The following is a 144,179-nucleotide window of genomic DNA, read 5'->3' on the forward strand; positions in this document are numbered from 1 at the left end:
TAAGGCAAAAAATCATAAAAATATTGATTTCAGATGGTTGAGAAGTGTTAGGATTTTGAAACTGATAGTTCAAATGACTGATAGGATCTGGACCTCCGACCCCAATAAATCCGGCTCGGAAGAAGAATGTTCGCCTATAGGCACAATTAACTAAGGACCTCGCAGGAATGCAAGATGTTTGCAGAGATAGCTCGCATAGGAGAGCTCGCGTAAGCCTTGCACAGACAAGGTCGTAAGAGGGAGCTCGCGTAAATCTTGCATGAACGAGGTCGCGAGCCATGTCTGGGAAGAGGACCCTTCCCTCGTGACTGGTAGGTGTGAGGTTCGCTGAGAGAGTCAGTCCTAGGGTTAGAAAGGACCACATGCTCCACAGGTGATAAACCGTAAATTATACATATTTTTATCCCATGTTTAATGCATTTTATGGATGATTTCTCATTAGAATTGGTGAATTCGATGCTCCTAATGCTTTAATTTCATGTTTTATACTTAGGAGAGCATAGGAGAGCAAAAGGAACGAGAAATGGGCTAAAAACAGAGAAAATGGGCCAAATTACGAACTCAACACGGCTTGGACTTCCTCACACGAGCAGCCCACACGGTCGTGTCTATTTGGCAGAATCGAAGCACGATTCACACGGGCAGACCACACAGCCGTGTCAATTTGGCAGGCTCGAACACGGCCTGAAGTAATCGCACACGGGCGTGTCCCTGTCGAGCCCAATTTGAGTCCAATTCGGAAAAGGCTAAATTTGAGGGCTTTTAGGCATCTCAAGCCTATAAATACACCCTAGAGGAGGAAGAAAAAGGAGATGGAGAAGGGGGAGTAAGGAATTACTCCAAGGAAGCCGATTGATCCATCTCAGAAGCTGGATTCATCATCAAGATTGAAGATCTCTCCTCAATTCCCCTTCAGGAGTTTTGGGTTTTCTTTATGTTTTGTATTCTTTATTCTTTTGAGATGTATTCTTATTTAGTTATGAACTAAAACCCCTAAATACCTAAGGGGAATGAAACCTAAGACGAATCTTGTTATTATTTTCTGAATCGTATGATAAATATTTAACTTGTTCTTAATTATATGTTCTTAATTCTTGTTTTGATATCCCAGGATACTGATTCAAGATAAGATTTTATTCAGAGGAGGAATAGACCCTGGCTAAGAGTTCATTTATCATAATTAAGCGGAGTTGATTGCACGCCTAGAAATAGGGTGACAAGATTTTGCCGGATTAGGTTGAAACCTAATAAGGGGATCCATAGATCGAGTTAATGCAACCGTAGAATGTTAATTTGAGAAAAGTCTCAGTTATTCAATCTAGGGATTAGACGTTATTAGTCTTGAATAGGGATAATAACATAACTTAGGGATCTCTACGGAACAAGTTGAATGAATAAATCGTCCAATTCGGAGCCAGAATAACAAGTCTAGGTGGATTTTTCCTTTGGTATTGTCTTAAGTCAATCGATTTTTCCCAAAAGCAATTCCCCAGTTCTTTTCTCTGCGCGTTCTTAGTTTAGATAATTAGTTAATTAAAACAAAACCTCTTTATTCTTAGGCTAGATAATAAAAAGACAGTCATTACTAGTACTTTTAGTTCCTTTGGGTTCGACAATCCGGTCTTGCTAAAACTATACTACTGTTCGATAGGTACACTTGCCTACATCATGATAATAGTTAGTTCAAGAACAAGTAATTATAAATACTTAAAACCTATCACGAAATCACCCGATAAGTTTTTGGCGCCGTTGCCGGGGAACTAAGATATTAGGAACGCTAAATTTTTATTACTTTAGCCATTTATTTTTCTTGCAATTTAATTTTATATTATTATTATTATCACTTACTAACTTACTTTTTCTTCCTCTTGGCAGGTTTTTTATAGTTTATGACTAGAAGAAACCCATCAGGACCATTACTTTTTGACGAAGAAATCGATCGTACAGTTCACAGAAATCAAAGAGAAATAAGGTGAAGCTTACAATACACAGAGAATGAGCAAGAAGACGAGAGTCAACCCCAATCGAAGAGATGCCTGAGAACCAAGGCTGTAATATCTTGATTTTGGGCCTAGTCGGAATAGTGGTTTCGTGACCACAAAATCTGAGATAGAAATAATTATTTTATGATTATTTTGAGTTCTATGATATGATTGCATGATTGTGTGAAAATTTCGTGAAGAAATTTTATGCATAAAGTGCTTAAATTGAAATTAGGGACTAAATCGAATAATTTGTAAAACTTGCATTCTAGAAGTTTCTAGTATGAAATTGTTTTGAAAAATTAATTAGAAGGTCTTAAATAGAAATTTTACCAATTTCTAAGTCTATGGACAAAAATTGGACATGGATGGAATTTTTGGAAAGTTTAGTAGTAAGGGTATTTTGGTCATTTAGGGGTAAAATGAATTAAAATACAAAATTAAAAGCCAATTTTGCTCATCTTCAACCCCATGGCCAAATATAGCAAGGAGAAACCATGGATAGGGTTTTTCAAGCTTCCAAGCTCGATTGTAAGTCCGTTCTAGCCTCGTTTTTAATGATTTTTACGTTTTTAGAGTCCCGGTAGCTCGATTAAGCTTATGCTAGCAATAATTCAACCTAGGGTTCATATTTGGAAAAATACCCATAGGTTAAATTTGTGTATTTTGGTGTTTTATGATAGAATATGAGGTTTTAAATTATGTTAGACAACTTGTGCTACTCGGTTTTAAGCGAAAACTAGCAAAATGGCTTAATCGGTAAAAATACCTAATAGTCATAAGTACATGTTAGAGTGAGAATTTGATGTTTCCATAGAAGGGAAAAATGATCAGCATGTCATAAAACATAAGAAAATAGGCTGAAGTTTAATTTACGAGCTTTGGGGCAAAAGTGTAAATATGCAAAAGTTTAGGGGCAAAACTGTAATTTTTCCAAAATATGATTTTGGGTCAATTTGAATAATTTGAGTCCTAATTAGACTATATTTTAAATGATAGAGCAAGGAAAACTGAAATTCGGGCTAAAATGGAAAAATACCAAGTTGTGGACGAAATGGTAAAAGTAGACATTTTAGCATACGAGGTAAGTTCATGTGTAAATAATGTAGCATAATTGTTATTTTAAGTTATTGATGTTAATTATATGATATGCTGATTTTTTTATCGTGAAATATTATGCTTTGTGGTTAATGTTGAGTAATATGCAAATTATGTTTACTACTTGATAAATATGAATTGCTACCGAGTATCGGTTCGATATTCCATGGAAGACGGCAATGTGAGATCGAGGAAAAAAGCCCGTTTGAACCTTAGGAATAGATTAGGATACAAGTGACATGTCACTAGGATGGTTGAGCATCCGAACTCGTTGAGTTGAGTCCGAGTTCACTTATGGATGCGAATGTCCGAACTCGTTGAGTTGAGTCAGAGTTCGTGAAATGTAACTAGGCATCCGAACTCATTGAGTTGAGTCCGAGTTCACTTATGGATGCGAACGCCTGAGCTCGTTGAGTTGAGTCCGAGTTCACTTAGGGCGGGTTACATGATTTCTTGATTACATATGAGGCATTTATGTGCAAATTATCCGTATCCGAGGTTGTATTCGATGTGTTCAGCGGGTGAAATTTATAGTGAAATGAAAGAACACTTAAGATGCAAGCGACGTTTTGGTAAGTGTTGTGAAATGGACACTTTGGACAGGTATGTTCTTAACCCTCGGGTTGATAATAGATACAACAACGATAAGGTACACTACAGGAAAACAGACTTTTAGCGGCGCTTTTTTTAGCCTTTAGCGGCGCTTTCTAAAACGCCGCAAAAAAAGCTGCTATATCCACAAAAATTTGTGGCGTTTATTAGAAAAAAAACGCCGCTAAAGGTCAAGGCTTTTAGCGGCGTCTGTGGGAAAAGCGCCGCTAAAGGTCAAGGCTTTTAGCGGCGTCTGTGGTAAAAGCGCCGCTAAAGGTTAAGGCTTTTAGCGGCGTTTGTGGGAAAAACGCCGCTAAAGGTCAAGGCTTTTAGCGGCGCTTTTTTTACAAACGCCGCTAAATTTGGCAATTGTAATATTTTTTTCACCAATATCCATCCTTCCGCATTAAAATCCAACCAAATACAACAAATATAATATAAAATGCACCAAAAACAGCAAATTTAACATAAAAAATACAACCAAAAATATTAATTCTAAATGATACTTCAAATTTAACTAAAGATATATGATATAATTAATAATAAAGTATAATTTAAAATATTTTTACAATAATGTTAAACGTGACAAAACTTAAAACATTCTTACAATAAGAAAACTAATGTCTAAGACGGCGGCTTTTGCGATTGTTGAAACATATGCATCATCTGCTGAAGCTGTAGCTGGAGGTCATCGTACTTTTTGCTCTGTTCTGCTACCATCGCTCGTGCCTCTGCCTCTCTCGCTGCATTTGCCTCCCTCTCTCGCCTCTGCTCTAAGTTGTTCTTGGAGTTCTTCATATTTTCGTTGAACCTCGGCAATTTGCTCAACCGTATTCGCTTGCATCCGAGCTATCTGGTCTCTTAACCTCTGAACTTGACTTGAGCTTGACTTAGGAAGGCATGTATTCTTTGGAGCCGATCAAAATATTGGGTCGGGTAACACGGATCCTTGAAATCGAACCCGACCGTACCTTTCGGGACCCAAAACTTCACCGATAATTACATTATCAATGTTCTCAAGATTAACAGAACTATCACTCAAGCAATCGCTTCATATTCGCCTTCTTCTCCTTTAGTTTCTCCTAAAAATCAATTAAAGAGTTAGAAACGAAATATATAATAAAAAGAAATGCAACATAACTTAACATTTTTAAAAGTACTAATGATGAATTGAATTAAACAATTATAATTAAAGATTATAAATATTTAGAATAAATCAAATATTATTAAGTGAATATACCATAATTTCTCCACTTTGGATGTCATAGGAGATCCATCTTTCTTCCTATCGTAATCTCAAAAAGTGAAGGCGTCCAACTTTTGTCCGGATTTGACTTCCTACAATATAGTAGTAAGAATATTATTTAATAATAGAAAGTTATTAATATTTGAAAGAATTAATAAATTCATAATACCTCGGCCTCACTATAGAAGAAAAACTTCTCGACCTGCTTGGTAATGCGTGAATTTTTGTTTTTACTGCTGCTTGTTCCAACTCGCTCACGGTCCTACATAATAAAATTATTATTACGTATATAGTAAACACTATATATAAGAGTTTGGAAATCATAATACCTCTCCTTTCTTTGAATTCCAAAATCTAACCGCATCTTCCCATTGATACCTCGGCATTCTGGCGGAACATTTCTCGATTTTTCCTCGAGGCTTATGTCTTTCTTAAAATATTGTTTCTTTAAAGTGCTTTTATTGTCTCTCCATCTTTTACCTAATGCCTTCTTGATATAATCATCGGAGACTTCTAAAGCAAATCTCTCCTAAAAAAACATAAGTTTAGAATGTAAATATAAATGAAACTTAAACCAAAGTATTATAAATTGCATTCACATTTTGTTACCTTAATATTAGCGAGAGCCTGATTTTTGTTGCTATCAGGCATGTGATGCCATGATTCGTAGTTGATGGGCAACATATTTGCATTTCATGCTAAAATGCCCAAATAGCCTGCTAAAAGTCGAGCTTCAGATCCAACAGGCTGACCATGAGTATTTCTACTTACTTTAACACGCTCAACAGGATCTAAGTCGTATAAATCTCTAAGTAGCGTACGTCCTCGAACTCTGCGCGTCCCACCACTTTCAGCTGAAAAATGATATACTATTATTATAGTAAAATTGACAAATAATTCAATAATAAAAGTCAACACATGTAAAATGAACATAATATTACTTTGAAATTCTTCAGGCTCATCAAGTGTCTCCGGCACATTCGAAGATCCAACAACTGTCTGCTGTTCACTATTTCTTTCTTCCGAATTTGGAGTATTCTGGACAATACTTAAATCTCGTACTCTTCTTCTACGCATTTTTCCTGCAATACACATAAAATAATTAAAGTTTTAGTAACAAATTACAACAATAGTAGTACATATAAAATAGTTAAATTATATAACATGACAAAGATTAAAATTATAATATTACATATAATTAAAAAATTGTAAAATCTTACTACCATCATTATTCGTAAATATCTTCATCCACATCATGTCGAACCCATTGATGTTGTGTATTAGTACTAGGATATTTTCATCTAAGTTTTGTTCGGAAAGGTAATGTTTACGATCTTTCGACGATGTCATCTCTACTTTCATTACCCATGTCAAACAAGTCTCTAGGGGTGTTACGGAGTACAACATACCAACCCTCATCAGTTGGATCTTTCGAATAAAAAACTTGTTTCACTTGAGAGGAAAATACATATGGCTCGTCCATAAATTGTTGTCCAGTGTGAATCAAGCGAGAGAAATTCACCATTGTAAACCCAAATTGATCTTTTTTAATTCCTCGAGCAGTATTAACATCTGCCCAATCACACCGAAATAAGATAACTTTCCATCTGCCATAGTAATCCAACTCAATAATGTCGGTAAGAAGTCCGTAATACTCTACATTACCCTCAACCGGATTACTATCCCTAGCACTAGCATAACTTGTAATTGAAGAATTAACAACAACTCCACAATTTTGAGTTCTCCTCATTCTCTCGCGATACTTTGTATGAAATCTGTATCCATTGATGAGGAAGGCACTATATCTTTTTATTACTCTGTTCGGACCTTGGGAAAGCCATTTAACCGTCATTGACGTCCTTCCCACTCCAAACCTATTGAATCGAAAGTAAATTAAATAATTAAAAATGTATTATGTAAAAACATTCTTATTTGATTAACTAAATTTCGCGATTATATGTAACTTATTAACTTTAGTTACATACCGTTTGACTTAACTATTCATGAAAAGATTCTGTGAATAACTTATTAATCTCTCGATGTTGTAATCTTGAGGCGTGCGAGATCTCAAAATTTGTTTGTACTCACTATATTAAAAACAAGTTTAATTGGTTAGAAGATAAACAAATCAAAACGACGAATATGTAAGACAATTTTATAACTTACTTGCGCAACGGTTCAATTGAATCGTGGTTAAAAAGTACATATCGATGTGCCTGTATCCACGATATATCATCTAATTCTACAATTTCAACTTTGCCGATTGGTTCTCCATAACTTTGAAATAAATAAGTTTCGGCCAAGTCATTATCATTGAGCCCAGCATTTCTACTTGGTCTATTCAATCGTGTTTCAGCATCTTCTAAATATCTAGAACAGAAGGTCATGCACTCTTCTGCCAAGTAGCCTTCAGCAATTGATCCTTCTGGATAACGCTTATTGCGACAATATGACTTCAATTTGCTTAGGAACCTAAACTCGATATACAATATTTATCAAAAGCTGTAACTAAATGTATAGAGGTGAATGAATGAATACTTGAGAAATAAATTAGCACCTTTTAAAGTAGTATCAAAAGCTATTGTTGTAATTTTGATAAAAAGTAGTTATAACTTTTAAAGAAATTTAAAATATTAAATATTAAAACAAAACATCATTAATATAAAAAATAGTAATTTGAATATAATAATATCAAAAAGAATCGTAGTTTAATTTTTATAAGTAAATTGGAAATAAATTAAGGTTATATAAATATTCAATAGTAAATGAGCTCGATACAACTTTTTCAAGTCTTTTCAATTTTTAAGATTCATCATACGTGGCGTTGTTACACCTAGGAGGATCCATTATATCTTGCATTTCGATATAAGGCAACCCGTCGGTTTCCAACCTATATACTTTGAATCTTTAAAATATTTAAAATAAGGTTGGAGAGAAGGTCACTATTGTTGTAATTTTGATAAAAAGTAGTTATAACTTTTAAAGAAATTTAAAAATATTAAATATTAAAATAAAACATTATTAATATAAAAAATAGTAATTTGAATATAATAATATCAAAAAAGAATCGTAGTTTAATTTTTATAAGTAAATTGGAAATAAATTAAGGTTATATAAATATTCAATAGTAAATGAGCTCGATACAACTTTTTCAAGTCTTTTCAATTTTTAAGATTCATCATACGTGGCGTTGTTACACCTAGGAGGATCCATTATATCTTGCACTCGATATAAGGCAACCCGTCGGGTTTCCAACCTATATACTTTGAATCTTTAAAATATTTAAAATAAGGTTGGAGAGAAAGTCACTATTGTTGTAATTTTAATGGACAAGCAAGCTACGGTAATAAAATTAATTCATACCTATTCATACTTAAGTTGAATCAAATAATAATTAAGTTGAACCAAATATTTAAAATTAATTTGGAAACAAAATAGTTCTACTCCAAATGAACTAGCAATTAAATCTTTACAAAATCGCAACCCCAAAATATTAATTTTTCCAAAATCAGCATGATAAAACTATTATTGATTAGAATTTTGAAATAAAGCCTACCTTAATAAAACGCACCTGGTCTACTCCACTCTCACCAGCAAACAGAGGCTGGAGTCAAAAAAGTAATATTTGTTAAGTAATTTAAAGTGAAAATGCATAGAAATAAGGAAAAATTTTAGCAACGAAACTTGTACGTACCTAGAACAAATGCCAATGGCTGTGGTGTATTTAGTTGCACCAAATATTAATTCAGGTGCTCGATAGTACCTAGAACAGATGTAAGATTATAAGAGTAGCACCAAATATATTTCAGTTTAAGCAAATATAGAAACTTTACCTATATCAATTTTGCAAGTGCCCACTTGTACCAGGATCAAAGACACTGCCAATGAAGCTATACACCTTAGCAATATATGGCAAAACTGCATAGTAAACACATAAGTTGGATAGAAACATGAAAACAGACCAAAAGAACATCTAAAAAACAAAAATGGAATCACCATTAGTATGTAAACATGAAAATGCACAGATTGAAACAAACCAACTTTGCATGTGCAGAATCATACTCCACAAAACTCATAAACATTAACTTCTCCTAACCAGAATACCAACTTTATGTTTACAGAGGCCTTGATCAAAACTAACATAACTGTTGATTTATAACTTATCTAATAAGAATCACAGAATATGCAGAAAGTACCTGAGCATTTGATTTCAAGAGAACCATGTATTCGAAGGAAAAGAGCCAGAAAATGATCAATGTGCAAAACCTGGTCTATATTTCAAAACTGGAGTAAAGCTTTCATCTAGTACCAAATACATACATATATAGAGACACAAACACACTAATTCATACTTAAGTTGAATCAAATAATACTTAAGTTGAACCAAAATATAAAAACTTATTCATACTTCAAATAATAATTAATAATACTATTTTGAAAAAATTAGTTATAAATTTTAAAGACATTTAAAAATAATAAATATTAAAATCAAACATGTTTAATATAACAAAATAGTAATTTGAATATAATAATATCAAGAAAGAATCGTAGTTTACTTTTAAAGTGGAAATAAATTAAGGTTATATAAATATTCAATAGCGATAGAACTTTTTCAATTCTTTTGAATTTTTAAGATTCATCATACGTGGCGTTGTTACACCTAGGAGGATCCATTATATCTTGCACTCGATATAAGGCAACCCGTCAAGTTTCCAGTAGATATACTTTGAATCTTTAAAATATTTAAAATAAGGTTGGAGAGAAGGTCAGCTATTGTTGTAATTATAATGGACAAGCAAGCTACATATATGGTAATAAAATTAATTCATACTTATTCATACTTCAAATAAGTAATACTATAAGGTCAGGTTTCCAGCCTATATACTTTGAATCTTTAAAATATTTAAAACGTACCTTAATAAAACGTACCTGGTCTACTCCACTATCACCAAACAAACAGAGACCGAGTCCAAAAAGTAATATTTGTTAAGTAATTTAAAGTGAAAATGCATAGAAATAAGGAAAAAAATTTAGCAACTAAGCGGCACATGCATTACCTAGAAACAGATGTAAGATTATAAGAGTAGCACCAAATATATTTCAGTTTAAGAAAATATAAAAACTTTATCTATATCGGTACCAAATTTTAATTGAAGATTAAATGGCACTTCAGTTGAACCAATACTTGCGGGAGGAGCAGAAGCGATAAATGAAGTTGTACCCCTCAAAGAAAATATGGCAAAGCGCACATCTTTTCAAACCATTTCTGCAAAAAATACAAAATCTTTTATGAGCATACAAATGACTTCCACCTCTGCAAAAAAATTGTAAATACAAGGCACATAACACAATTAGCAAATCCAGTCAGCTGTTTCTTCAAACCTTGACTTTCCTAAAGTGCCCAAATCGAACACATTATCCTACATCTGAAAACAGGTTTCAGAATAAGTACAAGCAAATACTAGCATGCTCATTCCCACTCACACATGAATCAAAGCATCATAGGAAATAATATCAATATTCTAAAGACAGAAAGCATAAGAAAAAACTCAAATACTAACAATTTCGTTTAAGGACAACAGCCACCTCTTGTTCTCTTGACTTTCATCAAGAATTTTCAGCATCGCAGGCAGTTCTCTTCTTTTTTGGTTCATTACCAACATTTCAGGAACATTATTTATAAAATTTCACAACCATCATTTTATTAAGTTCTAGGTTTGGTGAACAAAAACAATATAATGAAAAAATATCTTAGAACTTTTGACTTTGTCTCACGAGCACTTCCTTTTGGTAGTATGGAGGGTATGAAACTAAAAAGAATCCAACAGAAACAAGTGAGGATAAAATGATTGACACGAGAACTAGACATGAACAGGTTAACAACCCAATGTGTAGGTTCCCAAAAGAACATGAAAAATTACTCTCAAAGCAAGTAAAGTGTCTTTTCTTGCATGCTAAAATTCTTTATTTGATTCAAAATGCGGAAAAGGAAAAATCAATATTAGGCTAGACTCTAGAGACAGTAGGAGAAAATTAGAAAGAATCTTCACATAATTTCAAGAATGGTGAAATAGAACATAATGTCAATAAAGCGTAAATTCATATAAACACGGTTTCTTTGCAGATTGAAAAACCAAACAACGACCCGATAAACTCAAAGCTGAAAAGGTCCCTTTCCAGGACGCAGAACAGTAAATGCAGTTTTTAACATTCAGTACCAGGCAAATAAATGCAGAACTACCCCAGGACAATTCCAATTCAAACAATAAAAAATAATAAACAAATGGATAATAAAGTAGTCAAAGCACAGTCAATTTCTTCACATAACTGAAAGAAAATGAATAGAGGAATTCAACAATATAAAACGTGAGCAACAAGACAGCAATAAACTCTTAAATCAATCTAAGTCCACACTAAACACATAAGTTGGATAGAAACATGAAAAACAGACCAAAAGAACATCTAAATAACCAAAATATAACAACTTTATTATATAAAACGTGAGCAACACGACAGCAATAAACTCTTAAATCAATCTAAGTCCACACTAAACACATAAGTTGGATAGAAACATGAAAACAGACCAAAATAACATCTAAATAACCAAAATGGAATCACCATTATTATGTAAACATGAAAATGCAGATTGAAACAAACCAACTTTGCATGTGCGAGAATCATACTCCACAAAACTCATAAACATTAACTTCTCCTAACGAATACCAACTTTATATTTACTGAGTCCTTGATGGAAACTAACATAACTGTTGATATATAACTTATCTAATAAGAATCACGAATATGCGAAAGTACACGAGTATTTAGTATCAAGAGAACCATGTATTCAAAGGAAAAGAGCCAGAATTGATCAATGTATGCAAAACTTGGTCTATATTTCAAAAGCTGAATAAAGCTTTCATCTAGTACCAAATACATACATATATAGAGACACAAACACACGGGCATACATCTTCCATTACCTAAATCATTTCTTGAAAATAAAAGATAAATGCGCTTCAACAGAAACTTAACGAAGGAAGCCAAATCGAGACAAAACACAAAAAGAGTGGATGAAATAAGCTAAAAATTTAGGAATGTAATTAAAATGTTAATTAAATGTTAGGAAAAACATTAAAACTTTAGGAATGTAATTAAATGTTAATTAAACATTGAAAACATAAAAGGAAAAACATGTTGAAAGAAACATAAATGTTAGGAAAAAATGTTACCTTGATTGAAATGGAAATGTTTTCTTGAGGGTTTATTTAGAGATGCTTGGGATTGATCTCTAATAATGTTGAGAGACTTCCTACTCATTGCATTTGAAGAACAAAAGTCATTTACAGTCGACAAAACAATCAAATGAGTTCTAAAAATAAACAACATTTAATGATTGGTATAATATTAATTATATTACATAATAACAGGTGGGAATAAACAAATAAAATGATTACAAAAAACAACTAGCAATATGGTATAACATTAACAGGAGAAATAGGACCAAGCTCAATACCATTAAAAGATAGTAAGTTACATTGTATACATATTAAAAGACAGTAAGCTGTTGTTGCTCCAGTAAATTTGAAAGCTGTCCATATATTTGGGAACATAGTAGATCAAATATATATAAGTACTAACAATATTACTGTTAATGCCAAAGACCGTTTTTTACTCTCCGTGAGAGGAGCTGATCCCTCAAACACCAAGTTATCCACAGTTTGCCGTAGAGAAAAGTGAATAACAGGGAAAACTAGAACCAAATGAAGACCAAATATAATTCAAAGCAGTGCTAAAACAGATTCCCAGATTCCTACCAAATTTGGTCAAAATATCACCTTTGAGCTCATTGTATATAGGTTGAACAATGAAATGGCAAACATATGCATTAGTCATAATAGGGATAACTACTAGTAAATCCAAAATTGCCATTTTCGATCCAAAATCTAGGCTCCTCCTTGGAGCCTCTATCTTCCCTTCAATAAGCTTAATGAATGCAACAAAAGCAAACCACAATTAAAACAACAATGAGAGCTATCGAAGCGACAAAAGTCATGCTCAATGAATCAATCCTATCTAACACGCAAAGTGGAGCAAGAAAAACAACCATAACAACCAAAACCAATAACTTCCTATGATCCCCAAAACTAGTCCTAACCATTGATCGAGAACCCCAATATGACGAACCGAACCAGACATAACATCACCCAGACATTACGAACCGAACCAGTCCTAACCACTGATCGAGAATCCCTAAAACAAGCCCTAGAACCTTCATAGTAGCAGGTAAAGCCATGATTCCAACACCAATAATTGTGGTGGTTCAGTTCAAAATAGCACCAGAAACACCAGACCCGGTATTGGGTTTACTTAAAACAAGGGTATAATCATCGAGATCAACATCAACATCAGTATCAACATCATTAATCTAAAATCCCAAAAAAAATAAAAGCCAAGTAATACAGTAACTACACATTAATCTAAAGGGGACTAAAAAACTAACCATTTAAAACCCATGAACCATCTGACCGTCGACGAGAGGAAAGGGAAAACAAGTAAGGGATTTCGGGAATGGGGGAACAGATTAAAGGAAAAAAGGGGACTTGGGGAAAATGTTAGGGATTTCGGGTTTGGGGAATTAGGGGATGATTTGGGGAAAAAAAAGAGGTTTTGTTTTAGGGATTTGGGGAAGGAAGACAAGATGGGGGAAAAGGACTTAGCAAAAAAATGAAATCGATTTAGGGTAAAGGGCATAAACCTCAGGAGAAAAAAAACGATGCCGTTTCAAATAAGCAAAATTTGTGGCATTTTTAGCAACGCGCCGCTAATAAGACCTTTTGCGGCGTTTTCAGCAAAGCGCCACTAATACCTATTTTATATACACAATAAAACGACGCCGTTCTAATACGCTTTGTGGCGTTTATTATAGAAACGCCGCTAAAGCCACTACTATTCAGAGGAAACGACGCCGTTTTACTGTAATGTATAATGAAATTTTGTGGCGTTTTCTAAAAAACGCCGCTATTTTCTATCTTTTGCGGCGTTTTATGTATAAACGCCGCTAATACCTGAATATTTTATAGAAATTGATCAAAATTTAAAACTATATATTTAGAATTTGTTTTAAAATATATATAAACCCTAAAACCCTAACTATAGTTGAAACTTTAATTTTGATTTAATACACATTTTAAAATACATATTATGTATGCATATAAATTAATTAATTAAATAAAAACATGATGCTGTTTATTATATCAATAACGTGTAAATTAATATTTTACAAGATCTAGATCAAATTACAGTTCATGTACACAATTGCACACTAAACCACTTTCCATATATATATTTATATATATTTTAAAATAATATTTTCTATATATTTATCTTATTTACATTTATCTTCTAAATTAAAATCCAAAATTATACTCTAAATTTGAAACCCTAAACCTGATACTCTAAACCCTAAACCTTAGACCACAAACAAAAAACCACTCACCCCAAACTTTAAATCCCAAAACCATTCGGTAACCCCTAAACCAACCATAACTCCTGGACCATAAAGCCCAAACTATAAAGTATATATACTCTAAAAAATTGTTAACCCTAAACCATAATAAACATATTTTTGGGAATTCGTGTGGCCAATGTTAATGTAGTACAAATTAAAACACACACACACACACACACATATATATATATATATATATATGTTTATATTCTTATATTAAATAATATTATGAGTACGTATATACAAAATAACATGAATCTTAGTAAAATCCAAATTATGTTCTTGAGTTAATATCTAGCTAATAGTATCATTTCCTTAAACCCTTCTAAACTTAATTTTTAACATATTTTATTTCAGACATTCTATTTAATCTAAATATATTTAGACAAAAAAATAGATAATTAAAAATACACAATAGCATTATTATTTATACAAAGTTACATAACTTAATTTAATAAAACAATTAATTCTCTATTGGAACACTCTAGTTATAATGTCCACTCAGTAAGATATTTCTATGTTATATAAGCTTGGAATTTATACATAGTTCAACAAATGCTAATTCCACATTCAAAATCACCCTTATATAGCATCCCAAGTAAGAATCGGAAAGGAAATTATCTCTTAAGAAGATAATAATAATTGTCCCACTCTAAACTTTAACCCTAATTAACCTTTAAACCCTAAATCATAATCCGTAAACCCAAATTCATCATAAACTTTCAAATACTAGTTAACTCCTAAACCTTAAACCATAGTTAACGATCATAATTGAACTCGCTTAAACCATATATCTTAAACCATAATCCTTAAAATATAATGATAATTAATTTAATATTTTAAATTCAATACTATCTCTTTTATGATTATATAAGAAAATATTCAATATATTGTATAATCATAAATTTTAATAATTATTGTTTTAGAGGTTAGAGATTAGTGTTTATGATTACATTTGAGGTTTAGGGGTTATGGGGTTTTAGCGGCGTTTTACCTAAAGCGCCGCTAATGCTTTGCTTATTAGCGGCGTTTTACCTAAAGCGCCGTTAATGCTCTGGTTTTTAGCGGCGTTTTACCTAAAGCGCCGCTAATGCTCTGCTTATTAGCGGCGTTTTACCAAAAGCACCGCTAATGCTCTGCTTATTAGCGGCGTTTTACCTAAAGCGCCGCTAATGCTCTGGTTTTTAGTGGCGTTTTACCTAAAGCGCCGCTACTGCTCTGCTTATTAGCGGCGTTTTACCTAAAGCGCCGCTAATGCTCTAGTTTTTAGCGGCGTTCTACCTAAAGCGCCGCTAATGCTCTGGTTTTTAGCGGCGTTTTACCTAAAGTGCCGCTAATACTCTATTTTTAGTGGCGTTTTAGTAAAAAACACCACTAATGCTATGTTTTTACCGGCGTTTTTTTTGGAACGCCGCTATTGCTTTGAATTTTAAAATTTTGGCGGCGTTTTTTAATAAAACGCCACTAAAAACGCAGCTAAAGCCCTATTTTCCTGTAGTGGTAGTAAGATGATGAATGATGTTTAGAAATATGATATATGTTTTGGTGATACCATGCTAAAGTTGTTTGGTATATTTGTATTGTTATGTTACTTGTTATTTACATATGAACTTACTAAGCATTTATGCTCACTCCTCCTCTTTATTTCTTGTAGTTTTGAACAAGCCCGACTTGGGAATCGGGACGGGTCGAAGGTTCGATCACACTATCCAAAGGACTTTCATCCGGGTAAATGGCTTGTAAAACTTAAGTATGGCATGTATAGCAATATATTTATTTTGTGTAAATAATTTTATGATATGGCCATGATTGGTTGAGAAAATGTTTGATATTGATAAGTCATGGTGATGGTTAAATTTAGATCGTGTTTGATATCATGGAAGTTTAATAGGTTATCTAGTTCATAACAACTCATGAAAAGATGAAATTTGCCTTAAAGCAGAATATTGTTTGCAGCAATGACATGAATTTGAAAAATCACTAAAAATAGTATAAATGGAATTAAATGATGATCAAGTTATGAAATTTAAGCTTAATGAGTCTATTTTCATATGGATAAAAAAAGAGGCATATAAACTATACTTTATGATATATTTGAAACCTTGTGAAACAGGGCGAGTGATTTTGGATCCTCTATTCGACTTTAAAATTCATAATAAATTGTAAAAACTAATTAGAAGTCATTATTTATATTTACAGATTCCTTATTGAGTCTAGTTTTAATAGAAAAAACCTCGTAGTCATTGAAATTCTGTATAGAGAGATATCTGATTCGTAATACACATATGTCGAAAGCGGTCAAACCACGAAGCAGGGAGACTTTAACTAATAAACTGTACTAATTGGCCCAATCAAAAATTCTAGAAAAAAAATTAGTAAATAGATATATGAGTCTAGATTTAGGGAAAATTTACGGATCTTGATTTTGAGTTTTGTAACACGATATATGATTTTTCTTGTAACTGTGACGTGAGTGGCTAGAAAGCTGTGAATGTAGAAACAAAAGATTTGAAGTTCTTAATTTGATAAATTATGTTCGGTAACTCCTCAAGCTCGACTCCGGTGACGGTTTCGGGCGTGGGGGTGTTACAAAGGCAATCAGCTACACCCTACAATTACGGCTAATCAAAATCCTTCTCCACGCACTATGTATGATTATGCTAAACCTTCTTTAACAGGAACTGAATCGAGCTTAGTTAAACCTGCTGTAGCTGCAAATACTTTTGAATTAAAACCTAACACTATTCAAATGATACAGCAATTTGTTTAGTTTGATGGTTTGCAGGATGAGGATCCCAACGCTCATTCAGCCAACTTATTAGAACTATGCGATACATTTAAAATCAATGGTGTTCTTGATGATGCCATTCTTCTTCGGTTATTCCCTTTTTCATTAAGGAACAAAGCTAAACAGTGGTTGAACTCGTTACCACGAGGATCAATTACTACTTGGGAACAAATGACCAAAAATTCTTACTAAAATATTTTTCGCCAACTAAAATGGCTAAATTAAGTAATGATATCTCTTCTTTTGTGCAGATGGATTTAGAAACACTCTACGATGCATGGGAGAGATACAAGGATCTTTTGAGAAGGTGCCCTAACCATGGGTTACCGCTTTGGCTTCAGGTTCAAACATTCCACAGTGGTCTGAATCCTTTGACTCGACAAATGGTTGACGCAGGTGCTGGCAGAACCATCAATAATAAAACACCAGAAGATGCCTATGAGTTTATAGAGGAGATGTCACTGAATAACTATCAGTGGCAAGTCATGAGGACAAAGCCAACGAAAATAGCCGATGTTTATAACGTCGATTCGGTAGCCATGCTCTCTAATCAGGTAGAACTTTTGAATAAGAAAATTGATGGTTTTCTTAGTTCTTTACAGGTTCACCTAGTAATGCAGTGCGAGACAAATGGAGGTGGAACAAACCATTCAGAATACCAACCTTATGGACACAACATGGATAACGAGCAATTAAATTACATGGGTAATAATCCTCGACCTCAAAACAATCCGTATAGTAACACTTATAATGCAGGTTGGAGGAACCACCCCAATTTCTCGTGGGGCGGTCAAGGAAATCAAAGACCACAACATCCTTCGGGCTACCAACAACCACCCTACCAGCAAGAAAAGAAGCCGAAGCTTGAAGAGATGCTCACCAAGTTTATTTCGGTGTCAGAAACTTGCTTTCAGAACATTGAGACATCATTTAAAAATCAACAAGCGTCGATCCAAGGGCTCGAAACTTAGATAGGCCAACGTTCCAAACTAATCTCCAAACGACCATAAGGTAGCTTGCCAAGTAACACTGAACCCAACCCAAGGGAACAGCTCAACGCAATTAATATCCAAGATGACGAAGGAGTCGTTGAGCTTGAACCAGAACCGAGGCTAGAAACTGTGGTAAGCAAAGGTCAAGGTAAGGTAGATTATAATAAAAACAAACTAGTGCCTGTCGAATATAAACCTCTTGTGCCATACCCCAACACGACAAGGAAAGACCGCTCAGATGAACAATTTGGTAAATTCCTTAAACTCTTGAAAAAATTACATATTAACTTACCGTTTATTGAAGCTCTATTGTAGATGCCAAACGCAATGAAATTTTTGAAGGAGCTTTTAGCAAATAAGCGGAAGTTGGACGATGCATCACATGTGGAGCTGAACGCAGTTTGCTCGGCCATTCTCCCAAATAAACTACCCAACAAACTAAAAGATCCAGGGAGTTTTACGATTCCTAGCTTAATTAGTAGTTTAGATGTTAATTATGCATTACCTGTTCTAGGGGCTAGTATCAACGTCATGCCTTACAAAATATTTAAGCAACTAGGTCTCGAGAAACCCAAACAGACTAGGATGAGCATTCAATTAGCAGATAAAACCATAAGATTCCCTAGGGGTATTATTGAAGATGTGCTATTAAAGTCGATAAATTTATATTTCCCGTTGACTTTATTGTTCTAGACATAGAAGAGGATAACAATACTCCCTTAATCCTAGAAAGGCCCTTTTTAGCAACTACTAAAACCACCATTGATGTTGGCACAGGTGAACTCACATTCTGGGTGGGAGACGAAACAATCACCCTTCAAGCTCGTAATTCTGGAAACACATCAGGAATTGAAGGTAATTATTTAAACCATTCTACTAAAACTAACAATATGGTGCAACCTACTTTGAAAAAAATGAGTCTGAAGGAAGCACACGAGTCGTTCTCAAGCAATAGCAGAGTACCTGTTCATGAAGATCGGAGATTACAAATCGAGGAACTCGGTGAATGACAGACGCACAAACCAAGAACACCCGACAAACTGAAACTACGCCAAAACAAGCCCGATACCTCTCCAAATCAACTTAAGATTGGTAATAAGGTCTTATTAGATGCCGCAGATCCCCACATTGTCACTACCACACCGATTGAGGAAATCCCTCTTACGATACTCAGTATTTTTCCATTTGGTACGGTGGAGGTGAGTCATCCCAAGTTCGGCACTTTTAAGGTAAACAAAACCCATTTAAAACCTTATTTTGATGAGACTGATAGCAGGAATGAGGAGAATAAACTCCTCAAACCACCATGATTATTCAACGGAGAGGTAAGTCAAGCTCAGACTATAAATTAGCGCTTCTCGGGAGGCAACCCGAGTACTAACAATATTAATTTCTTTAAATTTTGGTATTTGACTCCTAACTTACTAATAGAAATCTTGAATACAGGTATTTCTACAGAGACACGGCCAAGCACACGGGCGTGTTTAAGGCAGTGTGAAAACAGGGCAAAAGATTTCCCCAACATGAGCTACGATTAAACGCCACGGTCGTGCGATATGGCCGTGGTCGAGCCTGCCAAAACAACACTGCTGTGCGACACGATCATATAGCCACACGGCCTATACACACGAGCATGCGATAAGGCCGTGTAACGACATCACAATTCACGACGAATACAGACGGAACACGAACCACACGGGCGTGTGTACCGGCCGTGCCACTTGAAAAATTAGAATAATTATCTTATTTTATTTTTCTTTTATTAAGTTTCAAGATTCATTTGTTTTCCTTTTAGAAATGCTTACCTTCAGAGTCAAGCTTGCCATCCAAATTTATCTCCAGTACCCGATCTCGCCAATCCAAGAATATCATCCATTCTTAATACAGGAAGTTTCACTTCTCCCTCCTATCTTTTTTAAATACTTTAATATCTATCTTTGTACATTGAGGGCAATATACATCTTAACTGTGGGGGGTATTTATTTCATTATCAGAAAAATCCCTGAATGATTACCTTGTTCTCCTGAAAAGCTCTCATATCATATTTAGAATAAATTTTAATTGATTTATGATTTTGATTGATATATCTTGAATTAAAACATATGGATTTATGCATTGATTGTTTAAACTTTAAGATATTAGAGAGTCAAGCATGATAAGTTGATTTTTAAGAATTTAAAATTATAGGTTATTTCCCCAAGTCTAGGTATTACTTTGAATTGGAATTCACGAGTCTAAACATCAAAAAGCCATAATTTTTGTGAGATTTTTGAGCCTTTTGAGCATCTATTAATTCTTTCATGCTCACTTTTATTATTGCTTTGAGTGCGTCAGTATTGAACTGTTATTCTAGAACTTGCTTGATTATGCATGTCGAGACCACACCATTTGATTTGATATATCAAAATGATTAAGGCACTTAGGATTAACCCACTCATGCCATGAAAAGCCTACCTCCACGATTAACCCTTAGTAAACCCCTTTGAGCCTAACAAGCCATTCCTTATATTAACCTCAATATTAACCCTTAACTCATTATTGTTGAAATCCCCTAAATTAATTTGATCCTTATTTTTGTCTAGATTTGGGTTGAAGAAATTGCTCAACTATGTCTTGTTTGTAATAAGTTAGTCTATGAATATTTAACTTGTTCTTAAAAAAAAACACTATGTATATATATTAGTAATTTCATATTCTAAGAAGAAGCTCTATTGTACGCAAATGAAGATTAACTCTTTTTCTAGTTAGGCAATTTTTCAATTCAATCTCGACTCTAACATTTTCTTTCAGCTTGTGACCACACCCCTTAACTAAGCCCCACTACAACCCTCTAAAGACCTTTTGATTGATGTATCATCTTAAATTGTAGTGGTGGAGATTTGATTTTCATGCAAGCCTCTGGTAATGACTTTTCATTATTGACTATTAAGTGCTTCATTTATTGTCCTTAAATATCTCAAGTGATTTGAGTGAATCTTTAGTGAGGATGTGAAACTTTGTGATATTCTGAATCATAGGTAATTACTTAGATGCGGAGAGACACCTATGTTTGCACGATTAAATACTCAACTTGGAATGTTTGAGACTTTGATGTTCTTTTAGTTGAATTCTCAATGTATGATTACTTGTGTATTAATTTGAGATATTATTGATAGAAATTATAAGTTGAGAAGAATTTATTTTGACTATGTGTTGAGAATTTTGCTTGAGGGCAAGCAAATGCTTAAGTGTGAGGGTATTTGATAAATCGTAAATTATACATATTTTTACCCCATGTTTAATGCATTTTATGGATGATTTCTCATTAGAATTGGTGAATTTGATGCTCCTAATGCTTTAATTTCATGTTTCATACTTAGGAGAGCATAGGAGAGCGAAAGGAATGAGAAATGGGCTAAAAATAGAGAAAATGGGCCAAAGTACGAACTCAACACGGCCTGGACTTCCTCACACGGGTAGCCCACACAGCCATGTCAATTTGGCAGAATCGAAGCACGATTCACACGGGCAGACCACACGGCCGTGTCAATTTGGCAGGCTCGAAGACGGCCTGAAGTAATCTCACACGGGGGTGTCACACGGGACTGTCCCTGCAGTCCAATTTGGAAAAGGCTAATTTTGAGGGCTTTTAGGCATCCCAAAGCCTATAAATACACCCTAGAGGATGAAGAAAAATGAGACGGAGAAGGGGGAAGGAAGCAGATTGATCCATCTCAAAAGTCGGATTCATTATCAAGACTGAAGATCTCTCCTCAATTCCCCTTCAGGAGTTTTTGGTTTTCTTTATTTTTTTTATTCTTTATTCTTTTAAGATGTTTTCTTATTTAGTTATGAACTAAAACCCCTAAATACCTAAGGAGAATGAAACCTAAGACGAATCTTGTTATTATTTTCTGAATCGTATGATAAATATTTAACTTGTTCTTAATACTTGTTTTGATATCCCAAGATACTGATTCAAGATAAGCTCTTATTCAGAGGAAGAATAGACCCTGGCTAAGAGTACATTTATCATAATTAAGCGGAGTTGATTGCGCGCCTAGAAATAGGGTGACAAGATTTTGTCGGATTAGGGTGAAACCTATTAAGGGGATTCGTAGATCGAGTTAATGCAACCTTAGAATGTTAATTAGAGAAAAGCCTCGGTTATTCAATCTAGGGATTAGATGTTATTAGTCTTGAATAGGGATAATAACATAACTTAGGGATCTCTACAAAACAAGTTGAATGAATAAATCATCCGATTCAGAGCCAGAATAACAAGTAAAGTCTAGGTGGATTTTTCCTTAGGTATTGTCTTAAGTCAATTGATTTTTCCCAAAAGCAATTCCCCAATTATTTTCTCTGTGCATTCTTAGTTTAGATAATTAGTTAATTAAAACAAAACCTCTTTATTCTTAGGCTAGATAATAAAAAGACTGTCATTACTAGTACCTTTAGTTCTTTGGGTTCGACAATCCGGTCTTGCTAAAACTATACTACTGTTTGATAAGTACACTTGCCTACATCGCGATAATATTTAGTTCAAGAACGAGTAATTATAAATATTTAAAATCTATCATGAAATCACGCGATCAACAGAAAAACGTGCAATAAGTCAGAGGAGGCCCAGAGAATGTTTGCACCAGGAATAAGGAATGTTAGTGTCCTCGGCCCAAAGGCCAAGACAAAACAGTGGGCCCTATTTTGAGCTATAATAGTAACAATAAAAATTATGTTATACCCCATCCTTTTCCCTTAATACAACATGAGCAAATATTACTCTACAAGAAAATATTTCTCTACAAGAAGAATCCTTCGAATTCATAGATTTGGAAAGATATTTTGGAAAGAAAAGACATTTGTATGAAAGAAATAGATGTGCAGTTTGGGAGAGAGTATTCGAAGGTCAAACTGGTATTCATAAATTTTTAGTTAAATCAACTTATAGCATGTTTCAAAAATAAAAACTAAAAATAAGCCTAGAATTATCTATTTATCAGATGTTAGGAATATTTAAGCAGTTAATACAAAAAAATTCAATTCAACTTGAAAAAATTTTTAAATTTCAAGTTAATCAAATTGAGTTATTCCATTTTTTGAGTCAACTCAAATAAATAATTCAAATTTTCTAGCTTGAGTCGAGTTGAGTTTTAATATTCAAATAACTCAATTAATTCAAATAAAAATTGGTATAACTTTGGTTCCTAACAATTTCAAAAATAAGCAAATTGATCTCTCTCAACAAAATTATAAAATATATTCAAAATAATTTTCAAAATTTTTAAATATTTATAAAAAATTCAGGAATATATGAAAATTAAAAAAATTAAAAATTCCAAAATAATAATTTTGACGACCTAAACAAGTAAATTACATCTTCAAGTTTATCATACTAGAGTATATTATTTTCTCTCTCGTTTGGCTTTAAAAGAGTTTTCAAGTATATACAGTTTCAAATTTTTGTATTCTCACATGGAACTAATTATATTGCAATAAGATTTTAATTTGACATATTCAATTTTTTCTAATTTAACTCAATAAATTTCATTCGATTTGAGTTGACTCGAATTTCATTTCACTTAACTCAATTTGAAACATTTTCAAATCGAATTAGGATGATAAAATGAGATTCGTTAACTCAGCTTACTCGAATTTTTTTCATTCAATTCAACTTGATTTGATTGAATGGTCACCCCTAAATACAAAGGTAAGATTATTAAATTTGTATATTAAAATTTGAGATTAAGATATATCACATGTTATACAAACTGAAAATAAAAATTCTTCTAAAAAAGAACCCACGGGCCACAATAATAAATCCTAAATAATAGAAGTGTTATACCTACACTATGAACTCGGAAACCCAACACATGGCCCTATATATGTAATTGGCCTATCACATGTAATTGGCCTAGCCCATGTGTTGATTTTGTTTTTGGTTTTGGTTTTGATTTAAGTTTTCTTGCGATGCTATGGGGCACACAATGGGGTCACACACACACCCATGTGACCCACACGGTCACACGCACCCATCACATGGCAGTATGTGACACACAGCTGTGTGCGACACACGGCCTACCACATAGCTAGGCACACATTTATGTGGCGTCGACAGGTCAAATTTTTTACTTTCGTCGATTGATGTTTTCTCGTGTTTCCGTTACACACCTGGTTCATTTTTTATGTGAAAGCAATCCGGAGACAACAGAACTTAAAACCAGCATTCTAACACCCAATTTAAGTAACAGATTTATGAACTCAAACGAAAATTATCTAAAACAAAACCTCACAATAACATCCAGCGCATTCACACACTTACCGGCAATTAATATAAAACACCCACACTTAATTCGTTGGAGAAGAACCAACCACTTCTTGCCTTTCCCCTAAACGAGAAATAAAGAAAATCCATCAATAAATTCCATTAAAACAAAATTAGAATCCCTCTGATGCATACAGTTAAGAAAGTATTCGGTAGCTTACCTATTTGGAACAGATTGAAGAACCCGAATGCAAAATTATTACAACATGAATGATGAACAGAGTTGAAGAAGGGAGAAACATAAATTTTTGCAGATGAAAGGAGGAAGAGAGAAAAAATGTCAGGAAGGAGATATTTTTTGGAAAAAAAGAAATAAAAATTAAATCCCACAAAATCCCAACTTCCCTAACTATCCACTAACCAAGTAACTCCCCCAAAATCGACCCACTACTCATCCAACTACTATAGCGTACCAGTTCCATCCAACTTTTACTGCACAATCGGCACACACTCATCGACACAAAAATTAACATCCTTCACTCACACTACGGTTTGAACACAAGACCTTAAGGTAAGCTAACACCTTACCACTTGAACCAGTAGGCTCATTCTGCTATGAGTTGACTGAAAATATAATATAAGCCCAACCAATAGGGGTAAAGCTAAGATAAAAAATAGCAGAATTTTTTAAAAGTGGGACTTGAACCCAACACCTCAAACACACAATTAGAACACTTAGCCACTAAACCAGACACTCATTTATGACAAAATTCATAAAATCAAAGTTAAATAAATTAGGGTGTTACAACTCTACCCCCATAGAAGAAATTTAGATCTCGAAATTTACCTGATTTAAACATATGCGGATACTGTTGACGAATCGAGTCCTCAGGTTCCCACATGGCTTTCTCAGTGCCATGATTCCACCACAGAACCTTAACCAACGGATTAAATTTCTTCCTTAAGACCTTAACGTCTCGATCCAGAATCCAAACTGACTTCTCCTCAAATGTCAAGTCTGGTCTAACCTCAATCTCCTTGATAGAAACAACGTGAGATGGCTTAGATCGATACCGCCTCAACATAGAGACATGAAATAAGTCATGGATACAGTCCAACTCTAGAGGTAATTCCAACTAATAAGCAACCAGTCCCATGCACTTCAGAATTCGATACGGCCCAATAAACCTAAGGCTCAACTTGCCATTACGTCAAAGCCACAAACTTTCTTCCATGGGGACACCTTAAGGAATACGTAATCACCCATTGAGTACTCGATATCTTACCTTTTCAGATCTGCATAGGACTTTTGTCTATTAGAAGCTGCCTTAAGCCGATCCCAAATCAATCTGACTTTGTTTTCAGTCTTGGAAACCAACTTAGGACTCAAAACTCGTCATTCACCCAACTCAGTCCAACACAATAGAGTACGACACTTATGACCATATAGAGCCTCATAAGGTACTATCTGAATGCTAGACTGAAAACTGTTATTGTTGGCAAACTCAGCTAATGGTATAAAATCCTCTCAAATCTCTCGGAAATCAATTACACAACTCCAAAGCATATCCTCCAATATCTGAATCATCCTCCCAGATTGACAATCTCTCTAAGGATGGAATGCAATATTGAAGTCCAATCTCGAACCCAAAGCCTCATGAAGCTTCCTCCAAAACCAAAAACTGAAGCGAGAATCCCTATCTGAAATTATTCAAACCAGAACCCCGTAAAGTCTTACAATCTCAGAGATTTAAATATTGGCCAATTTTTAAAGAGGATAATATGTCCGAACCAGAATAAAGTAGGTGGACTTGGTCAACAGATCCACGATGACCCCTACAAAATCCTTCTTGGTAGGTGTAAAAGGCAACCCACTAACGAAGTCCATAGTCACACGTTCTTATTTCCATAAAGGAATCTTAATGGGTTGTAGTAATCCCAAAGGCAACTGATGCTCAGCCTTCACTTGTTGTCACGTCAGACAATGAAAAGTAAAATTTGTTACATCTTGTTTCAATCCCGGCCACTAATACAGTTCATAAAGATCCCGATACATCTTATTTCCACTGGGATCTATAGCATAAGGGCTACTATGCACTTTCCTTAGAATAGATTGTCTCAAATCAGAGTTGATCGGTACACAAACTAGTCCTCGGAAACACAAAACCTCATCACTATTTAGCCTAAAGTCTAACATACTACCACTCTCTACCTGACAGAAACGTAAAACCAGAGAATCATCTATCAACTGTTTATCCCAAATCTGATCAATCTAAGTCGGCTTAACTTGTAACTCGGCTAACAGACTCCTATCATCAAAGAAAATTAGGTGAGCAAACATCGCCCTCAAACTAGACATCACTCTATGACTAAGAGCATCAGCCACCACATTGGCCTTACTGGGATGATACTCTATAGTGCAGTCATAATCCTTGAGTAGCTCAATCCATCTACAATGCCTAAGATTCAACTCCTTTTGAGTAAGGAGGTACTTAAGGCTTTTATGACTGGTGTAGATGGTACACCTCTCACCATATAGTGCCTTCAAATTTTTAAGGCAAAAACCGCAGTAGCAAACTCAAGATCGTATGTCAGATAGTTCCCCTTGTTTGTCTTAAGCTGTTAGGACGCATAAGCCACAACCTTACCATCTTGCATCAGAACACATTCCAAACCGACATGCGACGCATCACTATAAATGAAAAACTCCTTACTCGATTCAGGCTGTATCAGAACAAGAGCCTGAGTCAAAATAGATTTGAGCTTCTCAAAGCTCGATTGCTGCTCATCAGTCAAGACAAAAGGAGTGTTCTTCTGCAATAGCTTAGTTAGAAGAGTTGTAATTAACAAGAATTCCTTGACAAACCTACGGTAGTAGCCTGCAAGACTTAGAAAACTGTTACTCTCTGAAACATTCTTAGGTTGTTTCCAATCAAGTACAGCCTTAATCTTTCTAGGATCAACTCGGATCCCCTCAACAAAAACCAAATGCCCTATAAAAGTTACTTCCCTTAACCAGAATTCACATTTGCTCAACTTAGAGTAGAGCTATTTCTCTCGAAGTAACTTAAAAAATATTCTAAGATGCTCATCATGATCATCTTTGATCTTAGACTATACTAGAATGTAGTCGATGAAAACCACATTGAATTGATCTAAATACAGCTAGAAAACCCGGTTGATCAGATCCATAAACATAGCCAGTGCATCCATCAAACCAAAGAGCATTACTAAGAACTCGTAGTGCTCATAACGAGTCCTAAAAGTAGTCTTATAAACACTATCAACTTCTGTAACCTTAAGCAGATGATACCCAAAATAGAGATCTATCTTAGAAAATACCAAAGCCGTATGAAACTGATCAAACAGGTCATTGATTCTCAAAAGTGGGTACTTATTCTTTACAGTTAGCTTATTCAACTGTCGATAGTCGATACACATTCTCATGGTACCATCATTTTTATTTACGAACAAAACTGGGGCCCCCAACGGAGACACACTAGGATAGATAAATCCATGATCCAAAAGCTCCTAAAGCTGAGCCTTTAGCTCTGTAAGGAGAGATGGACCCTGAAGCTATACCCTAGAAGCTCAATGCCAAACTCAATTTTTCGATTCGGAGGTAAACTCGGTAATTTATCGGGGAAAATATCCAGAAATTCCCTAACTATTCTGATGCTCTCAATGGAAGAGTCTATAGAAGTTGAAACACTTACATAGGCCAGATACGCTTCACACCCTTTCTGAACCAGGTTTTTGGCCACAAGAGCGAATATTATGTTAGATAAGTAATCCTAACGCTCGCTGATCACAACTAATTCCACATCATTCTCAAATCTCAGAACTACCCTCTTGGTTGCACAATCCAAATTGACTCGATGATCCACAAGTCATTATATACCCAGAATCAAATCAAATTCTTTGAACTGTAGCTCTATCAGATTTTTTGAAAACACAACCCCTTGTACTTTCAGTGGTACATTCCTAAACAGTCCATTTACCTGAACAGATTGACCCAATGGACTCAGTACAGAAATCTTACTAGAAGTACTCTCAATAGGAATCCCCAAGTTATCAAAGATAGAACTAGCTATGTAAGAGTATGTTGACCCTATGTCTATTAATGCAATATATGGGGCATCAAAAATAAAGAACGTACTTGTAATCACATCTGCGACATCTCTGTCCTTACGATTTCTAGCAGCATATACCAACACAAGCTGCCTCACCTCAGTTTGATTAACATCTTTGTCTGATTCTCTTTGTCCCCTACCTATACCATTACCACCCCTGGCCAGACCACGGCCCCTAGGCGGCTACTAAACTGCCATCTGTGGCTAAACAATACCCGAAGCTAGAGCTTGTATCTGATCCAAACACTATGGGCAATCTCTAATACGATGCTCCATCAACCCACATTGCAAACATGCCCTTAACCTCCACCAAAACTCGTCGAGATGGCATCTACCACAATCACCACATGGTTGAGTCGCGATAGGAGCAACTGAAACTCCAACTCTTGAAGGCCCATCAGGTCTTGCCCATTTCTTAGGCTTCTAAACAAAACTAGAGGGCTTCGAATCCCTCTTGTTCTTACCTCTCTCACAGTCCCTATTCTGGTGCTCCACTCGCTTAACTTCTTCAGCGATCTTCGCCTTGTCCACCAGAATGACGAACTCTCTCTCCCTCTGCGGAGGCATCAGAACTCTCAAACTATTACTCAAACTAGCATTCGGCCACTGTAGGGGAAACTCCAGTGACGCCCCTAAACAATTCAGCACCACTAGACCGGAGTTGTTCAATTACTGACCCACGGCTCCCATAACCAGAATGGGATCCAATGACCTTCTCCAACACTAATAGCATGGCTTGGGACTGTACGTCGTCCCTAACTGAACGACTTTGAGACCCAATTTCAATAGTAGGTGTAACCAGTGTCTCGCTTGTATCCAAATTAGGTATACTGCCCATCGAGTAAGAATCTACTTGAGTCTTTTGGTAAACCGTGAATTATACATATTTTTACCCCATGTTTAATGCATTTTATAGATGATTTCTCATTAGAATTGGTGAATTTGATGCTCCTAATACTTTAATTTCATGTTTTGTACTCAAGAGAGCACCAAGAGTCAAAAGGAGCAAAAAATGAGCCAAAAAGAGACAAAACAGACCAAATCGAGAAGATGACACGGCCTAAGCCTTGCCACACGGGCATCTCACACGCCCGTGTCTTTCGAGGGTGTTGACCAAGGCTTTCACAATTCACACGGCCTGGCAATCACGTCACACGGCCATGTCACACGGGCATGTCCCTACCGAGCCCAAGTTAAGTCCAATTCGGAAAAGGCCACTTTTGAGGGCTTCTAGGCATTCCAAAGCTTATAAATACACCCTAGAAGAGGAGAAAAATAGAGACAGAGAATGGGGGTAAGGAATTACCCCAAAGAAGCAGATTGATCCATCTCAGAAGCCGGATTCATCGTCAAGATTGAAGATCTCCCCTCAATTTCCCTTCAGGAGTTTTGGGTTTTCTTTATGTTTTGTATTCTTTATTCTTCTGATATGTTTTCCTATTTAGTTATGAACTAAACCCCTAAATGTAATAGCCCAAAATTGGGTCTAATTGGAACAGAGGTTTCGGGACTGCAAAATCCGAGATAGAAATAATTATTTTATGATTATTTTGAGGTCTATGATATGATTACATGATTTTGTGAAAATTTCGTGAAGAAATTCTATGCATAAAGTGCTCAATTTGAAGTTAGGGACTAAATTGAATAAGTTGCAAAACTTGCATTCTAGAAGTTTCTGGTATGAAATTGCTTTGAAACATTAATTAGGAGGTCTTAAATAGAAATTTTACCAATTTCTAATTGATGGACAAAAATTGAACATGGATGAAATTTTTGAAAGTTTAGTAAGGAAGGGCATTTTGGTCATTTGGTAATAAAAAGAAATAAAAAGGGAAAATAAAGCCAAAATTGACTCATCTTTTTCATGGAGGATGAAATTAGCATGGGGGAAGCCATGGCTAGGGTTTCAAGCTTTCCAAGCTCAATAGTAAGTCCGTTCTAACCCGTTTTTCAAGTTCTTTACGTTTTTAGAATCCCGATAATTTGATTAAGCTTATTCTAGCAATAATTTAAGCTAGGGTTCATATTTGGAAAAATACCCATAGGTGAAATGTGTTTATTTTGCTGCTTTATAATAGAATATGAGGTTTTAAATTATGTTAGACAACTTGTGCTACTCGGTTTTGAGTGAAAACGAGTAAAAGGGCTTAATCGGTAAAAATACCTAATAGTCATAAGTATATGTTAGAGTGAGAATTTGATGTTGCCATAGAAGGGAAAAGTGATCAGCATGTCATAAAACATAAGAATAAGGGATGAAGTTTAACTCCCGAGCCTAGGGGTAAAAGTGTAAATATGCAAAAGTTTAAGGGCAAAATTGTAATTTTGCAAAAATTTGAGTTAAGGACTGTTTTGAATAGTTAATTAAATAAATAAAATATGATGTTTTAGATCTCGGAAAACGAGATTTGAACCTAGAATGAGAGAAAAATCGAAAATTGGGAAAGTTGGTAAAATAGTCGTTTTAGTATCGAGGTAAGTTCATATGTATAATAAGCATGCATTAATTTATGCACGTTTCAATGTAAAATTGATATATTTATTATGATTTCTAAGGTGTTGAAAGTATGTAAGTTGGTATGATAATAATACGTTAATAATCTTTGTAATTTATATTTGAAAGTTAAATTTAGTGAATTAATTGAATTATGTTAAATTAAATGATTATGGTGCCAAGTTTATGAATTGATTTAAAAATATGTCTATGGTACATGAAGTGCATTGAATTATCATACATAAATGTGATTTCTATGATTATGGATATTATGGGAAATTATAAGTTCATATGATTTTTAATAAGGCAATGTGTAATTTAATGTTATTGCCTTGATATTAAATGAGACATAAGTTTATATGTAAGTAATATATCAATATTACTTGTATTATGATATTTTATAATAATATTGGAAATATGTTTGTGGATAATTACTTGATTGGTGAAATTGTTGGAAAAGAGAGAAATCCGGTTGAACCTTGGAAAGATTGGATGATCTGAGATAGTATGTAGCTAGGTCACATGTATGGTCTGAGTGCACATCATGTGTACAAGAGAGCTACAAGACATTATGATGTAGCTAGGTCGCATGGGTGATACTATGTGTACACCATGTAGGCAAGAGAGCTACGGGATATATGTAGCTAGGTCGCATGCGTGGTTCGGTGAAGGACACCATGTAGACAAGAGAACTACGAGATAAATTGGCTAGGTCACATGGGTGGTCTTGAGTGTTCACCATGTGTACAAGAGAGTCGAACTATATGATGGGTGGAGCTATGTGCTGAAACCACCAAGTATCGAGGATTGATCCGAAGTGTTCAACGGGAGACTCTCTATGTATTGCTTTGTGAGTTTTGTGATGAATAAGTGCAGGAACTTGGTTATGTGAATGATGTGTTCATTAAGTGACCAGGAGGTGGTAATGTTATAAACAAGTAAGTTATACATGAGGATGATTTTATGGTGACCTTGTGATCATGGGCCTATACTTGTGATGTATGAAATGTGGTGAAAATGATTTGTGATATGTATGTTAAAATGAGGTTAATACAAAGAAAGTGTGAAAGAGTGAATTAGCAATAAAACTGTTTTGGACAGTAGCAGTGATGTGATTTTGAAAAATCACCAAAAATAGTAGAAATTGAATCAGAGACTTAATGAGAAATAAAATTAAAGCTTAATGAGTCTATTTTCAGATAAAAGAAACAGAGCAAGAAAAGGAGTTCTATATTTTGAGATATTTATGTTTTTGTGAGACTGGTTCAGAATGATTACGTGATCCCCTGTTCTGACTTTGGAAAATCACAAAATTTTGGATAAAAATAATTAGAGGCTTAAAATTATATTTTTAAAATCCATAATGAGTCTATTTTCAAGATAAATCAACAAGAACATTATCCGAGTTCTGTACTGTGAGATAATTAATTTTTAGTGAAGAGAGGTCAGAACTGTCAGAAACTGAAATAGGGTAAATTTTAATGAATAAACTGTACTAATTGGCTAAACCAAAAATTATGAAAATTTTATGGTAGAAAGATATGTGAGTCTAGTTTTAGGGGAAATTTACGGACCTTAATTTGGATCTCTGTAGCTTGAATTATAAATAAGTAAGTTGCTATGACTAGTGTCGACAGTTTGATGTGAGCATTTATTAGTAAATTGTGAAATCGTACTTACAAGAATGCTATATACATTAAGGATTAAGGATATGGAATGGAGAGGAGGAAGAGGAAGAGGAAAAATAAATATTGTGGAATACATGGAAACTGTGGTATATGAAATATTGATATAATGAAATAAATGATATGTGTTTATAAGAAAACAGAAAGAGAATGTTATGTATCATGACATGTATATATATATATGACTAGTCTCAATGTAATGCTTGTTGGGTATGGAATTGAATTGAAATGTTTCAGGCAAACATGTTATTCTGCGCATCTGAATTGTGGTATTTTATAAAGATATGATCTAGCTTTAAATATGAATGCTTGATGATTAAGCTGAAGATATTTGATAAGATGGTAATCTTGGTATAAATGTATAAGTGGTACTATAATAAACAAGGTAAAATGAGTATGAGAGACACATGTATGATGACATACAAATGCTATGTTTATGGTTTAATTGAGAATATTTAATCATTAAATGAATACCATGTTATATTGTTTTGATTTTGTATAAGTGTGTAAGAGATTAAGGTTGACCAAAGCTTAGAAAATAGCCTAGGTATATTTCACACAGGCAGAAACACGACCATGTGTCTCAGCCGTGTATGGAACACACTTTGGGACACGGGTATGTGGAGCCTTAAAGCATGAAATTTTCAATATTTTGTAAGTTCTCGGTTTAGTCCCGAACCCTTTCTAAAGTATGTTTTGGGCTTCGTAGACTCAAATAAGGGACTATGTGTAAGTGAATGAACGTTTTGAAATATGAATGAAATTTTATGGCCTGTATTTTAGTTTAATATTTGTGTGTTTGTCCGGTAACGCCTTGTACCTTACCCCGGCCTCGGGTACGGGTGAGGGGTGTTATACTAAATACCTAAGGGGAATAAAACCTAAGATGAATCTTGTTATTATTTACTGAATCATATGATGAATATTTAACTTGTTCTTAATTATGTGTTCTTAATTCTTGTTTTGATATCCCAGGATACTGATTCAAGACATGCTCTTATTCAGAGGAGGAATAGACCCTGTCTAGAAGTACTTTTGTCATAATTAAGCGGAGTTGATTGCACGCCTAGAAATAGGGTGACAAGATTTTACTGGATTAGGGTGAAACCTAATAGGGGGATCCATAGATCGAGTTAATACAACCCTAGAGTGTTAATTAGAGAAAACTCTCGGTTATTCAATCTAGGGATTAGACATTATTAGTCTTGAATAGGGATAATAACATAACTTAGGGATCTCTACGGAACAAGTTGAATGAATAAATCGTCCGATTCAGAGCCAAAATAACAAGTAAAGTCTAGGTGGATTTTTCTTTAGGTATTGTCTCAAGTCAATAGATTTTCCCAAAGCAATTCCCCAATTCTTTTCTCTGTGCGTTCTTAGTTTAGATAATTAGTTAATTAAAACAAAATCCCATTATTCTTAAGCTAGATAATAAAAAGACAGCCATTACTAATACTTTTGGTTCCCTTGGGTACGATATCCCGGTCTTGCCATTACTATACTATTGTTCGATAGGTGCGCTTGCCTTTTCGTCGTGATAATAGTTAGTCTAGGTTTGATCTTCATTATAAATATTTATTACTTGTTACAAATCAAGCGATCAAGTTTTTGGTGCCATTGCTGGGGAACTAAAATAGTAGGAACGCTAAAGTTTTATTACTTTAGCCATTTATTTTTCTTGCAATTTTATTTTATTTTATTATTTATTAATTTACTTTTTCTCTCTCTTGGCATGTTTTTATAGTTTATGACTAGAAGAAACCCGTCGGGACCTTTACTTTTTGACGAAGAAATCGATCGTACAATTTACAAAAATCAAAAAGAAATAAGGCGCAGCTTAAGATACACAGAGAACAAGCAAGCTGACAATACTCAACCTCTAACCGACGAGATGGCTGAAAACCAAGGCAATCAGCTACCTCTTGCAATTGCGGCTAATCAAAATCCTACTCTACGTACTATGTATGATTATGCTAAACCTTCTTTAACAGGAATTTAATCTAGCATAGTTAGACCTGCTGTAGCTGCAAATACTTTTGAATTAAAACCTAACACTATTCAGATGATACAGCAGTTTGTTCAGTTTGATGGTTTGTAGGATGAAGATCCCAACGCTCATTTAGCGAACTTTCTGGAATTTTACGATACATTTAAAATCAATGGCATTTTTTATGATGCCATACATCTTCGGTTGTTTCCCTTTTCACTGAGAAACAAAGCTAAACAGTGGTTGAACTCGTTACCACGAGGGTCTATCACTACTTGGGAACAAATGACTGAGAAATTTTTACTAAAATATTTTCCGCCGGCTAAAATGGCCAAATTACGTAATGATATCTCTTCTTTCGTGCAAATGGATTTAGAAACACTTTACGATGCATGGGAGAGATACAAGGACTTACTGAGAAGGTGCCCTCACCATGGGTTACCGCTTTGGCTGTAAGTACAAACATTCCACAATGGTCTGAATCCCTCGACTCGGCAAATGGTTAATGCAGCTGCTGGCGGAACCATCAACAATAAAACACCGAAAGATGCCTATGAATTTATAAAGGAGATGTCACTGAATAACTATCAATGGCAAGTTATGAGGACAAAGCCAACGAAAACAGCCGGCGTTTATAACATCGATTCGATCACCATGCTCTCTAATCAGGTAGAATTTCTCAATAAAAAGATTGACAGTTTACTTGGTTCTACGCAGGTACATCCAGTAATGAGGTGTGAATCAAGTGGCGGAGGTGTGCATACAGAATACCAATCCTTCAATCCTACAGCCGAAGAAGAACAAGTCAACTATATGGGTAACGATAACTTTCAATCTCAAAGTAACCCATACAGTAATACTTATAATGCAGGTTGGAGGAACCACCTAAATTTCTCCTGGGGTGGTCAAGGGAATCAAAAGCCACAAAATCCTCAGGGTTTTCAACAGCCACCTTAATAACAAGAGAAGAAACCAAACAATGAAGAGATGCTTTCTAAATTCATCTCGGTGTTAGAAACCCATTTCCAAAATACCGAGACAGCACTAAAAAATCAACAAGCATCGATCTAAGGACTCGAAACTCAAATAGGCCAACTATTCAAACTAATCTCCGAACGACCACAAGGTAGCTTACCAAGTAATACTGAACCTAATCCGAGGAACACCTCAATGCAATTAGTACTCGAGATAAGGAAGGATTCATTGCACCTGAGCCAGAATTACAGCAAGACAACGCGATGAACAAAGGTCGAGAAGAGGTAAACGATGATGATACTAAGCAGGTAAGTACGAATTATGAACCTCGTGTGCCATATCCTAAAGTGATGATGAAAGATAGAACAGAAGAACAATTCAGTAAGTTTGTCAAACTCTTAAAGAAATTACATATTAACTTACCCTTTATTGAAGTTCTTTCGCAGATGCCCAACTCAGCAAAATTCTTAAAGGAACTTCTGACCAATAAAAGAAAATTAGACACTACATCGCATGTGGAACTCAATGCAGTCTGCTCAGCTATTATAAAGAATAAGCTACCTAACAAATTGAAAGATCCAGTGAGTTTTATAATTCCTTGCTTAATTGGTAGTTTATCTGTGAATAATGCTTTTGCTGATCTAGGGGAAAGTATAAATGTTATGTCGTATAAAATGTTTAAATGACTAGGTCTCGATAAACCCAAACAGACTAGGATGAGCATACAATTAGCTGACAAGACAATAAGGGTATTATTGAAGATGTTCTCGTTAAAATTGATAAATTTATTTATCCAGTAGACTTTGTCGTCTTAGATATGGATGAGGATAATGAGGTGTCTTTAATTTTAGGAAGACCTTTTTTAGCAACTGCCAGAACCATTATTAATGTAGGCATAGGAGAGCTAACACTTCGTGCAGGTGACGACGCAGTAACACTCCAAGCATGTGACTCAGTCAAAACCTCTAAAATTCAAGATAATGCTATAAAACCTATCGATGATAAAACTAATATTCAATCGTCCTTACAGGAACCTCCTCGAACCAAGACAACAGAGACAATGCACTATTATCATGTAGAGAACAAAGACACCCATGAGGAACGAAGGCTTCAAATAGAGGAGTTAGATGAATGGCGAGCACATAAACTGAGAACACACGATAAACCAAAATTACGCCATAATAAGTTTGATACCTCCCCAAATTTACTTAACGTTGGAGATAAAGTCTTACTAGATGCCGCGGACCCTCACATTGTTAATACCAACCCGAATAGAAAAACCCCTCTTACTGTACTTAGTATTTTCCCATTCGGTACGGTTGAGGTAAGTCACCCCAAGTTCGGCACTTTTAAGGTAAACAATACCTGTCTAAAACCTTCTTTTGTCAAGGCTAATAACAGGAACGAGGAGTACGAACTCCTCGAACCACCTTGACCATCCACTAGAGAGGTAAGTCGAGCTTAGACTATATATAAGCGCTTCTCGGGTGGCAACCCGAGCACTAACATATTTTGATTTCTTATTTCTAACACTTTAAATAATTAAATTTATCTTTGAATTGCAAAGTTTTTCAGAACACACGGCCAGGCACAACGGCGTGCCTAAGGCCGTGGCCAACAGGGGAAGAGACACGGCCGTGCTATACGGCCGTGTGAAAGCAAGACATTATTTCCCCAAAACACGAGATGCGATAAATCCCCATGGCCGTGCGACATGGTCGTGGATAAACTTCATAGGTGACTACGGGTATAGGAATGAAAAACACGGGTGTGCCAGAGGTAAGGCTCGATTTTGTTTCTTTGAAACTGGCGCGAGACACGCCCATGCCATTAAGCCGAGGACAATAATACAAGGGCGTGGTACCCTAACATATGGGCGTGGGAGAAGCGAACAAAGCTAGGCACGACCGTGTGACATGGCCGTGTGCCACACACGGCCAAGACACACGGGCATGGTATAGTAGCCAGGCACAACCTAAATTGAAAAAATTCGAAAAACATGGGCTCACCTTCAGAGTACACGGGCGTGGCCCTAGGCCATGTGCACCTCCCCTATATAAGAAAATCGCTGTTCATTTTCTTTTTCCTTTCACAACCCTAGCCGAAATCTACCCTTCTCCACTTTCTAATCCCTATCCCGACCACCACTTCCTAGCTTCTCATTTCCCCAACTCCCAAACCATCCTAAAATCCACTTCCACTGCATTATTGCTCACTTCCCCATTTCTTTTTCCTCTCCTACAGTTTCCATGAGGGCTCTAAGAAGAGCTTTTCCAAATACTTCGGGCCTGACCTTTAATAGCAAGCCGCTACATCGACTAGATAGATGTCTCCACAAGGCATCTCGAGCATGCTTAGTATGAGGATGATCGAGAGGCGCCGAGGAACCTCTCCACAGCACGAGGACCCACCAACTCAGCCACCACCACCCTCTCGTCCAGTTTTTGTGGCAGCTTCATATGCTGACATCTCTGAGCGCCTCACCTGATTCGAGCAGTAGTGCTTTCAACGATTTGACAACATTGATGCTACTCTACAGCAGATTTGTCAGCACATCCACGTCTCATCGCCAGTCCCACCTCACGAACCATCCAACGATGAAGATGTTTAGAAATATTTATTTATTATTTTATGTTTTTAATTTTTATTAAAACTAATTTTTATTTTTGTTAGATTTTAGAATTTTATTTTATTATTATTATTAATTTCGGTTATTTCTTTTCGAGTCCTTATTCTTCCTAATATCTCCTAAAAAGTTCCTGATTTTATCACAGTTATATAGAACTCTTAAGCTCATCATCATATAGGAACTATAACTCCATCGGGGAAGGTTCTCCACGACTGCCATGTCCTGCTCGACCACGACCATAGCTACCACTAGATATAATATTCTTTTGGCGTAGGACTTATGGCCTAATAAACCTCTACGACCGCCGGATTATCCTCCTCCACTCTCAAACCGATCACTCTTTAAAACTCTAGTTCGAGGAATTCATCATACAGGATGTTTCACTTCTCTCCCTATTTTTATCCTCTAACATCTATCTTTGTACATTGAGGGCAATGTACATCTTAAGTGGGGGGTAATAATCATCTTGTTCTCTTGAAAAGCTCTCATATTATATTTAGGATAAATTTTAATTAATTTATGATTTTGATCGATATATCTTGAATTAAAATATAGGGATTTATGCATTGATTATTTAAACTTTAAGACAATAGAGAATCAAGCATGATGAGTTGATTTTTAAGAATTCAAAATCTTAGGCTGTTTCCTCAAGTCTAGGTATTACTTGGAATTGGAATTCACGAGTCTAAACATCAAAAAACCATAATTTTTGTGAGATTTTTGAGCCTTTTGAGCATCTATTCATCTTTTCATGCTCACTTTTATTATTGCTTTGAGTGCGTCAGTATTGAACTGTTATTCTAGAACTTGCTTGATTATGCATGTCGAGACCACACCATTTGATTTGATATATCAAAATGATTAAGGCACTTAAGATTAACCCACTCATGAAGTGAAAATCCTACCTCCACGATTAACCCCTAATAAACCCATTGAGCCTAACAATCCATTTCTTGATTACCCTTAATATTAACCTTTAGCCCATTATTGTTGAAATCCCCTAAATTAATCCCCATTTTTGTCGAGATTTGATTTGAATGGATTGCCTAACTATGTTTTATTCTTGATATTTATTTTATATTATTTAACTTGTTCTTAAAAAAAAAAACTACTATGTATGCATATCTATAATTTCATATTCTGAGAGAAGCTCTGTTGTACGCAAGTGAAGACTAACTCTTTTTCTAGTTAGGCAACTTTTCAATTCAATCTCGATTTTAACCCTTTATGCTTGTGACCACACCCCCTAACTAAGCCTCATTACAACCTTCTAAAGACCTTTTGATTGATGTATCATCTTAAATTACAGTGGTAGAGATTTGATTTTCATGCAAGCCTATGGTAATGACTTTTCATTATTGACTATTGAGTGCTTCATTTATTGTCTTTAAACACCTCGAGTGATTTGAGTGAATCTTTAGTGAGGATGTGAAACTCTATGATATTCTGAATCAAAGGTAATTACTTAGATGAGGAGAGACACCTATGTTTGCATGATTTAATACTCAGCTTGGAATGTTTGAAACTTTTATGTTCTTTTAGTTGGATTCTTAATGTATGATTACCTATAGATTATTTTGAGATATTATCGATAAGAATTATAAGTTGAGAAGAATTTATTTTGATTATGAGTTGAGGATTTTGCTTGAGGACAAGCAAATGCTTAAGTGTGTGGGTATTTGATAAACCGTAAATTATACATATTTTACCCCATATTTAATGCATTTTATAGATGATTTCTCATTAGAATTGGTGAATTCGATGCTCCTAATGCTTTAATTTCATGTTTTGCACTCAAGAGAGCACCAAGAATCAAACGGAGCCAAAAAACGAGCCAAAAAGGGACATCTCACACGGCCTAAGCCTTGCCACACGGGCATCTCACACGCTCGTGTCTTTTGAGGGTGTCGGCCAAGGCTTTCACGATTCACACGGCCTAACAATCACGTCACATGGCCGTGGCACACGGGCGTGTCCCTGCTGAGCCCAAATGAAGTCCAATTCAGAAAAGTCCACTTTTGAGGGCTTCTAGGCATTCCAAAGCCTATAAATACACCCTAGAAGAGGAGAAAAATGGAGACAAAGAAGGGGGTAAGGAATTACCCAAGAAAGCCGATTGATCCATCTCAGAAGCCGGATTCATCATCAAGATTGAAGATCTCCCCTCAATTTCCTTTTAGGAGTTTTGGGTTTTCTTTATGTTTTGTATTATTTATTCTTCTGAGATGTTTTGCTATTTAGTTATGAACTAAACCCCTAAATACCTAAGGGAAATGAAACCTAATACGAATATTGTTATTATTTTCTGAATCGTATGATAAATATTTAACTTGTTCTTAATTATGTGTTCTTAATTCTTGTTTTGATATCCAAAGATACTAATTCAAGACATGCTCTTATTCAGAGGAGGAATAGACCCTGTCTAAGAGTACTTTTGTTATAATTAAGCGGAGTTGATTGCGCGCCTAGAAATAGGGTGACAAGATTTTGCCAGATTAGGGTGAAACCTAATAGGGGGATCTATAGATCGTGTTAATGCAACCCTAGAGTGTTAATTAGAGAAAAGTCTCAGTTATTCAATCTAGGGATTAGACGTTATTAGTCTTCAATAGGGATAATAACATAACTTAGGGATCTCTACGGAAGAAGTTGAATGAATAAACCGTCTGATTCGGAGCCAAAATAACAAGTTGAATGAATAAATCATCCGATTGTCTCAAATAAATCGATTTTTCCAAAGCAATTCCCCAATTCTTTTCTCTGTGCGTTCTTAGTTTAGATAATTAGTTAATTAAAACAAAAACCCATTATTCTTAGGCTAGATAATAAAAAGACAGCCATTAATAGTACTTTTGGTTCTCCTAGGTACGATTTCCCAGTCTTGCCATTACTATACTATTGTTCGATAGGTGCGCTTGCCTTTTCGTCGTGATAATAGTTAGTCTAGGTTTGATCTTCATTATAAATATTTATTACTTGTTACGAATCACGCGATCATCTTTCTGCGACACCTGTCACGCCTATAAGCAGCACTACCACGTGTTCCACGAGCACTCATTGCTCAAAGTTTTATCTACATTACGGTATTTTATGAATTAGTTTCAGTGTTTATTAACAACTATTTTATGCTTCACATATTTATCAAAATTTTTAAATTTTTTAGATATTTCAGTCCTTAACTAACTCTGTGTAGTTTTAGACAGTTTAGAGTTTTCTAACTACAATATTTCTAAGTTAAGAAGTACTTACAGGATCGGTGTCGGAGATTCAGTGTACCACATGTTTTACTGAAAAGGAAATAAATTTTTCTTTGAAAACCAATTTTTTACAAATAAAATTTTGCATCCAAAATTTCATAGCTTGAGTTTTTACAACCTGACTCTTATACCACTAAGTGTAACACCCTAAACCTGGCCTAAATGTTATGGCCGAATCTGGGAATATTATAAAGTAGGGCTACAAATCCAATCTTATCATGTCAAAAACCTCGTACAATATGTTACTAAAAGAGTCCACTTTTTTATAAAAACATATTATTATACTTATTAATGAAACCATCGTTTGTTTACTCCATCAGACAAAACCATAATTTGCAGCGAAAGTTTAAAAGTCATTAAGTTTTGAAAATTGAGTTTGTGTTCTCAAAAATGTTGGTTTGCGCAAAACCATTGTTTTTGTAAATTGAATTGTAAAGCGTCCCAAAATTATAAAACTCTCAAATGAAAACTAGAAAATTTAGTAAACTATTAAGAACTACAGTTTACATACATATGGTCACGACTAAGCCTCCGTCGCACTGTCCTGCCTAAGCTTGTGCATTACTTGAACCGAACAGACAAATGGAAAATGAGTTTTAAAAACTCAGTGTGTTACTCAACGGAAACATATATTTAGATTTTATTGCATAATAGAACAACTACGAACATAAGTCCTTAACAGAATCATATAGATATACAAAGTCCTACCCCCATCCTCTACACACCAACTCCGACCATCCCAACACACCATGTGGGTTGTAAAACACCCACCTAACCCAACACACTACATAGTATTCATACAACACTTATCAGAATAATCGTAACCGTGATGCAAGTGTATCGGCGATATAATGCCTCAAAGAACACTTCCTCTATATATCACATATCCCACCCCATTGATAAACTGTAATTTAGACATATTTCTATCCCACGCTTATCACATTTTATGGATGATTTCTCCTTAGATTTGGTGAATTCGATGCTCCTAATGCTTTAATTTCATGTTTTATACTCAGGACAGCATAGGAGGATAAAAAGAGAGAGAAATGGGCCTAAAACAGAGAAAATGGGCCAACGTATGAAATCCAAGGCCTGGACTTCCTCACACGGGCAGACCACACGGCCGTGTTAAATTGGAAGACTTGAAGCACAATTTACACGGGTACAACACACGCCCGTGCCTATCTAACAGGCTCGACCACAACTTAAAGTAATTGAACATGGGCGTGTCCCTATCGAGCCCAAGATGAGTCCTATTCAGAAAAGGCCACTTTTGAGGGCTCTTAGGCATTCCAAAGCCTATAAATACACCCTAGAAGAGGGGAAGAGAGGACACACAGGTTAGGAAGGGAGGAATTACTTGAAGAAAGCCAATTGATCCATCTCAGAAGCCGGATTTATCATCAAGACTAAAGATCTCTCCTCAATTTCCCTTAAGGAGTTCTGGGTTTTCTTTTTGTTTTGTATCTATTATTATTCTGAGATGTTTTCCTTTTTAGTTATGAACTAAATCCCCTAAATACCTAAGGGGAATGAAACCTAAGACGAATCTTGTTATTATTATCTGAATCGTATGATAAATATTTGACTTGTTCTTAATTATGTGTTCTTAATTCTTGTTTTAATATTTCAGGATATTGACTCAAGTTAATGCTCTTATTCAGATGAGGAATAGACCCTGTCTAAGAGTAAATTTGTCATAATTAAGTGGAGTTGATTGCGCGCCTAGAGATAGGGTGGCAAGATTTTGCCGGATTAGGGTAAAACCTAATAAGGGGATCCATAGATCGAGTTAATGCAACCTTAGGGTGTTAATTAGAAAGAGATTTCAATTATTCAATCTAGGGTTAGATGTTGTTAGTCTCGAGAGAGATAATGATATAACTTAGGGATTTTATGGAACAAGTTAAATGAATAAATCATCCGATTCAAAGTCAAATAACAAGTGAAGTCTAAGTGAATTTTTCCTTAGGTATTGTCTTGATCAATCGAGTTTTTCAAAAATTATTTTTCCCAAATTTCTTTTCTGTGATTTCTTAGTTTAATTAATTAGTTAGATAAACAAAACCCTTTTAATTTTTAGGTTAGATAATAAAAAGGAAGTTAATACTAGTACTTTTAGTTCCTTTGGGTTCGACAATCCGGCCTTGCTAAAACTATACTACTGTTCGATAGGTACAGTTTCCTCAATCGTGATAAAAGTTAGTTTCAAGAACGATTCATTATAAATATTTAAAACCTGTCACGAATATCACGTATCAAGATTTTGTCACTGTTACCGGGGAACTAAGATATTGGGAACAGTCGATTTTTATTACTTTACAAATTTATTTTACTGCATTTAAATTTTATTCCCATTTTTTATTACTAATTTTTCCTCTTCTTTTTCCTTTTTTCTAGCAGGGTCTTGTAGTTTATAACTAGAAGAAACACGTCGGGACCATTACTTTTTGATAGTGAGATCGATCGCACAGTTCGTAGAAACCAAAGAGAAATAAGGCGAAGCTTAAGATACATAGAGGATGAGCAAGAGGACGATATTCAAACCACAACCGAGAAGATGGCTAAAAATCAGGAAAACCTGATACCTTCTACAATTGCTGTTAATCCAGTAAATCAGAATCCTGCTCCACGCACTATGTATGATTATGCTAAACCTACTTTAACAAGAACTGAATCGAGCATAGTTAGACCTACTATTGCTGCAAATAATTTTGAACTGAAACTTAACACAATTCAAATGATACAACAGTTTGTTTAGTTTGATGGTTTGCAGGATAAGGATCCAAATACTCATTTGGCAAATTTCCTAGAGTTTTGCGATACATTTAAAATCAATGGTGTTTCTGATGATGCCATACGTCTTCGGTTGTTTCCCTTTTCATTACAGTGGTTGAACTCGTTACCACGAGGGTCAATTACTACTTGGGAACAAATGACCGAAAATTTTTTATTAAAATATTTTTCGCCAGCTAAAACAGCTAAATTACGTAATAATATCTCTTCTTTTGTGCAGATGGATTTAGAAACACTCTACAATGCATGGAGAGATACAAGGACCTTTTGAGATGATGTCCTCACCATGGGTTAGCACTCTGGCTACAGGTTCAAACGTTTCATAATGGCCTGAACCCCTCGACTAATAAAACACCTAAAGAGACTTACAAATTTATTGAAAATATGTTACTGAATAACTATCAGTGGCAAGTCATGAGGACTAAGCCAACTAAAACAGTAGGCATTTATAACATCGATTCAGTTACTATGCTGTCAAATTAGGTAGAACTTCTAAATAAAAAGATTGATGGTTTACTTGGTTCTACGCAGGTTCATCCAGTAATGCAATGTGAAGAAAGTGGGGGTGGATCAAGCAATTCAGAATATCAACCCTATAACCACAACACGGAGAATGAGCAATTAAGTTACATGGGTAATAATCCTCGGTCTCAAAATAATCCTTATAGCAATACTTATAATGCAGGTTGGAGGAACCACCCAAATTTCTCCGGGGGTAGTCAAGGGAATCAAAGGCCACAAAATCCTCCGGGTTTTCAACAACCACCATATCAACAGGAAAAGAAACCGAACCTTGAAGAGATATTATCTAAGTTTATCTCGGTGTTAGAAACTCATTTCCAGAATACCGAGACAGCACTTAAAAATCAACAAGCGTCGATCCAAGGGCTCGAAACTCAGATAGGCCAGCTGTCCAAACTAATCTCCGAACGACCACAAGGTAGCTTGCCAAGTAATATTGAACCCAACCCAAGGGAACAGCTCAACGCAATTAATGTTCAAAGTGAAGAAGGATTCGTTGAGCCTGAGCCAAAACCGAGGCAAGAAACTATGGTGAGCAGAGGTCAAAGTAAGGTAAGTCATAATAAAAACAAAACAGTGAATGTAGAATTTAAACCTCATGTGCCGTACCCTAATGCGACAAGGAAAGACCGCTTAGATGAACAATTTGGTAAATTCCTCAAACTCTTAAAATAATTACACATTAACTTACCATTTATTGAAGCATTATAACAGATGCCAAATGCAATGAAATTTTTAAAGGAGCTTTTAGCAAATAAGCGAAAGTTGGACGAGGCATCGCATGTGGAGCTAAACACAGTTTGCTCAGCTATTCTACAGAATAAGCTACCCAACAAATTAAAAGATCCAGGGATTTTTACAATTCCTTGCTTAATTGGTTGTTTAGATGTTAATAATGCATTAGCTGATTTAGGGGCTAGTACTAACGTCATGCCTTACAAAATGTTCAAACAATTAGGTCTTGGGAAACCCAAACAAACTAGGATGAGCATTCAATTAGCAGATAAAACTATAAGATTTCCTAAGGGTATTATTGAAGATGTGCTAGTTAAAATCGATAAATTTATATTTCCTATTGACTTCATTGTTCTAGATATAGAAGAGGATAGCAACACTCCTTTGATTTTAGGAAGGCCCTTTTTAGAAACTGCTAGAACAATTATTGATGTTGACACAGGTAAGCTCACACTTCGTGTAGGAGATGAAACACTCACCCTTCAAGCTCGCGATTCTGGCAACACATCAAAAATTAAAGGTGATTGTTTTAACCGTTCTACTAAAACTGATAGTATGATGCAACCTACTTTGCAGGAAATGAGTTTGAAGGACGTACATGAGCCATTTTCAATCAATATTAGAGGACCTATTCATGAAGAACAAATGCTACAAATTAAGGAGCTAGATGAATGGCAGACACATAAACCGAGAACACATGATAAACCAAAACTACGCCAGGATGAGCTCAATACCTTTCCAAATCAACTTAAGGTTGGAGATAAAGTCTTATTAGATGTCGCAAATCCTCAAATTGTCACTACCAAGCCGAATGAAGAAATCCCTCTTACGGTACTTAGCATTTTTCCATTCGGTATAGTCGAGGTAAGTCATTCCAAATTCGGCACTTTTAAGGTAAACAAAACCTGTCTAAAACCTTATTTTGATGAGATTAATAATAGGAATTAGGAGTATAAACTCCTCGAATCACCATGACTATTCAATAGGAAGGTAAGTTGAGTTTAGACTATAAATAAGCGCTTCTCAAGAGGCAACTCGAGCACTAACTGTATTGTCTTCTTTAAATTTTGGTATTTAGCACCTGACGTACTAATGGAGCTTTTGCATACAGGTTTACCACACAGACACGGCCAAGCACACGGGCGTGCTTAGGACCATGTGGAAACAGGGCAAGGATTTTCACCCAAACACGGGCTACGATAAATCACCACAGCCCTACGATATGGTCGTGAGTGAACCTGCCAAAACAACACGGGCGTGCGACACGTCCGTGCCTTAGAACCATGGTTGAACATGAGAAACTAGCACGGGCATGAGACACGCTCCTGCCTAGCACTTGTGGTCGAACCTATCAAATTAACACGGGCGTGGGAGAAGCGAACGAACCCAGACATGGTCGTGCGACACGGCCGTGTGTATTAACACGCCCAAGGTACACAAGCGTGGGGCGAATGTCAAACACGCTAAAAAATGAAAAAACACGAAACACACGGGCTAAAATTTGGGGCACATGGGCATGTCCCTTGACCATGTGCCCCAAAATCTATAAATAGCCTACACTATTCATTGTCTTCTTTGTAGCACCCCAAACCCGGCCCAGAAGTTATGGCCGGATCCGGCATGCCACATCAAAAACATAAAAAAAAAAATTCATTCTAAGTCCAGAAAATCGTACTTGATGTTCAAAAGATTAATTCATTAAGGGTTAAAGTGAATGGAAGTCATGCACCGGTAGGAAACCGGAAAGAGGAGGTGAGTCCATCGGACCGCTAAGTACCAAACTCCTTCGGATCCAATCCTAGACATGCAAACCACCATTGCCATACCTTAACGTCATGTATATTTCTAGGAAACCGATTTGATTAAGTCCTTTTAGGAAAAGTGATTAACTTTGGAAAATATCTTCATTCTGGAAGCTTTGCTTGTTTTGTGTTATTTTGAAAACAATTCTTTTTTTTTGAACGCGCCTTTAAAGCTATCCAATTTCAACAATAAATATAAATATTACCTATCTTAATAAAACATATAAAACCATCGAAATAAATAAGCGGCCTTATTACATTTAAAAGCCCAAAACCTCAAACGTAATTAAAAGGATGTCCAGTTCACGGAAGAAAATCAAACTTTCGAGCGGTGGCCACTCCAAATTCTCTCACGACTCCAAGCCCACTATGGTTGGGGATTTCTGCGTGGATGAAAATAAAAGGGTGAGTTTGGGGAAACTCGGTGTGTAAGGAAAACCCATTCAAAGTCCAAGTCACTCAAGCCCATTGGGCCTAAGCCCATTCGGTAATAGTGGTATTGGGCGAGCCCTTTTCAGATTACAATAAACCGGGCCTTAGCCCTTATTCAGATAACAATGGGGCCCATAGGCCCATTTCAAAATACATGCAACATCAAGAAACATATGCAAGCCCATTTGGGAGACTACTCAACCCACCAACCACTACACTCCACCCGTACCAGCCATACACTCCATGTGGGATAGCTCAACCCACCCACCCACACTCCACAGTTCTTGCATTCTTGCTTTCGCTTAACGATAAATTGAGGCAAAGCCTCCAAAGATCGTGGACAAGCCACTTTCAGTACTTCCTCCGTCAATATCCCAATCCCATGCATCGATAATAACAACATGGCATGCGATAAATAACAACATCAAACATGCATTTAGGTCAATTTAACCTAGGGGTATTTGGTAATTTATCTCCCGGGTAAACGTAAATTTTCCACTTTTAAAGGTATTTCAGTAATTTATCTATTTTAGGGTTTTTCATGCATATTCCTACCTTTCACGTACTACGTAATCACGTCTCGAGGGTTCTTACCGAATTGGGTCCGTTGGCCCATCATTCCAATTTTGGCCCATTAAGCCCAAAAATATCGAGGCACGAAATCATACACTTTGCGGTCCAAATTTTGCAACTTACCAAAAACATTAATCGATTTACCTCACGAGCATTCGACACTCGTAAATCTACAAAATACCGGTTTTCGGCATTTCGACTTTTCGACTTTTGCCGATCCGGACTAAGAAAGAGGGTGTTAGTTACACACTGCTTGCGACGATATCTTGTGAGATCCACACACGAACCGCCTACAATTGGATTACTAACACGTTAATCTAACTATTCAATTACAAACTACATATTAACCCCTTACAATATTCGCCAACCACACCTACAGATCATAGTAAGCTTATAAGAAATCAATAAGCAACTCATTAACAAATTTTTGTCAATGTTTACCACATAATCATAATTTCACTGCAAGCTGTCTTCCTGAGCAACAGTCACTAAATCATTTATAACTGGAGCTACGAAACTCCAAATCAAGTTCCGTTAATTTTCCCTGAAAATAGACTCATATATCTTATATCCATAAAGTTTTCAGAATTTTTGGTTTAGCCAATCAATACCAGAAATTTCTCAAAGTTTCCCATGTTTCACTGTTTGACTAATCTGACCACCCTTCATTATGAATCAAATTTCTCATTGTACAGAATTCGAAATATGTTCTTGTTTATTTCATTAGAAACTAGACTCAATAAGCTTTAATTACATAATTTATTCAGCTTCTAATTCTTCTCCCACAATTTATGGTGATTTTCCAAAGTCACATTACTGCTGCTGTCCCAAGCAGATTTATTACCAAATCACTCTTTCATACACCTATCTTGCATGCATGTTATTTAAACATGTATATCACCAATCAGTCATCACATATCTATGATTTTTACTTAAGCATAATCTCCATTTCATCATTTTAAAGCACAACATGTAAGCCGATTTTTCCTTTAGCATCTAAGGCACATGCATGCTCATTTGTTTGGCTCAACTTCACCTATCTTCCATTTTTCATCAAAAGAACATCAAACAACAACCATTTCCTTCATTTTAATTCATGACTAAATGCTCACAACACAACTAAAAATCAAAATATGCTTCAAGAGTTAAGATAGAATCAAGAAGAACTCATGAACATCAAGATAGAAGCAAACTACCATGAACTTACCTTCAATTTTCTTCCCCAAGTGACCGAACATTTAAGAGCTTTCTCCTCTCCTTTCTCTTCTCTAACTTTAGGCTAGGATGAACAAAGATGGACAAAACATTGTTCTTTTCACCCCTTTTTCTTTTAATAAAACCTCATATTTCATCCATTTAATTCTTTAATACAAAAGACATGAATTTCTTATCATGAAACATTTACCTAAACCATTATCATGAAACATTTACCTAACCCATTATCATGGAATATTTACCTAATCCATTATCATGAAACATTTACCTAACCCATTATCATGGAACATTTACCTAACCTATTATTATGAAACATTTACCTAACCCATTATCATGGAACATTTACCTAACCTATTATCAATTTGTATCAATTTGTACCATAAATTATGGATATCAAGTGTACATTTTGTCTACAACAACATGATGGTTGGCCACTTCATGTAAAATGGGAGGTTTATCATGCAAATCCTCCTATTTTGCACTCCTATTTATTTGGCCACTTCAATTTAGCCTATAGCATTTTCAAACATTTTCACATAGGTCCTATTTCATAATTTCACTCACAAATGACAAAATCAAAGCATGAAATTTTGTCAACATTCATAGAATTCCCGAAAATTGAGGCGTTACAACTCTACCCTCCTTAAAGAAATTTCGTCCTCGAAATTTACCTAATCAAACAGATGAGGTATTGCTGTTGCATCGTCTCTTCGCTCCCAAACTCGAAGTTTCCCTTCCTTAACTTGTTGAAAACGAGCGATCAAAGACTCATCTTTCAACTATTTTTCCTTAATCGATCCACCAGGTTGGCCTCACTTGCAACTCGACCAACAGACTTCCATCATCATCTGAGACTCGGATGAGCAAACATTGTTCCCGGATCGACATCTGACTCTACGACTTAGAGCATCGGCTACCACATTAGCCTTGCTTGGGTGATACTCAATCGAGCAGTCATAATCCTTAAGCAACTCAATCCATCTCCTTTGCCTAAGGTTCAGCTCCTTCTGAGTCAACAAATACTTAAGACTCTTATGGTCGGTGTATATAATACACCTTTCTCCGTACAAGTAATGTCTCCAAATCTTAAGTGCAAATATCACTGCTGCCAACTCTAAATCATGAGTCAAATAGTTTCCCGCATGAGGCTTAAGCTATCGTGATGCATATGCAACCACCTTACCCTTTTGCATTAACACGCAGCCCAAACCCACGTGTGATGCGTCCACCATACACGATAAAATCATTCCCAAACTCGGTTGAATTAACACAAGTGCTTGATCGAACTTTCTTCAACTTCTCAAAAGCTTCCTGCTGTTTCTTAGTCCATACAAACGGTACTCCTTTCCTTATGTGTTTTGTCAGAGGTGCTGCCATCACAGAAAAACCTTCCACAAACCTTCTGTAGTATCATACCAGTCCTAGAAAACTCCGTATTTCTGACACTGACCTAGGCGGCTTCCACTCCAAAATCGCTTCAATTTTCCGAGGGTCCACCTTAATCCCCTCAGCAAAGACTACATGTCCTAAAAAGGTTACCTCTCTCAACCAAAATTCACACTTGCTGAACTTCGCAAAGAGTTCCTTCTCCCTTAATACTTACAGCACTATACGGAGATGCTCATCATGTTTCGTTTCAGTTTCAGAATATACCAGGATATCGTCAATAAAGACGACTACGAACTGATCCAAAAATGATTGGAACACACGATTCATTAGATCCATAAACGCTGTAGGAGTGTTCGTTAGTCCAAATGGCATAACCAAAAACTCGTAATGACCATACCGAGTCCTGAATGCTGTCTTATGGATATCTACCTCCTTGACCCTTAACTAATGATATCCAGATCGAAGGTCGATCTTGGAAAATACAGAAGCTCCTCTAAGCTAGTCGAATAGCTCGTCAATCCTTGGTAGTGGATACTTATTCTTAATCGTCAGTTTGTTCAACTGGCGATAATCAATGCACATCCGCATCGTACCATCCTTCTTTTTCACGAATAGCACTGGTGCTCCCCATGAAGACACGCTTGGCCTAATGTAGCCCCTATCCAACAACTCTTGGATTTGAGCATTTAACTCTACTAACTTCTTCGGTGCCATTCTATACGGTGCGATAGACACAAGCGCCATTCCAGGCAACAAATCTATTCCAAACTCAACTTCTCGGTTCGGAGGAAATCCTGGAAGCTCCTCCAAAAAACATTTTGGAACTCCTTTACGGTCCTAACCTTATCCACTATCAGTCCCTCCTCTTCCGACTGACTTACAAATGCCAAATAGACCTTACAACTTTTCCAAATCCACTTTTCGGCCCTTAATGCCGACACCACATTGGACAAATAATCCCTTCGCCACCTATCACCATAATCTCATCATCCTTTGTGGTCCTTAACACCATTCGTTTAGCAGTACAATCCAGAGTCGCTTTATGCTTAACAAGCCAGTCCATTCCTAAAATGAGATCAAACTCTCCGAATGGTAACTCCATCGGATCTCCAGGGAAAATCTTACCTTGAATTTCTAAGGGTACATTCCTATACAGTTTGTCTACCCTAACCGAGTGACCCAAGGGACTTAGTACAGATACCCCACTCACAATCTCCTCAGAGTAGTCCAAGTCATCCATAATCCGTTCTGTGGCCTCCAACCAATATTCCACCACATTCGGGGCTATACCAGACATGCCCTTAAAGATCTCCGTTCCGTTAGTCCCGAAGTCATTCAGAAATAGATCCCTGAATTTCATTGCCCGAACTTGCTCTGGCAACCCTTTCCAGAACACGAAGCATTACCTGTGACAAGGCATCATCCTCGGCACCGCGGTCATGAGACTCTACCTCTGTTGCCAGTGGTACCGGTGCATCCACCGTCGGCATATGTCTCGAAGATGAGGATCTCGCTCGAACACTTTCTCGGCCCCGTCTACGGCCTCTTGTACTCATATCGTATTATCTTGATTACGAATTTTTATGCATTAATTAATATTCCAATGTTTATTACGGATGTTTTATGAATCGAATGAGAGTTGAGAGTTTGTTTTCGCAGAATCAAGTCTAGCTACGCTTTGATCTCTTATCGATTTTCCTATGGTTTCAGTATCATCCTATCTAGAGTATCCTAGCGATTTCAATCTGATAGATAAGTCGAAAAATATTCAGAAGAGTTCAGAGTAATACTTACAGACTTGAGCCGGAGATTCGGAATGCCACCTTCTAAAGACTAAATTTTGAAAATCGAGTTTTTCGCATTCTTTATAAAATTTTCATTTTCGAAAATCTTTGTTTTTGTAAACCCATTCCACAGCCGAGTAGTTGCAACCTAGGCTCTGATACCACTAAATGTAGCACCCCAAACCCGGCCCAGAAGTTATGGCCGGATCCGGCATGCCACATCAAAAACATAAAAAAAAAATTCATTCTAAGTCCAGAAAATCGTACTTGATGTTCAAAAGATTAATTCATTAAGGGTTAAAGTGAATGGAAGTCATGCACCGTAGGAAACCGGAAAAGAGGAGGTGAGTCCATCGGACCGCTTAAGTACCAAACTCCTTCGGATCCAATCCTAGACATGCAAACCACCATTGCCATACCTTAACGTCATGTATATTTCTAGGAAACCGATTTGATTAAGTCCTTTTAGGAAAAGTGATTAACTTTGGAAAATATCTTCATTATGGAAGCTTTGCTTGTTTTGTGTTATTTTGAAAACAATTCTTGTTTTTGAAAACGCCTTAAAGCTATCCAATTTCAACATCAAATATAAATATTACCTATCTTAATAAAACATATAAAACCATCGAAATAAATAAGCGGCCTTATTACATTTAAAAGCCCAAAACCTCAAACGTAATTAAAAGGATGTCCAGTTCACGGAAGAAAATCAAACTTTCGAGCGGTGGCCACTCCAAATTCTATCACGACTCCAAGCCCACTATGGTTGGGGATTTCTGCGTGGATGAAAATAAAAGGGGTGAGTTTGGGAAACTCGATGTGTAAGGAAAACCCATTCAAAGTCCAAGTCACTCAAGCCCATTGGGCCTAAGCCCATTCGGTAATAGTGGTACTGGGCGAGCCCTTTTCAGATTACAATAAACCGGGCCTTAGCCCTTATTCAGATAATGATGGGGCCCATAGGCCCATTTCAAAATACATGCAACATCGGTAAACATATGCAAGCCCATTTGGGAGACTACTCAACCCACCAACCACTACACTCCACCCGTACCAGCCATACACTCCATGTGGGATAGCTCAACCCACCCAAATTTAACACTCCACAGATTGCGGCATTCTTTGCTCGATTAACAATAAATTGAGGCAAAGCCTCCAAGACGTGGACAAGCCACTTTCAGTACTTCCTCCGTCAATATCCCAATCCCATGCATCGATAATAACAACATGGCATGCAATAAATAACAACAATCAAACATGCATTTAGGTCAATTTAACCTAGGGGTATTTGGTAATTTATCTCCTGGGTAAAGCGTAAATTTTCCACTTTTAAAGGTATTTCAGAATTTATCTATTTTAGGGTTTTTCATGCATATTCCTACCTTTCACGTACTACGTAATCACGCATCGAGGGTTCTTACCGAATTGGGTCCGTTGGCCCATCATTCCAATTTTGGCCCATTAAGCCCAAAAATATCGAGGGCACGTAAATCATACACTTTGCGGTCCAAATTTTGCAGCTTACCAAAAACATTAATCGATTTACCTCACGAGCATTCGCACACTCGTAAATCTACAAAATACCGGTTTTCGGCATTTCGCTTTTCGACTTTTGCCGATCCGCACTAAGAAAGAGGGTATTAGTTACACACCGGTTTGCGACGATATCTTGTGAGATCCACACACTAACCGCCTACAATTGGATTACTAACACGTTAATCTAACTATTCAATTACAAACTACATATTAACCCCTTACAATATTCGCCAACCACACCTACAGATCATAGTAAGCTTATAAGAAATCAATAAGCAACTCATTAACAAATTTTTGTCAATGTTTACCACATAATCATAATTTCACTGCAAGCTGTCTTCCTGAGCAACAGTCACTAAATCATTTATAACTGGAGCTACGAAACTCCAAATCAAGTTCCGTTAATTTTCCCTGAAAATAGACTCATATATCTTATATCCATAAAGTTTTCAGAATTTTTGGTTTACCCAATCAATACCAGAAATTTATCAAAGTTTCCCATGTTTCACTGTTTGACTAATCTGACCACCCTTCATTACGAATCAAATTTCTCATTGTACAGAATTCGAAATATGTTCTTGTTTATTTCATTAGAAACTAGACTCAATAAGCTTTAATTACATAATTTATTCAGCTTCTAATTCTTCTCCCACAATTTATGGTGATTTTCCAAAGTCACATTACTGCTGCTGTCCCAAGCAGATTTATTACCAAATCACTCTTTCATACACCTATCTTGCATGCATGTTATTTAAACATGTATATCACCAATCAGTCATCACATATCTATTATTTTTACTTAAGCATAATCTCCATTTCATCATTTTAAAGCACAACATGTTAGCCGATTTTTCCCTTTAGCATCTAAGGCACATGCATGCTCATTTGTTTGGCTCAACTTCACCTATCTTCCATTTTTCATCAAAAGAACATCAAACAACAACCATTTCCTTCATTTTAATTCATGACTAAATGCTCACAACACAACTAAAAATCAAAATATGCTTCAAGAGTTAAGATAGAATCAAGAAGAACTCATGAACATCAAGATAGAAGCAAACTACCATGAACTTACCTTCAATTTTCTTCCCCAAGTGACCGAACATTTAAGAGCTTTCTCCTCTCCTTTCTCTTCTCTAACTTTAGGCTAGGATGAACAAAGATGGACAAAACATTGTTCTTTTCACCCCTTTTTCTTTTAATAAAACTTCATATTTCATCCATTTAATTCTTTAATACAAAAGACATGAATTTCTTATCATGAAACATTTACCTAAACCATTATCATGAAACATTTACCTAACCCATTATCATGGAATATTTACCTAATCCATTATCATGAAACATTTACCTAACCCATTATCATGGAACATTTACCTAACCTATTATTATGAAACATTTACCTAACCCATTATCATGGAACATTTACCTAACCTATTATCAATTTGTATCAATTTGTACCATAAATTATGGATATCAAGTGTACATTTTGTCTACAACAACATGATGGTTGGCCACTTCATGTAAAATGGGAGGTTTATCATGCAAATCCTCCTATTTTGCACTCCTATTTATTTGGCCACTTCAATTTAGCCTATAGCATTTTCAAACATTTTCACATAGGTCCTATTTCATAATTTCACTCACAAATGACAAAATCAAAGCATGAAATTTTGTCAACATTCACAGAATTCCCGAAAATTGGGGCGTTACATTCTTCACTTAAAAATCCCTAACCCTAGCCACTGCAAGTCCACATGTCCTCTCTACCACGCCCATGTGCCGCTTCCAACCCCATTTTTTACACTCATTCTCCTCTTTCTAGCATTTTTTACTCTTTTCTCTTTTATTTTACTGATTTCTAATGCTGTTTATCATAGTAATCTGCATTTTTCATGTTGTTTTCATCTTTCCATCACTCCCATTCCATGTCTAGAGTAATTTTCATCTCTTTCATGTTGAAGTTCATACTCATTGCATGATTTATTTACTCCATTTGACTAGTTTAAAGTAAATATGTATGGTTAGGATAATAGAAATACTCATGCCTTTTGGGTCAATATTTTCTATCAATAAAACATGATACATAGAATTATTTGCCATATTTTTCCTTTTTGAAACTCATACTATTATCATGTTAATGATACACCATAAAATTAAGTTTGCTAGTAGTTGTGACTAAGATTATTATATATGAATTTTGCCTTTTTGAATTTGTTTTTGACCTACCTTGAATGCTCATTACGATGAAATAATGGTGTGGCTTGCAGGTATGCCATGTCGTATTCACGAGGAAAGAAAGCCGCCGTTCGTGCTTCGAAGAAAAGGAAGGGAGTGTCATCTTCCTCAGGTCCTATAGTGGAAATTTGACACCCTTTTCTGCAGTTCCCCATTAGGCCCCAAGAAGAACTTTTCCAAATACTCCGGGCTCGACCTTTAATTGCGGGCCACTGCATCGACTGAGCTGCAGTAGAACAAGTTCAGTTGGCTGATGAGATTCGGGCCCTCCTAACCACTGACCCTTGGGAGCTTTTCTTTGGGATCATCGAGCCAACGTATCTCGAGCTCACGATGGAACTATGCTCAACATTCCATCTTCAAACTTTAATGAAAAACTATGACAATCCCGGCACGGTCCAATTTTGCCTAGGCAGATTAGTCCGCCAGCTAAGGGTCCCAGAATTCGGTACTGCATTGAGCTTATATACGGAGGAGTTCAAGGAGGAGAATGACTTACATGCTCTCAACCGTCACATCATCGTTCTCCTTCACGGTGCTGGGATGTACTAGTACCACGTTTGGCCACCTATGACCCCAGTCGCTCCAAAGCATTAGCTCTCCCTCCATCCTTGAGGTACTTACACTCTATTTTATCTCACACCTTGACAGGACAGAGATAGAGCACCGGTGTCGTCACCACTAATGACGTCTACTACTTATGGTGTATGTCGCACGGGCACGTCTTCGACCTCGCCTACTTTATCGCCCTTGCTATTCACCATCAGACGGAGCGACATCGGAAGGGGGTTATCTCTATTGGCCCCTATGTGACTCGACTAGCATGACATTTCGGGCTCCTCGACACTGTGGCACAAGAATCATCCTTGACCCTCATTGGCCAGATGTCTCCACAAGGCATCTCGAGCATGCTAAGAATGAGGATGATCGAAAAGCGCCGAGGAACCTACCCTCCTCAATATCGTCTCGCACAATCTATTGAGGAGGAGGCCCTCGAGGACATTACTGAGGATGTCCCTCCATAGCACGAGGACCCACCGTCTCAGCCACCACGCTCCCATTGTCCAGTTCATGCGGCGGCTCCATATGCTGACATCTCTGAGCGCCTCACTCGATTCGAGCAGCAGTGTTTTCAGTGATTTAATAACATTGATGCTACTCTATAGCCGATTTGTCAGTACTTCCACATCTCATCGCCACCCCCACCTCGCGAACCATCCGGCGATGACGATACTTAAAATTTTTTATTTGTTTTTATTAATTCTCTTCACTACTATATTTATTTATTGTTGAGAATACTTTTTAGTTTATTACCTTTTGCTACTATTTTATTTTAGAATTTATTAAAAGTTTATAATCTCGGCTATTTCATTCTAAGTAATTATTTTTCTTTCTACAACCTAAAAAGTTCCTGATCTTATCACAGTTATAAAGAGCTACAAACGCTCACTATTATCTAGGAACTTCAAACTCCATTGGAAAAGGTTCTCCACGACTGCCATGCCCTGCTCAATCACGAGATATAATATTCTTTTGGCGCAGCACTTGTGGAACCCAACCTCTACCACCACCGGAGTCTCCTCTTCCCCTTTACAGAATTCCAATCCAGGAATCTCATGCATTCTTCACTCAGGAAGTTTCACTTCTCTCCTTATCTTATGATCATATATTTATTTTTCAATTTATCTTTGTACATTGAGGGCAATGTACATCATAAGTGTGGGGGGTCATTTATATTGTGATTTTCTCATGCGATTTTCTCATATCATTATTAGAATGAATTCTGATTGGTTTATAATGTTTATTGATATTATCTTGAATTAAAACATAGGCATTCATGCATTTATTATTTAAACTTTAAGACATTAGAGAATTAAGCATGATAAGTTGATTTTTAAGAATTTAAAATTTTAGGTTGTTTACCGAAGTTTAGGTATTATCTTGAATTGAAATCCACAAGTTTAAACATAAAAAAGCCATAATTGTTTTTGTGAGATCTTGAGCCTTCAAGAGCATCTATTGATTCTTTCATGCTCACTTTTATTATTGCTTTGAGTGTGTCAATATCGAATTCTTATCCTAGAACTTGCTTGATTATGCATGTCAAGACCACACTAATTGATTTGATATGTCAAGATGATAGAGGCACTTAGGATTAACCCCACTCATGCCATGAAAAGCCTACCTCCATGATTAACCCTTAATAAACCCCGTTGAGCATAACAAGTCATTTCTTGTATTACCCTTAATATTAACCCTTAACCCATTATTGTTGAAATCCCCTCAATTAATTTGATCCCTATTTTTGTTGAGATTTGATTTGAATAAATTGCTTAGATATGTTCTATTAGCCTATAATATTTGACTTGTTCTTAAAAAAAACATTCATATATTAGTAGTAATTTGTTATTTATGAGCTTAAAAGTTTGTAATTCCACATCATATGAAGAAAAGCTCAATTCCAGTATCTTTTCATTATCAATTTCAAGTATTTTTTCTAGTAGGTAATTTTTCAAATCAATCTCGATTTTAACCTTTCCTTTCAACTTGTGACAACACCCCCTAACCAAAGCCACGTTACAACCCTATAAAGACTTTTTGATTGATGTATCATCTCAATATATAGTGGTGGAGATTTGATTTTCATGCAAGCCTATGGTAATAACTTTTCATATTGGCTAATGAGTGCTTAATTTATTGTCCTTAAATACCTCGAGTGATTTGAGTGAATCCTTAGTGATGATGTTAAACTTTGTGATATTTTGAATTAAAGGTAATCACTTATATGAAGGGGGAACACCTATATTTTCGTGATAAAATGTTCAACTTGGAATGTTTGAAACTTTGATGTTCTTTCAGTTGAATTTTCAATATATGATTATTTATGGATTATTTTGAGATATTATTGATAGGTATTATAAATTGAGAAGAATTTATTTTGATTATGAGTTGAGGATTCTGCTTGAGGACAAGCAAATACTTAAGTGTGGGGGTATTTGATAAACTGTAATTTATACATATTTCTATCCCACGCCTAGCACGTTTTATGGATGATTTCTCCTTAGATTTTATGAATTCGATGCTCCTAATACTTTAATACGTTTTATACTCAGGACAGCATAGGAGGATAAAAAGAGTGAGAAACGTGCCTAAAATGGAGAAAATGAGCCAACGTACGAAATCAACATGGCCTGGACTTCCTCACACGGGCAGACCACACGGCCGTGTTAAACTGGCAGACTTGAAGCATGATTTGCACGGGTACAACACACGCCCGTGCCTATCTAACAGGCTCGACCACGGCATGAAGTAATCGAACACGGGCGTGTCCTTGTCGAGCCCAAGCAGAGTCCTATTTGGAAAAGGCCACTTTTGAGGGGTCTTAAGAATTCCAAAGCCTATAAATACACCCTAGAAGAGGGGAAGATAGGACACGCAGGTTAGGAAGGGAGGAATTACTCGAAGAAAGCCGATTGATCCATCTTAGAAGTCGGATTTATCATCAAGACTAAAGATCTCTCCTCAATTTCCCTTAAGGAGTTTTGGGTTTTCTTTATGTTTTGTATCTATTATTATTCTGAGATGTTTTCCTTTTTAGTTATTAACTAAATCCCCTAAATACCTAAGGGGAATGAAACCTAAGACGAATCTTGTTATTACTATCTGAATCGTATGATAAATATTTGACTTGTTCATAATTATGTGTTCTTAATTCTTGTTTTAATATTTCAGGATATTGACTCAAGTTAATGCTCTTATTCAGAGGAGGAATAGACCCTGTCTAAGAGTAAATTTGTCATAATTAAGCGGAGTTGATTGCGCGCCTAGAGATAGGGTGACAAGATTTTTTCGGATTAGGGTGAAACCTAATAAGGTGATTCATAGATCGAGTTAATGAAACCTTAGGGTGTTAATTAGAAAGAGATTTCAATTATTCAATCTAGGGTTAGACGTTGTTAATCTCGAGAGAGATAATGATATAACTTAGGGATCTCTATGGAACAAGTTAAATGAATAAATCGTCCGATTCAGAGTCAAATAACAAGTGAAGTCTAAGTGGATTTTTCCTTAGGTATTGTCTTGATCAATCGAGTTTTTCCAAAAAGAATTTTTCCCAAATTTCTTTTCTGTGATTTCTTAGTTTAATTAATTAGTTAGATAAACAAAACCCTTTTAATTTTTAGGTTAGATAATAAAAAGGAAGTTAATACTAGTACTTTTAGTTCATTTGCGTTCGACAATCCAGACTTGCTAAAACTATACTACTATTCGATAGGTACAGTTGCCTCAATCTTGATAATAGTTAGTTTCAAGAATGATTCATTATAAATATTTAAAACCTGTCACGAATATCACGTATCACCCATACATAGATACAAATAAATAGAATAACAGATAATATGGATGCTTATACATAAGATACATTATACATGCTTAAGTGTGATAGAACATATCATACATACCATGCCCCATAAATATCACATAAACACTAGTTAAGTTATTTTCAGTCTAACAGAGTAACATGTTTCATGCTTAAGGGTCTGTTTTGCCCATATTGACCCTACGGGAGGCCCACAGTTGATCGAAATAATGAGTACAACCCTAGGAAAAATTCTAAAATTTGGGTCCACATTTCCGTATGGCTTGCCCGTGTAGGCCCACAAGCCTAAATTTGCCTAACCCGTGTGACCCACATGGTCACACACACACACACACACACCCATTATATGTTCGTGTATCACACACGACCTACCACACAGCCAGGCACACACCCGTGTGGCGTCGACAAGCCAAATTTTTGGCTTTCTTCGGTTGAAGTTTTCTCGCGTTTTTGTTACACACCTGGTTCAGTTTTATATGAAAGCAATCCCGAGACAATCAGAACCTAAAATCAACCTTCTAGCGCCTGATTTTTGTAATAGATTTAGAACTCAAATGAAAATTATCTAAAACAAAGCCTCATGATAACATCCAGTGAATTTGCATACTTATCGACAACGAACAAAAAACACCCACACGTAAATCATTGGAGAAGCACCAGCCACTTCTTGTCTTTCCCCTAAACAAGAAATAACGAAATTCCATCAATAAATTCCATTAAAACATAATTAGAATCCCCCCAATGTATACAGTTAAGAAACTACTTAGTAGCTTACCTATTCGGAACAGATCAAAGAACTTGAATGCACAACAATTACAACACGAATGATTAACAGAGTTGAGGAAAGGAGCAACATAATTTTTTGTGGAGGAAGGGAGGAAAAGAGAAAAACGTAAAAAGGAGAGATATTTGGGGAAAAAAAGAAATAAAAATTAAATCCCACAAAATCCCAACTTCCCCCACTATCCACTAACCAACCAACCCACTAACTCATCCAACTACTATAGAGTACCAGTTCCATCCAACTTTTACTGCACAACCGACACACACTCATTGACACAAAAATTAACATCCTTCACTCACATGAAGGTTTGAACACAATACCCTAAGATAAGCTAACACCTTACCATTTGAACCAGTAGGCTCATTCTGTTATGTGTTGACCGAAAATATAATATAAGCCCAACTAATAGGGATAAGGCTAGGATAAAAAATAACAGAATTTTCCAAAAGTGGAACTTGAACCCAAGACCTCAAACACACAATCAGAACACTTAGCCACTGAAGCATATACTCATTTATGACAGAATTCATACAAACAAAGTTAAATAAATCAGGGCTTTACAACTCTACCCCCTAAAAGAAATTTCGACCTCGAAATTTACCTGATTCAAATATATGTAGATAATGTTGACGAATTGAGTCCTCAAGTTCCCACGTGGCTTCCTCAGTGCCATGATTCCGCCAAGGAACCTTAACCAAAAAAATAGATTTCCTCCTTAAAACCTTAGCATCCCGATCTAGAATCTGAACTGGCTCCTCCTCCAATGTCAAATCTGGTCTAACCTCAATCTCCTTCACAGAAAAAACATGAGATGGGTCAGACCGATAGGGCCTCAACATAGAGACATGAAATACGTCATGGATATTGTCTATGAACACATGTGTAGCACACACCCTTGTGGTCACGAAACCACACCGAACTAGGCTAAAAATCACGTAATTAAAAAAAAAAACAGTTCCTAACCTCCAATAGTTCAGAAACACGCATGATAATCGCGATCTCAAGCACTAAGAACTGACTGATTCACCTCCACAAAATCATTCTAAAACTCAATTTCAAATACAACTAAACTATAAGAACTTCAATTAAACTACATAAAAGAAACAAAAGTAAATCTTTCCTTAATCATAATAGACAAAACCTACCGGATTCAACATCCAATTAGACGGAAAACACGATAACAATCACCTTTGACCATCGGAGAAAATAAAAAAAATGTAGAAACGGAAGAAGCAAAGAGAAAACAAGCAAAAACTGAAAATTGAGGAAAATAGAAGAAAATAAAAGAGGAAGAACGCGAAGAATAATGGGAAATAACGTGAAATATATTTTGGGATAACTTCCTATTTTCAGAATAAAATAAAAGTAAAAATAATAAATTTTTAAAACTTTAAAACTTTAAAACAAAACAAAACTTAAACAAAAACTAGAATAAAACTAATTCCTCATTACACACAGGAGGACTCAAACCTGAGACCCAAAGGTAAACTAACACACCCACTACCACTAAACTAGTAGGCTCATTCTACCCCCAGATTGTAAAGAAAAATGTAAAAATCTACATGGAACCATTGACTTATTTGCAAACCAAATCCTTCTAAACCCAAATTTCAGGATGTTATAGAAAAGCTTGAACAGGCTCACGAGCCCTTCGAGTAATGTATTACTAAGTTCGAACTTGACTTGATTGATAGCTCAAACTATTTGAGTTCGACTCGATAATTACCGAATGGAGCTTAATTTTTTTAAATTGAATTCGAATAAATTAAAATTACCAGTATGACTTTTATACAATGTGATTGCCCAAATAATGTACTAAAAACAAAAACGACAAAAAAGATGAGAAAAACAAGAAAGGAAAAAACAAAAAAAGAGAGGTAGAAAATATGTGAGAAAGAGATCCTTTCTCGCATTTTTTGTAAGCAATAATACAGCTACGGAGCCCACGTCATTTAATAAAATCTTTACTTTTGATGTGTGGAGGGGAGGCTACGTTGAACAACTAAAAACGAAATGCGACCTTTTTTTTTATAAAAATAACCTTCATTTTTTTATTAATTACGAAAATAACCCTTTTTTTTTGTTTAAACACATAAATGATCTAAAATCTAAAGTAAAAGTTGGTGGCAACATGCCATGTCAACATCTTAGATAAAAAAATCATTTTTTATGGAGCCGTGTAGAATTGCGCCACTTGTATCAGGGATGAGTATTCGATCGAGTCGAGTCGAATCGAGTCAAAAATTTTTGAGTTATTCAAGTTGACAAATCCTATTTTAGCAACCGAACTCAATTTGATTTTTTTTCGAATCGAATCGAGTAAAAAAAATTCAAGTCAAATTGAGTCGAGTTAACGAATCCTATTATTTATACTTAATGTTTCATTTAGATGGACCAATTATTTAACTAGTAGACGAAGTACAAGATTATTTAACTACATGAACAATATAATGATTTTGCCCTTTAACTTAATACATAAATATTTATCAAAACGACATAGTTTTTCCTTTTAACTTAATTATGTTGAATTTTAACTTTTAAAAAAGTAAACATTTATCAAAATGACGCAGTTTTGTCTTTTTTTATTCAGATTTTTGGATAACTCGAATTATGTAATTCATATTTGAGTTAAACTGAAAAACTTAATTTTTTATTTGAGTTGATCTGAATAACTTGATTAACTAAATAACTCGAACTATTTAATTCAAAATTTAATTTTTTTATCGAGTTTTTCGAATCTAATCGGATTTTGCTCACCCCTATGTATATATACCATAAATGATCTAAAATCTAAAGTAAAAGTTGGTGGCAACATGCCATGTCAGCATCCGAGATAAAAAAAATATTTTTTATGGAGTCATGTAGAATTGCATCACCTGTATATATACCATGGAAATACTATTATTTTTGAAAAATTGGGGGCTTTAAAAAATAACCCTTTTTTGGTGGAGCCAAATAATTTGGTGCCACCACTTCCAATTTCTTCTTTAATTTTAAATTATTTATATGTTTTCTTAAGATGAATAGATTTAATTTATGCCCCAATCCTTTATAATCTTAAGAATTTTTGAAATATTATCCCTTTATTTTTAATTCAAATCGAGATACATCTGTCAATAAACTTTCATTAAATTTAAATATGAATCATTCTAATTTAAAAATTAAAATTAATAAATAATATATATTTAAATTTAATGAAATCTAATTATTAATAATGGTTTTATGGCACATATAGCTGAAAAAGTATTTATTAAAAATATATTAAGATTAATTAATGTTTGGTTACAATAATAAAATTAATTGTTTATTATGTATGGCGTTTTGGGATTCAAACCTCACTCTAATCAATTTTCTATTGATTTATCATATAAAAAGATAAAAATAAAATTTAGTGTTATCCAAATTAAATAATTTGTATAAATAAGTTGGATACAAATTAAAATTTATTAAATAATTTTATAAAATTATTTAATAAAATTTGATTTAATTTGTATTTTAATAATTTCATAAATAAGTTGGATTAAATCTAAACATTTTGGTATACTCTAAAACTGAAGATGAGCATGACGAGCATCTTAAAGTTATGCTCCAGATTCTACGTGAGAAGCAGTTGTACGCTAAGTTTAGTAAGTGTGAGTTCTGGCTTCGTTAAGTCACTTTTCTGGGGCACATGGTTTCTGCTGAGGGGATTCGAGTTGATCCTTGTAAGATTGAGGCTGTGTAACACCCCTCACTCGTATTCACCATCAGAATAGGGTTACAAGGTATTACCGATCAATATACATCATTTAACATACATAACTCATACATACAGCATTCATTCACATAACTCATTCAACACATTCACATTGTCCCTTATAAGGGCCTACGAGACCTTAAACATGTTTTAGAAGTAGTTCAGGACTAAATCGATAACATACGACAATTTTGAAAACTTATAAAAATTTCAAACATACAAGGGTCACATGTCCGTGTGAATAGGCCGTGTGCCTCACACGACTTCAGACACGCCCGTGTCCTAGGCCGTGTGAAAACAGGGCATACATACTAACTTGGGTCACACGACCAACCACACGCTCATGTGTCTAGCCTGTGTGCCCTTCGAAGTGGCCACACACGCCCGTGTGCCAGGTCGTGTACTAGGTCGTGCCAAACCTGTAGGGTATACTGACTTATGCAACACGGCCAAGTCACACGCCCGTGTGCTAGGCCGTGTACCATTTAGGGGGTATACTGACTTGTGCCACTCGGCCAACCACACGCCCGTGTGTGAGGCCGTGTGGAGCATACTGACATCATTTCAATTTCAACACCAGGGGATACACAACCGCGTAGCATAACCGTGTATCGCACATGGCTGAGACATACGCCCGTGTCTCTGCCCGTGTGGACAAAAATAGGTCATTTACCAAGCCATTTTGCCACCCATTTTGCACATACCTATACAAGCTCAAATGGTATCATTTTAAAACATAAATATACAGCCAAAAGTCATCAACCAATGCACAATCATACAACACCCAATTCAACCATTTCAATACTCAATACAATGCCATTTACCTATCCAATACCTATCAATTCAATTTGCTTCACTTGACATAATTCACATATATACTTCATTCAACTAAACCATTCCAACCATGCAATATCCAAGCATTAACAAAAACATAATTGTAATAATATTTATCATGTATGAACTTACCTCAGATGTTAAAACGGCGATTTGAGTTGATTATTCTATAACTTTCATTTTTCCTCGATCTAGGTTTGAATTCCTCATTTCTTGATCTAAATGTATTCAAAATTAACTCATTTATTCATCAATTCATTCAATTCAGTCCACAAACACATATTTAGGAATTTTTACACTTTTGCCCTTAAAGTTTCACATTTTTACAATTTAGTCCTTATCACATAAAAACACAAATTACACAATTTCCTTCTAATTTCATGAGTGCTGGATTTCTATAGGGGCTTTAGCAGCCCTAAACTTTCATTTATTACACATTTCAACCAAACATTTTCAACATTTCTCAATTTATTCCCTAATTTGAATTTTTACCAAAAATTACTTTACAAAACTTGTTTAATTAACATCAAATATTCATAATCTATCATCAAAACTCATACATATTCATCAATGGAAACATTCAAAACCTTTAACAGTTTTGCAAATTAGTCCTTGGGTGTAACACCCCTAACCCGTATCCGTCGCCAGAATAGGGTTACGAGGCATTACCGATCAATACACATCGTTCACATTCATACTTCTTACGTTGATCACATATATCATAATATTTCATTCATTCATAATCACACTGTCCCTTATATAGGTCTACGAGACCTTAAAACATGCTTAGAAGTGGTTTGGGACTAAATCGATATCATTTGCAAACTTTATGAACCTTAGAAAATTTTCAAGTTTTTAGGGTCACACGCTCGTGTGAATAGGCCATGTGCCTCACACGGTCATTAGACACGCTCGTGTTACAGACAATGTGAAAACAGAGCATACATACTAACTTCACTACATAGCCGAGGACATGCCCGTGTGTCACGACCGTGGGAAAATTAGGGAGGATGTGCCAGCCCGTGTGCCACACACGGCTAATAGACAGGCCCGTGTGTCTAGGCCATGTTAAAACTGCAGGGTATACTGACTTAACTTCGAAAGGCTATCCCAGGGGGTACACGGACGTGTAACATGACTGTGTATCACACACGGCTGAGACACACGCCCGTGTCTCTGCCTGTGTAGACAAAAATAGGCTCATTGCAAAGCCAACTTACCACCATTTTCTCATGCACACCTAGTAATCAAAATAGTACCATTTCAAATATATATATAGGCAACCAAAATATCCATTTCAATACAAATTATAGGCCATTTCCAAATCAAGCATTCTTATACTCAAATCAATACCATTTATACATTCAAACACATACCGACTAGCATGATTCTTTCATCATTATTCACCTATTCAATTATATACTAAAGTACATATCATACATATCAATACAACCTATTTCAATATGTATTTTTACTACCATCAATCACAAACAAAGCTTGACGCATAAATCATCTATTAGCCATTCATTTATTAAGTCCAAATTCATGCTTTTCATAAGTAAAAACTTATCATATACCAATTGACCAAATGATCATCTTGAACCATCACTAATATACCAAATCAATGCCATTACACAAGACAATTACACATCAAACATAAGTCATTAATAAGCCATATAAAATGACCAAATACATCACCTAAACCTTTATAAAAAAGACTCAGGCCTATACATGCCATATAACCAAGTCACAAGTATATAAATACCAAAACCAAAACCGGATAGTGTGATGCGATCCCCGCTGACTTCCAACCCGAGCAAACGTCCGAATCACTATAAAACATAGAAAAATAACACAAGTAAGCTATAAAGCTTAGTAAGTTCATACCAATAATACTCAACAGTTCATAAAATACAAATAATCAATTAATAAACACTTAGTAGTTCTCATATCATCATTCAGTTCTAATTCATAACCATTTATCGTATATATACAAATTCATCAGCTTCATACATATTGTATCAACTACTACATAGGTATAGTACGTACCTGTACTTTCCCGTATTTATTTATCTCATTCTTACCTCTTTGTTCAATACATTTTAATCATTCAGAAATCTTTCAATGCTTTAAGAACTCGAACACTTAGTGCATAAATGTTTATCATTATATTGCACACTTAGTGCCATATGAATATTTAGTTTAAACAACTATAACTCATATCTCACATATCACTCAATTCATACCTCATTATAGCCAAATAAACACATTTTGGCATGAAACATACTTATACATAAATCTTTCTCATTTCATATACATGATACACTAAGAACTTGCCAAATTACCTTTATTTAATTCTCATATAGGTTCTGTACGTACCTGTATCACTTAATTCGATTATACTTTCATTCTCGTCTTGACTTTGCCCATTGAATCATTCGATATTTCGCACACTAAATGTCATTCTCAATATCTCGCACACTAACTGCAATTCTCAATATTTCGCACACTGAGTGCCATATTTAATATCCTACACATTAAGTGTTGTACATAGCTGAAGATATCTCAAATCGCACACTAAGTGCCAAATTTAGCCGAAGCTATATCGAACCGCACACTAAGTGCCATATTTAGCCAATATGTTATCAAACATAACAATAGTCACGTATATTCAATTTATATGATATCAAAAAATTAAAAGCATAAATATAACAATGCTTATTGTATACGAACTTACCTTGTGCACTGTAACGACGAATTGGATTGATTAGTCTGAAACTTTATTTTTCCCTCGATATAGACTCGTACGAGGCTTAACTTAATCTAATCAATCAAATTCAACTATTTCAATTCATATTATATTCATTTTAACTCAATTTCATATTTTGGTAAAATTACCATTTTACCCCTACACTTTTAACCTTTTTACAAATTAGTCCCTAAGCTCATAAAATGCAAGTTTAATCAATTTCATCATAGCCAAAGCTAGCCGAATTTCGTACATGCTCATAACAACCATATTTTTCATTTATTCACACATCTAACCATTAATTTTGCATTTTTCTCAATTTAGTCCTTAATTAACATTTTTGTCAAAAATCACTTTATAAAACTTATTTATCTAGCTTCAAACATTAATATTCTATCATAAAACATCTAAAAAACCAAGCATTCAACAATGGCATCATTCAAAATCTATAACAGTTTCGAAAATGGAGATACGGGCTAGCTAGATTATGCTGCAACGAGTTCAAAAACGAAGAAATTATTAAAAACCGAATAAAAACGGACTTACATGCATAAATAGAGCTTGGCCAAACCTTGAATGAACAAAAATGGTGTTCTTATTTCTCCATTTCAGTGATGAAGATGACAATTACAAAGAATTTTGGCTTGTTTTATTAAATCTTTATTTATAACCTAAATTACCAAATTGCCCTTTGTTTAAAACATTAAAATCTCACTAATTCATGCATGAAACCATCCACTTGCATTATAAAAGGGTTAATTGCATCATTAAATCCTTAACTAATTTATTTCATAATAATTTAGTGCATTTAACTAATAAATCTCAACTTTTATGTTTTACACGATTTAGTCCTTTTTATCAAATTAAGCATTTAAACGGTAAAATTTCTTTATGAAACTTTCACATAATAATTCTATCATGCTGTAAACCTTATTAAAATAATAAAATAAATATTTTGACTTCTGATTGTGGACCAAAAACCATTGTTTCGATTACCCCTAAAAATGGGTTGTTACACTAGGCTAGTTAGTACTAACTGCAACGATTTCAAAAACATAGAAATCATTAAAATTGGGACAAAAATTGTACGTTAATTGGTAGAAATAAGAATGCCGAATGAAGAACCCTAGAAATGTTCTTTTCTCATGCCATTTTCGGTTGTAAAAGATAATAGGAGAAGATGATCACTTTTGTTTTATTTTTCAATACCTTAATTATTTAATTACCTATTTAACCTTAATTTTAACCATTATTAATTCATTTATAATGTCCATAAATATCCACTTAAACAACCAATGGTATATTTACCACATAAGGACCTTTACTTTAATGTTCCATAGCTATTTGACATATTTAGCTATTAGAACACTACTTTTACATTTTACGCGATTCAGTCATTTTTTCTCAAAGCTATTAAACGATAAAATTAGCTCACGAAATCTTCACACATACATTCAATCATGCTGTAAACACATAAAATAATATTAAAATAATTTTTTGACATCAGATTTGTGATTCCAAAACCACTGTTCTGATTTGATTAAAAACATGCTATTATAGGCTGTACTAGATTGGAAACAGCCTAAGAATATGTCTGAGATCCATAGCTTTCTGGGTTTGGCGGGTTATTATTGTCAGTTTGTTAAGGGATTTTCTCTGATTCCAGCTCCCTTAACTAAGCTTTTGTGTAAGGGTGACCTTTTAAATGCGGATCGATGCATGAAGAGAGCTTTGAGAAGCTCAAGTCTGCATTCGACTCGGGCTCTGCTACGATATAGCTTTGAATCGGAAAGGAGTTTAAAGTGTTCAGTGATACATCGCATATTGGATTGGGTTGTGTTCTGATGCAGGATGGTAAGGTTGTGGCATATGCATCTCGTCAGTTCAAGACGCATGAGGCAAACTATCCGACGCATGATTTGGAATTGGCCGCCATAGTCTTTGCTTTGAAAAATTGGATGCACTATCTGTACGGCGAGAGGTGTATTATCTACACTGATCACAAAAGCTTCAAGTACCTCTTGACTCAAAAAGAGTTGAATCTTAGGCAGCGTAGATAGATTGAGTTACTTAAGGACTATGACTGTACTATTGAGTACCATACTGGCAAAGCCAATGTGGTGGCCGATGAGTTAAGCCGTAGGGAAATGATTGATCTGAGAGTAATGTTCACTTGACTTAGTTTGTTCAACAACGAAAGTTTGTTGGCTGAGCTACAGATTAAACTGACTTGGATAGAACAGATTCAGGTTAGGCAGTTAGAGGATGAATCGTTGGGTCTTCGATTTCGTCAAGTGGAGAGTGGCAGCACTACGGACTTTAGGCTAAATAATGATGGGGTACTCTATTTTTGTGGTCAGATTTGTGTACCGAATGATGCTGATCTGAGCCAGGCTATTATGAGAAAGACGCATAGTATCCCTTGTGCTATGCACCCTGGTGGGAATAAGATGTACCGAGATCTTCGAAAACTATACTGGTGGTCGGGTTTGAAAGGGGAGGTTATTGATTTTGTGGCACGATGTCTAACATGCCAGCAAGTTAAGGCTGAACATCAGTTACCTTCGGGTTTGCTGCAGCCTGTTAAGATTTCACTATGGAAGTGGGAGCGAGTAACGATGGACTTCGTTAGTGGGTTACCTCTAACACCCATAAAGAAGGATTCTTTTTGGGTCAGAATGGATTGATTAACCAAGCCTACGCACTTCATTCTGATTAGGACCAACTATTCTCTTCAGAAGTTGGCCAAGCTTTACATTTCTGAGATAATGAGACTGCATGGGGTACCGGTCTCAATCATTTCTGATAAGGATCCTCACTTTACGTCTCGGTTCTAGAAGAAGTTACATGAGGCTCTGGGTTCGAGATTGGACTTCAGTGTTGTGTTCCATCCTTAGAATGATGGTCAATCTGAGAGGGTGATTCAGATACTGGAGGATATGTTGAGGAGTTGTGTTATCAATTTTCGAGGCAGTTGGGAGAACCATCTGCCGTTAGTCGAGTTCATCTACAATAACAGCTTCCAGTCGAGTATTCAAATGGCACCTTACGAGGCTCTATATAGTCGTAAGTGTAGTACTCATTTGTGTTGGACTGAGTTGGACGAAGTCGAGTTTTGGGTCCTGAATTGGTTTTTGAGACCGAAGATAGGGTTCGATTGATTCGAGCTCATTTGAAGGCTGCTTCTGACAAACAGAAGTCTTATGCTGATCTGAAGAGGCGTGGGATTGAGTATTCTGTGGAGGATTTCGTATTTCTCAAGATCTCGCCATGGAAGAAGGTTCTAAGGTTTTGGGGGGAAAATATTAGATTTTTATTTTGTTTTTCTCAAAATTTTAGTTCTCCCCCTTTTCCTCTCAAAATTTTGATGTTCATGCTCTTCTCCCTCTTTTTCACTTTCTTCTGTTGTTGTTAATTCATTTGTTCCACTCCAGTATTCTGGTTTTTTAGTTGCTTGTTCTTTCGGTAAGTAAGCATAGATTGTTTTGCGAATAGGGGTTTCCTTTTAGTTTATTCATGAATTTTTGATTCTTTCTGGTTGGAATCTTATTCGATATTTTGGTAGTAGCAAACTAGGGTGTAAGGGGCTCTCCTTGTGCAGAAACATTATCAAATCGTTTAAGGGTGTTGGGGTAAGTGTTGAAGGTGGATTGATGTCGTTATCGGTTTTGTAATTTTGATTCAAACGTGTAATAGGTCTGATTCTGAGCGTTTGTATACTAATTTTTAGGTTCTGGAGGTTCGTAGTTGCATTAACATCAAAATCGTACCAGGTGTGTACCCGAATCACAAGAAAACGCATTTTCAGCAAAAGCTGAAAACCTTTTTGTCGACGCCACACGGCAGGTGGTAGGCCGTGTGCGACGACACGGGTGTGTGATCGACGAAGGCTAGGCCGTGTGCTAGATACGATCATGTGATGGCCAGGTAGGCCGTGTCGACACACGGGCTCGACTGAATTAGGCCATATGGGCCCACACGGGTAGTCCACACAGGCCTGTGGAAATTTGGGCTAGGCTGTGTGATCCATACAGGAAAACCACATAGGTGTGTGGGCCCATTTAGTTATAATGATTCCTAAGGTTGCACGGCTTGCCCAAGTCGACTGTGAACCTACTATAGGGTCGGTAAGAGCTACTTAGACCCTAAATTGTGTGATCTAAATATACAATGTATGTACTGAGCTTGTTAGATCTATGCATGTTTACTGATCTGTATGTATGACTGATAAATGAATGTTAGCATGTACGCATGTATTCTATATATCTGTATTGAGCATGTCTAGTTGCATCTGCATTGGGGTGGGATGATTGATTATTGGAGAAAGTGTACTGAAAGGCTTTCATGCCTATTATCTGGCAGCACAGCTGCAATATTACTGATATGTGCCGCATTCGGTACGACTTGGTGTATTGGGTTGGGTGGGTGTTTTAAACCCTAAATGGTGTGTAGGGATGGTCGGAGATGGTGTGCAGAGGCCGGTGGGTAGGATACTAATTTTTGATACTATATGCACACTGATGGGCTAAGGCCCTAATTTATATTTGGAACTGTATCTGAATGGGCTAAGGCCTAAGTTGTATCTGAAACTGTAATGGGCTTAGGCCAGACTGCATTTGACTGATGACTGTTGTTTGACTGTATGCATATGTAGTTTACGTAAACTAACCCCTTTGTGTTTTATTTGTACAGGTAATCCTTAGACTTAGACGGATTGGTACGACGGAGGACTCAGCGGTGACCACAAGTCTATTGAACGGTTTAATTTCTTTTATGGTTGTAATTCCTATTTGTTATCTGGGTATTTTTTTATGTAATTTGGGACTTTTGGACTGTTTACCATTGTTTTGGGATTTTAATAGTTTTCAAGAACTTTTGAATCGCAACGAAACTCAGTTTTATTAAACATAACGTTTTTCCTAAAAGCGAACAATTTTCTTTAAATATCACAATTTTAAAAGATTCCGCTACAGAATAGGTTTTAAACGAATCAAATTAACGAGAAAATAGTTTTGGAATTGATGGAAGATAAATAAAAACTAATAAACGGAAACGGTTTTAACTTGATAAATTTATTTTCAAATTCCATTTCATGTGACATTGCCAGATTCGACCATAACGTCTAGACCGAGTTTGGGGTGTTCCAAATTTTAAGGTAATTTGTAACGCCTTGATAAATTTATTTCTATTTTTGTAAATTCTAACATAAATGAGTAGTTGCTTCTGTGGTTAAGTGTTTTGGGTGTGTGTATGAGGTATTGGGTTCAAGTCCTACTTTTGGAAAAACTTTGTTTTTTTAGATCCAAGCCTTACCTTTGTTGAGTGGGCTTATATAAAAATGAGCTTACTGGTTTGACTGGTAAGGGAGTTAGTGTGTTGGAGGACCTGTGTTCGAATCCTTGCGCGAGCGTGAATGTTAGAGTTTTGATGGAGTTAGAATTCTAAGTTGGTTGAGCTGTTAGTGGATGTAGTGGGATAGTGCCAAATTATATCTTTTTTATTTTTATTTTATTTTGTTATTTTTCTCTCTCTCCAAAGCTTTTGACGTTTCTCCTCCAATTCTTGTTTTTCCAAAGGTTTTCATTTTGATTTCTATTTTCTTTGATTTATGTTCGCTGTTCGGTTGTTCAATCCCTATGTTGTGGGTTCTGTATTCACTGCTCGGTCTATGGTAGGTAATATCCTTGAAGTTTTAGGTTATTAAGAATCATTTTTGGGAATGGTAATGTGGTGGTTTCTTGTGTAGGTGTTGTTCAAAGGGATCAAAACTTGTCTTCCATCATGTAGTGTGTTTGGGCTATCGTATCTGTTTTAGTAAGTGATCGAACCTTTGCTTGGAGTAGTTTCTCAAGTATGTTGTTTGTGGTTTTGGATAGATTGGTGCTTCGATAATTGGAATTGATTGAGTGTTTGGTGTTGTTCTTAGGTTTTAGGAGTCTCAAAATTGTTTCACAACAAAAATAGTTCCTAAAACTCAGAAAATCAAACTTTGACGAAAGCCGAAAAACCATTCTATCAACGTCACATGAGCATGTTCCTGGCCGTGTGGTTGGCTGTGTGTTTGACGAGGGCATAGTCATGCACAAGACACAGCCGTGTGGTGGTATGGGTGTGGTCGTGTGGGCCACACGGGCTAGGCCAAGTTGGGTGCGTGGGTTTTAGACCAGGCCGTGTGGGCCACACGGGTGAGACCAATCTGGGCATGTAGGCCCATAATTCTGAAATTTCCCCTAGGGTAGCATGGGTCGTTCCGATCGACTGTAGGCCTACCATAGGGTTGGTAAGGGCTAACCACACCTTCAAATTATGCGATCTGATATTCTACTCTGAGTAGGACAATGTTATGCATGTCTGATAATTTAGTTAAATATATATATTTGTTATCTGTATACGAGCCTTTAAACATGATATTTCTGCATATATATTTTGGGTGGGAATTGTATATGTGGAGGAAGTGTTCTGCATGGCGACCTTCGCCTATATTCTGGCTACTTGGCTGCATATTATTTGATATGTGTCGTAATGACACGATATGGTGTGTAGAGTTGGGTGGGTGTTTTTAACCCCACATGGTGTTATAGGATGGTCAGAGTTAGTGAGTAGAGGATGGGGTAGGATTACAGATATCTGCTCACGATATCCGATTCTATTATCTCAGATTCGTAAAAGGACTTATGTCCAAATCTGAATCTGACTATATATGTGATTTTTGTATGTATTGCATGTCTATTTTCGTTGGGTTACACACTAAGTTTACAAAAACTCACATCTGTTTGTCTGTTCTGTTCAGGTAATACATAGACTTAGGCAGATCGGTGTTACGGAGCCTCACGGTGACCACGAGTTCGTAAACTGATTAAGATTAAGGTTTTTATTTTGAGTTTAAAGATTATTTCTGAAAGTTTTGTAATAAATAAACTATCCGGACTGTTTGGTTAAATTTGGGATTTGGATTTTCGTTTTAACACTTTATTTGCAATGGTTACCTAAAAACATGGTTTTTACTAAAATAAAGGTTTTCTGAAAATACGAACAAGATTTTCAAATATAACGTTTTTCATGACTTTTGCTGTAAATTTTGTTTTGGCAAATAAATTAATAGCACTTTCAATAATAGTTATAAACGAACATGAGTTACAAAACTTGAACGATCTATCAAAACGACTCAGTTTTCAAAACCCTTCTTCGTGAATCCTCCAGATTCGGCCATAACATCTAGGCCGGGTTTGGGGTGTTACATATTTGATTCAAATTTTGGGTTTAATTCAAAATATTTTATTCAAGCTAATATTATTTTTCTTGAAAGGTAAATTCATTAATTCATTTAATGAATGGAACCATATAATTCTGGAGAAAAAAAAAAACAAACACTCGTCGTAGATGGGGAAGGATAAGCTCCTTCAACACAGCAAAGAATTTAGCCTCAACAGCAATAAAACATTATGACATGTTGACAATGGGCTTTCTCACAACTCAAGCACGACAAATTTGGAGTGACTACAAGCATTTAACACGATAAGGAAATCAGCCCCGGGTGGTCCAAAGCGATAAGCAAATATCGACAAAAGAATCGAGCATTCACGAAACTATAGAGGATTGTCGAAACCATTTTTTTAAAGGGGTTTGTTTGAAAAACGGGGTTCGACTTTTGAAAATAAAAATGGGAGTCACCACCAATCTTTTAAGGTGCGATTGGATCACTATAAAACGTTTTGGCCTACGAAATTATGAGAAAATAGGTTCGGGAGTCGGTTACATACGAGGAAGGATTAGCACCCTCGTAACGCCCATAATTGGTACCAAATTGAGTAATTCTTGTCTTAGTGTCAGAAATTTGAAAGAATTTAAAAAAAATGATATTTCCTTTAAGCCATGATGTTTTGAGAGAAGAATCAAGATTCATTCGTTTTAAAAGAGTACAAACATCACATCCAGCATGATTGGACATGATATCTTTAATCTTTCGTAACTAAAATCATCTCATGATTTATAAAACTTGTTTAAAAGGATATTTTAAATATTTAGACAAACGAGAAATTGTAACCCAGCATGTTAGGGCTGTAACGCCCAATTTTCGAGAATTCTGTGAATGTTGGCAAAATTTCATGCTTTAATTTTATCATTTGTGAGTGAAATTATGAAATAGGACCTATGTGAAAATGTTTGAAAATGCTATAGGCTAAATTGAAGTGGCCAAATAAATAGGAGTGAAAAATAGGAGGATTTGCATGACGAACCTCCCATTTTACATGAAGTGGCCAGCCATCATGTTGTTGTAGACAAAATGTACACTTGATATCCATAATTTATGGTACAAATTGATACAAATTGATAATAGGTTAGGTAAATGTTCCATGATAATAGGTTAGGTAAATGTTCCATGATAATGGGTTAGGTAAATGTTTCATGATAAGAATTTCATGTCTTTTGTATTAAAGAATTAAATGGATGAAATATGAAATTTTATTAAAAGAAAAAGGGGTGAAAAGAACAAAGTTTTGTCCATCTTTGTTCATCATAGCTGAAAGTTAGAGAAGAGAAAGGAGAGGAGAAAGCTCTTGAGTATTCGGTCATTAGGAGGAGGAAAATTGAAGGTAAGTTCTTGGTACCTTGCTTCTATTTTGAGGTTCATGAGTTTTTCTTGATTCTACCTTAACTCTTGAAGTATATTTTGATTTTTAGTTATGCTGTGAGCATTTAGTCATGAATTAAAATGAAGGAAATGGTTGTTGTTTCATGTTCTTTTGATGAAAAATGGAAGATAGATGAAGTTGAGCCAAACAAATGAGCATGCATGTGCCTTAGATGCTAAGGGGAAAAATTGGCTAACATGTTGTGCTTTAAAATGATGAAAATGGAGATTATACTTAAGTAAAATCATAGATATGTGATGATTGATTGGTGATATACATGTTTAAATAACATGCATGCAAGGTATGTGTGAAAGAGTGATTTGGTAATAAATCTGCTTGGGACAGCAGCAGTAACGTGACTTTGGAAAATCACCATAAATTGTGGGAGATGAGTTAGAAGTTGAATAAATTATGTAATTAAATCTTAATGAGTCTAGTTTCAAATGAAATAAACGAGAATATATTTTGAATTCTGTACAATGAGAAATTTGATTTGAAATGAAGAGTGGTCAGATTAGTCAAACAGTGAAACATGGGAAACTTTAAGAAAAATCTGGTATTGATTGGCCATACCAAAAATTCTGAAAATTTTATGGATAGAAGATATATGAGTCTATTTTCAGGGAAAATTAACGGCACTTGATTTGGAGTTTCGTAGCTCCAGTTATAAATAATTTAGTGACTGTTGCTCAGGAAGATAGCTTGCAGTGAAATTATGATTATGTGGTAAACATTGACAAAAATTTGTTAATGAGTTGCTTATTGTTTTCTTATAAGCTTACTATGATCTGTAGGTGTGGTTGGTCGAATTTTGTAAGGGGTTAATACGTAGTTCGTATATGAATAGTTAGATTAACGTGTTAGTAATCAAATTGTAGGCAGTTCATGTGTGGATCTCGTCAGCATATCATCGCAAATAGGTGTGTAACTAACACCCTCTTTCTTAGTCTAGATCGGCAAAAGTCGAAAAGCCGAAATGCCAAAACGGTATTTTGTAGATTTGCGAAAAGTGCGAATGCTCGTGAGGTAAATCGATTAATGTTTTTGGTAAGCTGCAATGTTTGGACTGCAAAGTGCATGATTTCTGTGCCCTCGATATTTTTGGGCTTAATGGGCCAAAATTGGAATGATGGGCCAACGGGCTCAATTCGGTAAGAACCCTCGGTAGTGATTCTGTTAGTATGTGAAAGGTAGGAATATGCATGAAAAACCCTAAAATAGATAAATTACTGAAATACCTTTAAAAGTAGAAAATTTACAATTTTACCCCTAGGAGATAAATTACCGAAATACCCTTATGGTTAAATTGACCTAAATGCATGTTTGACTGTTGTTATTTACTGCATGCCATGTTGTTATTATCTCGATGCATGGGATTGGGATATTGACGGAGGAAGTACTGAAAGTGGCTTGTCCACGTCTTTGGAGGCTTTGCCTCAATTTATCGTTAATGAGACAAAGGTTTGCAAGAATCGTGGAGTGTTAAATTTGGGTGGGTTGAGCTATTCCCACATGGAGTGTATGGCTGGTGCGGTGGAGTGTAGTGGTTGGTGGGTTGAGTAGTCTCCCAAATGGGCTTGCATATGTTTACTGATGTTGCATGTATTTTGAAATGGGCCTATGGGCGTCTTCATCTGAATAAGGGGCTAAGGCCCGCTTTATTATAATCTGAAAGGGCTCGCCCAGTACCATTGTTACCTGAATGGGCTTAGGCCCAATGGACTTGAGCTGACTTGGGCTTTGAATGGGTTTTCCTTACACACTGAGTTTCCCCAAACTCACCTCTTTTATTTTCATCCACGCAGGAAATCCCCAACCATAGTGGGCTTGGAGCTGTTAGGGAATTCGGAGTGGCCACCCGTTCTGAAAGTTTGATTTTCTTCTGGTGAACTGGACATCCTTTTAATTACGTTTGAGGTTTTTGGGCTTTTAAATGTAATAAGGCAGCTTATTTATTTTTGATGGTTTTTAATATGTATTACTAAGATAGGTATTACTTATTTTAACTGTTGAAATTGGATAGCTTCAGGGCGCGTTTTCACAAACAACAATTGATTTCAAAATAATACGACAACAAACAAAGCTTCCGCAATGAAAGTATTTTCCAAAATTAATCATGTTTCCTAACAATGACTTAATCAAAATCAGTTTCCTAGAAATATCCATGACGTTAAGGTGTGGCAATGGCGGTATGCATGTCTAGGATTGGATCCGAAGGGAGCTTGGTACTTAAGCAATCCGATGGACTCACCACCTCTTTTCCTAGTTTCCTACCCGGTGCATGACTTCCATTCACTTTAACCCTTAATGAATTAATCTTTTGAACATCAAGTACGATTTTCTAGACTTAGAATGGAAATTTTTTTTTAACGTTTTTGATGTGGCATGCCGGATCCGGCCATAACGTCTGGACCGGGTTCGGGGTGTTACAAGGGCACTATTTCTCGAATTTCTAAGTATTCAAAATATTGCCTTGCTGTTTTTAAAAGTTCCTTTTTAATTAAATAAGATATGACTTTTGGTTTAAAAATGATATGTTTTACATATTATAAGAAATTTAAAATAACCTAATTTCAATGTACATGCTTTATCATTTCATGCAAATATAATATAATGTCTTAAAATAATGGCATAAATTACACCATTTATCTCTTGGCATATATCTTAAATAGCATAAATATTGATGCATTAGTATTACATATAAAATACAACATAGAGCATAATAAATTTAATAGTATAACATATATATATATATATATATAGCAACATTTTATGCAAATATATACCTAAATTATCATAAATAATTAATTTTATGCAAATATATAAATACAAGAACAAAATGATATGTGAAATTTAACCTATTAAACTATATCAAAATAAAAGAGAATTTAAAATAAATAAGCAAATTAAATGTATGAAATATAAAAGTAAGCTTTTAGAAATATATTAAACGATGTAAGAACAATAAAAGAGAACCTTTTAAAAGAATATATACATATATAGATTATATTATTAGATATATTAGTATATAAGAAAAATAGTGTACTAGATGTTGCTATTCTTAAAAAATGTATATAATTAATAAGTAAAATGTATACTTTATGATAAAATAAAGGTAATAAGGAGATATGGTAAAATATAAATTAAATAATATAAATCATATAATAAATAATATAAAATATATAATAAAATGTATATAGTATACAAATTTAAAAATATTATAAGAAATAAATATAATATGTAACAAAATAATATGAAAACAAATAATAAAATTAGTATAATACTTGTTAATAAAATAACACATAAAATATAAAAATAATAAAATAATGTAGTAATAAATGACCTTTAAATATGTAATAATATATAAAAATAATGTTTAATAATTATTTATAAAATTTTAAAACTATACATGATGATATGTATTAAAATATAAATGTACAATAAAATATAAAATAGAATAATATAATGTATATAAAATTTATAGAAAACATATAATAATATAATAACATAAAAATTTTGATTATTTATATATAATTATCATTTTTTAAAATATTTAATTAATAAAATATAAATAATATATATATACCATATAAAATAATATAATAATACAGAATAAAATAATTATATTATATTTATAATACATATAAAAAAATTATTAAGAAAATATAAATAATATGTATGCCATAATATATAATTTAATAAAATAAATGGATTTCAGTACTTTTAATAATAATATAAAATATAAAATAATAATATACATCAAAATAAATAATAAAGCTTAAAATAAATAAATTTATAAATATAATGGGACTAAAATAAAAGCGATTAAAATTTTAGGCTAATTAAAAAAATTAGAAAAATTAGGCCTATTTGAAAAAACGCATTAGAATCGAGGGACTCATCGGGCAATTAACCCTTATCCCAAAACGACGTCGTTCCTCAGAATGAGTTTAATAGCCATTGGGACTAAATCGAAACAATTATAAGAAAATTAGGGCCGAATTGAAATAAAAATAAAATGAAATTATAAAAATTAAAAATGCGGAAGGACTGATTAGGAAATTATCCCATTTCTCAAAAAAACACGCGGATCCTCCCCGGGTCACGAGTCAACGCGCGGATCCTGACCTAAACGATGCCGTTTCAGTGTTTATTGGACTTAAGCAAAACGCCACCATTTTTAGAAGGTTATATAAGTCAAAACCTAAGTCTAAAATTCATTTTACATCAGTCTTTAAAAAAAACTTTAAATTTCTCTGCAGAGGGGAAGAGAGGAGTTTCAGTCTCGGCCTTGACCACCGAAGCTCTTGCTCAAGACGCCTCACGCGCCACCACACACGGTGGTCAAAGGGTTAAAACCCACAACCTTTCGAGCAAAGACTTAGGTAACCCCTTTTTTAAAATTTGAAATCCTTAGATCTTACCAATATAGTTTCATTGCTCGTTTTCTAAATGGAATACTGATTTTGACTTATTTCAGAAGTTAAACCTAATTATTCTATTTGTCAATATAATCATCTAATATTTCTTATAAATTTAGGCAATGCCCCTCATTTACTCTTATTGATCTTTACTTTACTAATAATTATAAATTATTACCAAATCTTAAGTCAAATACTAGTAATTCTTTAACCTTACCTTTAAAATATTTTCTTTTGTAGATTATTCCCTTCATAATTATATTATGTTCCTAGATTCTCCTTTTTACAGTAAAACAAAACTACAATTTGGATTCTTAAATTAAATTTTTAGATTTATCTTAATATAATTAAATATTAATTATTTTAATAAATTTAAAATTCTGATTTTAATAATTTGAATAAATAATTGTAATTAAACTTTTATTAATCTATAAAACTTAAAGATTTATTTAATAATAGATGTTAAATATATAAAGTTCTTAATCATACAAATGTAATGTATCAAAATTAAAATTCGTAATTTATATGATCACTGCTGAATAGGTTATGAGTCTGAATAGACTTCTTTCAAGCTTTCTTATATAAATAATCATTTGAAAAACAATTTTCTTTTTTTTTATTAATAAATCATTGGATTACCATTAATTAAGTATTCGGATTTTAAACTTTTATATTACTCATTCTCTTTAACTAGGACTATTGTAAATCCTTGATCAAATTTACATTCTATTTAATCTTTTAGACATTCAATCTCTCAATTCCTTCATCAAGTTAGATCCTCATTTATGCAATCGTGAGTTGACTGTATATCCTTGCAAGGTAATACTCAACTTGTTATACTTCTTCTCCTTTTGGACATTATTTTCATCACTTAATTTGAATTATCAATTTGACCATTTAATTTCTAGTCTCCATTTAAGCTTCATTCAAGTAACTCATTTTCATTATTCTAAATATTCTTATGATTTCGATTTTAAGATAAATTCTCCTAATGTTTCTTAATTTCATACAATGCTTTCTATAGTCTGCATCTCATTCTATTTTGCATAAAATTATATAACTTGTTTCATTGAAATTTTTATAACATAATCCTGTTCATCTTTAAAAAGGACTTTGCTTCATCCGCTCCTATGATAGCAATTGCAATCATATCGTTTATTTGTCTATTAGCTAACCTTATTTTATATAATCTAAATAATTTTGATATTGATATGATGAAGAAATTGCATATTTTTAATTTCCTAATTCCATGAATTCTAAAACTTTCTAATCCATCTTTATTCTAATCATTTAAGATTTTTAGTTCCCATAATATGTTTAAATTGATTTGTTAATTCAAATCCATCATCATTATTCGCTCTTACATTTTATATTATTTTATAGCTATGCTAGAACCATAATTTTGACTTACATGAAACTCAATATCATATCTTCTAATTCATTTCTCCAGGAATCAGTTTAACTTAGTTCATCACACTTAATTCATTATTTGGAACTTATTATGCTCTATATCGTCAAAACTTTAGCCTAGATTAACTACATTTGTTTAGGAAGATAGAACTGATTCAAATTGGATTTTCCATCTTACTTTTCGAAGGAAATCCTAGTAGTTCTTGAATTTGATCTATTTATTCTATCTTAATATTCACTTATTTTCAAACTTTAATTCAATAGCTAATTCCTTGCATTTATTTTAAACTTTTTTCAATTTAGGTATATCCCTTATTAGGTCAAACTGGCATTTTCTCAAAACTTATTCAATTCATACTATTAGTATGACTCGAACTGTTCTTTTCATACATTCAATCAGACTTCATGCTTTTATCTTCATATCAATACTGTACCATATTTATCTGCATCTATTTTCACATTTTACTTCTTGGATCATTTTATTAATCTCATTAATGCTATCAGATTCTATAGTCTTCAATATAAATATTTAGTATATTTATCAATATTCTCATGATTGTATTATCATATACTACATATGATCAATAGTATGCTAATTTTGATAATGAATATTTTGTCATAATTTATTGCATAATCTATCTATCATAGTATTTATTAATATAGTATTTGATAACTAACAATTATTTAAACTAATGACTATTATGTAAAATATATCATTACATTACATATTATCATCATCAATTATAGATGTAAATGTTTGATCCTGTAATATCATATCAAATGCATTAATTATTGAATCATACAAATCTATTTTTGCTAAATTGATATCTACTTATATATCGCTACTAACATTCATTCATATCTATCTAAATTATTTGATAACTGTAATGAATAATTAAAGCCTTCGAATGATTATCATATCTTCGAAAAGTCAATATACTTAGCAATTATGCTCTAGATATCAATAGTATGAATTACGTACTGTCACCAATTCAATCGGATAATCAGTTCACTGTGCAGTCTACAATGCTAGTACTAACTTAGCACTTATCATTATTAATTTAGCATAATTGAGTCATTTCTCATGCTCTATTCACTTTATTTTAACTAATTCGTTAATAAACGCATCACTCAACTTTCTTCAGTTACGCTGTTAACTTAAAAATTAGACTTTATAACATTTTATATCTTGAATTTTTGTCTTACAATTAATAATCATTACTTATTAAATTATACAACATTGCATTTTAAATTTTATTTATGATATTCTTAATCTTTGATTTTACTGATAATACATAATCATAATTCATTTAATGCTAAATTCAATTCTGTATATTGAAGAATCTATATCAATATAAATAGTAGCATATGAATATAACATAGCTAATATTACTATCGTATCACTTATATTATATTAAAATTAATAGTCATATTTCTAATAATTAGCATTTCTATACATCAATTAGATTCTAATATGCAATATTATATGTATTTAAAATATGTATATAGTTCTTAGATTAGAATCGTTGACATTTGATTAATGCATACATTGAACATTCATATTAGTATACTTTCATCTTTAGTATTCTAATCTTATCCATAATTTATAATATGTTCAGATACTTTAATTATAGAATATGACTATAACATGATCTTAAATATCTATGTTCATTAATCTCATTAATATATTGCTAATGCTCAGTATTTCAACTACTTTACATATGCCTCAATCTAGTCATTCCATTATCATTGATACCTATAACTCATTGCAACTTAGTCACTCTAGTCTAAAATAAATGTATATTCATACTAATTATCATCTAACTATTATGGATATTATCTAAAATCAGTAGATGCAATAATCTAATGTAATGCTGTTCAATCTGAGAATGTCTAATTTATTGATCTAATAAATGAAGATGCAATAGCTTGTCATGTACTATCCATAGATTCGTGATCTATAGCAATAGTACACTATATATGATCTAATCATGCTACTTGTTCTACCATACAACTTGGATTCTACTACATTAATCTTAATGATGTTACTTGTCTTAATAACTGATTTTAACATTCTAACATTGTATCCTTATGCCTTGAATGCATGACAAAATGTAGAATTATTTTGCTTCACATCTTGAATAATGCTATGTACATCCTTTGTCTATTCCTACAAACCTCATTTTGCACATCGTAATAGTTGTTTCATCACTAAGCATGACATTAGCTACTTCGAGCTATACCATTCTAATTGACTCTTGTCATGATATCCTACATGTCAGCATACCTCATACATCTGCATCATGTACTGATCCTATCTAAGACTTTATCCATATAAATCAATGCATTCTTATATTCTAATATCATATTTTCTACGTTCCTGATACCTTTCTATTGCTTCAACACTACTTGTCATGCATGTATCTGTCAATACGATTCTATCTTGAAACGTAAATGTCTTTCATGACTTGCATATCGAATTTCTATTCTATTCGAAATTGATCTCTATACAACTATTTCAATGCTTAGTTATGATTGCAATTACTTAAACATTTGTTACATCAGATAATCATTTCTTATGTATTAAGATCAATGCAGTATACATAGATCCATCTTACATGTTAGACTGATCTCAATATCAAATGTTCAAATAGTCATGCTTTCGAATCAAGCTCTAGCTTGTTACGTCATTCGATATCCTATGTATCACATTCATAAGCTTTGGCACTTCACCTTCATTATAAATTCACATTTTACTATCATTGCAGTACTTTCATATTCGGTCATATTCCTAATATCTACATTCATGAATTCAAATCATTGTCAAGATCATTCCAGTCTTTAAATCATTGACTATCTCATTAATCTACCTTCTTAACGATCTCAATTAATCGCTTTGCATGATTTCAAGTTCATATTGTATACGATTCATCATTAATTATGTATCAAATTAGCATAATCACAAGACTTCTAAGTTATAATGATGCTATTAAGTCTCATAGAATCATGTACATTCTTCTATAGGAATCTAGTATCACTTTATCTCAATTCTCTCTTAAGTCTGAATATGAGTTCTATGATTATCATCCTTCATTCACTTGTTCACTGAGATTTCATCAATGATAAATACTCTCATATAAGAATGATTCTAAATCTCTAAGTTCTCAAACTACATCTCAATTGCTTCATCAATCTTAATCTAATCTCAATTCTTAGGATATGTCAATTGCATGCTGTAGCTCTATGTTAACGCATTGATCTATTACTTCCATCATTCACTTTAGCTTTACTCTTGACTTGATCGTCTCTCTGACTTCAACCTTAATTTCATTACTTCATAGCAATTATCTTTCATACTTTCCTATCTGAGAATTACATCTAGATAACAATTATTCATCATGACATTCTAGTTCTGTCATCAAATTACATCATTCTTCTATCTTCTGACATTCTCATTTGTAAGACCACATTCTAATTGATTAAGGCTCTCTATGCTTCTTGATCGTAGAATCATCAATGTCTAACATACATTGCATTCAATATCATTCTTAGTCTCAATGCATAGCTATTTATCGATCATTCATTCATTCAATAATTCTATTCTCATGAGCCATTGATTCATCAGTCTTCTAATTAGTCTCTACTTATCCTCGAATCATCTTTCCCATATTCTCATGCATAACAATGACATTATGGTAATTTTCATCAATCAAGATACATCTTAATTGCAATTCTAGCATTTTATCTATCTTCGATACCATTACATTTGATCATTCTCGTCAATCGATTACATTCAATTCATCTAGATGCCTTGTCAATGATCATACTATTATGCATCATTACGAATTATCTAGTCATATCTACTAGTCTGAATTCATTCTGATTAATCAGCTGTGTAGTATAATGTATCATCAGATATCATCTCAAGTAATTCTATCATATATTGTCTTATTAACATCAACCTCATAAGAAGTTTATCCTGAATAGTATGCATCATACTATCAATTAATACTAATGCCATTATTCATTCCAATTCAGACATATCACATATCAGTTACATCTGATGATCAATGTTTGATACCAATCATTTCTGACTTTAGATTCAAGACACTTTCGGACTCTTAGATCTTCTTGACTTCATCTCATACTTGCCGATTTCATCAATCACTTCATAACTGTGAATTCTCTGAATTCTAGCCTTAATGCTGATCATTCTATTAGACTAGATGCACGTACATCTCATAGCATTATCTTCATTTATAACTCATATGTACATTGTCATTCTAGTCACATCTATCTTCAATCTTATAAGCTATTAGCTGATCCATCAATTTCCTTCATTGTATGTTACCCATCCTAAGATCTTCTGTCAACGTAATGTCATTGTATATGCATAATCTACACTGATAATCTCATAGTACATGTCATTTGTCAATACGACTTCAATCTAAATCAATTCGTATATGCTAATTCTTCAATGCATTCTTCGATACTTTTGCCTCGTTTCATCATTCTTAGAATATGATTCAACGATGTTCATTACATGTCTCATTTGTAATCGAAGATTCTACAATCCTAATGATATCAATTCAGCAATCGAATGATCTTGATTTACATTTTAATGCATTACTGAATCTATGATTTTATAGTTCCTCTATACCTATACATCTTTCAAATTAATCATCATAATGCTTGTCTAATCTCTTGTTGCAATCTCACATTGTAGCATCATGATAATCGCTATGAAGTCTATAGCTTCAATAATAATGAATTACATATCTTGATATCTATGAACAAATATTCAAAATTTCAACTGTTATAGTCTTCAATTTTCTAGATTCATATTTATCCTATTTGTAATGTTTACATTCCTAACTTATATATCTTCCTAACTGCTCAATTTCTGACCATCTATTCGATTTGACTATTTCGATATTCAGATCGATACATATGATATATCAATCAGTACTTTGATCTATCTTGCTATCATCATGTATGTCATATAAATTCTTGTAATATCATGTATTCTATCAATTGAGTCTTACTAATACATTGCAATCTAATCTGTAAGATCTACTTGCAACTTATTTATCTATACATAAATTCATTCCATTATATAATGAACTTCAGTACTTCAATCCATATGTAATATCTCATCCATACTTAGATTCATTCATAAATTCTGAGTCATCATACCTATATTATATCTTATCTTCTCAGTACTAAGAATTCTTTATAATGAATACTTCTATCAATTCTAGCTTTATCAATTATTCATTTAACTTAATGTCAACAGTCTATGTTACATACATTATGTAGACTATATTCATCAGAATTAACATATATCATATCACATGTACTTTCTAACATTATCAGGTAACTTAATCTAGTTCCTACATTAATAATTCATTCAATCTTTAATCAACTTATTATTAATATATTCATCTACATTATATAGCTAATATTAAAATTGCATAATTCATGATATATGATAAATGGTCAGCTCATTATCAATGTAATGTATCTAATCTAATATATAATTCACTATATAGTATACATTATCCTTAAGACTCATAATGTCCTAGATAACTGATAGTAATAATTATATATAAATTATATAATAATACTATAATAAATGATATTATATACATTACATTAGTTATACTAATTACATTATTAACTAATCAATTACTCATCTTAATCACTATCTATCAATATATATGATGTAAATACATTATAATTTATATATATCATTAATGACTTTCTAATATATATCATGTACAATAAATAATTAATTAATCTAATAATTTAAATATAATATAATAATTTATTTAATATTAAATATATATATATAATTAATGAATTAATTTAAAATTATATCTATGTAAAATATATTAGAATATTATAAATTTAATATAAATAAATATAATTTTATATATTAATAAATATAAATAATTAATTATACATTAATTATAATTAAATAATAAATATTAAAATTACTAATATAATAATAATTATATAATATAAATTAATAAATTATTCGATATTTAATAAAATTAATATAAATTAATTAAATATAAAATAATAATTGATATATATATAAATATATTAAATATATAAATTTAAAAATATAAATAAAATTAATTAAATAATATAAATGTATATATAATAGAATAATAAAATATACTAATAAATATAAATTAGAAAATAATTAATATAAAATAATAAAATTAAACATTAAATATTAATTAAAAATATTAAAATTAATTTGAAAATATCTAGATAAATTATTAGTTAATGTATATAATTATAAGATAATATGATATTAAATTATATAAAGATAATATAAATTAAAATATATAAAATTTTAGAATAAATTAAATATTATAAATAAAATAATACATTAATTAATATATGCTATATTATACATTAATTAGTATAATACTATAATACTTTATAAATCATAATGAATATGTACATCCGACTATTTGTATATAGTTTCATACTAATACATTTAAAGTTATAAAATAGATAATATTAAATATTAAAATTATTCTGAATATTGATCACGATTATACCTTAACTATAGCACTTAGCCATTAAGTCCATTTGACTGGTACTATATATGATAACATGATCAATCAAGATTAACTGTTAGCTGTAATAATTGCTCTACGATCTCATCTTGACTTTATCATATTAATAATTCTATATTACTTAACTTTAATTGGATTAAACTCTTTGATTCTAGTCAAACTAGACTTAAGTACTATCATTTAATCATTCATTTAATATTCATATTTCTTATATCGACTTATGTTGTATAGGATATATACATTGATGATCAAAGGCCTTATATTATAGCAGGCTTAGTCATTGACTAATTCATTGTTCATTAGATGCCTATGTAACATTTGCCAATAGAATTTGATTGAACTATGCCATTGACTCTGTTGTAAGCATCTACTTGATTACTATGCATCGTTCAATCTGATAGACTTATCAATTGTCACTGAATGCTACTGCTTGATTCTAATAATCTATGTTACGACCTTAATGAACATGCATGCTTGATTGCTGCACACTTAATTGTGATGAAATCATATCATTTGGCTCAGTTATATAAACTCTTCATTACTTGCTATCTCACGTGAACTTGTGCAAATCTGTGTTTAGTACCTAATACAATGCTAGATTGACTATGCTTAAACTATTACATTCATAGACATGAGTAACTTGATTCCTTAAGCATTCTATTTGATTCACTAATCTTAGACACTGCTACTATCGCATGATCATCTATTGGTACTTGATTTCTCACATAGTCAAATCTTATCATTCACGTAATCATTGTATGTACATATGCTGATCTGTCAATCGAGCCATATCGTGTCTCACATCAATCTCTCCGAGTCGTTATGTACTATGATAAATCACTGTGATTCTGCATTCATTCGTGTATGTTGCTATGCATCCATAGTCAATGCTACTGAGATGTTCTAACTACGATGCGAAAATCATCTAATCTTCGTTATCGAAGTGTAAAGCCATATTGTCAATTGATTTGTTCACTGTATAAGCACAAATCAAATCTATCTAGGTTTTGATCCGAGATCCATTAGCCATATTACATTTCTAGATAAGTTCAGATCTATATCTGATTGATCTTGAATTATGCAACATCTGAATACATACATCTGAATTGACGTCAATTCGTATAGATCTGAGAACATATGTCAATTTGTCTGAATATAATCATCTGTTCATCATAGTTTTGTCTCTTGTACATCCTTAAACTTGCATCTTTATCAGTCAGACATTAGTCTTGATCTGCTATTGATCATAGCTACTGATCTATCATCTGATCTATCAGAATGATCTATAATGTCCATTTCTATGAATCGAATGTCGAATATCTATGCATAATGAGCACTGTTGATGCTGAAACTTGTATAGTTCTGATCCATATCTATCTTGATCAGCAGATACATTGTCTTACAAGCATTTGATCCAATCTTAGATGTATTATCTAATCTTGAATGATTATTCTTGAATGTAATTGAGATGTAATTGTTTTCAAAAGCATTCGGCATTCCTCATCCCAAGTACCTTGATTGTGCTTTACGAGGAGGCGAAGATAGGATCACATTTCTCGGTTAGTTGTGAAATGAACCGAGCGATGTAATTCAACCTTCCTAAGAATCCTCGAACTTCCTTCGAGTACGTGGTGGAGGTAACTCTTGTATGGCTCGACCTTGTTTGAGTCGACTTCAATTCCCTTTTCACCGACTACAAAGCCTAACAACTTTCCGATCTAACTCCAAAGGTACACTTTCTTTGGATTGAGCTTCAACCGAAATTTTCTCAACTCAAGAATAATTTTCTCAAGACCTTAATGTGCTCTTTTTACGTATGCGACTTGGCAATCATATCATCAAATTATACCTCAATATCCTTATGCATCATGTCGTGGAATAAGTTTACCATAGCCCGTTGGTATGTTGCTCCTGCATTCTTTAGTCCAAACGGCATTACTTTGGAGCAAAAGGTGCCCCATAAGGTTATGAAGGTGGTTTTATCCATGTCCTCTGGATGCATCTTTATTTGATTGTATCCTGAAAACCATCCATGAAGGAAAACAATGAATATCCTGCTGTGTTGTCCACCAAAGTGTCTATGTGTGGCAGAGGGAAATTATCTTTAGGGCTAGCTTTATTTAAATCTCTATAATCAACACACATTTGTACCTTCCCGTCTTTCTTAGGAACTGGTACAATGTTAGCTACCCATTCAGAGTATTTCACTTTTTGCAAGAATCCTACATCGAACTGCTTCTTGACTTCATCTTTTATTTTCAGAACAATATCTGGCCTCATTCTGCGCAACTTCTGTTGGACTGGCTTACAATCCTGTCTTATTGGAAGATGATGTACTACAATGTCAGTAGTTAATCCGGGCATATCCTAATATGACCAGGCGAAAATATCCTTGAATTCTCGAAGCAACTCAACCAGACCATGCCTTGTGTCCTCGGTAATCAGCGTTCCAATTTTCAACTCCTTCCCTTCCTCTAAGGCTATATTCTCTATTGCCTCTTTCTCATGAGGCATGGTTTGTTTCTCCTCCTGCTTTACCATTCTTAACAGATCAAGAGATACATCATAATCTTGAACATCTTCAAAATCCTGAGGTTCCTCTGAACACATGTCTTGCTCGTAAGAGAAATCAGGAGTTGTGGTATCAATGCTCATATCATTGATTTTTAGGGATTTGAGAAGTATAAAGAATATACAAAGAATGAATGAATTTAAGAATAATTATTTATGTACTATAAATGAAAAAAAAATAAGAATTGTCAAAATTTGATGGAATATTGATTGATAAAAATGAAGCAATACTCGTTTGAATTAATAAAAGTTATGTCTTATTAAAACATGATAAATGATCATAAGCCTATTTCACAAATGTAATCTTATTACTCCTAGGCTTTAGAGTAACAAGAATGTTTGAGAATTACTCTGAAAAATTCCTAAAGACTATAGGAAGTTCTTCCGCAGTCCAATTGCTCAGAGAGCTTCCCGATTCGTAAGGGCGAATGCCCTCAAGGTTCCTTTGCTCTGGTCCTTCTTCATGCACAGCATTAATTTGATGACTCTCATTTTCAAGTAATCCTCTCGATATGAAGGTTTTAGATATAGGAGGGAATGTCATCGATTCCCACCCCACTTCTCTTCCATCTAAGCGCGCTCTTCTCCTTTCTTGGCACTTCTCAATGTCCTTCCTCATTTGCTTATAGTCTGGTTTGAAGCCCAAACCAAAGTGGTCCTTTTTCTCAATCATCTTTGGGATCTGAATCCCTCCTTGCAGATGCTTTCCTAAACTTGTTCTGGTAAGGCTCCTCTTCCCGCCATCATTTGTAGGGCCATCTTTGTGGCTCTTGCCATCTTTGGCACCGGTAACTCACTTCCTTCTGAAATGAACGTGGCATTTACAAACTCTAAAGAGTGAAATGAACACTCAATAGATTCTTCATTTTCCTCAACATAGGGGGCCTTGCTAGTGACCGCTACTATATCCTCCTCCGCATTGATGGTTATTAATTGTCCATCATCACTAACTTTAATTTTTGGTGCAATGAGGAAGGCACCGCTCCGCCGAGTGTATCCATGGCCTCCCAATAGACAATTATAGGAGGGCTTGATATCCATCACCAAGAAATCAACTTCATAGGTATTTGGCCCAATTTCCAAAGGGATATCAATTCGTGCCATCACTTTTCTCTCGGTCCCATCGAAGGCTCTTACCACATTGCAACATGTTTTCATATACGAACTATCAATGGGTAATCTATTCAATGTAGATAATGGAAGGACGTTCAAAGCCAACCCGTTGTCAATGAGTACACTTGGAAGCGTATATCCCTTGCACCGAGTAGTGATGTGCAAGGCCTTGGTTGATCCTATGCCCCCAGGTGGGATTTCATCATCATTGAAGTAGATGAAATTGTCCGTGCTAATATTATTCACCAATCGGTCCATCTTGTTAACGGATATGTCATGGGTGACATATGTCTCGTTAAGCACCTTCATCAATGCTTCCCTATGCGCCTCAGAACTCAGAAGTAGAGCCAATACTGATATGCGAGCCGGTTGCTTGCGCAACTGCTCGACCACATTATACTCGCTGTGCTTAAGGAACTTCAGAAATTCCTTAGCCTCCTCCTCCTTTACCGGCTCCTTGACGGGCATTTCAACTTCTTTTTCTTTCTCCACACTAGCATTCCTTGTTTTTGTGGACTCCTCTCTGATGCCTACAACATCATATCGCTTCCCACTCCGCGTATGGTAACCCTCAATTTGTACATCCTTAGATGCACTGGCTACATCTTCTTTCTCCAGTAACGACACATGGTAGTTATAACTCCATGGTACCCTTTTGTTATCCTTATAAGGAAAGGATACAGGTCTATGGATTACAACCTTGGGCCTAGTTTGCGTCCCCACTTTATTATTCCCCGGCAAGGAAATAATAGTTCTTGGTCGGCTAATTTCTTGTTATTTATCTTCCAACGCATTTATTTCTTTTTTATAAGAGCTACCTTCAAAAACTTTTAGCTCTTTATTATCAATGAAGCCTGGCACCAAGGCTTTGATTTCTTCACAATTTTGGGTCTCATGACCCTTTTTTCCATGGAACTCACAGTAGTTCCTCATTTCTTCTCTTTCTTTCTCAGAGGTTATCATCCCTCTCTTCACCATCTCTTTCCAAATTACCCTCAAAGGCATTCTCACCTCAGCAACATTTTCCTTGATTATTCCTTCCCTAGTTTCATCAATGATAAAATAAAGGTAATAAGGAGATATGGTAAAATATAAATTAAATAATATAAATCATATAATAAATAATATAAAATATATAATAAAATGTATATAGTATACAAATTTAAAAATATTATAAGAAATAAATATAATATGTAACAAAATAATATGAAAACAAATAATAAAATTAGTATAATACTTGTTAATAAAATAACACATAAAATATAAAAATAATAAAATAATGTAGTAATAAATGACCTTTAAATATGTAATAATATATAAAAATAATGTTTAATAATTATTTATAAAATTTTAAAACTATACATGATGATATGTATTAAAATATAAATGTACAATAAAATATAAAATAGAATAATATAATGTATATAAAATTTATAGAAAACATATAATAATATAATAACATAAAAATTTTGATTATTTATATATAATTATCATTTTTTAAAATATTTAATTAATAAAATATAAATAATATATATATACCATATAAAATAATATAATAATACATAATAAAATAATTATATTATATTTATAATACATATAAAAAAAATTATTAAGAAAATATAAATAATATGTATGCCATAATATATAATTTAATAAAATAAATGGATTTCCAGTACTTTTAATAATAATATAAAATATAAAATAATAATATACATCAAAATAAATAATAAAGCTTAAAATAAATAAATTTATAAATATAATGGGACTAAAATAAAAAGCAGTTAAAATTTTAGGCTAATTAAAAAAAATTAGAAAAAATTAGGCCTATTTGAAAAAAACGCATTAGAATCGAGGGACTCATCGGGCAATTAACCCTTATCCCAAAACGACGTCGTTCCTCAGAATGAGTTTAATAGCCATTGGGACTAAATCGAAACAATTATAAGAAAATTAGGGCCGAATTGAAATAAAAATAAAATGAAATTATAAAAATTAAAAATGCGGAAGGACTGATTAGGAAATTATCCCATTTCTCAAAAAAACACGCGGATCCTCCCCGGGTCACGAGTCAACGCGCGGATCCTGACCTAAACGATGCCGTTTCAGTGTTTATTGGACTTAAGCAAAACGCCACCATTTTTAGAAGGTTATATAAGTCAAAACCTAAGTCTAAAATTCATTTTACATCAGTCTTTAAAAAAAACTTTAAATTTCTCTGCAGAGGGGAAGAGAGGAGTTTCAGTCTCGGCCTTCAGCCACCGAGCAGCTCTTGCTCGCACGCCTACGCGCCACCACACACGGTGGTCAAAGGGTTAAAAACCCACAACCTTTCGAGCAAAGACTTAGGTAACCCCCCCTTTTTTTAAAATATCAACAGTTTTTTGCTTTGTATACTTTAAAAAAAAATCACAGAATATAAATCTAAATCACCTTTAAAGAAACTATTTGAATCTTCTTGTTCTCTGAATATATGTGTGTATTTTCTTTTTATTCTGTAAAAAAAATCCGGGCCTCTTACATCTTTTGATTCAGGCTTTTATAGCCACTATACATAGCATTTTTACATGTTTAAAAATATTCCCTACCATATTTGTTTCATTTCTGTCGCTTTCTTTCCTTTTGCAGGTCTATACACAACGATTGCGACGGAGAATGCGTCGATTATGGCGCGATATGACGCTGGTATCACGGCGCTGATGGAGGGCCACTGGAACGGCAGAAACCGAAGAGGCGTGACGTTCGACTTAGCCTTTGGAACTTTCCATTTACGATGCCTAGGGTTCCAAAAACCCTAGGTCTTCCCTCATCTGTTAACAAATTGGGCCATTTGGGCCGTACCTATTTGTGGATTGGGGTGAATAGGCTAATAGGTTAATTGGGTCTGGGTTGTAACCGGTCTGCTGGGTCTTTAGGCATTTGGGCTTATCAGGCCTTGAGGCCTGTTTATTGTAAATGGACTATTTAAATAAACATTTATTTATTTATTTTACTTTTGGTTTTAAAGCCCGGGCAAAAATGGGCTACTACAGCTGCCCTTTTTTGTTCATTGTCGTGTAACGGTAATGGAGCAAAGACTATAAAAGAACCCATTTTGCCCGATCTGGCCCAATCTTGAGATATTTCTTCAAATGGTCTTCAACCTATCTGCAACTTCAGAGGTATTGGACCATAAATATGGTAGCTTCAATTTGCTTCATTTTTAACTTCAAGAAGGCAATATCTGCTATCTTCAACCTGCTCCCTGCAGACTCAGGGATGCCATGTTGATATCCTCGACCCGTTTTCTGTCCATACAGAGACGCCAAGTCTGCTATCTTTGATCTGCTCTCTGACAATACAGAGACGCCAAATCTGCTATCTTCGATCTGCTCCCTGATAATACAGTAACGCCAAATCTACTTGGATCTGCTTCAATGAAGGTCCAATCTGTTATGTCTTCGATCTGCTCCCCGTTAAATACAGAGATGCCAAATCATCTTAGACTTGCTTCAACGTAAACACGTGAAAGCCAAATCAGCAGTGGTTTCTATTTGTTCCTTGTAAACACAAGGATACTAAATCACCTTGGATTTGTTTGAGAACATCTGAGAGTCAAATCTGATATGTCCTCGATTTGTTCCTTGTAAACATAAGAATGCCAAATCATCTTGGATCTGCTTCAGCATAAACATCTGAAGGTTAGATCTGCTATGTGTCTGCCCTCTGTCGAATATGGAGACGCCAAACTTTGATTTGTTCTCTAACAATACAGAGATGCCAAATCATCTTAGACTTGCTTCATCGTAAGCACGTGAAAGCCAAATCAGCTGTGGTTTCGATTTGTTCCTTGTAAACACAAGGATACTAAATCACCTTGGATTTGTTTGAGAACATCTGAGAGTCAAATCTGCTATGTCCTCGATTTGTTCCTTATAAACACAAGAATGCCAAATCATCTTGGATTTGCTTTAGCATAAACATCTGAAGGTTAGATCTGCTATGTGTCTGCCCTCCGTCGAATATGGAGACGCCAAACTTCGATTTGTTCTCTGACAATACAGAGATGCCAAATCATCTTAGACTTGTTTCATCGTAAGCATGTGAAAGCCAAATCAATTATGTCTTCGGTTTGTTCCTTATAAGCACAAGGATGCCAAACCATCTTGGATCTAGCTTCAGTATAAACATCTGAAGTCCGGATCTGCTATGCCGCGGCCTATTACCATACTGCTTAGGGATTAAGGCGTGTCATCTTTGATAACCTGTAGAATGATTATGCCTAATAATTAGGATGCCATGATCGAAATGAGTCGAATGTTCCTAATTAAACATGTTATGATGCAGAATTTTGTGAACATGAACCCTATCCTAGACGTCACCCCTCATTCCCTCATTTGTCTTTTCAAAGCATTATTTGTGCTCAGCCTGTAGGCGTGTATCCTTCCTCCAATGCTATGATCCACTGAGGATGTCTATAAAACAATCTTTCCTTATAATTGAATCGTTGGTTTTGTCCATTTTCCTGGAAGGAAGAAATCCCTTGAGTTCCTTCATTCCTTACTTTTGTGAATTTCTCGAACAATTGTCCTGTTTTAGTTTCTTGTATTATCTAGAAATTCCAGAGTAATGCATAAAACTTCATTTGTGAACATATTTAGTTCATCTAACATTATTTCAATGCAATATGGAAAATGAACAAATCTTTAAGAATAATTGGATTTAAATGAATTATCAAAAAGATAGAAAAGGGAATTAATCTGATAACCTATCTTCTAGAAGAAATAGAATCTAAAGATAGCAAACAAAATAGAAGTTAGATGCCCTAGATATCGCCGCTTGAGTGTCTATACACCAACTCCATGAAGTCTTTTCTTGAGTTCAACATGTGTTTAAAAGATCCAAAATACTCTGACAATGCCCCAGTTTGCAGCATTCTTCGCTCTTTATTGTTTCAGATATATCAAGATCACCGTACGCCCTTCAATACTTGAGCTGCCCTTTCGGGTTTTCAACTTAAAAACCCCTTTGGTCAAGAGGTGCCCTTTGCGGGTTTTCACCTTGGCCTCTCCATTTTTTTTTTTGAAATCTCAAGGCGCCCTTTGTGGGTTTTCACCTTTGATTCTCTTCTCCTTTAGACAAAGTATTTTTTCACTGAGTCCGAGTTCACTGGGTTGGGTAAACTTTTCCCATCCATTTCCGTTAAGATCAATGCACAGCCAAAGAAAGCTTTCTTCACGACATACGGCCCCTCCCAATTCGGCATCCATTTCCCCCTAAAGTCCTTTTGAATGGGAAGAATCTTTTTTATTACAAGGTCTCCCTCGTAGAATTCTCTGGGTCGAACTTTCTTGTTGTAAGCTCGCATCATTCGCTTCTGATACATCTGACCATGTCGAATGGCTCTTAGCCTCTTTTCCTCAATCAAGTTCAACTGGTCATATCGAGATTGAACCCATTCAGCTTCATCTAACCTTATCTCTGTCAAAACTTGAAGAGAGGGTATTTCTACTTCAATAGGTAACACTGCTTCCATCCCATAAACTAACGAGAATGGGGTTGCTCTAGTAGAGGTTCTAACAGATGTTCGATAGGCTAGTAGTGCAAATGGTAACTTCTCATGCCAATCTCTATAGGTCTCAGTCATCTTCCCCACTATTTTCTTAATGTTCTTGTTGGCAGCCTCCACTGCCCCATTCATTTTTGGACGATAAGAGGAAGAATTGTGATGCTTGATCTTGAACTGGTCGCAAACCTGCGCTATCGTTTTGTTGTTCAAGTTCAATGCATTGTTGGATATGATCTTCTCAGGCATTCCATACCGATAAATGATCTCTTTCTTCAAGAATCGACTCACTGCTGACTTAGTAACATTCGCATAAGAGGCGGCCTCTACCCATTTTGTAAATTAGTCAATTACCACGAAGATAAACCAATGTCCATTCGAAGCTTTCGGTGATATTGGTCTAATAACATCCATGCCCCACATGGAGAAGGGCCATGGAGAAGTCATAACATGCAAAGGCGAAGGTGGTACATGAATTTTGTCTCCATAAATCTGACACTTATGGCATTTCTTGGTATAGTTGATACAGTCCCTTTCCATGGTGGCCCAATAATAGCCAAACCTCATGATTTTCCTTGCCATCGTGAACCCATTTGCATGTGTCCCACATACACCTTCATGAACTTCTTCTAAAATTAGCTTAGCTTTCACAGTATCGACACATCTCAAAAGTACTTGGTCTTTCCTTCTCTTGTACAGGATATCCCCGTCTAAGACATAGCCACAAGCTAACCTTTTCAAAGTTCATTTATCATTTTCATTGGCCTGTTCAGGGTATTTACGATCCCTTACATATCATAATATATCCTGATACCAAGGGTTATCATCCTTTTCTTCATTCTCAATGTTGCAACAATGAGCGGGAGCCTCGTAGACACTCATTTGAATTGGTCTAATCTCTTCTTCTTTATTCGCCCTAATCATTGAAGCCAAGGTTGCTAAAGCATTTGCCATCTGATTTTCATCCCGTGGGAGATAATTAAAGGTGATGTCATCAAACTCCTCAAGTAACCCCAAAACTACCTTTCGATAATTGATCAATTTAGGGTCCCTTGTCTCCTATTCACCTCTAAGCTAATAAATTACCAACGCAGAATCTCCATATACTTTTAAGGTTTTTATACCTCGCTCTATAGCTGCTTGAAGTCCCATAATGCATGCTTCATACTCAGCCATATTGTTTGTGCAATCAAAGTTCAACTTACACGTGAAAGGGTAATGATTGCCATTCGGGGATACCAAAACTGCCCCAATTCCATTTCCGACTGCATTAGAAGTCCCATCAAAATTGAGTTTCCAAGATGAATCTTCAGTCGTTGCTATACACATCAACTCCTCATTTGGAAAATCAAAGTTCAATGGTTTATACTCCTCTAGAGCCCTACTGGCCAAGAAATCTGCTACCACACTTTCTTTCATAGCCTTCTAACTTACGTAGACTATATCAAACTCTGAAAGCAAAATTTGCCATCTAACCATTCTTCCATTCAGAGCCGTTGAATCCATCATGTATTTCAATGGATCCAGCTTTGAGATGAGCCAAGTGGTATGGTATAGCATGTACTGTCTTAATCTCTGAGTTTCCAAATCAGCGCACAACACAACTTTTCAATCGGTGGATATCTCATCTCATAGTCAGTGAATTTCTTACTGAGATAATAAATTACCTTCTCCTTTTCCCCTGACTCGTCATGCTGGCCAAGCACACATCCCATAGAGTTATTGAACACTGACAAGTACAGTATTAATGGTTTATCTGGGCTGGGTGGATGCAATACTGGAGCATTCAACAAATACTACTTGACCTTTTCAAAAGCATTCTGGCATTCCTCATCCCAAGTACCTTGATTGTGCTTTCTGAGGAGGCGAAAGATAGGATCACATTTCTCGGTTAGTTGTGAAATGAACCGAGCGATGTAATTCAACCTTCCTAAGAATCCTCGAACTTCCTTCTGAGTACGTGGTGGAGGTAACTCTTGTATGGCTCTGACCTTGTTTGAGTCGACTTCAATTCCCTTTTCACTGACTACAAAGCCTAACAACTTTCCCGATCTAACTCCAAAGGTACACTTTGCTGGATTGAGCTTCAACTGAAATTTTCTCAACTCAAGAATAATTTTCTCAAGACCTTAATGTGCTCTTTTTCTGTATGCGACTTGGCAATCATATCATCAAATTATACCTCAATATCCTTATGCATCATGTCGTGGAATAAGTTTACCATAGCCCGTTGGTATGTTGCTCCTGCATTCTTTAGTCCAAACGGCATTACTTTGGAGCAAAAGGTGCCCCATAAGGTTATGAAGGTGGTTTTATCCATGTCCTCTGGATGCATCTTTATTTGATTGTATCCTGAAAAACCATCCATGAAGGAAAACAATGAATATCCTGCTGTGTTGTCCACCAAAGTGTCTATGTGTGGCAGAGGGAAATTATCTTTAGGGCTAGCTTTATTTAAATCTCTATAATCAACACACATTCGTACCTTCCCGTCTTTCTTAGGAACTGGTACAATGTTAGCTACCCATTCAGAGTATTTCACTTTTTGCAAGAATCCTACATCGAACTGCTTCTTGACTTCATCTTTTATTTTCAGAACAATATCTGGCCTCATTCTGCGCAACTTCTGTTGGACTGGCTTACAATCCTGTCTTATTGGAAGACGATGTACTACAATGTCAGTAGTTAATCCTGGCATATCCTGATATGACCAGGCGAAAATATCCTTGAATTCTCGAAGCAACTCAACCAGACCATGCCTTGTGTCCTCGGTAATCAGCGTTCCAATTTTCAACTCCTTCCCTTCCTCTAAGGCTATATTCTCTATTGCCTCTTTCTCATGAGGCATGGTTTGTTTCTCCTCCTGCTTTACCATTCTTAACAGATCAAGAGATACATCATAATCTTGAACATCTTCAAAATCCTGAGGTTCCTCTGAACACATGTCTTGCTCGTAAGAGAAATCAGGAGTTGTGGTATCAATGCTCATATCATTGATTTTTAGGGATCTGAGAAGTATAAAGAATATACAAAGAATGAATGAATTTAAGAATAATTATTTATGTACTATAAATGAAAAAAAAATAAGAATTGTCAAAATTTGATGGAATATTGATTGATAAAAATGAAGCAATACTCGTTTGAATTAATAAAAGTTATGTCTTATTAAAACATGATAAATGATCATAAGCCTATTTCACAAATGTAATCTTATTACTCCTAGGCTTTAGAGTAACAAGAATGTTTGAGAATTACTCTGAAAAATTCCTAAAGACTATAGGAAGTTCTTCCGCAGTCCAATTGCTCAGAGAGCTTCCCGATTCGTAAGGGCGAATGCCCTCAAGGTTCCTTTGCTCTGGTCCTTCTTCATGCACAGCATTAATTTGATGACTCTCATTTTCAAGTAATCCTCTCGATATGAAGGTTTTAGATATAGGAGGGAATGTCATCGATTCCCACCCCACTTCTCTTCCATCTAAGCGCGCTCTTCTCCTTTCTTGGCACTTCTCAATGTCCTTCCTCATTTGCTTATAGTCTGGTTTGAAGCCCAAACCAAAGTGGTCCTTTTTCTCAATCATCTTTGGGATCTGAATCCCTCCTTGCAGATGCTTTCCTAAACCTGTTCCTGGTAAGGCTCCTCTTCCTGCCATCATTTGTAGGGCCATCTTTGTGGCTCTTGCCATCTTTGGCACCGGTAACTCACTTCCTTCTGAAATGAACGTGGCATTTACAAACTCTAAAGAGTGAAATGAACACTCAATAGATTCTTCATTTTCCTCAACATAGGGGGCCTTGCTAGTGACCGCTACTATATCCTCCTCCGCATTGATGGTTATTAATTGTCCATCTGTCACTAACTTTAATTTTTGGTGCAATGAGGAAGGCACCGCTCCTGCCGAGTGTATCCATGGCCTCCCCAATAGACAATTATAGGAGGGCTTGATATCCATCACCAAGAAATCAACTTCATAGGTATTTGGCCCAATTTCCAAAGGGATATCAATTCGTGCCATCACTTTTCTCTCGGTCCCATCGAAGGCTCTTACCACATTGCAACATGTTTTCATATACGAACTATCAATGGGTAATCTATTCAATGTAGATAATGGAAGGACGTTCAAAGCCAACCCGTTGTCAATGAGTACACTTGGAAGCGTATATCCCTTGCACCGAGTAGTGATGTGCAAGGCCTTGGTTGATCCTATGCCCCCAGGTGGGATTTCATCATCATTGAAGTAGATGAAATTGTCCGTGCTAATATTATTCACCAATCGGTCCATCTTGTTAACGGATATGTCATGGGTGACATATGTCTCGTTAAGCACCTTCATCAATGCTTCCCTATGCGCCTCAGAACTCAGAAGTAGAGCCAATACTGATATGCGAGCATTTGCTTGCAAGAATCGCCGACCACATTATACTCGCTGTGCTTAAGGAACTTCAGAAATTCCTTAGCCTCCTCCTCCTTTACCGGCTCCTTGACGGGCATTTCAACTTCTTTTTCTTTCTCCACACTAGCATTCCTTGTTTTTGTGGACTCCTCTCTGATGCCTACAACATCATATCGCTTCCCACTCCGCGTATGGTAACCCTCAATTTGTACATCCTTAGATGCACTGGCTACATCTTCTTTCTCCAGTAACGACACATGGTAGTTATAACTCCATGGTACCCTTTTGTTATCCTTATAAGGAAAGGATACAGGACTATGGATTACAACCTTGGGCCTAGTTTGCGTCCCCACTTTATTATTCCCCGGTAAGGAAATAATAGTTCTTGGTCGGCTAATTTCTTGTTATTTATCTTCCAACGCATTTATTTCTTTTTTATAAGAGCTACCTTCAAAAACTTTTAGCTCTTTATTATCAATGAAGCCTGGCACCAAGGCTTTGAATTCTTCACAATTTTGGGTCTCATGACCCTTTTTCCATGGAACTCACAGAGTTCCTCATTTCTTCTCTTTCTTTCTCGAGGTTATCATCCTCTCTTCACCATCTCTTTCCAAATTACCCTCAAAGGCATTCTCACCTCAAAGAACATTTTCCTTGATTATTCCTTCCTAGTTTCATCAATGATAAAATAAAGGTAATAAGGAGATATGGTAAAATATAAATTAAATAATATAAATCATATAATAAATAATATAAAAATATATAATAAAATGTATATAGTATACAAATTTAAAAATATTATAAGAAATAAATATAATATGTAACAAAATAATATGAAAACAAATAATAAAATTAGTATAATACTTGTTAATAAAATAACACATAAAATATAAAAATAATAAAATAATGTAGTAATAAATGACCTTTAAATATGTAATAATATATAAAAATAATGTTTAATAATTATTTATAAAATTTTAAAACTATACATGATGATATGTATTAAAATATAAATGTACAATAAAATATAAAATAGAATAATATAATGTATATAAAATTTATAGAAAACATATAATAATATAATAACATAAAAATTTTGATTATTTATATATAATTATCATTTTTTAAAATATTTAATTAATAAAATATAAATAATATATATATACCATATAAAATAATATAATAATACATAATAAAATAATTATATTATATTTATAATACATATAAAAAAATTATTAAGAAAATATAAATAATATGTATGCCATAATATATAATTTAATAAAATAAATGGATTTCAGTACTTTTAATAATAATATAAAATATAAAATAATAATATACATCAAAATAAATAATAAAGCTTAAAATAAATAAATTTATAAATATAATGGGACTAAAATAAAAGCAGTTAAAATTTTAGGCTAATTAAAAAAATTAGAAAAATTAGGCCTATTTGAAAAAACGCATTAGAATCGAGGGACTCATCGGGCAATTAACCCTTATCCCAAAACGACGCCGTTCCTCAGAATGAGTTTAATAGCCATTGGGACTAAATCGAAACAATTATAAGAAAATTAGGGCCGAATTGAAATAAAAATAAAATGAAATTATAAAAATTAAAAATGCGGAAGGACTGATTAGGAAATTATCCCATTTCTCAAAAAAACACGCGGATCCTCCCCGGGTCACGAGTCAACGCGCGGATCCTGACCTAAACGATGCCGTTTCAGTGTTTATTGGACTTAAGCAAAACGCCACCATTTTTAGAAGGTTATATAAGTCAAAACCTAAGTCTAAAATTCATTTTACATCAGTCTTTAAAAAAAACTTTAAATTTCTCTGCAGAGGGAAGAGAGGAGTTTGGTCTCGGCCTTCACCACCGAAAGCGACTCTTGCTCAGACGCCTCTACGCGCCACCACACACGGTGGTCAAAGGGTTAAAACCCACAACCTTTCGAGCAAAGACTTAGGTAACCCCCTTTTTTAAAATATCAACGCAGTTTTTGCTTTGTATACTTTAAAAAAATCACGAATATAAATCTAAATCACCTTTAAAGAAACTATTTGAATCTTCTTGTTCTCTGAATATATGTGTGTATTTTCTTTTTATTCGTAAAAAAATCCGCCTCTTACATCTTTTGATTCGTGCTTTTATAGCCACTATACATAGCATTTTTACATGTTTAAAATATTCCTACCATATTTGTTTCATTTCGCCGCTTTCTTTCCTTTTGCGTGTCTATACACAACGATTATGACGGAGAATGCGTCGATTATGGCGCGATATGACGCTGGTATCACGGCCGATGGAGGGCCACCGAACGGCAGAAACCAAGAGGCGTGACGTTCGACTTAGCCTTTGAACTTTCCATTTACGATGCCTAGGGTTCCAAAACCCTAGGTCTTCCTCATCTGTTAACAAATTGGGCCATTTGGGCGTACCTATTTGTGGATTGGGGTGAATAGGCTAATAGGTTAATTGGGTCTGGGTTGTAACCGGTCTGCTGGGTCTTTAGGCATTTGGGCTTATCAGGCCTTGAGGCCTGTTTATTGTAAATGGACTATTTAAATAAACATTTATTTATTTATTTTACTTTTGGTTTTAAAGCCCGGGCAAAAATGGGCTACTACAGCTGCCCTTTTTTGTTCATTGTCGTGTAACGGTAATGGAGCAAAGACTATAAAAGAACCCATTTTGCCCGATCTGGCCCAATCTTGAGATATTTCTTCAAATGGTCTTCAACCTATCTGCAACTTCAGAGGTATTGGACCATAAATATGGTAGCTTCAATTTGCTTCATTTTTAACTTCAGGAAGGCAATATCTGCTATCTTCAACCTGCTCCCTGCAGACTTAGGGATGCCATGTTGATATCCTCGACCCGTTTTCTGTCCATACAGAGACGCCAAGTCTGCTATCTTTGATCTGCTCTCTGACAATACAGAGACGCCAAATCTGCTATCTTCGATCTGCTCCCTGATAATACAGTAACGCCAAATCTACTTGGATCTGCTTCAATGAAGGTCCAATCTGTTATGTCTTCGATCTGCTCCCCGTTAAATACAGAGATGCCAAATCATCTTAGACTTGCTTCAACGTAAACACGTGAAAGCCAAATCAGTAGTGGTTTCGATTTGTTCCTTGTAAACACAAGGATACTAAATCACCTTGGATTTGTTTGAGAACATCTGAGAGTCAAATCTGATATGTCCTCGATTTGTTCCTTGTAAACATAAGAATGCCAAATCATCTTGGATCTGCTTCAGCATAAACATCTGAAGGTTAGATCTGCTATGTGTCTGCCCTCTGTCGAATATGGAGACGCCAAACTTTGATTTGTTCTCTAACAATACAGAGATGCCAAATCATCTTAGACTTGCTTCATCGTAAGCACGTGAAAGCCAAATCAGCTGTGGTTTCGATTTGTTCCTTGTAAACACAAGGATACTAAATCACCTTGGATTTGTTTGAGAACATCTGAGAGTCAAATCTGCTATGTCCTCGATTTGTTCCTTATAAACACAAGAATGCCAAATCATCTTGGATTTGCTTCAGCATAAACATCTGAAGGTTAGATCTGCTATGTGTCTGCCCTCCGTCGAATATGGAGACGCCAAACTTCGATTTGTTCTCTGACAATACAGAGATGCCAAATCATCTTAGACTTGTTTCATCGTAAGCATGTGAAAGCCAAATCAATTATGTCTTCGGTTTGTTCCTTATAAGCACAAGGATGCCAAACCATCTTGGATCTAGCTTCAGTATAAACATATGAAGTCCGGATCTGCTATGCCGTGGCCTATTACCATACTGCTTAGGGATTAAGGCGTGTCATCTTTGATAACCTGTAGAATGATTATGCCTAATAATTAGGATGCCATGATCGAAATGAGTCGAATGTTCCTAATTAAACATGTTATGATGCAGAATTTTGTGAACATGAATCCTATCCTAGACGTCACCCCTCATTCCCTCATTTGTCTTTTCAAAGCATTATTTGTGCTCAGCCTGTAGGCGTGTATCCTTCCTCCAATGCTATGATCCACTGAGGATGTCTATAAAACAATCTTTCCTTAGAATTGAATCGTTGGTTTTGTCCATTTTCTTGGAAGGAAGAAATCCCTTGAGTTCCTTCATTCCTTACTTTTGTGAATTTCTCGAACAATTGTCCTGTTTTAGTTTCTTGTATTATCTAGAAATTCCAGAGTAATGCATAAAACTTCATTTGTGAACATATTTAGTTCATCTAACATTATTTCAATGCAATATGGAAAATGAACAAATCTTTAAGAATAATTGGGCTGTTTATTGTAAATAGACTGTTTAAATAAACATTTATTTATTTATTTTACTTTTGGTTTTAAAGCCCGGGCAAAAATGGGCTTCTACAAGGATGACAATGAAGCTGTCCCTAAAATTACTTGTAAAACTAAGATTACATGCTTAAGCAAGTCTAAAAACCGTGCTACAAGAGCAGACAAAAACTTCTAAAATTGAAGACTTATTAAACAATGGAAAAACAAATAAAAAAATATAAAACTTAAGACAACACTTGTCCAAATCGACTCGTGGAAACATTTATTATTCTGAAATATTCTCGAAACAAAAACATATTAAGAAGCTAACAAAGAGCCACCTACTTTCCGAGAAAAACTACTGGTGGCCGGTGGAGTTTTAGCGAATGACAAGCATCGTCATCTATCCATCACAACTTGTGAAGACAACAAAGATACCCACAAAATAGATCTGCAAACTGAAAAAGAGAAAAGACATGTGAAGTGAATGAGAAGATGAAAGAAAGAAAAAGTTGGTGAAAGAGGAAAAAAACGAGTGATAGTCAACCTAGAGGTTTGCACCGCCGCTAAACAAAACAAAAGGTAAGAAACAAACGGCTTACAGGAAAAAAAATTTCTATGGTTTTAGTATAACTTCTAAAGAGATTGTTGTTTAATTTTAGTGTTTATTTCAATTAATTCTAATTATAAGTTTTACCTTAACAAAAATAAAATAAAATAGTTGAATATCACCATAAATATAAATTAGGTGCCCTTTCTTTATTTCCTAAATAAATTATTGGATTGGTTAGAGAATTTTCATATATTCTTGTTGAAAAATAGAACTTATATATATTTAAAATAGATTTTGATCTGTTAAATATAACTCTTAAACCAAAATTAAATACCCATATTTCAGAAACTTCATATAATTGAATATGATTCATATAGTGAAGATTAGATGGTTTTCGAAGTGGTTGGTTCATGCAAACAAAATAAAAGGCAATAATTATAGAAGCAATTTAATTTGTTTGGCACGTTGGTTCCTATTTCTATACTTGACCTGTTTTACACCACAAAATCCTCATCTCTTAATTAATTAATATCATTATTATGAAGGTTTGGCTTTTGTAGTTAGCTTGCCCTCCTCATAAATCCCTAAACAAGTTTAGTTAAAAATTATATGTTGAAAATCAGATTTAAATTACACCAAATTCCAGATAAAAATGAAGCCTTCTTGGGCAAGTAGGTGAGAAGATCAATGGCAAATCCATCTTTTAAGGCAAAAAATCATAAAAATATTGATTTCAGATGGTTGAGAAGTATTAGGATTTGGGAATCAATAGCCCAAATGATTGATAGGATATGGACTTCCAACCCCAATAAATCCGACTCGAAAGAAGAATGTTCACCTACAGGCACAATCAGTTGAGGACCTTGCAGGAATGCTAGATGTTTGCAGAGATAGCTCGCATAGGAGAGCTTGTATAAGCCTCGCACAGACAAGGTCGCAAGAGGGATCTCGCGTAAATCTCACAAGAACGAGGTCACGAGCCATGTCTGCGAAGAGGACCCCCTCCCTCATGACTGGCAGGTGTGAGGTTCGCTAGGAGAGTCAGTCCTAGGGTTAGAAAGGACCGCATGCTCCACAGGCAAACGTCCAATAAGTCAGAGGAGGCCCAAAGAATGTTTGCACCAGGAATAAGGAATGTTAGTGTCCTCGGCTCAAAGGCCAAGACAAAACAGTGGGCCTTATTGTGAGCTATAATAGTAACAATAGGAATTATGTATAAATACCCCATCTTTTTCCCTTAATACAACATGAGCAAATATTACTCTACAAGAAAATATTTCTCTACAAGAAGAATCCTTCGAATTCATAGATTTGGAATGATATTCTGGAAAGAAAAGACATTTGTATGAAAGAAATAAACGTGCAGTTTGGGAGAGTATTCGAAGGTCAAAATGGTGCCATGATCCTTGATATGGCTAATACAAAAACAAAAGTGGGCGCAATAAATCTAATTAAGAACTAGTTTAAGGAGGGTGTTTGGCAAAATCTTACTAGCCATTCATTTTCATTGTTGTGAAGGGGAATGAAAGATAGATACAAATCTTAAATTTTTCGTTAAATCAACTTATAGCATGATTCAAATATCGGATTTAAAATAATAAAATTTACACAATAATATTTGGATTAGTCACTACAGACTCAAACTTCTATTCAAATTAATTTTATTTCTCTAGAAAATATGTCACAAAAGCATATTGGCCGAAAAGGATTTGGCGAGAAGATGTTGGGAATACTAACAACCACCACCTTTTCGGATACTAATTAACAAGTTTTCTGGTATTTTCATTCACGGAAATTGAGCTAGCGATAGACTATACTAACTTGGTTCTCTTTCCCACCAAAGAATTTTCCCTCCATAACATAACATCAAAATTTTTGCTACCAAACAACATAAATTTTCAACCTCAAAATAACAAGCAGTCAATAAGAAATAAAAGAATAACAAAAACCCAAAAAATTTGATAACACCTCTGAAGAAAGCACATAATTAAAGAACTTTAATTTGTTTGCATTTTTATCCAGATCATATTTAGTAAATCAAGAAATAAAGAAAACAAGTCTTTAATTTTAACTTACAAGCATTGACTCTTTCCCCCTGTTTTGAACTCTTTATTTCATAAAATCATATTGCAATATTTCAAAAAAAAAACTAAAAATAAGCCTAGAATTATCTATTTATCAGATGTTAGGAATATTCAAGCAATTAATACAAAAAAATTCAATTCAACTCGAAAAAAATTTCAAATTTCAAGTTAATTAAATTGAGTTATTCCATTTTTGAGTCAACTCGAATAAATAATTCAAAATTTCTAGCTCGAGTCGAGTTGAATTTTAATATTCAAATAACTCAATTAATTCAAATAAAATTGGTATAATTTTGGTTCCTAACAATTTCAAAAATAAGCAAATTGATCTCTCTCAACAAAAATATAAAATAAATTAAAATAATTTTCAAAATTTTTAAATATTTATAAAAAATTCAGGAATATATGAAAATTAAAAAAATTAAAAATTCCAAAATAATAATTTTGAGGACCTAAACAAGTAAATTACATCTTCAAGTTTATCATACTAGAGTATCTTATTTTCTCTCTTGTTTGGCTTTAAAAGAGTTTTCAAGTATATACAGTTTCAATTTTATGTATTCTCACATGGAACTAATTATATTGCAATAAGATTTTAATTTGACATATTCAGTTTTTTCTAATTTAACTCAATAAATTTCATTCGATTTGAGTTGACTCGAATTTCATTTCACTTAACTCGATTTGAAACATTTTCAAATCGAATTAGGATGATAAAATGAGATTCGTTAACTCAGCTTACTCGATTTTTTTTCATTCAACTCAACTTGATTTGATTGAATGGTCACCCCTAAATACAAAGGTAAGATTATTAAATTTGTATATTAAAATTTGAGATTAAGAGATATCACATGTTATACAAACTGAAAATAAAAATTCTTCTAAAAAAGAACCCACGGGCCACCATAATAAATTCTAAAAAATAGAAGTGTTATACCTACACTATGAACTCGGAAACCCAACACATGGCCCTATATATGTAATTGGCCTAACACATGTAATTGGCCTAGCCCGTGTGTTGATTTTGTTTTTGTTTTTGGTTTTGATTTAAGTTTTCTTGTGATGCTATAGGGCATACAATGGGGTCACACACACACCCGTGTGACCCACACGGTCACACGCACCCATCACATGGCCATGTGCATCACATGGCCGTGTGCAACACACGGCCTACCACATAGCTAGGCACACGCTTATGTGGCATCGACAAGTTAAATTTTTTACTTTCGCCGATCGATGTTTTCTCATGTTTCGTTACACACCTGGTTCATTTTTATGTGAAAGCGCACATGGCCGTGTGCAACACACGGCCTACCACATAGCTAGGCACACGCTTATGTGGCATCGACAAGTTAAATTTTTTACTTTCGCCGATCGATGTTTTCTCATGTTTCGTTACACACCTGGTTCATTTTTATGTGAAAGCAATTCCGAGACAACAGAACTTAAAATCAGCATTATGACACCCAATTTCAGTAACAGATTTATAAACTCAAACGAAAATTATCTAAAACAAAACCTCACAATAACATCCAGCGCATTCGCACACTTACTGGCAATTAATATAAAACACCCACACTTAATTCGTTGGAGAAGCACTAGCCACTTCTTCTCTTTCCCCTAAACGAGAAATAATAAAAATCCATCAATAAATTCCGTTAAAACACAATTAGAATCCCCCTAATGCATACAGTTAAGAAAATACTCGGTAGCTTACCTACTTGGAACAAATCGAAGAACTCGAATGCAAAATGATTACAACATGAATGATGAACAGAGTTGAAGAAGGGAGCAATAGAAATTTTTGCAGATGAAGGGAGGAAGAGAGAAAAAAGTCAGAAATGAGAGATTTTTTGGAAAAAGAAAAAGAAACAAAAATTAAATCCCACAAAATCCCAACTTCCCCCACTATCCACTAACCAACCAACTCCCCCAAAATTGACCCACTACTCATCCAAATACTATAGCGTACCAGTTCCATCCAACTTTTACTGTACAACCGCCACACACTCATCGACGCAAAAATTAACATCCTTCACTCATACTGCGGTTTAAACACAAGACCTTAAGGCAAGCTAACACCTTACCACTTGAACCAGCAGGCTCATTCTGTTATGAGTTGACCGAAAATATAATATAAGCCCAACCAATAGGAATAAGGCTAAGATAAAAAATAGCATAATTTTCTAAAAGTGGGACTTGAACCCAACACCTCAAACACACAATTAGAACACTTAGCCACTAAAACAGACACTCATTTATGAAAAAATTCCTAAAAAAAAAGTTAAATAAATTAGGTTGTTACAACTCTACCCCCATAAAAGAAATTTCGATCTCAAAATTTACCTGATTCAAACAGATATGAATACTGTTGACGAATCGAGTCCTCAGGTTCCCACATGGCTTTCTCAGTGCCATGATTCCACCACAGAACCTTAACCAACGGATTAAATTTCTTCCTTAAGACCTTAACGTCTCGATCCAGAATTTGAACTGACTTCTCCTCAAATGTCAAGTTTGGTCTAACCTCAATCTCCTTGATAGAAAAAATGTGAGATGGGTTAGATCGATACCGCCTCAACATACAGACATGAAATACGTCATGGATACAGTCTAACTTTGGAGATAATGCGAACTGATAAGCAATAGGTCCCACATGCTTCAAAATTCGATACAACCCAATGAACCTAGGGCTCAACTTTCCCTTACGTCTAAACCATAAAACTTTCTTCCATAGAGATACCTTAAGGAATACGTAATCACCCATTGTGTACTCGATATCTTACTTTTTCAGATTCGCATAGGACTTCTGTCTATCAGAAGCTGCCTTAAGCCAATCCCAAATCAATCTGACTTTGTTTTCAGTCTCGGAAACCAACTTAGGACTCAAAACTCGTCGTTCACCCAACTCAGTCCAACATAGTGGAGTACGATACTTATGACCATATAGAGCCTCATAAGGTGCCATCTGAATGCTAGACTAAAAATTATTATTGTTGGCAAACTCAACTAATGGCAGAAAATCCTTCTAAATCCCTCAGAAATTAATTACACAAATCTGAAGCATATCCTCCAGTATCTGAATCACCCTCCTAGATTGACAATCTCTCTAAGGATGGAATGCAATATTAAAGTCCAATCCCCAACCCAAAGCTTCATGAAGCTTAAAGCGAGAATCCCTATATGAAATTATTGAAACCAGAACCCCGTGAAGTCTCATAATCTTAAAAATGTAAATCTTGGCTAATTTCTAAAGAGGATAATCTATCCGAACCGGAATGAAGTGGGTGGACTTGTCAACAGAATCCTTCTTAGTAGGTGTAAAACGCAACCCACTAACGAAGTCCATAGTTACACGTTCACATTTCCATAAAGGACTCTTGATGGGTTGTAGTAACCCCAAAGGCAACTGATGCTCAGCCTTCACTTGTTGGCACGTCAGGTAAAGAAAAACAAAATTCGTTACATCTGGTTTCAATCCCGGCCACTAATACGGTTCATAAAGATCCCGATACATCTTATTTCCACTGGGATCTATAGCATAAGGGCTACTATGCACTTCCCTTAGAATAGATTGTCTCAAATTAGAGTTTTTTGGTACACAAACTAGTCCTCGGAAACACAAAACCTCAAGACTATTTAGCCCAAGTTCAAACATGCTACCACTCTCTACCTAACAGAAACGTAGAACCAGAGAATCATCTATCAACTGTTTATCCCAAATCTGATCAATCTAAGTCGGCTTAACTTGCAACTCAGCTAACAGACTCCCATCATCAAACAAACTTAGGTGAGCAAGCATCGCCCTCAAACTAGACATTACTCTATGACTAAGAGCATCAGCCACCACATTGGCCTTATCGGGATGATACTCTATAGTGCAGTCGTAATCCTTGAGTAGTTCAATCCATTTATACTACCTAAGATTCAACTCCTTTTGAGTAAGGAGGTACTTAAGGCTTTTATGATCGGTGTAAATGATACACCTCTCACAATATACATAGTGCCTTCAAATTTTTATGGCAAAAACCACGGTAGCAAACTCAAGATCGTACGTCAGATAGTTCCCCTCATTTGTCTTAAGCTGGCAAGACATATAAGCCACAACTTTACCATCTTGCATTAGAATACATTCCAAACTGACATGCGATGCATCACTATAAATGAAAAACTCCTTACTCGATTCAGGTTGTATCAGAATAAGAGCCTGAGTCAAAATAGATTTGAGCTTCTCAAAGTTCGATTGCTGCTCATCAGTCAAGACAAAAGGAGCGTTCTTCTGCAATAGCTTAGTCAGAGGAGTTGTAATGATCGAGAATCTCTCAACAAACCTACGGTAGTAGCCCGAAAGACCCAGAAAACAGTTACTCTCTAAAACATTCTTAGGTTGTTTCCAATCAAGTACAACCTCAATCTTTCTAGGATCAACTCGGATCCTCTCAACAGAAACCACATGCCCTATAAAAGTTACTTCCCTTAACTAGAATTCACATTTTCTAAACTTAGCGTAAAGCTGTTTCTCTCGAAGTAACTTAAGAACTATTCTAAGATGCTCATCATGATCATCTTCGGTCTTAGAGTATACTGGAATGTAGTCGATGAAAACCACAATGAATTGATCTAAATATAGCTAGAAAACCCGGTTGATCAGATCCATGAACGTAGCCAGTGCATTCGTCAAACCAAAGGGCATTACTAAGAACTCGTAGTGCTCATAACGAGTCCTAAAAGTAGTCTTGTAAGCACCATCAACTGCTTTAACCTTAAGCTGATGATACCCAGAATACAGATCTATCGTAGAAAATACCGAAGCCGCATGAAACTGATCAAACAGGTCATTGATTTTTGAAAGTGGGTACTTATTCTTCACAGTTAGCTTATTCAACTGTCGATAGTCGAAACACATTCTCATGGTACCATCATTTTTATTTACGAAGAGAATTAGGGCCCCTAACGGAGACACATTAGGATAGATAAATCCATTATTCAAAAGCTCCTGAAGCTGAGCCTTTAGCTCTATAAGGAGAGATGGACCCTGAAGCTGTACCTGGTAGAAGCTCAATGCCAAACTCAACTTTTCGATTCGGAGGTAAACCCGGTAATTCATCGGGAAAAATATTTAGAAATTTTGTAACTATTCTGATGTTCTCAATGGAAGAGTCTATAGAAGTTGAAACACTTTCATGGGCCAGAGCTTCACACCCTTTCCGAACCAATTTTTCGGCCACAAGAGCAAAGATTATGTTGGATAAGTAATCCTAACATTCGCCGATCACAACTAATTCCACATCATTCTCAAATCTCAGAACTACCCTCTTGGTTGCACAATCCAAACTGACTCGATGATCCACAAGTCATTCTATACGCAGAATCAAATCAAATTCTTTGAACTGTAGCTCTATCAGATTTGCCGGAAACACAACCCCTTGTACTTTCAGTGGTACATTCCTATATAGTCCATTTATCCGAACAGATTGACCCAATGGACTCAGTACAGAAATCTCACTAAAAGTACTCTCAATAGGAATCCCCAAGTTATCAGAGATAAAACTAGCTATGTAGGAATGTGTTGACCTTATGTCTATCAGTGCAATATATGGGGCATCAAAAATAAAGAACGTACTCGTAATTACATCCGCGGTATCTCTGTCCCCACGATGTCTAGCAACATACACCAACGCAAGCTGCCTCGCCTCAGTTTGATTAACATCTCTGTCCGATGCTCTTTGTCCTCTACCCACACCATTACCACTCCTCGCCAGACCACGGCCCCTAGGCGGCTACTAAACTGCCATCTGAGGCTAAACAATACCCAACGCTAGAGCTTGTATTTGATCCAAACACTATGGGCAATCTCTAATACAATGCTCCATCAACCCACATCGCAAACATGCCCTTAACCTCCTCCAACACTCGCCGAGATGGCGTCTACCACAATTACCACATGGTTGGGTCGCGATAGGAGCAGCTGAAAATCCAACTCTCGAAAGGCCCATTAGGTCTGGCCCGTTTCTTAGGCTTCTAAATGAAACTAGAGGGCTCCGAATCCCTCTTATTCTTACCCCTCTCTCAGTCCCTATTCTGGTGCTCCACACGCTTAACTTCTTCAGTGATCTTCGCCTTGTCCACTAGAACGGTGAACTCTCTCTCCCTCTGCGGAGGCATCAGAACTCTCAAACTATTACTCAAACTAGTATTCAGCCATAGTAGGGGAAACTCCAGTGACACCCCTAAATAGTTTAACACCATTAGACCGGAGTCGTTCAATTACCGACCCACGGCTCCCCGAACCAGAATGGGATCCAGTGACCTTCTCCAACACTCTTAGCATGGCTTGGGATAGTACGTCGTCCCCAACCGAACAACTTTGAGACCTGGTCTCGATAGTAGGTGTAATCAGTGTCTCACTTCCAAATTAGGTATACTGCCTATTGAAGAAGACTCAGCTCGAGTCTTTTTATGACACCCGTCACGTCTACAAGCACCACGACCACGTGTTCCATGAGCACTCATTGCTCAAAGTTTTATCTACATTACGGTATTTTATGAATTCGTTTCAGTGTTTATTAGCAAGTATTTTATGCTTCACATATTTATCAAAATTTTTAAAATTTTTAGAAGTTTCAGTCCTTAACTAACTCAGTGTTGTTTCAGATAGTTTAGAGTTTTCTAACTACAATATTTCTAAGTTTACAAGTACTTACAGGATCGGCATCGGAGATTCAGTGTACCACATATTTTACTCAAAAACAAATAAATTTATCTTTGAAAACCAATTTTTTACAAATAAAATTTTGCACCCAAAATTTCATAGCCCGTGTTTTTGCAACCTGACTCTTATACCACTAAGTGTAACACCCCAAACCCGGCCTAAATGTTATGGCCGAATCTAGGAATCTTATGAAGTAGGGCTACGAATCCAATCTTATCATGTTAAAAACCTCGTACAATATGTTACTAAAAGAGTCCACTTTTTTATAAAAACATATTATTATACTTATTAATGAAACCATTGTTTGTTTACTCTTTCAGACAAAACCATAATTTGCAGCGAAAGTTTAAAAGTCGTTAGGTTTTGAAAACTGAGTTTATGTTATCAAAAATGTTGGTTTGCGCAAAACCATTGTTTTTGTAAATTGATTTGTAAAGCATCCCAAAATTATAAAACTCTCAAATGAAAACCAGAAAATTTAGTAAACTATTAAGAACTATGGTTTACATACATATGGTCACGACTGAGCCTCTATCGCACTGTCCCACCTAAGCTTGAGCATTACTTGAACAGAACAGACAAATGGAAAATGAGTTTTAAAAACTCAGAATGTTACTCAACGGAAACATATATTTAGATTTTTTCGCGTAATAGAACAAATACGGACATACGTTAATAGAATCATATAGATATAAAAAGTCCTACCCCCATCCTCTACACACCAACTCTGACCATCCCGACACACCATGTGGGGTATAAAACACCCACCTAACCCAACACACTACATAGTATTCGTACAACACTTATCAGAATAATTGCAACCGTGATGCCAGTGTATTGACGATATAATGCCTCAAAGAACACTTCCTCTATATATCACATATCCCACCCCATGCATAAATACTGATAAACAGAATAATAGATAATATGGATGCCTATACATAACATACATTATACATGCTTAAGTGTGACAGAACAGATCATACATACCATGCCCCATAAATATCACATAAACACTAGTTAAGTTATTTTCAGTCTAACAGAGTAACATTTTTCATGCTTAAGGGTTTGTTTTGCCCATATTAACCAGACGAAAGGCCCACAGTCGATCAGAATAACGCGTACAACCCTAGGAAAAATTCTAAAATTTGGGTCCACATTTCCGTATGGCTTTCCCGTGTGGGCCCACAAGCCTAAATTGGCCTAGCCTGTGTGACCCACATGGTTATACACACACACTCGTCATATGGTCATGTATCACACACGGCCTACCACATAGCCAGGCACACACCCATGTGGCGTTGACAAGCCAAATTTTTAGCTTTCGATGGTCGAAGTTTTCTCGCGTTTTCATTACACACCTAGTTCGTTTTTTATATGAAAGCAATCCCGAGACAACCAGAACCTAAAATCAGCCTTCCACGCCTGATTTTAGTAATAGATTTGCGAACTCAAATGAAAATTATCTAAAACAAAGCCTCATGATAACATCCAGTGCATTCGCACACTTATTGACAATGAACAGAAAACACCCACACATAATTCATTGGAGAAGCACCAGCCATTTCTTGTCTTTCCCCTAAACGAGAAATAATGAAACTCCATCAATAAATTCCATTAAAACATAATTAGAATCCCCCCAATGCATACAGTCAAGAAACTACTCAGTAGCTTACCTATTCGGAACAAATCAAAGAACTCAAGTGCACAACGATTACAACACGAATGATTAACAGAGTTGAGGAAGGGAGCAAAATAATTTTTTTGTAGAGGAAGGGAGGAAAAGAGAAAAACGTCAAAAATGAGAGATTTTTGGGGAAAAAAAAGAAATAAAAATTAAATCCCACAAAATCCCAACTTCCCCCACTATCTATTAACCAACCAACTCCCTCAAAACCGACCCACTAACTCATCCAACTACTATAGAGTACCAGTTCCATCCAACTTCTACTGCACAACTGACACACACTCACCGACACAAAAATTAACATCCTTCGCTCACACAAAGGTTTAAACAAAATTCCTTAAGATAAGCTAACACCTTACCATTTGAACTAGTAGGCTCATTCTATTATGAGTTGACCGAAAATATAATATAAGCCCAACTAATAGGGATAAGGCTAGGATACAAAATAACATAATTTTCCAAAGGTGGAACTTAAACCCCTAGACCTCAAACACACAATTAGAACACTTAGCCACTAAAATAGATACTCATTTATGACAGAATTCATAAAAACAAAGTTAAATAAATCAGGGCTTTACAACTCTACCCCCTAAAAGAAATTTTGACCTCGAAATACCTGATTTAAATATATGCAGATAATGTTGATGAATTGAGTCCTCAGGTTCCCACGTGGCTTCCTCAGTGCCATGATTCCGCCATGGAACCTTAACCAACAAAATAGATTTCCTCTTTAAAACCTTAGCATCCTGGTCTAGAATCTGAACTGGCTCCTCCTCAAATGTCAAGTCTGGTCTAACCTTAATCTGCTTCACAGAAACAACATAAGATGGGTCAGACCGATAAGGCCTCAACATAGAGACATAAAATACGTCATGGATATTGTCTATGAACACATGTGTAGCACACGCCCTTGTGGTCACGAAAGCACACAGAACCAGGCTAAAAATCATGTAATTCGACAACAAACCAGTTCCTAACCTCCAATAGTTCAGAAACACGCATGATAATCGCGATCTCATGCACCAAGAACTGACTGATTCACCTCCACAAAATCATTCTAAAACTCAATTTCACATACAACTAAACTATAAGAACTTCAATTAAACTACATAAAAGAAACAAAAGTAAATCTTTCCTTAATCATAATAGATAAAACCTACCCGATTCAACATCCAATTAGACAAAAAACACAAAAACAATCACCTTTGACCATCAGAGAAAATAAAAAAATGTAGAAACGGAAGAAGCAAAGAGAAAACAAGCAAAAACTGAAAATTGAGGAAAACAGGAGAAAATAGATGTAACACCCCAAACTCGGCCCAGACGTTATGGCCGAATTTGACGTGCCACATTGGAGTTGAAAACCCACGTTCCGTTTTTAGTGTTTTAAAACCATATATTTTGTTGAGTTAACAAAGTGTATGGAAGTGGGCACCGTAGGTATCCGAGATAGAGGAGGTGAGCCATGAAGGTCGCTAAGTACCAAGCTCTTTAATTGGATCCAATCCTAGACATGCCCACAACCATAGCCACACTTTGTCATATCGAGTTTAAATTTGTTTAAGTGGACGTCTTTGATAAATCGATTAATCGTGGTGTTGAGATATTTTGAAAACAAGTATCATTTTGAAAACACGTCCTAAGTCTAGCCCATTTGAACAATTATCAACCAGGTTTGAAGTTATTAAAATAAAATAATCCAGAGAAAAATAAAAGAAAAGTTAAAATGGCCTTATTACAACCCAAAATAAATAATAATTAAAGGAAATTTAATGAAAACCAATGCTTGTTTAAAAGCCAAAAGACGATCACCGGCTACTCAATCCTTCCTACCCAAGTCCCCACATCAAGGCTCACCCGCAAGGTTAAGGAAAGGGGTGAGTTTGGAAACTCAGTGTGCAACAAGCCCTTTCAGAGCCCAAAACAATAATAACTGTTGGGTCTAAGCCCAAATCCAATCTCAAACATGTATTGGGCCATAGCCCTTTTCATATTTCATATTTCATAACACTGGGTCAAGCCTTTTCAAATTTCATATTATCGGGCAAGCCTTTACAGTAAACAAGATGGCCCATAGGCCCATTTCAATATCACATATAATGTCAATGAAAGAATGCAAACCCATCCGGGAGACTACTCAACCCACCATCCGCTACTCTCCACCCGTACCAACCAACACACCATGTGGGATTAACTCGACCCACCCCGCCATAACTCTCCTTTGGCGGCTTAGTCTTTTATCATATAACCGAGGCCTAGCCTCTTTTAATAATCGGGCAAAAGCCCTTTTTATAATCAGGGCATAAGCCCTTTAATAATCAGGCGTAAGACCTTTTGATAATCGGGGCATAAGCCCTTTTGATAAGCGGGGCATAAGCCCTTTAATAATCGGGGCATAAGCCCTTTTCACTTCCTCCATTCATATAAAAACCCAACCCAATGCATTTATGAACATATCGTGTGCATATCATACATATCATGTGCATATCATACATGTCATGTGCATATCATACATATCATGTGCATATCATACATATCATGTTTATCAAAATCCCATGCATTAAGTTCATATATAAACCCTAGGGGTATAATGGTTATTTTTACCTAGGGGCAAAACGGTCATTTTCATATTATAAGGGTAATCTTTTAATTTTACCAAAAATTAGGGTTTCCATGTTCATTAACGGTTACAAACAATTCATGGGTGCAAACAGTGATTCTGGCCCATTTTTAGCGAAAACAAGTTATTGGGCCAAAAAAACCCCTAATGGGCCCTACTTAGCCGATTCTGTCATCTAGGCCCATTTAGCTTATATTCCATAACGGTTTTAACAGTCTTATCATGCAATTTAACAGATTTCCCATTTTCTACCAAATTTACCCAAATGGGCCCGAAAGCCTATTGGGCCCTGATTCAGCCCCTCGAGGCCCAACTTACCATGAACGCCAAAATCACGTCCTTACCGTTTCCATTGTTCCCAATCATCATCTCATCGATTCTAACTAACTAGTGAGTGTTCACTTGCTCACACGTCCTCGAAATGCCAGAATTTCGGCATTTCGGCTTTTCGGCATTTATCGCTTTAAGCTTATGAAAAGGGTTCGTTACACACCTGATTTGAGATATTCCTTGACGAGATCTCCTATGCGATTTGTCCTATAATCAACCACTTATAGATTAGACCATGTTATTATTAAACCAAATCGAAAACTACCTATTATCATCACTTACACATTCGGCCACCATCCACAATGGCCCTTGGGTTCATACCTTTGCCGAAGTTGATGACTAGATTTAGTCACTCCGATGATCCAAGCTTTTCACACGCTCCTCGATCGGTAGCCTTTAATCCTCACTAGCACCAACAAACCAAATAACACCAAAAAACCTTTTAGCCTTAGTCGACGGAGGGTTTTCACTTTTCTTAAACCACAAAATACAAATGGAAAGAAGGTTCAATACTTACCAAGAGATCTACTCATTGAAGAACGTTCCAAATACCTTCCTACCCCATATCCGTTGTGAATCCAACTTAAACGTGCGTGAAAATAGATCTAAATATTAATTCCGAATCACTAAAATATGAAGCTTTTGGCTTTTCAAAGAAATATTAATCTAAGCTAGTTAGAGGTTAGTACACACTGTTATGGGTTGAAGTTGAAACATTTCCAAAATCAATCGCCTCGATAACCATCACCGTCACTCAAACTTAACTAATCCAATATCAATATATGTAAATCCTAAGCACATCACCATACTGGAACATAAGGGCATATTCGTCATTTTACCATACAGGGTATTTTGGTAGTTTTACAAATTGAGGGTATTGCGGTAATTTCACAAACCAAGGGTATTTTAGTAATTTTGTAAATCAAGGGTAAAACAGAATTTCAGAAATCAAGGGTAAAATAGTAATTCTATAAATCGAGGGTAAAATGGTAATTCTGTAAATCCAGGGTAAAATGATAATTATGTAAATCAGGGGTAAAACGGTAATTATGTAAATTGGGGGTAAAACGGTAATTCTATATATCGAGGGTAAAATAGTAATTCTGTAAACTGAAGGTAAAACGGTAATTTTACAAATCGAGGGTAAAATGGTAATTCTATAAATCGAAGGTAAAACAGTAATTCTGTAAATCAAGGGTAAAATAATAATTCTGTAAACTGAGGGTAAAATGGTAATTCTGTAAATCGAGGTAAAATAGTAATTCAGAACCGAGGGTAAAACGGTAATTACAGAATCGAGGGTAAAACAAGAATTTTACAAATCGAGGTAAAACAGTAATTCTATAAACTGAGGGTAAAACGGTAATTCTGTAAATCGTGAGTACTTTGGTAATTTTACAAGTCGAGGGCATTTCAGTAATTGGTAAACTAAAGTATTCTAAACATAGATAACAATACGAATGGGCCTAAAGCCTATTCTCGGCCCAAATGGGCCCACACGCTCGTGTGGCCCTTTTAACCCAAACCTAGCCACAGATATGCGATTCACCTAGCCTAGTCCAATATTTACTACACAATCAAACAACTTATCCAATTGGGCCCGTAGGCCCATTAGGCCCATTGGCCCCTTTCTACCATCGCGTCCGAAATAGCCATCCAACAACAAGAGTAGTGATAAATACACACGATAGGAGACCGGAGTTAATCCACGCTCCGAGCACTCTTAGCCGACGCCCAACCCAAACGAGCACGCCATACAAAGAAAAGGGATCACCAAGAAAGGTACATTTACTCTCTTCATGGTTCCTCTATTTAAAGCCGACTTCACAACCACTCTTATATTAGCTTCGATGTGGGATCCTCCAACATTAGAGTTTAAATTCAACACCAACTCTTGCCGCCCCCTGTTAGCAAAATAAATGCTCTTTGCTTGCCATGGGATTCGAACCCATGCCTCCCCTCAAATGCTCCACATGCTACTTGCCACTAAACCACAAGGCTTTTTTTATGTCATATTTTATCCCCAATTAATTATAAGGTCTAAAGGCCAAAGTCCAAGTTCCCTTTAAAAAAAACAAAATAAATTGCAAGAGCCAAGGCTTGAACCCAGGCTCCCATACAACCTTAATGACACCACAACCACTAGACTACAAGCTTCCTTGTGTCATTTATTTAACACAATAATTTAAAAACCCTCATCCAAGCATCCAGGTTTTTTTCACTTAATACCAAAATTTTTGCTAAAGCCCAAGTTTGAACCCAAGATTTCTCCAACACTTCTCAAAGCCATTAACCACTAATAGCAAACATTTAATTGTTTCATTTCATTGCACAATTAAATACCTATATAAAACCTCCTTACGGACCCACACTTAAGGCCCAATACTTCTAGGCCCATATTCGGGGTGTTACAATAGAAGAGGAAGAACGCGAAGAATAATGGGAAATAACATGAAAGAAATTTTGCGATAACTTCCTATTTTTAGAATAAAATAAAATTAAAATTAATAAACTTTTAAAACTTTAAAACAAAACAAAACAATAACAAAAACTAGAATAAAACCAATTCCTCTTTAACAAGAAGGAGGACTCAAACCCGAGACCCAAAGGTAAACTAACACATCCACTACCACTAAACTAGCAGGCTCATTCTACCCCCAAATTGTAAAGAAAAATGTAAAACTCTACATGGAACCATTGACTTATTTGCAAACCAAATCCTTCTAAACCCAAATTTCGGGATGTTATAGAAAAGCTTGAACAGGTTCACGAGCCCTTCGAGTAAAGTATTACTAAGTTCGAATTTGACTTGATTGATAGCTTAAACTATTCGAGTTTGACTCGATAATTACCGAATGGAGCTTATTTTTTTTATATTGAATTCGAATAACTTAAAATTACCAGTATGACTTTTATACAATATTGATTGCCCAAATAATTTACTAAAAACAAAAACGCCAAAAAAGATGAGAAAAACGAGAAAGGAAAAACAAAAAAAGAGAAGTAGAAAATATGTGAGAAAAAGATCCTTTCTCGCGCTTTTCGTAAGCAATAATACAGCTGCGGAGCCCACATCATTTAATAAAATCTTTACTTTTGATGTGTGGAGGGGAGGCTGCGTTGAACAACTAAAAAGGAAATGCCACCTTTTTTTATAAAAATAACCTTCATTTTTTTATTAATTACGAAAATAACCCTTTTTTTGTTTAAACACATAAGTGATCTAAAATCTAAAGTAAAAGTTGGTGGCAACATGCCATGTCAACATCCGAGATAAAAAATTCATTTTTTATGGAGCCATGTAGAATTGCGCCACTTGTATTAGGGATGAGTATTCGATCGAGTCGAGTCGAATCGAGTCAAATTTTTGAGTTATTCAAGTTGACAAATCCTATTTTAGCAACTGAACTCAATTTAAATTTTTTTCAAATCAAATCGAATTGAATTGAGTTAAAAAATTTCAAGTCAAATTGAGTCGAGTTAACGAATCCTATTATTTATACTTAATGCTGCATTTAGATGGACCGATTATTTAACTAGTAGACGAAGTACAAGATTATTTAACTACATGAACAATATAATGATTTTGCTCTTGAACTTAATACGTAAATATTTATCAAAACGACATAGTTTTGACTTTTAACTTAATTATGTTGAATTTTAACTTTTAAAAAAGTAAACATTTATCAAAGCGACGTAGTTTTGTCTTTTTTATTCAGATTTTTGGATAACTCAAATTGTGTAATTCATATTTGAGTTAAACCAAAAAAAAACTTAATTTTTTATTCGAGTTGATCCAAATAACTTGATTAACTAAATAACTCGAAGTATTTAATTCAAAATTTAAATTTTTTATCAAGTTTTTCGAATCGAATTGGATTTTACTCACCCCTATGTATATATACCATAAATTATCTAAAATCTAAAGTAAAAATTGGTGGCAACATGCCATGTCAGCATCCAAGATAAAAAAAAATCATTTTTTATGGAGTCATGTAGAATTGCATCACCTGTATATATACCATGGAAATACTGTTATTTCTGAAAAATTAGGGGCTTTAAAAATAACCCTTTTTTGGTTAAGACAAATAATTTGGCGCCACCAGCTTCCAATTTCTTCTTTAATTTTAAATTATTTATATGTTTTCTTAAAATGAATAGATTAAATTTATGCCCCAATCCTTTATAATCTTAAGAATTTTTGAAATATTATCCTCTATTTTTAATTCAAATTAGATACATCTGTCAATAAACTTTCATTAAATTTAAATATGAATCATTCTAATTTAAAAATTAATAAATTAATAAATAATATATATTTAAATTTAATGAAAACTAATTATTAATAATGGTTTTATGGCACATATAGCTGAAAAAGTATTTATTAAAAATATATTAAGATTAATTAATGTTTGGTTACAATAATAAAATTAATTGTTTATTATGTATGGTGTTTTGGGATTCAAACCTCACTATAATCAATTTTCTATTGATTTATCATATAAAAAGATAAAAGTTAATTTAATTTTATACAAATTAAATAATTTGTATAAATAAGTTGGATACAAATTAAAATTTATTAAATAATTTTATAAAATTATTTAATAAAATTTGATTTAATTTGTATTTTAATAATTTTATAAATAAGTTGGATTAAATCAATATACAAATTAAATATTATTAAAATACTCTCTTATATCCCAAATAAAATATTCTTTAAAAAACTTTAAATATAAAAAGATGATTTAAAAAAAACGTTTAAAATAATGATTCAAAATATTATAAAACAAATAATAAACAAAAAAAAAGACACAAAAGTAGACATTGGAAACCGGTGGCACCAAATTATTTGGCTCCACCAAAAAAAGGAAATTTTTTTAAAGCCCCCCATTTTTTCAAAAATTATTCTATTTCCCTGGTATTTATATAGGTGGTGCCATTCTACATGGCTCCACCAAAAAATTGATTCTTTTATCCTGGTTGCTAATATGGCATGTTGGTGACACCAAACTCTTTGGCTTCACTAACTTTCACTGTAGATTTTAGGTCATTTATGTGTTTGAACGATCCCACCTCTCAAAATCCCTTTTAGCATCAAGGGTGCTTTTTGAAGTGAGATGTGCGAGTTGTTCTTCCTTTACTGTAAGGTCTATGTCCATACAACCAATCACTATAAGTAAGTGTCTTTTCTGTTCATTGAAATTAGTCCTATTAAGCATGGGTATAAAATTTATATTAGCAGATATTGTGGCAGCAGAAGATGAGCTAACTGAATATAGGACAAAAAATAAAAACAAGTTCACATCAATATTCATAAGTAAACAATAAATTCGGGATAATGGCTAATTACATCTCTAGATACCAAACACAACATTAATATCAAGTGTACCACCTTAAACCTAGCCTAGAATTTTAGACCGAATCCCAGATGTTACATTGATCACCGAAGTGATCGTAGGTGAATTTTCTTACAAAACAATTTGTTACGTCAAATCGTAACATTTAATCGTTTAAAAATCCAGTCAGTAAAATTTCAGTTGAGATAATATATGTGTAAGCAGAATAAAACTTAAATCGGAACTTGTACCACCATTTAATAAAACCTTACATTTCAAAATCAAATGACAAAGTACAAACTGAAAACACAAACTGGTAATTTATTTTCTATTGAGACTGTCTGAGACCTCCATATACTGAACCTAGCGCCAGAAAACAGAAAAGGTACCTGAAAGGGAAACACTAAGAGGGGGTGAGCTACACGAGCTCAGTGTGAGTTCAAATCAAGATTAAGAACAGAAATACAATACCTAATTCAATATCGATCAACTACAAATATATGCCGAAAAAGAAGATAATTTCGAGATCAACTTCCCAACGGAACATAACATTTCAAACATACAACACATCACACCTAGAACACTCAGTCATATGTGTTTTCAATCAGACAGAACACAATCAGATAATCAAGCACCCAGAATGCTCAAAAAGATGTGTATGTAAGAGCAGTCAAGCAAAAAAACTCACCCATCCAGCCAGCACACCTCTCCGTCCCCCGATCACACCCTATAAGAGCTTATTAAGCTCATCCAACCAAAACACACCATGTAGGACCTCGAAAGGCCCATCCAACCCTACACACCATGTAAAGTCATTCCGAGTTGCCTAGCAAGAATGACCTGCCACCCCGGGCTACCCGGCAACGATGGCTTATCAACATGCAGTTACACTGCCAAATCAGATCAGACTTTCTTCTCTCCATATCCCAAACCCGAAATCATAATACCAATGTAAAAATGCACACCAAACACTGTCAAATACACAGACGCAGAAGCTCATAAACAGTCAGTTAGTTACAGAATCGATGTACACAATTTCCAAACAGTCACACACACACTCACATCACTTAACCACTGAAGCAGATACTCATTTATTAGGAAATATCACATTAACAAGTCACTTAACTAATGCAACGATTGAGTAAAACAGATATGTCCGAGTCAAAATAGAGTCCCGACTACCCTTTCTAAGACCTAGCCAAGGGTCGGAACACACAGAACCACAAACAGGTCATTAATCAACATAATACAAAAAATTGGCAAGGTAGGACCACATGGTCGTGTGCCCCGGCAGTGTGGAATTTCCCAAGCCGTGTGGGGGCCTACACGCCCATATGGAGGCCACACACGCCCATGTGAAAGCCCCACAAGCCCGTGTGGAGGGGGCACACGCCAGTGTGAATAACCCGTGTAACTCACTGTCTAAAAGTGGTATAAATTAAAAGAAGAGAAGACACAGCCGTGCGGAGATCTTACAAGCCCGTGTGGGGCACAGGCCCGTGTGGATAGGCCATGTGGTACCAAAAATCATCAAAAACCCTAAATTCTCAAACACACATGCCTGTGTGCCCAAGGGACACGGCCGTGTGAAAATCCACTATTTCCCCCAAATCTGCCACATGGCTGTGTGGCTAGGAGGTGTGGTACCTAATCTTGCCCGGAAACCCTAATTCCTAATTCCACACAGCCATATGAACAGGCACACGCCCATGTGACCACCCATGTGGTCAAGAAACCACTCTAAAACAGCCCAGAAAACATGAATTCCAACATCAAATGATCCTTAAACCTCTAACAGTACAGAAACACACCCTAGCTAGTCAAATTTTTTAAGCAAAACTGCAACAATTGACACTTCAAATGGTAACTTTAGAAACCCACAAAACCATGTCGAAATTTACAGAACCAAATTAGAATTTCTTCTATAACAAAAAGAAAAATTTTTCGAACCCACACCTGATTCGATGAAAAGGAACGAAATTCTCCCCAAGATCTTCTAGTAGAAAAATCGTTTCCAAAAGAAAAACAAAAGGAACACCCACGAAGAAAAAGAAAGAACATCTAGAGAAAAGAGAAATAAATAAATAATAAAAATAATAAAAATAAAATATAAATGATTAAATAATTTAACTTCAAATAAAACTACAATTTAACTAACAAAACATAAAAATAGTACTTCTCCAAAACCCTCACACAAGGACTCAAACCAAGGACCTTGAAGTATACTAACACTCACTTGACCACCAGACCAGCAGGCCCATTTTGTCATCTAAATGCACAACTAACCACAATAGTGTAACCTTCTCACTAACCCTAACCACAAAACTCAAAACTTCTAGCCCTAAAATGTGGGGTGTTACATCAAGTCTTTGAACAATAATATTAACAGTAAGCGGTACTCTTGTTGTAGCAATCAAACATTGAAAATAAATTATGTCAAACAATAAATTAATCTTTGCGCTAACATATTGCTCACATAAAGTACCTTATAATTGTCACACATTTATCACCACAGACGTCGTTGAAATTCTGCTAAATATTAACTTACCTTTGGGTCAATTAATAAATGCATGAATCACAAAAACATATAATCATCTTGATATTTTAAATAAACTAATCTACGCAGAAGAGGTCACTTTGGCGGCATTTTGTTTCAACTAATCTATTTAAAATATCAGACATTCTTAATTAAATCCCAAAGCCAAAATCTGAATTTGTTTGTTTCAATATTTCAAATTTAAACCAAAATAATTTGAATAAAGGTAAATCTCATATCAAGATATTTCAAATTTGAATATTTCAAATTTAAACCAAAATAATTTGAATAAAGGTAAATCTCATATCAAGATATTGGACACTCCTTTAATATTTCATCTTTGGAAAAAAAATATTAACTTGTAAGAGATATCTTATTATAGTAATCAAACACTGACAATAAGAACATGTCGAAGAATAAACCTTTTTGTAGGTCGATATATTACTCACATGTAAAACCGAATAATCATCACATGTTTATTACCACAGTTGCACATGTAATATTATTAATCTTACTTTGGGCTGATCAATATTACCATAATTTAAGCTACACAAACTTTTATATTTTAAAACAAAATAATTTCAATGACAAAGGTCACTTTGACAATTTATAATTTCAATTAAGTTATTTTGAAAAAAAATATAAATATACCAATATTCAAATTTAAAATTTCCATAACAGTCAAAGGTCAAAACTATTTTTTTTATTGCTTTATAGATTCTGAAATAACTCAAAATAACGTTGTCCTAATAATGCAATAACAAAAACCGAAAACCTTAATCTTTGACTTTTTTTTTTTGTTCCAAAACCATATATGTCAAAGCCAAACAGAAATAATTTATTGATTCAAGGCCAAATAAGTAACAAGCACATGTATTCATAATTTTGGCATAGACAAAACACCAAAGTAATTCTCGCATATAGTGTATTCAAAATCAAATAGAAATACTTATCCTGCATATACCATGTAAATCTACATTTATATTAATGATTAAATAAAGATTTGCAGGAATACTTGAAAAATATTTTCAAGTCAATAAATCTCAAAAGCAAAATCATAATAATTGGCATATCCCACAATTCATACAATAAACCATATCATCATAATTTAACCAAATATTTGGAACCATAAGATGCTAAATCCTATAGCATAGAAAATTTTTTTAAAACCAACTATTTAAACATATATTATGATTTACATGAGTTTACTTCAAAACATCCAAAAACTAAATAAAATTTATAACATAAAATTAACAATTTCAATGAATATCCATTAAATCATTTTGGCAAAAATCATAGTTTAACTAAATATTTAAAATTATAATATGCCAAAATTAAATACTTAAAGGAGAATAACACGAATTCCTAAAAAAAACTTATAGAAAATACAAGAAAATTATAGTAACGACTAAAAGGAAATGTCAACCAAATTGGTGCAACACTTAATATATGCTTTCAATTACCTTAGGCATTTCATGCTTTTAATTCCTCTGCTCAATAAGAGACCAAATGGAATTATTAAATATTTCATTTATATATAACAATCCACCAAGACTCATACAATAACATTGTAGTTGTAATCATTGGAAACATTCATAGTATATGGAATTAAATATTTCAATCATATATAACAATCCACCAAGACTCATACAATAACATTATAGCTGTAATCATTGGAAACATTGTATACGAATTCAATCGTTAATATAATTAAATCATATATATTATATATTATCGTAAGTTTTGTAAACATAAAATCAAATTTGATATTCAAATTCATATATATCTGATATATAAAATACAAAACCAAATTAAAATTGAACAAGATTTGACAGAAGAAAAAAAATCAAATTTCAGAATAAAAATCACATGATTCAAACCCTAAAATCTTTAATATATTCTAAAGCATTAACCTCAAACTCTTAAAAAATTTTCATCCACCCATTCGTAATAACTTCAAATTAATCTAGACTTTAAAAAAATCACGTTGGCTCAATCCAAATTAAAAATAGAATATTATTATAAAATTAGCCTAAGGATATAGAAGCATAGTAACACTACAACATAATAGGTTTTTAGCGGCGTTTTTTAGGCCTATAAGCGCCGCTAAAAAAATTTGCGGTGCTTAAGCCGCTATAGATAACGCCGCTAAATTTTGCAAAATGCCACTATAGAACATGACCTTTAGCGGCGCTTTCCCCACAAACGCCGCTAAAGAACATGACTGTTAGCGGTGTTTTCCCCATAAACGCCGCTAAAAGTTATGTTCTTTGGCGGCGTTTGTCAAAAAACGCCACTAGCTTTAGCAGATTTTTACCAACCCATTTTCATTCATATAGAACCCGAATTGTCAACATAATTTCCTGTAACATTCAATCCAACCAAAAACTACAAATCTAAATGATACTTCAAATCCAACAAAAGAAATATGTATATGATGTAAATTAATAAAAGAAATAACAAAATATATTATATTCAAAGTTATATTGTTAAAATATTCTCACAATAAGAAAACAAATGTTTAAAATGGCGGATTCTATGACTGCTGAAACATCTTCATCATATTCTGAAGCTGTAGCTGGGGTCCGTCATATTTTCTGCTTGCCTCTGCTTCCCTCGTTGCTGCCTCCGCTTTAAGTTGTAGCTAGAGTTCTTCATATATTCTTTGAGCCTTTGCTTCTCTCGATGCTGCCTCCACTTTAAGTTGAGCAATTTGCTCAACTGTGCTCGCTTGCATCTGAGCTATCTGGTCTCTTAACCTCTGAACTTCAGCTTGAGCCTAATTCCCCGAAGGCATGTATTACTGCGAGCTGGATCCAAAATATTGGGTTAGGTTAACAAAAGATCCTTGAAATCGAACCCGATCATACCTTTCAGGACCTAAAACTTCAGTAATAATTCGGTTATCAATATCATCAAGATTAACAGAATTATCACTTGAAGCGATCACTTCATACTTCGCCCTTTTATCTTTTAGTTTCTCCTAATAAATCAATCAAAGAGGTTTTTTTTTTCTCATTTTAGTTTTTCCTGGAAAATAAAATAAAAGACAAAGAATTTTATATAGATGGAGACAAGAGAAGAGGAATAGTAAAATTGGTTTAATTTAAATAAATTGAATAGTCAGACACTTAAAGCATTCTTCCCACCTAACAAAAATAAAAAGTTATTTAGAAAATTCACAGAATTGGAAGTCCTTAGTTTGTTATTTTGGCAGCTTAAGAAAAATGAATACATGTAAAAAAGGAATGTCGGTGCTCCTCGCCACTTTGATTTTATCCTAACCCAAAAGGAATAAAAAAATGCCACTAAAATCAAATGTCATCATTGTTTCTACCGAATAAAAGCAAAACAAAATCATCACCTTCTGCAGATGAGATTGCTTGCTTCTATCATTATTTTATTTACATTTTCGACATAATTTTTTTAATAAATTTACTACTGCAAAAAGCGAATGTTGGAGAGTGGATAAGAAGGATTGTGACCCTTTTGTTTTCTGTTTTATAAAAATATTCAATTTGTGTTTTCATGCTAATTCTATAATATTTGGAAAATATATACCAAGCATTATGCTTTTGTTTTTCAATATCAATCTCCTTATGTGATAGTGGTCGAAGACTAAAGAAAACAAGAATGAAAAACAACCATTAATTCTAGTCTATACCAAGTATTAAAAAGGATAGTGCACCTTGGCAAAGAACTACAACCTGCACTGGGACAATGTTATCTGCCAATTAACGCTGATAACACGTATCTCCAAACTCAAACTTAAATGTTTCCCCAAACCAAAACCCTGCAAGAAAACAAATTAACATTCATAAACCCAGTACAGTAGATACACACACCAAGTGCTAGCAAATATTTACCAAAAACAACTTGCAAATAGAAAACAAAAATTCGTGAAGCTTCCTCGAATGCTAATAAATTTCCTAAACAAGAATCTAACACAACTATTCAAGAGGCTGGCAACAATTCGTCAAAGGAGAAAATTAATAATAAGTACAAGCGAAGAGAAAACAGCAGTTATGAAAATAAGGGTGAAATTCACTACTATTACCTTTACACACTTTGGCCTACTTAATTCGGTCTGACCAAAAAAGAGAAAGAAACATAATATTTGAAGTTCAGTAACTGCCCTGCAAAATCATGCTCTATATCAAGAACTTGCTGATGTAATCGCATAAGATAACTAGATGTAGCTATTTTAATCACATAAGAAACTAAATAAGTGAACTGAAAACCATTAACACCAAAGCTGTCACCACATATGCTTGTTCCATAAGGTAAACCAAATTCAAACATATGATCTTATTCGTACCTAAAAGACAAGAGGTTTATTCAAATCAACAGTGAATTTGTGTGCAACCATCTTCGCAATTGCATTAAAGAAAAAATATGTTTAGCAAAGGATTAATAAATTACTAATTTTTTTAAAGAATAACAAAAACAAGTATAAAAAAATATAATTACTATTCTAATATTTATTTATTGCTATCAAATACTATTCATTCTATCAAATACTTCTTTTGTCCCATTATGGGTAGACCAGGCAAGGCCATCAAGGCGGGCTCAAGTGTAGCACCCCAAACCCAACCCAGAAGTTATGGCCGGATCCGGCATGCCACATCAAAAACGTTAAAAAAAATTTCCATTCTAAGTCCGAAAATCGTACTTGATGTTCAAAAGATTAATTTCATTATAGGTTAAAGTGAATGGAAGTCATGCACCGGTAGGAAACCGAAAAGAGGTGGTGAGTCCATCGGATTGCTATACCAAGCTCCTTCGGATCCAATCCTAGACATGCATACCGCCATTGCCACACCTTAACGTCATGGATATTTCTAGGAAACCGATTTGATTAAGTCATTTTAGGAAAAGTGATTAATTTTGGAAAATACTTTCATTGCGGAAGCTTTGCTTGTTGTCGTGTTATTTTGAAATCAACTGTTGTTTTTGAAAACGCGCCCTAAAGCTATCCAATTTCAACAGTTAAAATAAGTATTACCTATCTTAGTAATACATATTAAAACCATCAAAAATAATTAAGCGGCCTTATTACATTTAAAAACCCAAAACTTCAAACGTAATTAAAAGGATGTCCAGTTCACCAGAAGAAAATCAAACTTTCAGAACGGGTGGCCACTCCGAATTCCCTCACAGCTCCAAGCCCACTATGGTTGGGGATTACCTGCGTAGATGAAAATAAAAGGGATGAGTTTGGGGAAACTCAGTGTGTAAAATAACCCAACCATAGTCTAAATCAGCTCAACCCACAGAAATAGAATAAGTTGGCCTTAGCCTGAGCGAAATTGATTAAAGCCCATAGGCCCATAATAGAACAAAACAGATATTACATGTTTATGCAGAAACCCAACCATATCCAACCGTATACACCCCCGTACCAACCTTACACCGTGTGGGGAGACAACTCGACCCATCCAACCGCTACACACCACGAATTTGCAGCATGGCGCGAGCAGAATAATGTGACAGAGTCACCAGATCTGAATAATCGTGGCGAGCCACCGAATCAGAATATATGTGGCGAGCCACCAGATCGATATATTTGTGGCATAGCCACCGAACGCTTCCTCCATAATATAACCCATGTCCCCATGCAATGATATATAATCATGGCATACATCATACGTAATCGATCGTCATGCTTTTCAACAAAATTAACCCTAGGGGTATAACGGTAATTTTGCACCTAGGGGTATAATAGTAAATTTTCCATACATAGGGGTATTATAGTAATTTAGCTACTTTTAGGGTTTTTATGCATATCCTAACTATTTACGTACTATCGAACACTTACACAAGATACTTATCAATTGAGGCCCGTTGGCCCATGAATCGATCTTTGGCCCATTAAGCCCAAATTATCAAAATGTACGAAATCGTGCGTACTGCAGTTTATTACTTTAGATTACCAAATATACAAACCCAACTATCTTACGAGCATTCACACACTCGCAAATTCCTAAAATACCGACTTTTCGGCATTTCGGCTTTTCGGCTTTTGCCAATCTAGTCTATGAGAGGGTGTCAGTTACACACCTGTTTGCGACGATATGCTGACGAGATCCACACACGAACCGCCTACAATTGGATTACTAACACGTTAGTCTAACTATTCAAATACAAACTACGTATTAACCCCTTAGAATATTCGGCCAACCATACCTACAGATCATAGTAAGCTTATAAGAAATCAATAAGCAACTCATTAACAAATTTTTGTCAATGTTTACCACATAATCATAATTTCACTGCAAGTTGTCTTCCTGAGCAACAGTCACTAAATTATTTATAACTGGAGCTACGAAACTCCAAATCATGTGCCGTTAATTTTCCCTGAAAATAGACTCATATATCTTCTATCCATAAAATTTTCATAATTTTTGGTTTAGCCAATCAATACCAGATTTTTCTCAAAGTTTCCCATGTTTCACTGTTTGACTAATCTGACCACTCTTCATTACGAATCAAATTTCTTATTGTACAGAATTCAAAATATGTTCTTGTTTATTTCATTAGAAACTAGACTCAATAAGATTTAATTACATAATTTATTCAGCTTCTAATTCATCTCCCACAATTTATGGTGATTTTCCAAAATCACGTTACTGCTGCTGTCCCAAGCAGGTTTATTACCAAATCACTCTTTCACACCTAACTTGCATGCTTGTTATTTAAACTTGTATATCACCAATCAATCATCACATATCTATGATTTTACTTAAGTATAATCTCCATTTCATCATTTTAAAGCACAACATGTTAGCTGATTTTTCCCTTTAACATCTAAGGCACATGCATGCTCATTTGTTTGGCTCAACTTCACCTATCTTCCATTTTTCATCAAAAGAACATGAAACAACAACCATTTCCTTCATTTTAGTTCATGACTAAATGCTCACAACACAACTAAAAATCAAAATATACTTCAAGAGTTAAGGTAGAATCAAGAAGAACTCACGAACCTCAAAATAGAAGCAAGGTACCAAGAACTTACCTTCAATTTTCCTCCTCCTAATGTCCAAATACTCAAGAGCTTTCTCCTCTCCTTTCTCTTCTCTAACTTTTAGCTATGATGAACAAAGATGGACAAAACTTTGTTCTTTTCACCCCTTTTTCTTTTAATAAAACTTCATATTTCATCCATTTAATTCTTTAATACAAAAGACATGAAATTCTTAGCATGAAACATTTACCTAACCCATTATCATGAAACATTTACCTAACCCATTATCATGGAACATTTACCTAACCTATTATCATTGAACATTTACCTAACCTATTATCAATTTGTACCATAAATTATGGATATCAAGTGTACATTTTGTCTACAACAACATGATGGCTGGCCACTTCATGTAAAATGGGAGGTTTGTCATGCAAATCCTCCTATTTTGCACTCCTATTTATTTGGCCACTTCAATTTAGCCTATAGCATTTTCAAACATTTTCACATAGGTCCTATTTCATAATTTCACTCCCTTTTTCTTATGGAACAAAAATTAACTAAAATTATCGGGTTCTATCTTAAGTTTGGGCTTTCTAAAGGCCCACTAACATAATTAAACCTATGCCAACATTCACAGAATTCCCGAAAATTGGGGCGTTACATCAAGTCCATACAATTCAGAGTTGGAAGGAAGAACTATGTAAGCAGAAAATACAGCATATATGTTCTTTTATATGCTTCAATAAAAACAACAATCATACCCTAGAATGCCATTGTGATTAATTGTATTATTGCCTATAGATGTTTCATCAACTGCAACCCAATGGCAATGACTCCAAATTTGAGATGGTTCCAAATGGTGTAAAGTGTACCCCAGATTTGAAACACCACATGTCTGCTCTCATTCACTGTAAAGTTGCCACTAACTCAAGCTGAGAATTTGGGTAATCTTTAACTCGAAAGTCTCATGAATTTAACTTTTCTCTAACAAGGTTAAGTCCCTACTAATTAGTAAAGTCTCTGAGTTCAAATTTTGTAAACAAAAAATAGTCGGAGAGAGCTTTCCTTACTTTCAGGTTTTGCATTTCGATAATAAAGTCTTACAAAAACAAATCCTAAAAGCTACCCAAATTAAAAAAAAAATTATCATCCTTAAAAAAAACAAAAGTCTATCAATCATTTAAAACTTAGCATTGCAATTTTCCAAATCCCTTTAAATGGATTTCTTCACATAACTAATCGATCTTAATGGCATGTAATTTATTAATCAAAATCCAAAATCTAAATTCCAGGTCAGTTAATGAATAAAGAACATTTGAACTATCCAAATTAAAATTTCTAAAATTTTAACAAGGTTGAAAACTAAAGGAAGTAAATTTTAACAAACCCAAACAAAAAAAAATCAAAAACCTCACATATTTTCTAAGACTGAATTCACTGCAGGGTAAAATGGCTAGGCGTCAGGAAACTGGGTAAACGGCTGCTCAGTTACAGCCTCTGAGGAAATGGGGCACAGTGGGTGTTTAGGGTTTTGGGAAATCAAAGAATAGACTGAGAAAGGAAATAGAAGAACAGGTTGAGAGGATTTCCGGGTATAAAATAGAAGAACATGTTTTTAATTTTAGTCAAGCAAAGAACAGGTTGAGAAAGGCTGAGAAAGAAAAAGGAATCGGGAAAGAAAAGGGAACCGGGGGAGAGAAATAAAACGGCATCGTTTGCGAAAGAAAGGGAATCGATGGAGAAATAAAAGGGAATCAAGGACCTAAATTGTGGTTGATTGGTAAGTTGTATTTTCAGTTATACGAACTTACTAAGCTTAATTGCTTACTATGTTTTATTTTTCATGTTTTATAGTGTTTCAGAAGCTCGTTCGGATTGGAAGTTGTCAGAGATTGCATCACACTATCAAACGCTATTTTGGTAATTTTGATTTTATATTTTGGTTTAAATGGCATGTATAGGTCATCTTGGCTAATGGTAACCTATATGTTTTGTTGTGTATTTAGCCATTTGAGTTGGCTTGAATTTGGTATATTTTGTTATGTAAATATGTAAATGGCTTTATTGTATATGATGTATGGTTGTCATGTGAATGCCTTGTTTGTGAATTGGTATTTTGGGTACCAAATGGTTGAGATTGATAAGTGGCATGCATGATAAGTTTTAGGCACAATGATGCATATATGTGTTTAACCATTTAGGTAGATTTTGGAAGCATAATTGGCAAGTTTTAAAGTGGCTAATTGAGATGCCTATTAGTATCATACTTGTATATGTTGATATTACATGTTTTAAGCTTGATGTTGGTTGTTTTGAATGCCTAATTATGATGTGGTTGTATGTAAATTGTTGAGCTTAGGTTGGTACCAATTTGGGTGAGAAATAAGGCTTGGAAAATGGCCTATTTTTGTCCATACGGGCAGTGTCACGGCCGTGTGTACCTTGATATTTCTATAGAAATCAAGTTAGTAGTTTCACACGGCCTAGCACACAGGCGTGTGGCTTGGCTGTGTGGCACAAGTCAGTATACCCTCCAGTTTTCACATGGCCTAGCACACGGCCTGGCACACGGGCATGTGGTCTGACGGTGTGACCCAGGTCAGTGAGTTACACGGGTATGGACACGAGCTGGGACACGCCTGTGTGTCCCCATTTTGAATGCCCTCACGGGCGTGTGTCCCATGCACTTTGAAAATTTTCAATGTTTTTCTAAAAATTTCTTGAGTACTCGGTTTAGTCCCGAACCACTTTCAATGTTTATTTTGGGCCTCAAGAGCTCGTAATAAGGACCATGTGATTGTTTATGAATAGTTTTTGAATTGAATGAGAAATGTACATGAAATGTTTGATTGATTGAACTATAAATTTGGTAATGCTTTGTAACCCTGTTTCGGCAATGAATACAGGTTAGGGGTGTTACAAAAAATATTTTTATTTTTTAATACTAATATAATTATTTTTAATTAATATAAATATTAGTATTAATATAAGCATTAAGTGAAAAAAATGTTGATTTTTTAGATTTAGGAATAATTTTCCATTAATGGTGGGTGTTTAAATTTTCAAATTTTGAAAATTTTGATGATGAAATTAAATTTTTTTGAAGTTGGGTGACCAAAATAGAATCTACCCAAAAGTTGGGTGACTACTAGAGGTGTTATTGAGAGGAGTCAAGCTCAAATACTTCCAAGCTCAACTCAAAATTTGGAACTTAAGACTTGACTAGAGTTGTAATTGAGGCACTTGAGCTCGATGAAGCTCAATTATCAACTTTGTTACTCAAGCTTGAACTCAAACTCCAACTCAATTCAATAATTAAGCTTAAAGTTAATAATATATATTAAGGGCAATAACATAATTTAATAATATTAAAATATAAAAATGTAACACCCCAAAACTCGGTATAGAAGTTTTGGTTAGATTTCAGAGATCACATTATTGAATTCCAAATTTCTCTTAAAAAGAAATCTCTTTGCATGTTTAACAAAATTTAGTAAAAACTAAACCTATATTTTGCAAATAGTGTTTAATTGACATCAACCAAAATCCTAAACCAGTGATGTAGCGAAAAACATGTTGTTAACCTTATGTCATTTCTCAAAAAATCAAGTCAGCTTTAGAATAGTTGCAAAAAAAAAAAAAAACTAGTTGATAAATGATGCTTGAAATTTTCATAAAAATCTATACAAAACTGAAAACAAAAAATCTAACGAAAAATTCAAACACAAAACCCATACCACAATTTATATAAACTTCCTTACAAGTCAACTGAAGATAATAAATTGAATTTTAAGAAACATCATTAAAACAAACCAAACTCTTTAAAATACCAAGACCACCGGTTTGCCAAAGTCTAACCTCCAAGCTCAAAGCTAACTGGCAAAGGGAGGAAACTAAGGGGATGAGCTACACGAGCTCAGTGTGAGACCGAAGTAGAAATAAAGGCAAACGACAGAGTACTAAAACAAATAATTTAAAAGGAATCTTGCAGATAAATTATGAAAATCTCTATCTGATAATCAAACATACTAACAGCCAAACATAACATAATAATAATATTCTTAACACATCAATTACCTAATCACGCCAAACTATTCAGAGTACTTCGCAGTAATGCTACTATCCTTGCAAACAGGTTTATACTCGGGTATGGAAATTAATGTAACAAATTAAAACCCAACCAACCAACCGAACACCACTTCGTCCACCCTGCACACCACATTAGACCATAATAGGCCCATCCACCCTACACACCAAATGTGGAACTAAGCCATTCAAAAAAAAAATGCAGCTGAGCTGACATATGTATAATATTACGCGGTAAACCGCGGTACGAAAATATTGCAATTAAATTGCCAAATCAATCATCTTTCAATTCAACCAAAATCTCAGATTTTTATGCAAATGCAGAAATGCACACAACTTGCTGACAGACTCATAGAAATAGTGGTACATATTCAGTTGAACAAGTTCAGAATCAATAATACTGGTATAAATTTATTACGTAACGATGACAAGAAAATAACTCAAGCTCATTCAACATATGACATTAATACTTTTCTTCTGGTCAACTAAACTTACACCCATAAGAACAAATACATACATGAATCCAAGTTGTATCAAAGTCCCAAACACAATTACAAAGGCTTAAACGAGGGTCGAAATACACAGGAACTAAAACGAGTATGTTTCCCAAAATAGAACAAAATCTGTGAAATAGGGCCACACAGTAGTATGGAAGAGCCCAGATCACATGAGTGGTGTACATGACCATGTCAAGAGTGACACACCCGTGTGACAGAGTTACATGGCCGTGTGGCCAGCTCTTGTAACTCACTGTGCAATTGTATAAAATTTAAGAAGATTAGGAGACAAGGCCGTGTGGCTATCTCACATGCCCGTGCTGCTGAGAAACAAGGTTGTGTGTCCAAGGCACATGCTCTTCTGAAAAATGATAAAAATCCCCATACAAAGGTCACATGGCCGTGCGGCCAACCCGTGTTGTAACAGCCCATTTTTTAGTCAAATCAGAACAGTGGTTTTGAGACAAAAAATTTGAGGTCTAAATATTTATTTTATTATTTTATTAAATTTACAACATGATAGAATTATAGTGTGAAATTTTCATAAAGAAATTTTACTGTTTGAATGCTTAATTCGGTAAAAAGGGCCAAATCGCGTAAAGTGTAAATTTTGATTTCTAATACTTAAAATTATTAAATAGTTATAAAATTAAATTTGGGGAGTCCTTATATTGAAATTAGACCATGATTAAGGTTAGTGGACATTTATGTCCATGACTTATGTTTTTTTTATTAAGGTTTTCTTAAAGGTTATTATTGTAATTGTATAATGATTTAAGTTAAATAAAATAAAAACAAATTAAGGTTTCATACTCATCTTCTTTAGCCGAAAATTCAAGGAAGAAGAAACCATAGAAATTTTTCTATGGTTCGGTCATTTGAAAGAAAAAATTGGTAAGTCATTTTGACTCGGTTTTTAATGATTTTTATGTTTTTGAGATCGTTGCTTTGTGTACTAGCTAGCCCGTACCTTAGATTTCAAAATGGTTAAAGATTTAACATGGTACCATTGTCGAATGTTTGAGTAATTTGATGGTTGATGATGGATTTTGATTATTTTTTTATAGTTAAACTAGTTTTGTAAAGTGATTTTTGACAAAAATGTCAAAAAGGGATTAATTTGTGAAAATGTAAAATTATGTGGGTAAAAGTGTGAATAAATAAAAGATATGGTCTGCTAGGGACTCTATTAAAATTTTCCTAAGCTTGGGTTATACTAAATTGCATGAATTTGCAATTTTATGTGATAAGGACTAAATTGTAAAAAGGGTGAAAGTTTAGGGGCAAATGTGTAAATTTTCCAAAATATGAATCATGGGCTAAATTGAATAGATTGAATACTAACTGTACTGAATTTGATAATATATAGATCAAGATAAGCCGAGATCAGAATTAGATCAGGGAAAAAGAAAAGTGGACGAATAACCGATATTTGTTATCCGAGCTATACGAGGTAAGTTCATATAATTAGAATCAACCTTTTAAATACTTGTAATTATTTGAAATGTATGTATATAATTGATTAATTGATACACTTGGAATATGAATATCTTATTGATATAGACTGATAATCACCAAGCCTCGTTTGAACCGTATGAATTCGTTGAGTGACATGTCACTAAGGTTAGCGTTTTGGTCGAGCTCCTGCATGTGTTGCGAACTGACATAGCTCGAATGAGCTTATCGATATATCAGCTCATAAGAGCTTACTATTTTCGGCTCGTTGGAGTTTACTGTTTCAACTCAATAGAGCTTACTGTCCATCAGCTCAGGAGGAGCTTACTGTTCATAGCTCGAAAGAGCAGAAAATGATAATGAATTGACAGATTACTGATTTATATGTAATGTATATCACCCGAGTATCCCTCGATATTCTAATAGGTTCAACGGGCATAAATACTGTTTATATGGATGAAATATTGTTTATATTGATGAGCTACTGTTTGCAAATCGATTATTGTTTATATGATTGAGAATGAAATGTTACTAATATTGTACATGATATATGAAATTGGTATAATGCAATGTATTGAGTATTGAATTGAAATAATGGATAGTTACATGTACTTATATGGCTAACTTGTTGATAAATGTTTGTGTTTAGGCATTTGGAAATTGAGTTGAGTATACTTTATTTATTACCTTAATTGTATAAATGGTAAGATTAATTCTGAATTACACGGGCTTACTAAGCTATAAAGCTTACTCTATTTCTTTTTCCATGTTTTATAGAGGTTCGATAGCTCGCTCTTTTCAGACAAGTCGGAGTTACGCATCACACTATCCAGTTGTTGATTGGTACTTTTGAACTTATGGATATAAGTAAATATGGCATGTATAGGCTAGTTACAAAGATGATAGTTATGTTCACTTGAGATGGTGATTTTGGTTCATGTTGTCATAAGTCTAAGTCATGTGATTTGGCTAAACTTGATATTATGTTTTGGTATGTTTTGGTAGGTATTATATGGAATGGAATTTTGCAAATGTGTCTTGTTATGTGGTAAGCTTATGAATGGAAAGTGTATGGTATTAGTTGATTATTTGAATACTATGATGAATTGGTATAATTTGTGTATGGAATATTGTGGAATGGTTGCCTATTGGGTTATAAAATGTTGCAATATATGCTTGTGCATGTAGGTGAAAATAGGGTGGCAAAATGGCTTTGCAAATAACCT

The 144,179-nt window shown here is 34.7% G+C and overlaps 1 protein-coding gene, 3 long non-coding RNA genes and 2 other non-coding genes across 7 annotated transcripts; 2 read left to right on the forward strand and 4 right to left on the reverse strand.

Moving 5' to 3' along the window:
• Positions 1 to 5,323: 5,323 nt before the first annotated feature.
• Positions 5,324 to 5,997, reverse strand: LOC128290423 (uncharacterized). 2 transcript variants are annotated; one of them, XR_008280263.1, is made up of 3 exons: positions 5,859 to 5,997; positions 5,527 to 5,764; positions 5,324 to 5,446 (listed from the first exon to the last, which is right to left on the reverse strand). It is a non-coding gene; the product is annotated as an uncharacterized LOC128290423 (long non-coding RNA). The 2 variants fall into 2 exon arrangements; XR_008280264.1 differs by having other exon boundaries at positions 5,527 to 5,771.
• An 11,434-nt stretch (positions 5,998 to 17,431) lies between these two features.
• LOC128291065 (small nucleolar RNA R71) lies at positions 17,432 to 17,538 on the reverse strand. The gene has a single exon (XR_008280842.1). It is a non-coding gene; the product is annotated as a small nucleolar RNA R71 (small nucleolar RNA).
• A 17,546-nt stretch (positions 17,539 to 35,084) lies between these two features.
• LOC128291247 (small nucleolar RNA R71) lies at positions 35,085 to 35,191 on the reverse strand. Its single transcript, XR_008281023.1, has one exon. It is a non-coding gene; the product is annotated as a small nucleolar RNA R71 (small nucleolar RNA).
• Positions 35,192 to 35,989: 798 nt separating this feature from the next.
• On the forward strand, positions 35,990 to 72,865 carry LOC128290610 (uncharacterized). The gene is made up of 6 exons (XM_053026328.1): positions 35,990 to 36,034; positions 70,969 to 71,132; positions 71,301 to 71,619; positions 72,315 to 72,398; positions 72,553 to 72,583; positions 72,849 to 72,865. The coding sequence occupies exons 1-6, from the start codon at positions 35,990 to 35,992 to the stop codon at positions 72,863 to 72,865; spliced, it is 660 nt and encodes a 219-aa protein (XP_052882288.1).
• Positions 72,866 to 77,570: 4,705 nt separating this feature from the next.
• Positions 77,571 to 79,861, forward strand: LOC128290425 (uncharacterized). Its single transcript, XR_008280266.1, has 2 exons — positions 77,571 to 77,712; positions 79,557 to 79,861. It is a non-coding gene; the product is annotated as an uncharacterized LOC128290425 (long non-coding RNA).
• A 55,031-nt stretch (positions 79,862 to 134,892) lies between these two features.
• On the reverse strand, positions 134,893 to 137,122 carry LOC128290424 (uncharacterized). Its single transcript, XR_008280265.1, has 3 exons — positions 136,964 to 137,122; positions 136,006 to 136,047; positions 134,893 to 135,133 (listed from the first exon to the last, which is right to left on the reverse strand). It is a non-coding gene; the product is annotated as an uncharacterized LOC128290424 (long non-coding RNA).
• Between the last annotated feature and the right edge of the window lie 7,057 nt (positions 137,123 to 144,179).

The sequence above is a fragment of the Gossypium arboreum genome, chromosome 3 (assembly GCF_025698485.1).
Source record: "Gossypium arboreum isolate Shixiya-1 chromosome 3, ASM2569848v2, whole genome shotgun sequence".
NCBI classification, from domain to species: domain Eukaryota; kingdom Viridiplantae; phylum Streptophyta; class Magnoliopsida; order Malvales; family Malvaceae; genus Gossypium; species Gossypium arboreum.

Coding starts and splice junctions, on each gene's coding strand:
- LOC128290610 (XM_053026328.1), top strand. CDS start 35,990: ATGAACAAAGGTCGAGAAGAGGTAAACGATGATGATACTAAGCAG. Junction 71,133..71,300: donor ACTGATCACAAAAGCTTCAA/GTACCTCTTGAC, acceptor CACTTGACTTAG/TTTGTTCAACAACGAAAGTT. Junction 71,620..72,314: donor GGTCGGGTTTGAAAGGGGAG/GTTATTGATTTT, acceptor TCTGACAAACAG/AAGTCTTATGCTGATCTGAA.